The sequence below is a fragment of the Mercenaria mercenaria genome, chromosome 3 (genome assembly GCF_021730395.1).
Source record: "Mercenaria mercenaria strain notata chromosome 3, MADL_Memer_1, whole genome shotgun sequence".
In the NCBI taxonomy this organism is placed as follows: domain Eukaryota; kingdom Metazoa; phylum Mollusca; class Bivalvia; order Venerida; family Veneridae; genus Mercenaria; species Mercenaria mercenaria.
The window spans coordinates 641,851-786,029 of record NC_069363.1 but is presented as its reverse complement, the minus strand read 5'-3'; the positions used below and the strand labels follow the sequence as shown (position 1 = coordinate 786,029).

Sequence of the window (144,179 nt, the reverse complement as noted above, 5' to 3'; positions counted from 1 at the left end):
GTACATTTTACACTTTTGCAAAGGGTTTCAGATACCATTATATCAGATTTGAATGACACAATATCAATAGAGCGCAGTCTTCGAAATGATTCCTTTTTTCGCACATGCATAGGTTTTGTTGTGGCCGCATTAAAAGTTACTGTAAAGTGATCTTTCGTAGTATTCCCAGTGCCGTTTGATAACTCTGGGTCTCTTACTTCTATATTTGACACAGTTATGTCTGAATCCCTCGTAATCACAACACCGAGGTTGTGGCCGCGAACATGGGCAGGTTCTTGCTCAAGTTCTGACATTCCACAAGACAGTGAAATACTCATAAATCTGGCCATGTAACGATCTACCGGGTTATCGAGATGAAAATTTTAAGTCGCCAGTCATTATAACATTTTGTTCCAAAGTCGCATATTTTGCTAGATATTGTGGTTATTCTACTTATGCCATCAACACGAAAACCGTTGAGTTAAAATTAATTTAAAAGACTTGATATGCAATTATTTTAATTATTATTAAGACATTATTTTGTTAACTTTTTCATTTATGTATTATTAAAATAAACTTCTATTCATCCTAGGGAGCTTCAGTTATTTAAAACCAACAGTTCGTATACTGATGCTTCATTTTAGATTTACATCTCTCTATTTATGACGACATTATACATACCAACATTTATGACAGGAAGGATGATTTTAATTTCAGTATTGTAGATTTTCCCTATTTGGATGGGGATGTACCTCCGGCGACATCTTATTGGGTACATATTTCTCAATTAATTCGCTTTGCTAGAGCTTTGCTAGAGCATGTAGTCATGCCAAGGATTTCAATGAACGCATTCAATATATTACAAATAAACTCCTTCAGCAAGGCAATGTTGTTAAAAATTGAGTAAATATTCTGCTAAATGTAACTATCGTAATTCTGAATTAGTTGTAAAATTCAAAAGTAATTTAAAGACACTTCTGCAAAAAGGTATTTCTGAACCCGTTTTGCATGGGGATGTAGTTTACAAACTTCTATATGTAATATCTTTGGTCACGGTAATTTTCAAACTGAATTTGGTACAATTATAAAACGTTTACAAAAATGAGGTTACGTATCTTTGAAACATGGTGGGGATAAGGGTGAGGTTAGTTGCTCACCATAAATCGGTTTAAACTTCCCAGTGGTTGTTTTGCCACGGACCGTTTAAAGGCGGTGCCCCACAGGTGTTCCTGTATTCCTGTATTTGTATGTTTCGTAATTGCGTGTTTAGTGTGTGTGTGTGGGGGGGGGGGGTTGGATGATTCAATTGGAGGGGGTATTTTCACTGTCTCGTGTCTTTGGAACATGATGGGGGTAAGAGTGATGTTGGATGCTCACAATAAACCGGTTTAAGCTCCCCAGTGGTGTTTCTGCCACTGACCGTTCCAAGGCAGTGCCCCACTGTGTTTCTTTGATTGTTCCAGTGTGCGATTGTGTGTGTGTGTGTGTGTGTGTGTGTGTCTTGTGCGCTTCTGCGTGCTGTGGGTTTCGTTTTGTGGGGGCTGCGTTTTTAGTACATGGCATTCCCTGTTTGATATTTGTCTTTGTTTCTTATTCCTATTTTCAATTTTATTTTGATTCGGTCATATGAATGACATATGAGTCATTTCAATTGTATGTTTTCAAGCAAAATTCCTTTTTTTTGTACGCTAAAATGGGCCCTTTTAATTAAAAGGGAATAATTTGAAAAACAGTAAACAATAATAACGACCCCGTTTCCCGTGTCGACGATATTTTATAATAAGAAAATAAGTATGCCTGCAACCGTTCCATTCAAATATAAAGCTTAGGTAATTCTGAACATTTAAATGATGACCCCGGTAACAAGAGACATAGTAGTAACTAAAGAAACAGTCAAAGCTCCAAAGGGTCAAAGTTGATATCATTTCCGACTTAGAAAGTGAAGCCGGTCGGGATTTTCTGACGGACTTTGGTTGGTCCCAAGTCACATTTTAGCTAGATATTAGTAAAAATTATACAGGTCCAAGCGTAAAAACGAAAGGCGTAAATTTACCTTATTTATCTGAAAAAAAAATGTCAACAACTGAAGTAACACGGTTTATATCTATTATTTATTAAAATTAATACATTCAGGTAAGTTTTCTCAGTTTGTACGATCTGTATATTTGCTATAGGGACCGTACAACTGTATTATTTTTGTCGCATTTTTTTCGAAAATATCATCAGTTTCATTTTATCATAAAACGTGTTTGGAACAAGATATCAAATTGTCTCAAAATGTACAGTTTTTCGTGAAAAATGCATACACCTTTTATTAAATTTAGGGATGAACCTTGTAGGTGGGTCATTTTCAATCAAATATTACGACAGTACTAAAGCTGTTTTAATAAAATTTATGTTTATTTGTAGAACTTTCCTATAACTATCTCATAAAGGTAAGAAACAAGTTTTAAAGCCGATCCTAATGTCAGTTACTCAAACTTAGTCTTATTTGATTGCCAGGACTCAGACCTATATGACCATGTATAATATATATATATATATATATATATATATATATATATATATATATATATATATATATATATATATATATCTTTCTTTGGCACAGTGGCTCGAATAAACTTTTAGACATGGTCAAATACGAAGTTAGAAGACCAAATAAAGTTTTATACGACCCTCCCCGACCCCTAGGGTGGCTGTCTGTTGTACTCGAACATGGTGTCAGTCGATAGCCAGGATCTAAACTACACATCAATGTATGATACGGGTACATGTTTTGGTGGAACAGAGTCGAACGTTACTGAAGTTATTTCCGATGTAGGCAGGCTTTATAAGATAGAACATTACATTGTGACATTATATGACCTGTCCAGACCCCTCGGGCTATCCTAGGTACATGAACAGGATCTCAATCTTTAGCTAGGACCTATGCCTACAAGACCATGTTTAATACCTGTATATATCTATGTCGTAGCGGTTCGAGCTGGGTCTAAACCATTTTTAGATATGGTCAAAATTGTCATATTTGGCAAGTTTGAGCACTTCATCACTGTCACGAGGGAAGGAACAGTCAGTTATTATACGGCGACCTCTGTCGTAATAATGAGGACGGAATCTCGGTTTCGTTTTATAACGTCAAAATTATTATGAGAACAATCTTATTTTGTTGCAGGCATTATCATGAGGACGATCATATGTTTGATAATTAACATTTTATTGTGGTGTTGGTTTTATCAAACACATAGATAAGATCTAATCTGAAGTACCGTTGATGTAAATAAATGTAAACAATGCTTTGTAAACAACAAAAACAAATAACAAGAAAGATTTTTTTTCAATTGTAAAACAAACAACTCAATTCAAATTAAAATATTTGCATTTGAAGTTTCTTGATTAATTCATAACGGAAACATTTTATTGTTTCATTACAAAACACTGACTAGTGTCATTATTAAAATGATACAATGTTGATGTACATACAAAATGGGATAATGTGATTATTATTATGAATTTGCGTATTGAAATATCAACTAATAAAATTAGTGAATTGGCGGATATCCTCTGCCATAAAATCTGAGCTTTTTTATGATTTTTGACACTTTCCATTCTATCAATTGTTAAATGCCTATTGCTATTTGCAATGTTCATTTGCAACTATGAAATACCCTGTTATATATGCAAGAAAAATATGTTTAAATTTATTTATTTTAACTGATTAAATGGCCATAATGGCTCTGTTTATTGTGTGACTGCCGCATTTGCTGTTATGAACATAAAATATATTAATAACTTGTTAAACTTTTGATACTTTATTAATAACATTTTCTCAAAGGTTTAAGTACAATTCCCACTGAGTCGGATCTTTTTAAACCTCTCTTTATGCAAAAATATAAATTCAGTACTGAAAAAGGCAATTATGCATATTCTTTCCTTTGAGAATTGCTGTATCGGGCTTTAACATCATGGGATTTTAACAAAGTGAAGTTCATCTAAACAGACGTGACAAAATGCCCTAATACTTTAGGCAGGCTGAACACCTGTTAAAGATGATTGTGGGGAACATTTTTAACCTGTATTCAAAATCATGTTTGATAAATGTACCTATTTTCAAATGTCTTATATAGAAAGCACCATTTACATTTACTGCATACATATACATATATTATATAAAACAAATGTGCTATCTTATGACAAAGTTTTAAGCGGTGAGATTGTCATTCTTATATTTTATCTATACGTCAACGGGGCTGTTGTATTTGGGTTATTTCAAGGTTAGAGAGTTAGGCCATTTCTTAGCATTAATAACTGCAAATAACTCAATTAATCATTGTATAACTCTTTTTTTTTCTATTTTACATGTTAAGAAAGAATATTGATAATGCTTATGAATGAATTATGCATTAATCAATCATTAAGTACATGTATATCTGAAATAAATTAACTAATTACACGAACATCTTCTTCCTTTTTAAGCAATTATGCCATTGTAAGCCAGTGTGATGAAAACATACTAAATTAACATTGGAGATAAAGGGAAATAGTTAAGCGAATATCACTATCATATGAAATGCAAATAGTGTATGCTGTTTAAATTGTATTATTTATTTTTTATATTCAGTTCATGTATCGACAAAAACGTACAAGCATGTGCACAATAAATTCATTTTCAACACAGGCTTTTGAAATTCAATATATAACTAGAGATGCTTTTGAGAAAAGCACATGTCTCCCACAACTGCCCCTATGAAAAATGTTAGTTTCTCTAGATGTTTTAGACGAGTCGATCCAATTAGATGGTCTGGATGAGTGGATCTAATAAGTAATTCAAGGGCCATAAAAAAAAGTGCCTAGGCGGATTTGGCTAGTTATCGAACTTGGGTAAGGTCTTATGACCAAACACATTTTGTTCATGTTTGGTGAAGATCGGATGAGAAATGTTCGACTTGGAGAGCGGAAAAGAGTAAACAGACGGATTTTTTTCGGTAATTCAAGGGCCGTAACTCTAAAATGCCTAGATCGATTTGGCTAGTTATCGAACTTAGCCGAGGTCTCATGGTCAAACACATTTTGTTCAAGTTTGGTGAAGATCGGATGAGAAATGTTCGACTTAGAGTGCGGACAAGATTAAAAAGGCCGATTTTATGATAATTCAAGGGCCGTAACTCCAAAATGCCTGGACCGATTTGGCTAGTTATCGAACTTGGCCGAGGTCTCATGGTCAAACACATTTTGTTCAAGTTTGGTGAAGATCGGATGAGAAATATTTGACTAAGAGTGCGGACATGAGTAAAAATGCCACTTTTTCGATAATTCAAGGGTCGTAACTCCAAAATGCCTAAACCGATTTTGCTAGTTATCGAACTTGGCTGAGGTCTCATGGTCAAACACATTTAGTTCAAGATTGGTGAAGATTGGATGAGAAATATTCGAATAAGAGTGCGGACAAGAGTAAAATAACCGATTTTTGGTAATTCAAGGGCCATATCTCCAAGAAGCCTGGACCGATTTGGCTAGTTATCGAACTAGACTGAGGTCTTTTGGTCAAACACATTTTGTTTAAGTTTGGTGAAAATCGGATGAGAAATGTTCAACTTAGATTGCTGACAAGCTTTGTGACACACACACGCACACACACACACACACACACACACACACACACATACATGTAAACGCAACCAATCGGGGATGTAAGCTATAAACCTACCAACTGGGAACTTCTTTATAACTGTAGCTACAGTTATCATATTTCTATCAACTCTTATTCTTATGATCTTAAAATTATCCGAGGCTTTAAATTAAAGCTATCTTCAATTGTTAAGCAATGAGATTTTTCACATTCAGAGCGGGGAATTTTGTGTTTAAACCAACTGAGGTGAGTGTGTAACAAACCGGGTGTTTGTGTATAGACGAAATGTGGAATTGTGTGTTTCAACAAAACGGGGAGTTAGTGTAAAGACTAAATGAGGTACAAGTGTATAACTAACCGGGTACGTGTGTAAAGTTGAAACGAGGAACTAGCTATTAAAATGGTGAATGCGGAAGCTCCTGTTACATATCATATATATGAGAAAAGAAAACCGAGGGACTTAATTTGATTTGATGGGTTTTACGCCTTTTTAAACACTATTTCAGTTATGTCAGGTGGGCAGTTTACCTGACAATCGTTCATGGAAAGATCAAGTACTAGTACTCAAGCTGTCATCTTTCTTACATAAAGAGACCTGGTCGGTAGCAATGATTGAACCCATGCCCCTTAATCAGTGAGTACTTACGAGTGATTTTAAGTCGGCGATTCTAACCACCCGAAAACAGAGGCGGTCAGACAATAGAGAAAATTCTATATTCTGTATGTAGGTACATGTAGCACGTCAATCATTCGACATTCAATCAAAAATTGTCTGTGTCAAATGTTAACATTACAATAACTGTTTATGACAAGACATAGAACAATCGAAGAACAAACCAGACTCATGATGCAGAGACATAATAAAGCACAAAACAGTATCTGGTTTTATCAGTTGTGTGCTTAAATTACTTTCCATTGCCTACAGCAACTTTTGAACTTCGATATTATAAGATTCTTTCACTGGTTATAGGTGCAGATAGGACTATCCGGCCTCAAGGGTAACTGTTTAGGCGGTAACGAGGCTCTCTGCCGAGTTACCGCCTAAACAGTTACCCGAGAGCCGGATATTTCCATCTGCACCTATAACCAGTAGTAGAATCTTTTTCTTGCAAGCCGGTTTCAAGAAATAATAATAAAAATAAAATCAATTGAACAGCTTTCTTTTTTAGAACTATTTCTTATGGCAGTGTATTCAAACAAAGCGCGGGAAACCAACGTCTGTAAACAGGAAAGACGTCATGACGTTTCAAAACAAACAACAATGTTTAGTTCCGGTTTTGTTTTACCAGTTGCAGCGTAACGTTATAAATGTTTGATAAAATAACGTGATTTGAATAAAGAAATATTCTGTCGCGAACCAATAGGAACTGTCAAGGTATTGAATTTTTATTCCGTTTTTTTAAATAGAATATAAATTATTACACAAATCTTTTTCATATATGTAGTTCGTATACGTCAATTACAACACGAAAGTCATCTTACACCACCCCGGGGTGTAAGATGGACTTTTCAGAACCGATAAAGATACCGGAAATCCCCGTCTGGTTTGCAAGAATAAGTAATATTGTATGTTTTAGTTCCTTCTTTATGTTTCAACAAACAAATTCAATTAGGCATTCACAAATTTCAGGGCGGGTACAGGATTTGGTGTAAGGGGTGCAAAATATTGGTGGTAGAACAACTAGGAGGGTCCGTGGGCATGTCCCCATCTCCCCCTCCCCACCCCCACCGGAACATTTTGAAAACAATAGGTGCATTCTTGGCGTTCTGAGGTGCTTCTTTTGGTATTGAAAAAGGACAGGTTTTATGATAAAATCAACCCAAATAACATGCTACCTATAGTCCATGTTTTAATGACTCGTCAGACTTATTCTTGCTTAAGTATCTCGGAATGGAATTTCTAAGCCCGATTTCTGAGGATTTTTATGGGGAGGGGTTACTAAAGTTTATTAACGTAAAATAAAAACTTTATAGGAGCTCATCCAAACTTGTCGGACTTTTATTGTGCGAGCGTAGCGAGCAAGAAAAAATGCATTGTTTTACCCAAACAAAAGACAAATTGCCTTTGCGAGCATAGCGAGCGAGAAAAAATGCATATTTATATTTTCACCCAGAACAAATGATGAATTACCTATGCAAGCGTAGCGAGCGAGAAAAATGCCTCAATCACTGGATCCGCCCTTGAATCTGTGCTAAGGAGACAATTTATTTTTCCTTCAATTCTACTCGTTCAAAAGACAGAATTAACAGTCAAACATATAAGTGTGGTTCCTTTAAAAACCATTTGGATTAACGAAATCATGCATACAGCAAAAACACAGACAATTTATTTGGATAATCTCCTAATCGGCGTAATATTCAGTATAATTTTCAGTTGTTGTGTTCCTACATTTAAACTGTGAATTATTATATATGCATTGTATACATTATCATGACTTAAACTAAAGTACCGTTTGCTATTTAATAATGATCAGTTTTAAAAAGATAAGGCATTACAAAAATGACGTTCCCAGAGTAGGATATCAACTCATGACTCAGGCTTGAGACGAAAACAATAGTAGTAGGTAATTAATTTGAATAAGATAGAACTGAGGCAAACACATGACTCTAAATCAGGAAGAATGACAGAAACAAAGCATTTATTTTTATTTGCGCTTTTCTCGATAACAGGTTAACGAAAACTTGATTTTCTTAGAAAAAAGAATTTTGCGCTTATTTAATTGCAAAGCAAAATTTTAGGTTCGATATGCGGAAAAAGGAAATGAAAATCGGGGAATCTTAATTCAAACTCCGCAATGACTCGCAGTCCCTGACTTTTGCATGAAAACCGTTATTTCTTGACCGGGAAAATAGCAATCAATATTTTAAAAAAGACTTAAACAAAGTTTACAGCATTTCCAGTCATAGTTATTTTGTTTCCAAACTATTTTCCCATATAAAGGTTTTGTTTTGTAATGAAAACTGAAGCAACAGCTGAATTTACCGCAAAGTTTATCAGTACTCTTTCAAAACAAAGTACATGCAGAAACGGAATGCTCGTGTAAAAATCGTTCTGATCAAGGAAGATTAAAATGAAATCAGTCACAGTTATATTAAATTCATGATATTGTTGTTTTAATCAAAACATTTATATCGTAAGTATTTTTATGATTATTATTATATATTATATATTTGTTATTATTATTATTATATATTTGTGTTTCCCTTAATGCTATTAATACCAGTAAATCATACGTATGCCACTGTCAAAACTAAAGATAAATATACTTGCACCCATAATAAATACTGCGTTAATGTATCACCGAATAGGGAAATGTCTTATTTTGTGTCGGTCAGTTACATGAGTGAAGTATGAAATAACCATATATGTAACAACGAATAATATCGTTACGTATTTAAAGGCTTTATATTCAATAAAATCCTTCAATCGCAATAAAATTTCTCTGTTTTCAAGTTCCAATCAAACGATTAATACATGTATAATAAGTTGTGAATTCATACGATGCGTTACATATTGTATTTCCTAATACCTCGGGAACTCATCTGTAGAATACTGTGGTTGTTTCTATTTCATCAGCACTGTCAGTTCAATCATCAATAATTTTCGTTCTTTATTTCCCCAAAATACCACATAAAATGCTACCGCAATAAACGTACGGTGTGATATATCACTGAATGAACAAAACTGATAAGCAGGTGAGTGAGGTCGTTCCCACACTGTCCAACAAGCAAAATTTCTTAAAACGTTGTTTTGATCAATTTGAACTTCTACGGACCTGAAGTTGAAGAAAATATCATGCAGATGTAATTGTATGTCATACTCATACTTATTGTAGAATGATAGGAATGTCAGTGACAGAAAAAAACTCCTTTTGGGTAATGAGCATATGCATTGTAAAAAATACCATTGGTATGTCAGTAACGCACTGAGATTTTGAGCTTTCAAACTTTACACATCAATGTTGCTTTTTTTTTGTGTAACAACTTAATAACTTTTATAATGTTAAAAGCGACAGTTTATAAAGATAAGACGCTTATTAAAATATAGCAAATTCATGATATAAGTTTTAAAATAATGTGCTTCAGGTTGCAGAATCTGGGCACAATTTTTCTGTAGGATATATCTGTTCGTTATGCGAACATCAAATTTTATTTTATTTATTTATTTTTTTTTTTTTTGCATGAGAATTATTTTGCTGTGATTCCCATGTGATTAATTGATGTCTCACGGTTTCTATATTTTTTGCCAAATGATCCTAAACCCGTGCAGCCGCAGCATTATCATTTTATTTGAACCGTCGTAAACTACAATTATTTCGGACATGTACAACACACTTTATAGCCTATGTTTTGTTGAAACTTTTTTCTATCATGAATTTCTAGACTTGGCGATCGCTAAACAAAACTCGCGCAAAAATAGCATGAAATTCCCGTGTTAAGGTAAATGCAAGAGTTAGCTATGATCTAGGCTTTAGAATTTCCAAGTGTTTAAACAGTTTTAAGAATGTATTGGAGTCAGATCCTTGTGTCATTTTCTTTGATGTGTAGTAGATAAAATCAATAAGATAATGTACTAATGTTATGATTAATGTGTTCTCTAAATTTGACAAATACTTAATAAAATAAAACTGTATTAAACTATTTCGGCTTTGTAGTATTTACTACTCTTCAACACACGTAGATAATTGCGTAACAAGTTGACAGCTGCTTATACATGTATAAACATCGTAGGAGGTAATGACATAACAAATGCTGTTTCAAATGCAGCACAGGTTTTTGAGAGGTATTAGTATCTTTTTTACTTTTGGGACATTTTTACATCATACATTTCAACACATTGCGATTGCTGAACATAATCAGCGGGAAAATAGCATGAAAATCCTGTGTTAAGGTAATTGCATAAGTTAGCTACTGTATGATATAGGTTTTATTATTTTCACGTGTTCTTAATCAGTATGTTAAACGTACTTGAGTCAGATCCTCGTATGCATTTCTTTGATGTGTAGTAAATAATATCAATAACTTAATGTACAAATGTTGTTGTTCTTTTTTTTTACAAATAACGAAACTGTATTAAAATTCTTTGGCTTTGCTGTATTAATTACTGTTGAATTTACATAGGTAATTGCATTATGAGCTGAATATATGAACATCTTTGAAGGTAATACTACATTTATTTTTTCAAATGCAGCACGGTAATTCAAAAGGAATTAGTGCATTTGTATATTTCAGCACCGCGCCTGAAGTTGAAAGTTTGTTAAATGCGATGAATATATATAGAATGTATATTTTGAGTAGTGTTCCTGTGTATTATAATATTCTCAGTTTAACATTTGTATTGTCAAATCAAGTCATTAACTTAGCAATAAAAGCGCATAACACAATAAGCCGGAAAAGATATGCGGTAACATAAATATGTAATACTGTCTTGTGAACGTAAAAAGATATTTAATTGGTAGTTGATGAATTAATCAACATAACCTTTTCACTCATAAGCTAACTATAATGACGAAAGCATTATGTTAAAAGTGAAAATAATTTAAACCTTTGTGTGCATGCACTACGAGTTGTATACAGGTAAACTGGGGAACTGCAGTAAATGGCGAAAGATACACACCGTTGTAAAATTCTGATTGTGTGTGAGATATGTGTTTGACCAGAACCGGCGTACCGGGGAATAAATTTCTATCGCTCAGAATCAGCTCAAATTTCGAGATATGACTAATTTGAAGGTCAGGAATAACGTGGTATTGTTAAAATGAACTGGGGAATTCCCCGGTTCGAGGCGTATCCCCAGTACGTTGGTGTGTAGTCATACGAAATTACCCAGTTTGCAGCGTTTACAAACTCACACACACACACACACGCACAGACTGGAGTAAACCAATATGTCTCCCACTGTGTGGTGGTGGGAGACATTATAATATTTATTATGATGAATGTTATCATTTGAGTTATTTTTAGAGATCTATAACGCACGCTTTTTTAGGGTTATAACGTCTACAACAGGGATATAAAATAATAGCTATTTTTATTTAGGGGCCCAGGATGTCAAAAATAAATATTTATAGGTTATTAGCTTTGTATCTGGAAATGTTCACGAGCTTTTCAGCGGAAATATTGCTCGACTTTAAGAGCGCAATATTCTTCCGCTGAAGAACGAGTGCATATTTCCCGATGCAAAGATAATAACCTTTTTATTACATACGCATCTACATGTATAAATATTATGTAAATATCATAAATATGTTCAATAGCCTGACTAGGATTGACAATACTGAACTAAATAGAAAAAAATAGTGCAACAACACACACTGGATTACGTCACGCACCCTTAAACGTTCTATTATTTCGCTTTTCTAAGCAGGAAGCACGAAGTGAAACAGGTTAAGTCGAGGTTATTGCCCAGTTTGGCCCTGAGCACAGTCCTTGAGTATATAAATACATAGTGCTGCTGTTTAATAGGAGACTTCTGTACTGCAATTCTTCTTAGTACTAGAGTTATGTTATTTCACTTCAGGGTATAATGACACGAAGTAAGAGAAACGTTGATTTCCCATGCTTTGTTTAAATATGCTGCTATATGAAATAGTTCTAAAAAGAAAGCCGTACGACTGATTTTATTTTTATCATTATATCATGTAGGCACTGTAACTAAAAATACAAACTTCAAGTAGGAATTATCTATTTTAAATATATGTATAGCTAACTGCATCAAAATATGTAGACTGAAAAAATATTTCAGATATCATTTTCGGAAAAAGAGTTATTTGAGCTGAAAAAAATGATCCCGGGTAAAATATTTGGAAAAACTGGAGACAACTCCGCTATGACTTTACTGTAGGCTTAGGTGGCTAGTGACCTTGTATCCCATGCAAACCATGCACGTTTTACCTCTATGCAGGAAATAAAGCATGCTTAATTATGCATAATTGCCCTAAGGATTAACAATCTGAATAGAAAATTATGTAAAGATCAAATAAGTTAATGCCTTGGGGAAAGTATGACATTTTCTGTGGTGAAATTTGTCAACAGACGATTATTTTGTAAAAGTAAAAACCCACAGAATTTCACAAGGCAAAACATACTGAAAAGGTTATTGCTGGAAAGAGAACAATCTCTTCTATAAATATATCTGCGTCAAAGTATGGGAAAACATCTAGAAATATGATAAAATCAAAGAAATCAATTTCAGGACAGGTCAATGCATGACTGTCTTATCATGCATAGCATTTAACATGCGGTGTTCACTAAACAATTTCACTTTTTAAACAGATTGTTTCCTTTTTGTAAAGAGGGCTTAGTCTCTATATCATGATATCGGTATGCAAGAAAAAGATTATGTCACTGGTTGTAGGTGCAGATGGGAATATCCGGCTCTCGAGTTACTGTTTAGGCGGTAACTCGGTAGGAACCGCCTAAACAGTTATCCTCGAGGCCGGAAATTCAGATCTGCACCTATAACCAGTGGAAGAATCTTATATTCTCCAATAAACACCCATCATGGTCATTTTGGAACAAATACGCTGAAGGTGAATGCCGTGACAGGTGTTCAAATGCAGAGTAGGCGCTGTTTGTGCTGTATCTACTCCAGATGAGGAAAAAACTTGTTACCAAGATATTGCAGTCATAACATAACTGCAGGTTTTCAGATTGCATTTGTAGCTGTACACAGTAACCATTGTAGCTGTATCAACTTGACTCGTTTCTAATTTTAGTCAGATGTGTACATACAAGGTGGAATAATAAACAAAGGAGAAGTTTTCCTTCAGTATAAAGGACAGCAAGTAGAGGCGGATCCACAAGGAGATGACACTTATGTTTATGAGTTTTCCTTCAGAGGAAAACGGTTTTGGTATGTTATTAAAATGAGCACTAGAAAAATGTCTGTAAATAATTTGATAAGAATTTTTAAGTGAAAGAAATATACAGTGAGCCATATGCAGTGGAAACATCCGTTTAATTTAATAATTTTCAAGGTGAATTGCTGAGGTTGCATCATGGGAATTTAATGTTTGCTTAGCAAAATCTTTGTTCTTGTTTTTTTTTTTTTTTTTTTTTTTTTTTTTTTTTTTTTTTTTTTTTTTCAACCAATTTCAGGCCTTTGTCTTTGTCTGCTTAGATGTTTCAGTTCACTAAATTATTTGTACATGTATTTTGTACTTTCATAGGTATGATGCCACCTTAGAAGATGGGACACCGGGACGCTAGTAAACGACTCATGTCATGCACCAAATTCCAGGGTGAAAATCATAGAAAAGGACAACAAGCCATGTCTGTTTTTTGTTGCTGTATGAGATATTGAACCAGGGGAATAAATCTTGTATAAATAAGGACTCAGTACTCTAGGGAGCCAGTTGACAGCTGTGTCAGAGAGAGAAATTGAAATCAGCCCTAGAGATGGAGTTCGGACAGAAGTTGACGTCACTGAAATCAGTACTCATGGAAGCCAGTTGACAGCTGTGTCAGAAAGAGAAATGGAAATCAGCCTTAGAGATAGAGCTCAAACAAAAGATGACGTCACTGAAATCAGCCAGTTGACAGCTGTGTCAGAGAGAAAAATGGAAATCAGCCTTAGAAATAGAGCTCGGACAAAATATGACGTCACTGAAATCAGTACTCCTGGAAGCCGGTTGACAGCTGTGTCAGAGAGAGAAATGGAAATCAGCCTTAGAGATAGAGCTCGGACAAAAGATGACGTCACTGAAATCAGCCAATTGACAGCTGTGTCAGAGAGAGAAATGGAAATCAGCCCTAGAGATGGAGCTTGGACAGAAGATGATGTCACTGAAATAAGTACTCCTGGGTGCCAGTTGACAGCTGTTTCTGAGAGAGAAATGGAAATCAGCCTTAGAGATGGAGCTCGGACAAAAGATGACTTCACTGAAATCAGTACTCCTTGGAACCAGTCGACAGCTTTGTCAGAGAGACAAATGGAAATCTGCCCTAGAGATGTACTAGGACAAAAGATGAAGTCCCTGAAATCAGTACTCCTGGGAACCAGTTGACAGGTGAGTCAGAGATGTTTTACAATTGAAAAAGATTAGCGTGCGTGACTGGGTTGAAACTTTGTACTTTGTGATTACTAAGTCAATGCTGTTACAAAGGTTAACATCAAAATGTGAGCATAATATGACATCACCTTGTTGAATAGTATTTATAGACAACCCTGTCACATGTCAGCATATTTGTCTGGCTGTAATAATGAGGATGTATGTATCGATGCACACAGACAGAGGACTAACACATGGGTCTAAAGTGAGGACTAAGGCATGGGTCCTCACATTGATTTTGTGTTGAAATTATTGTTAAGAAGACCTACTTTGATTGTATATATGGAGAATTTATTTTTAAGTCCTCAGATACCCAGATGACCTCACTATGTTAGTGTGCATTGCTGCAGGTTATAGCCACCAAGGAAAGATTGGCAAGGCATAATTTAATGTATATTAATCGATGCATCCCAAAATTATCTCCCATTGAGCTTAGTTTTTGAACAACTTTACAGTTTTAGCTTGATTTTTTTCAAGCTTCACAGTAGTGATCAACATGTTTAATGGCAGTGCATTACGTAAAACTTTTCTTGTTCCGATTCAAGATGACCGATTTGTGGCCATAATGATCTTAAATTTTGTCATTTCCTTGTGGAGCGAATAGCTGACTAGGTTTCATTGAGCCTGTTCACAAACATCAGTGAAACAACACTAAGTACACACACTATGGAACCTCAGACTCCACACTTATTTCTTTAAAGTAAAAGCTCTTGAATGAACATTCCAGTTTTGCTTATGGTGTTGTATCAGTTTGCAGTTACAAGGGTATTTGTCATCTTCAGTGACTGTCCTAGTTTTATTTTATTGTGCTCAGTACAGTGATTAAATGGACATACTAGCTCATGTGGATTTTCCTACACTGTTTTTTCCTGGCATTTATATCAGTATCGTTGACTTAAATACATTCAGGATATATCTATAAATCAATACCATGATGCTGTGGGTCGGGTTTCCTCACCTACAGGATATATATTTATGGTCATTCAAACAGTGTGAAATAATCCTATCTCAAACAGCTAATCCCTCACACCAGCAACATTTGATCACCTGACAGTGATTTGCACACAGAAATCCAGTTTTTTTTTACATTATAAATGATGTAATTTACCTGATGCATTCAATGATGTTTTATGCCAACTTATGCTTACTGTTGTAAATTTTTGAAAATTCAACATATTTTATACCATGAGGTAAATTGCTATTCATGTCACTTTAGAAGAGTGTTGTCAGTTCAGGAAGTGCAAAATTAAAGGTACACTACATGTTTGTTTTTATGCCCCCTGTTCAGTTCAATAAAGAAGGACATATGTGTTTTATAAACATAACTTGTTTTTCTGAGTAAAAGTATTTTTCTAGATCAACCACTGTTGTTAACAAACACAATAAAAATATATTTTCCATTTTATTCAGATATACCAAGGTATAAATTGCTCAAGACATTTGCGTTCTTAACTCTATTCTGTAGACTTGTGTTGCTTTATAAAAGAACAAACCTAAGCAAATTGCTAGCAATTGGGGTTTGTAATTTAATATTGAGATTTGAGCTTGTAATTTAATATTGAGATTTGAGCTTTTAGTCAGCACTTGTGTTGGATCCAATTTAAGCAGTCACCTTTTAAGTATAATAAATAAGTATAAGTAAGTAAGTATAAGCATATCGGATCAGTATTTTGCAATTTTGCCCATGCCGAAAATCTCTGTCTGGTACACTCCCCCCCCCCCCCCCCCCACCCCCGCCTCCCTACACACACACAAACATGCTGCTTATATTCAGTCATAAACTACGCATTGCGTCATAAATGAATGACAGCATAGTAGTTTACAAAAGTATTGTTAAGGATGACTTTAATGAAGAAATCACCCCAAACATTTAATAGGTACATGATATGCAAGAAAATATACCAGACGTGTTTTCATCAGAATTTTCTTCCCTCAGGAACCTGCCCATGGACTCTGCAAGCCTCGTTAACTGCCTGATTGGCAGATATCCTCAGGATGGAAATTCCTATCTGGAACTCAAATACATGAAAAATATTATTAATCTTACTTATTGATTTGCTTTTACCAGTAAGTTTGTTGCAGTGTTATTCAAGAAAACCTGTATCATGTTTTATCTTATTAAAATCAAATTTACAGCTGTATACCTTTGTTTCAGATGAACCACGCTGCTGTGACAGGTCATTAAAGTACATGCTTGGCATTGCTCGTCATTGTTGGGTCCTTAACCACCATTATGTCCTGAAATGCTTAGAAGCAGGGTACATTTTGCCAGAGGTGAGTAAAGATATTTAGGTACTTAAGGTATATTTTGTACAAATCTATTGTTTATTCCACCTGAAGATTTTACAACACTACATGTCTTTTTAAAAGTCTTTATTTTCCTGAAATTGTCAGTTTGGCCCATCAACTGATAATCCTTGCCATTTTTCATTAGGTTTTCATCTCCTCTTTATATTAGATATAAGACTATTTCTACAACATCACCACCTTTGTATATCAACACATACATAGAATCACGAAAATTGTAAAGTTTCAGAACCTGCTTTCAGGAAGAATTTGAAATACTGGGAGACATATGCTTTCCATATGGGCTTGGTGCCTCGACAGTGTAAAAAAATCGCTTATGGGAGGTATGACGATTTCCTTCACTGGAGAATCAACAGACTTTCCAAAAGTTAAAGAAATAATTACTGGTATTTGTATGTTACTTTCCAAGTTAATTATTAGTCCCCTACTGGTTGAAAACCAGTTTCGGGGACTATAGGAATGTGCTTTTCCGTCCCTCCTTCCGTCCGTCCACAATTTTGTGTCCAGTCCATAACTTTGTCATTCATTAAGGGATTTTAATATTACTTGTCACAAATGTTCCCCATGATGAGATGACGTGTCATGCACAAAACCCGGGTCTGTTTCGTGTCTGGTCCATAACTCTGTCATTCATTATGGGATTTTAATATCACTTTGCACAAATGTTCCCCATGTTGAGTCGACGTGTCATGCGCAAATCCTTGACCCCTTGCTCAAAAGTCAAGGTCACTATTGGGGGTCAAATGTCAACAGGGCTTTTTTCCTGTCCAGTCCATAACTCTGCCATCCATGAAGGGATTTTGATATCATTTGGCACAAATGTTTCCCATGATAAGACAACATGTCGTGCACAAAGCCCGGACCCCTAGCTCAAAGGCCAAGTCACAATTGGAGGTCAAAAGTCAATTGTGTTTTTTTTTCCTGTGCGGCCAGATCTCTGTCATCCATCAAGGGATTACAATATTACTTGGCATAAATATTCCCATTGATGAGACGACATGTTATGCATAACACCTAGTACCCTAGCTTAAAGGTCAAGGTCACACGTTGAGATCAAAGGTCAATAGGATTTTTTCCTGTCCAGTCTATAACTTTGTAATGCAACACAGGATTTGAATATCAGTTAGCACAAATATTCCCCTGGATGAGACAAGCTGTTGTGCGCAAAACACGGGCCCTAAGTCTAAGGTCAAGGTCATACATAGAGGTCAAAAGTCAAATTCAAGACTGACTTTGTCCGTAGCATTTGTTCTTCATGCATGAAGGGATTTTGATGTAACTTGGCACAAATGTTCACCACCATGAGGCACCACCAATGTTTTTAGAATTACGTCCCTTTGTTGTTACTATAAATAGATTATATTGTAACATATTTATTACTGGCCATAGGGAAAAATCGAGATCACTTTTCTGTGGTACAGTATACATGTTACATCCAATTTTTATGTGTATTTCGGCCTATTTCTACCTGGTAAAGAGTTCCTTGTCGACTTATATTATATAGATTTTTTTTTAAATTTCCCGTTGTTGTTAATATAATAACTTATAAGATATCTTTTTTATACTACAAAAATTCCATATGAAAACAACTGTAGGTTTTTATATATGCAAATTTTAATCAAAGTGCTTTGTTATAACATATTGTATATATAGTACAATATTGTTCATACATCATTGAGAGATATCAGTTCATTATGTTGTAATGCAGTAGAGTAAATTATGTGTCTTCCAGTAGAGGACTTTGTATTGCAGGGCAATGCTTCATTCACTTGTTAAGCCAGGTTTCAATTTTTTGTATTTCTTCTGTAGTCACCACAACTTTAGTTATTTTGAATAATTTAATAGGGTTGAAAATAGCATTGAAGTAATCAGTAAGCACATCTTGTATGACCTAGTATTAGCAAAGATAGTTGTTTCCATAAATACATGAGCATATAGGTTTAAACTGGATGTACGTACATGTAAATAGTTCGAATTGAATGTGTCGATTAGAAACTTTTGATTTTATTCACAATCAGGTGCAATTTGCCAAAGTCAGTTATTTTTAACTGTGGAAAGTTTGCCAAATATGTTGTCAATAATTATGCCTTTCTCTGAAAAAAAAAAAGATTTTTCAGTTATCTTGTTTAAAGGCAACATATCCTCAACGTTTTGTAGGTGCAGCAGAAGATACTGTTCAGTCATTAGGAGGAGTAGTCAAAAAGAACAGCTTTTTCATTGTTTCTCTAGAGGAGACAGGTATATCATTTTTTTTTCAGCAGGTGATTTTCTGGTTAGAACAATATTACTGTAATCGTTGGTTAGACTGGTTTCCCCAAAAAAATCTGGTTCTTGTCATAGCTAGGCTGTATTTCATCTAAAAAATAGTTAAAAGTTAGGGATGGAATCAAATATCGAAATCACTTTTTATAGGCCTGTTTGGAAAACGGGACGTATTATGGGAACGCCCCTGGCGGGCGGGCGGGCGGGCAGCGTCCACAGACTTTGTCCGGAGCATATCTTCTTCATGCATCGAGGAATTTTGATGAAACTTGGCACAGTCGTTTACAATCATGAGACGGAGTGTCTTGCACAAGAACCAGGTCCCTAGGTCTAAGGTCAAAGTCACAAAGGTCAAATTCAAGAATGACTTTGTCCGGAACATATCTTCTTCATGCATGGAGGGATTTTGATGTAACTTTGCACAATTTTTCACCATCATGAGATGGAGTGTTATGTATAAGAACAAGGTCCCTAGGTCATATATCAAGGTCACACTTAAGAGGCCAAAGGTCAGATACAAGAATGACATTGTCTGGAGCATGTCTTTGTTCATGCATAAGTAGATTTTGATGTAATTTGGCACATATGTTCAACAACATGAAGCAATCTTATTTTTAGAATTACTTCCCTTTGTTATTACTATAAACAGCTTATATTGTAAATTTATTATTACTGACCGTAGGGAAAATTGAGACCACTTTTCTGTGATACAGCATGCATGTTACATCCAAGTTTTGGTGTGTTTTGGCCTATCTCTACCTGGTAAGGAGTTTTGTGTGGACTTAATTTATTTTTTATGTCATTTGTCAAAAAAATTATATATTCAAATACAGATGCTAGTGTTAATCAGTTCTGACACCTAATGAATGCTACTTTTTTAAACAGCTGGCGGACTTGATATTCTGCATGTGGGCATGCAGAATGTATTTCTAGTTTACATATTGATGTTGGTTGAAAAGTGATGTAAGAAAATGTTTCCTTTATCTTGAAGCTTCTGTTACAGGTGGCCCAAATACGGTGGATAGACTATGGCTGTTTGATTTTCTGAGTAACTTCACTGTTCTTGACATGGGTCTGTATTTAAAGTAAGTGATATTCAGAGGTCCATTTTTGGAATGGTTATTGTAATCTTCTTTCCAAAAATTCATCAAGTCCTCATAATGATACTTGTAAAATATTTCTAGGAAATGTGTGATTGCAGGTATGTCCTCAAACTGTTAGTTGTATATAACTTTCCCAAACATTCTCGAATTATCACTAGGACCAATATTTGGTGGGACATACATACCCATAGACAGTCAAGAGCAAAATGAGCCCAAAGTTCTCTGTGGTTTCTTGTTTCCTTGAGTGTAAATATCACATATTTGAGCAATTTAATTTGTCCATTCACTCAGAGGAAATACAACCAGTTGACAGGCTGTCAACCAAAGCCCTTCTAAATCACAACACAGTTTTATCATAATTGATTGAAAGGTTATTTCATCTAAATTCAAGTTTTTAAGACATGAACAACTTTTGCACATAATTACCTCCAAGTTGGTAACATTTGCACAAGTTACGCAACTAACAGTTTGAGGACTTTCGTACATATTTAATATAGTAATCAGTTAATAACAACAACAATTACTTTGTGAGAACTTGATGAATCATTACTGTACTTGCTGTTTGCAACATTTTTGTCATATTTTGAATTCCCGGAAAGGTGGAATATATTAATTACCTTGACCATGAATGATACCGTGAGCCGTGATTGAATCGAGTGCATGGGTTTTAGTACCCCTCAGACCATGTCTACCTATGTGAGAAGTTGGCAGTTTCTTAGAGTATGGAAGTCTAGTACTGGTTCTTTCCAGGATTGATGGTAAGGTAACTTCCCATCTGTTAACAACGAGCATATTAAATCTATCAAAATTAGTAAATAAATCTTGATTATAATACCCCTCATACAAGAAGAGTATGGGGATATAATAGTTTCAGGTTGTCTGGACTTCTGTCTGTAGATGGAATCTTGCACACATGTTTTTTCTAACACCCCTGGTCAGAATTTAATGATAATTCACAGAAGTGATCAGTACCAAGCCTGATTGTGCATCTGCAATGTTTTGGGTCAATGGGTCAAAGGTCAAGTTCACGGGGGCTTAAGATAGTGAAATCTTGTGAGCACTTTATCTCCAAAACTCCTGGTCAGAATTAATGATACATGGTCAATGACAATGTTTTGGGTCAATTTGTCAAAGGTCAAGTTTACAGGGACTCAAGATATTAAGATCTTGTTTTCGCTCATCTCCAAAACCCCTTGTCAGAATTTAATGATACTTCACTGAAGTGAAGTACCAAGCCCTGTTGTGCATACACCATGTTTTTGGGTCAATATATTTCATATACTGTGTCAAGGCAGTTTTAAGGGTGTGGGTATTAATCACCATCAGTGATAGCTCTAGTTAACAACTAATGTAGCTTAATATCTAGGCAACACACACCAAGAAAGTAGGTCAGCTTGGAGGCTACAGATAAAGAATAAACTCTTCTTTTAATGACTTTGTCATGTTCAAAGATCATTTGTCAACTTGAGTTGGTAATTGTCCTTTAATATACTCTACTAATCTTATATCAAAAATGGCTCTGAATAGACAAGTGTGTTGTCATGGAAAGCTCGTGTTTAGAGTCAAGGCACAGAGAATAGTCAAACACCTTGTCCGATGGAGAGCTCTTGTTATTATCAACTGTATGATTTGAATAAGCAAGACGTTTTTCTGCTTTGTGGCATACCCTTGGTTGTTTATTTTTCAAAATTCATTTGTGACAATTAAGCATACTTGCTTTACTTGCAGTGGGAAGTACTCTGAGGACAACAGCAAAGAAAGTGACACCTCAGATGAGGATCTGGATAATGGTGAATATGAAGATTATATTCCAGACAGTGGGGATTCAGAAAGTGACAGTAGTATGAGCAGTATCATTCAGATTAATGAAAGTGGAAAAACAAATAAAGAAAACATAAATACTGTGAAAATTGTTGAATCACATGACAATTCTGATGAAAATCTAGATAATGACAAAGATATGGATTATGTTCCTGATAATGGAGATTCAGAAAATGACAATAACATGTCTAATGTTACACAAATAAATGAATGCAGAAAAGAAAATATCAACACTGAAAAAGTAAAGGAAAGAAAAGGATTATATGTTGCTGTTAGCAAAAAAATGAAGATGAGAGAAAGAAATGGGAAAAGAAACATGCTTGTGTTTGCTGCTCTAAGCAATATCCAAAGCTTCAAAAACACATGGAGAGCGTTCATTCAGATCAAGTCCAGAGGGCATTAGCATTCGTAAAAGGCACACAAGAAAGAAAAGATGCATGGAATGCCACCAGGAACAAAGGGGAGTTTGCACACAACACTGAAGTCTTTAGACAATGGGAAGGTGAAATAATACCTTGCAAACGTCCTAGAAAGGCTACTGAAGGTACAAAGTACATACAATGTAAAAAATGCTAAGGCACATATCATAGGTCTGAGTTATGGCAACATGTAAAGTCTGCTCACCCAGCCAAGAAAGCAGAAAATAATCAGAAAAAAATATCTCATCAGATAGAAAGCGCCTCCTTGTTGCCTGTCTCTCCTGTTGCCATACAGAAGTTCAGGGAGAAAATCTTGGACAGAATGTCTAATGATAAAATATCTTTCGTTGCGCGTTCAGATAGTGATATTAGAGAGTTTGAGATTTCAATCTTCGCCTTCCCCTTCAACGTCTCTCATATATATATTGGGTAAAACGTCACCAATATGCGTGTAGTTTATTTTTTTTATCCGACGTTGCTACTAAAGTTTTCCATGTTATATCAAGTAAGCCTAAGACTTCTCTTTATTACTATGTGAAATAAAAAGCTTTGTTTCAGGATTTCTGCTTATTAAGTTATTCGATTATCCATATGTATAATTAGACTAAATTTGATGCGGAACACTATCAATAAGTATAAGAATAATGAAGTTTTGTATTGCTAATAATTTTAACTAAATACATTAAATTGAACCTGGAAGTATGAAGTTATCAACTGATTTTGAGAAGCATTGAGATTTTGTTCAAACTTTAACCTCTACGGCATATTTGTGACCCCATGCGGTATCGATTATACTAGATTGGTCTTTTTGTCGTATGAAGTGAAGTTTTGAACGTCCGAAGATGTGATATCACTAAAGTCAAAATTTCAGTCTTTTTTTAACTACTCTGTCTACATACTCGGCATCAAAGACTGAAATCTGAATGGAGGTACACGGCATGCCAATCATTTTACTTGAACAATAAATAATAACGCGCGATTATCGTTTGGTGGAACATTTATTTTCACTACCAGATAAAACAATCCGTTTCTGTCTGACATTTTATACGACAGTTGCGTTTTAAGAATAAACATAAAATGGTATTAGTAAGACGGAAAATTCTTTTGAGGTATCAGACAATTTCAAATCCATAATATCATGATGCGAGAAGTATACTGTGTTAGACGTATGGGATAACTCCATTCTTTACATGCACGAACCCAGAGCCTTGCAGAGGGCCATTGTGGGTTAATCCCCCATTTGATTCTTACATTTTACAAAGAAAATCGGTCTTGAAACTCGATGTGACGCCCCCGCCCCCCACCCCACCCCCCTCCTCTGAAATCGGTGACCCCCTGTTTAAAGTTGGTGTCCCCCTAACCGAAATTCCTCGATCTGCACATGCTTTACTTATAAAAATAGTATATTCAAACAAATACATGTATATGCCCACATGTTATTTTGTGCGAGATTTCCTAACATTTTTTTATTGTTTCGCTAGACACATGGTGACTTAGCAAGATGATATTGTGCTGTCAGGGAGTTTGGCATTATACAGAGTCATTTAGAGCGTCATGATGCCAACACGTATAATATCACGAGACCATCTTACTTTTGTTTTAATTCGCTTGTTAAATGTATCCATAACATATGTATATTAGCTTATGTTATCAACATAGGTTAGATTTTCATCAGGTACATTGTTTATGAGTGTTTACAAGTAAAACGCGTCTTTTATGTAATTTTAAACTTTTGTGTTTGCTTTATCGCATATATTTAACTTAATTTCAAAGTATTTCGACAAATGCATTTGTAATAGTCGGTGTTGCATGTTTTTGTTTGAAAAATATTAATTGTATACTGTCATCATTTTAAATAAAATCTAAATGTTTGGAGCAACACCAACGAGGTTTTACAATGTTGACATTGTTTCCTTTTTTTATCGTAATCGCACTAATATCCATGCGATAATTATATTAATAAAAATGTTTTTATTTAATTTTTATTTTTAAATCCTCTTGTAAAATCCCCGCCCTTTTGGACAATATATGTCAAATTGCACGAAAAAAAAAAAACGATCATAATTACGGATAAATTGAATAGGCGGATTAAATAAAGTAAGATCCATTCTAAAGATTGAAATCTCAAGGAATTTTTATCGAACTTCAACTTCATACGTTAACTTCGCAGGAGACGTTGAAGGGGAAGGCGAAGGTTGAAATCTCAAACTCTCTTTTGTGATGTTTGGACAGAGACATATTCTTAAAAAAACATACTCCTCATCAGTTCAATTACATAAAACAGAAGATGCGGGAACTAGGGCGTTTTGTTATGAAGGCAAGGGCAGTTGATCGTACAGTTAAAAAACATTGAGGGATTGCATCAATGCACGCAAGTTTTATATGTGTGCCACTGCAGTCAAAGCTTTATGTGGGTTTAATGAATCAAATATGCTTTTTGACATTCCTTCACTTGGTCAGTCCTTGCATAAAGTTGCCGGGAATGTACGGCTCTATGCTATGTCAGTTTGTGACAGAGCTCTTCAGGAGAATGTTGACAATGTTATTACCATGTACAAAGAAGAATGGAATGTTGAAGTTAGCCATGTGGCTTTAGAAACTCTTGAGTCAAATACAGTCAGGAAAGCAGGAAATAAAAAGCCTGTTAGTAAGAGAACACCATGGACTGAAGAGGAAAAAGAAGCTGTTATGAGACAGCTTGGAAAGTTTCTTAACTTGGACAAATTGCCTGGAAAGCACAACATAGTGGAAGCACAAATGAAAGAAGGTATCCTTCTTAACAGACCATGGACACAGATTACGTTTTTCATTAGAAATCAAAAGATATCTGCTATAAAGCATTAACATTACAACCTTCTAATCAGTATTATAGTTCTCACAAACAACAGTGTGCTGATAGATTGATTGTTACAATCCCTTACGAAGGAGGATGAATGCAGCAGTTTATCATATACCTGGGTTTGTAACTGTGTCAAACATGGTGAGTTTTGTGTCAACATTACATTGGTATGCAAGACCAAGGCTTCTGTTGTAGTTAAGTAACACTAGAAGCTGTTTGTATATCTTATTCACTTCCTCATTTTACAGACAACGTTTCCTATATAAGATAATGAACCATAATTAATTTTTTTCACGCTTAAAGAAAAGTCAATTATATTAACAGTTGAGAAGTTTTGAGATATTCTAGCCTTATTAAAGTTATTTAGTTGCTATTATTTCATATATATATATATAAACTAAATTTGATGCGAAACACTATCAATAGGTATAAGAATAATGAAGTTTTGTACGGCTAATGATTTTAACTAAATACATTGAATTGAACCTGGAAGTATGAAGTTATCAACTGATTTTGAGAAACTTTGAGATTTTATTCCAACTTTAACTTCCACGGCATATTTGTGTCCCCAGGCGGTATCGATTATACCAGCCTTTTTGTCGTATGAAGTGAAGTTTTGAACGTCCGAATATGTGATATCACGGAAGTCGAAACTTCATTCTTTTTACATCTACTCTGTCCACATACTCGGCATCAAAGACTGAAATCTTGATGGAGGCACAGGGCATGCCAATCATTTTACTTGAAAAATAAATAATTACGCGCGATTATCATTTGGTGGAACATTTTATTTTCACATCCAAATAAAATCAATCTGTTTCTGTCGGACACTTAATACGACAATTGCGTTTTAATTAAAAACATAAAATGGTACTAGTAAGACGTATCAGACAATTTCAGATCTATGATATCATGATGAGAGACGTTTCCTGTTAGCCATATGGGATAACTCCATTCTTGAAATGCACTGAACCAGAGCACTGCAGAAGAAAATTGTGGGTTAATTCCCCCTTTGATTCTTACATTTTACAAAGAAAGTCGGTCTTGAAACTCGATGTGACCCTACCCTAACCCCTAACCCCCTCCCCCTCCCTCACACCCCATGAAATGGGTGCCCCCCTCTTTAATGTTGGTGTCCCTCTAACCAAAATTCCTGGATCCGCAGATGCTTTACTTATAAAATAGTATATTAAAATCATATTGTGCTGCCTGAGAGTTTGGCATTATACAGAGTCATACATAGTGTCATTATCACGTCGATATGATCATTATAGGTTATTAAATGTATGTGGATATATGCACGAGTTCTGCAGCGGTAATATTGCGCGACTTTAGGAGCGCAATATTGTCCGCGAAAGAACGATAATAACCTTTTTATTACATATCCACTATAAAATGATTAACTTATATCTAAATTATCGTTCTGTCACGAAAGACAGGAAAAAATAAGGAAAAAATTCTCCGAAAACGCAATAAACAAATCAAACTGACGCGCATTAATATTTTCAGCGAAAATGACGTCAACTTGTTGTCGCAACGTGCGCCAGGACGCCACGGACGTCACGCGATTCTTTCCATTACAACGTTAAGAAAACATTCCACGTCCTATATTAGTCCAACTCATTTCAGTCTGATAAATTACTACGTGCCAGTATCTAATAGGTCAGATTAATCAAAGTGTAAAAGTAAACAAAATGTAGCATAAATTACAAATTAAACAAACACACATTAGCAACAAAAATCTAAATAAACGAGATCCGCAATGGACGGACCGTCAGGGGAGGTAAATAGAGTCACGGATTGGGACTAGTCCGATATTAAAGCGTCCAACGTCATGATATGGAAAAATATTGCACGATCGCGGTCCATTAAAACCCAATGGAAAATAATTTTAGGTATGTAATAATCATTTTTATTTCCTCTCATATATGATTTACAATCGTGCATTGTATTCTGACTATACTGACAAAATTTTATATAAAACCTAAATGTTTGGAGCAACACTAACGAGTTTTTACATTTTTCGCATTGTTTTATCGTTTTATTTATTTATTTATTTATTTTTGTTTGTCTGTTTTTTTTTTTTTTTTTGTTTTTTTTTTGTTTTTTTTGGTAATCACTCTAATATAATATCCATGCGATGATTATATTAACTGAAATGTTTTTAATGTTTTAATTTTTAAAACCACTTGTAAAGTAAAATTCCTGCCATTTCGGACAATTGGTATCAAAATGCACGAAAAACACGATCATAATTACAGATAAATTGAATGGGCGGATTAAAAGAAGTAAGGTTCATTCTAATGTTTGAAATCTCAAGGAATTTTAATCGAACTTCAACTTCATACGTTAACTTCGCAAGAGACGTTGAAGGGGAAGGCGAAGGTTGAAATCTCAGACTCTCTAGTGTTTGATGCACACCTGGGAGAGGACTTTGTGATGTCTTAGCATACACTTGTTTGAGAAATATTTTTGTTGAAATGATCTTGATTTATGTAAATGTAAATTTTGACATTAATACCGAGACCTCACGTTTACTTGTGTGCTTCACATTAAAATGTTCAGATATTCGCTATGTACTGTTCAGTTAAAATGATTTGGTTAGGTTTGAAGATAAAAATTGTATGTGTTTTTATTATTCTTAAAAATAACATTTGCTCAAAAATGCTGTATTATGATTTTTCACTCTTTGTCTACCTGCAGGAAGTAGGCCATGTATATCCACTTCTCTCAGCTTTTGATACGCCCGAAGGGACGTATTATGTTATGGTCCCGGTGTCCGTCTGTCCATCCGTCAGTCCGTTAGCAATTTCGTGACCGCTCTGTAACTCTTGAACCCCTTGAAGGATTTCACAGAAACTTGACACAAATGTTCACTACACCAAGACGACGTGCAGAGCGCATGTTTTGGATGTGTCATTTCAAGGTCAAGGTCACAGCGGTCAAAGGTCATATGAGTGTGTTTCGTGTCCGCTCTGTAACTCTTGAACTGCATGAAGGATTTCAAAGAAACTTGGCACAAATGTTCACCACACTGAGACGGCGTGCAGAGCGCTTGTTTCGGATGACTCTCTTCAAGGTCAAGGCCACACTTAGGGGTCAAAGGTCATATATGACTTTGCTTTGTATATATTGCTCTGCATTGCAGTGCTCTTGTTTTTATTTGGCAGATCCCTTTTTGTTCTCTTACAATATTTTTTTAATTACTTCCCTTTTTTGTTACTATAAATAACTTTTTATTATTGGCCGTAGGGAAAAAGGGAGACCACTTTTCTGTGGTACAACATGGATAGTACATCCAATTTTAAGATGTATTTTGACATAACTAGTAGTTTAGTAAGTAAGGTAGCGGAGCCCTATTTGACCTAATTTAACCTTTAGTCTTTGATACAGATTGACCAATGCCGGACAATTAAAAACCCACAAGTTTCAAACCAACCAAAAAGTTTTAAACACATATAATATAATGAGTTTACATAATAAAATATATTGTTTGAAAGAAAGAAGATTTACTGATAATATAAATCCTCATTATGTTACAGCAAAAAAACGGGAAAAGAATGATAATGGCTACCTGTTCATCTTGTGGAAAAATGAAATCAAAGTTTGTTAAAAGTACAGGGGGTAATTTAGATATCCATAAAGCAATGTTACCTTTATTACCTAAAAAAGGTTTAAGACTTCAAGGATATAACTATTGTGGTCCAGGAAATCCTTTAGATAACGGACCCCCTGTTAACGAACTAGACGCAGTATGTATGGACCATGACTTTTGCTATGACAGCGGTGTAAAAAAGGGTACATGCGACAGGAAATGCTTTCCAATTTAAATAACACTAAATCAAAACATTTGGAGAAAAGATTGCAAAACATTTAGTTGTGAAACCTATAATTAAAACGAAATACAAACTTGGGCTGGGACATAAGTCAAAATCGGGAAAAGGGGGTAGAGTTTACCCCCGGAATCACATGGAGCGATGAATTAGCAGAAGAATTACACAAACCAATTAAAAGAAAATTTAGGAAACGCAGAGTGTTAGTTAATGATATTGATGATACTTGGTCTACTGATTTAGTTGATATGCAAGTCTTTTCAAAATGTAATAAAGGTGTAAAGTACTTGTTAACCGTTATTGATATATTTAATAAATATGCTTGGGTTATTCCATTAAAGAATAAAACTGGAGAATCTGTTACTGAAGCATTTAATAAAATAGTTTCAGAAGGTAGAACACCAACAAATTTATGGGTAGATGAAGGAAAAGAATTTTATAATAAAAAGTTTGAATCATTTTAGAATAAAAATAAAATTAACATGTACCATACATTTAATGAAGGAAAGGCTGTAGTTATTGAAAGATTTAATAGAAGTTTTAAAAGAATAATGTGGAAATAGTTTACAGCAAATAATACTTATACTTATTTAGATAATTTGCAGGATATGGTTGATAAATATAACAAAACAAAACATTCTAGTATAAAAATGACACCAACCGAAGCCAGTAAAAGCTTAAATAAAGGTAGTGTTTACTTTAATTTATTTAAAGATACCAAAAAGTAAACCAAAATTTAAAATTGACGATCAAGTTCGCTTAAGCAAACTGAAAAGACATTCTGAAATAGGATATACACCAAACTGGACAGAGGAAATATTTCTAATTCATGAAATTAATAATACAAATCCCAGAACATACACTATAAAGATTTAAATGATGAAATAATTCAAGGTTCATTTTATGAACAAGAACTTTTACCTACTACACAAGAGGTTTTTAGAATAGAAAAAGTTATCAGACGAGACTATAAGAAAAAACAAGCTTTAGTAAAATGGAAAGGTTACAATCAAAAATTTAATAGTTGGGTTCCGTTTAGTGAATTGGAAGAAATTTAAATTGAAAAATATTAATATTAATTATATAAATGTGTAATAAAAATCTAATTTCTAATAATGGAATAGAAACAATAGATCAATTAATCATTCACGTAACTAAACTAGCTGCTGCTTACAGAAAAAGTTATAAATTTTGTGGGAGAGTAAGTACCGGATTATATTTTACAGCAGGTATTTTTGGTTGCTCAGCCGCATTAGCACTTGTTCCAGCTATTTCTATATTTGTAGCAGTTGCTGCCGCTGTTCCATCAGTAATTACCATACTTACTAATAGACTAAAACTTGACGACAAGAAATTTATTTTAAAAGCACATCATCACAAAATAAAACAACTTATAACAAAAGCACGAATCGGAAAAGTAAATAAAGAAGAAGAGAAAAAAGTTATTGAGAATATTTTTACAATACTATTAGAAATGCAAGAAGAAAAAAATTATTCAATGCCTTTTGAAACGTATATGAAGGAATTTAAACTGAACGGATATAAAAGTAAAAAGAGAGTTGTATTAAAGATTATTAAAGATTGTTAAAAATTATTTAAGATTATTAAAGATTTGTTCTATAAGTATTTTATATAAATGAGAAAAATCAGTTGAAGGTAATATTGCATCAGGAAAAAGTACGTTTTTCGATATTATTAAAGAATATAATCCTAATTTTAATATAATTCCAGAACCAATTCACGAATGGCAAAATGTTATGGACTCTGATTATAATTCATATAACCTTTTTGAACTTGCTGCTCAAGAACCGTCCAAATATTTATTTCCTTTTCAGCTAACAACTTTAAACAGTCATATAAAAATGTTATCTTCTTCTAAACAGTTTGATGGTGTTTCTATCCCTAAACGTTGTTATTTAACTAACAGTAACGTTTTTACAAAACAACATCACGACAACAGTGTTATAAATGACCCCGAGTTGGCAGTATACAATCTTTTCTTAACTGATCATATTATAAAACCATACGGAAAAAACCCAATTGATGGATTTGTTTATGTTAAAACCGACCCAGAAATATGTCTTAAAAGACTTCAAAAAAGAAACGGAACGGAAGAAAATAGAGTTGGTTTAGATTATTTAGAAAAACTACACAAATTACACGAAGAATGGTTAAACAGAATGTCTCAGGAAGGTATTAAAATTTTAACAGTTGATAACAATTTAGAAAAAATAACCTCAAAAACCTTTTCAAAAGATCTAGATAATATAAACAAATTTCTCAAATCAATATAATTTCTTTACGTGGGTTTTAAAGATTTTTTTCTCTAAGTATATTATATATAGATGGTTAATAGAAAGGTAGATAGAATGATTATACCAAAATTATCTAGCACTTTAGGAGAAATATTGAATCCAGACAAAAATTCATATAAAAAAGTTCTTAAAAGAAGAAACGTTATTAAATCAAAACTTGATCAAATAGTTAGCGATGAATATAAAAATCATGTCATTGATAAATTACAAAATGTTATAGATCCTTATCTTTTAAAAAATAATTTATTTGAATGGGACTGTGGTTGTCTATTAACTGAAGAGGAAAATGCTGAAAGGTTATGTGATTGTCCCAGACCAAATAATATTCGAAACAATCCTAAAAATGTTATTGCAACCAATTGTGATACTAATGAAGAAAAAACATATAAAAGCACTTATGCAGCATCCAAAGACCTCGATATTAATTCTGGGTTAATAACAATGTGCTGCAAAGGAAAAAAAGCAAGTTAAAAGTGGAATATCAAAAACCAGCGGAAAAAGATACAAATTTAAATATTTTAGTTCTTCCTAAACTTTATTTATTTTATTATTTTTTTTAATCCTTTTTTCCTTAGTGATTTTTTTTCTAAATATAATATATAGATGGAAATTGAGAGATCTACAAAACAATATTATAAGAAATTTGAAATTAAAATTACATATAGACGAGATCCAAAGAATCAATTATATTTAACTATAAACAACTGTTATGAAATACTTAAATCTGAACTTAAAACTTTAAAAGGTATAAAAATAAACGTTGTTTTAAAAATAACTTTTGCAAAAATGGATAAAACTGATACAATATATAAATCAGCTTATTTTCAATCAAAGGCTTTAGAAATTATTAATACAAATGAAATAAAAAAAAACTTTACGTCAAGCTTTTGATGAAATAATAAATAGAATTGGTAATTGGATTTCTGAAGGAAGTGGCTGGAGAATAGAGTCAGTTGATGCTCATTATATAAATAGATATAAGTATAGTCCACTGGTTGCTTTAAGTTATTTAGAGTTACCAAAACCATTACAAAATTCAATGAAAGGATTGCTAAATATAAAGAATGATGATAATGAATGTTTTAGATGGTGTCATTTAGCTTACAAATTTCCTGTAACAAAGCATTCTGAAAGAGTTTCAAATTATAAAAAAACATATAAACGATCTTGATTATACTGGAATAAAGTTTCCTGTTACATTAAATCAAATACCTTAAATTGAAGTTTTAAATGAAATATCATTTAATATATTTGGTTATGAAGAACCTATGGGAATTTATCCATTGTACATATCAAAATATCAATACGAAGAACACTGTGACATGTTGCTAATTACTAATGATAAAATAACTGATGATGACTGTAAGCCCTCAAGGACTGTAGTCCAACATTATGTTTGGATAAAAGACTTTAATAGATTAATGTTTCAAAAAACAAAATGTAAAAATAAAAAACATTTTTGCAAATCATGTTTACAAAATTTTTCACAAGAAAGAATATTAAATCAACACATACCAAATTGTTTAGCTATTAATGGTACTCAAGGTGTAAAAATGCCAAAAGAGGGAAGTAAAGTACAATTTAAAAATTATCATAAAGGTTTAGCAGTATCTTTTGTAATTTATGCTGATTTTGAATCAATAACTAAAAAAGTTTTAACTGCTTTACCATCACCTAAATCTTCATTTACTGAACCATATCAAAATCATATAGATTGTGGTTACGGCTATAAAGTTGTTTGTTGTTATGACGATAAATATACTAAACCAACCCAGATTTATAGAGGCCCTAATGCAGTTTATAAGTTTATTGAACAAATGCTTGAGGAAGAGGAATATTGTAATGAAATATTTAGAGTTAACTTTAACAAAGAACTAAAAATGTCTAAAAAAGATGAATGTGAATTTAAAAAGCAGAAATCTTGTCACGTTTGTGAAAAAAGAATATAAGGATAATGAAAATCCTGTTCGAGACCATTGTCATATAACAGGAAAATTCAGAGGAAGTGCTCACTCAGAATGTAATATTAATTTTAGACTAACACACAAAATTCCTGTTATTTTTCATAATTTAAGAGGTTATGACTGTCATTTTATTATGCAGCAAATAGGAAAATTTCAAAAAGAAATTAATGTTATTCCTAACAATATGGAAAGATATATGGCATTTATGATAAGTGATTAAATTTTTATTGTTTCATTCCAATTTATGTCTCAATCATTGGATAACTTAGTAAAAAATATTCCAGAATTTAGATACACATCAACTGAATTTGATAAAAATATAGAATTATTAAAAACAAAAGATGTTTATCCATATGATTACATGGATTCATTTAAAAAGTTCAAAAAAACAAAATTACCTTCTAAAAAGAGTTTTATTCAATTTTAAATGAAACACACATATCTGACAACGAATATGAACATGTAAAAATGTTTGGAATAAATTTAAAATTAAAACAATGGGAGAATATTATGATCTATATTTAAAAACTGACGTATTACTTTTAGCTGATGTATTCGAAAATTTTAGAAAACTATGTTTGGAGTACTACAAATTAGATCCTTGTCATTATTTTAGTAGTCCTGGTTTAGCTTGGGATGCAATGTTAAAAATGACTTGAATTAAGTTAGATTAAATAACTGATATTGATATGTATCTTTTTATTGAAAAGGGACTGAGAGGAGGAATAAGTTATATTTCAAACAGATACAGTAAAGCAAACAATAAATATATGAATGATTATGATCCTAAATTAGAATCTAAATACATTATGTACCTCGACGCCAATTACCTTTACGGTTGGGCCATGTGTCAACCTTTACCCTCTGGAAACTTTAAATTTGTATCCGAAAAACAATTCAAGAAATTAATTGCAAAAGGTAAAACTTACTTTATAGTTGAATGTGATCTTGAATATCCAAAAGAATTACATAAAACCCACAACGATTATCCTTTAGCTCCTGAAAAAAATATTATACCAGATCAATGGCTTTCTGACTATAGTAAAACTATTAAAGAAGAATTTGAAATAGGAAAAAGTAATGTAAAAAAATTAGTCTCAACGTTAATGAAAAAACAAAATTATGTTGTTCATTATAAAAATCTTGAACTATATACACACACAATTAGGGTTAAAAGTAACAAAAATACACAAAATATTAACTTTTAATGAAAGTCCTTGGTTAAAAAAGTATATTGATTTTAATACTCAAAAAAGATCTAAAGCAAAAAATTCATTTGAAAAAAACTTTTTTAAGTTAATGAACAACTCTGTATTCGGTAAGACGATGGAGAATTTACGCAAGAGGGTTAATATTAAATTAACTCATGATGAAAACCTTTTATTAAAGTATATAGCCAAACCTTCATTTGTTAGTTCAACGATGTTTAACAAGAATTTGTTTGGCATTCATAGAATAAAAGAAAGCTTGTTATTAAACAGACCTTGTTATGTTGGAATGTGCATTCTTGATTTATCAAAATATTTAATGTATGATTTTCATTATAATTACATCAAGGAAAAGTACGAGGATTCAGCAAAGCTTTTATTCACTGACACTGATTCATTATGTTATGAAATAAAAACCAAAGATGCATATAAGGATTTTTATAAGGACAAAGATTTATTTGATAATAGTGATTACGATAGTAATTCAAAATTTTATTTTGATAATAATAAAAAGTAATTTGAAAATTTAAAGATGAAGCTGCCGCCATTCCCATTGTTGAATTTGTCGGATTAAGAAGTAAAATGTATTCATATTTATTAGGAAATGAAATTAATGTTAAAAAATGTAAATGAATTAAAAAACTTGTTGTTAAGAAAACAATAGTTCATAAAAATTACAAAGATACTTTGTTTAATTCAACCCAAAGTAATCACACCTTTAAAGTTATTCGTTCTGATAAACACAATCTTTCCAGTTATGTTATAAATAAAACATCTTTATTATGTTATGACGATTAAAGATATATTCTTGATAATGGTATTGATACATTAGCTTATTCTTAAATTAATTCTTAAATTAAAACTTAAATTATAGAACCATAAATTGTTAACTGAATATTCATAACGTTTAAAGAATTAATATAAATAACATCATTTATTTTAAATTCATTAGCATAATTAATAGAAATAGATTCATTTTTTTCTGTTATTTTTTGCATTGTAACTTTGAAGAATTACATTTTCTTTATTTTTTAGTTGTAATTTAGCTTCTCCTTTATCTAATTTAATTGCATCAACAAGAATAATTAAAATGCAATTAAAATTAATTCTTACATTATTACCATTTTGAACTAAACCAGGACTAGCATTTACAGTTTTCCATTGAAATAATCCACTATCGGTATCTTGATTATAACATGTTAAAAACAATGGAGGTTTTCTTATTATTTGTTTTTCTATTTTACTTACTTTTTCATTTTTTATTATTAAATATTCCCATTATATTAATTATTCCAGTTAAATAAAAACACAGTTATAATAAGTTTTAATAAGTTTTAATAAGTTAATTAAAACAATAGTTTTAACCTTTTTTATTAAAATAATTTATAATTGTTTGTTCATTTACTCTTTGATTGTTAACTTTTAGTATTTTATACAGTAAATCATACAACGGTACTTTGTTTTGTAACATTTTTATGAAAAATAAACAATAATAACCACAGAGTGTACTTGTTTTGTCTTGATATTGTATGTTGTTATACTTGACTCCAGGTATATAATTAATAACTTCTTTCGGCGGAGGAAGTCCAAATGGATCAAAGTATAAAGTATTCAAGTAACAAACCCAATGTGTTCCAGGTCCAACAGAGTCATCCAAATTTATAATTCCACATTCAACCTTTTCTTTTGTTTTTAATAAATTATTTCTACTAAATACACCCCTAAAGTTTGTTATACCGAGTTGTTTAACCCATTGTTCAATTTCAAAGTTAGATATTGGTTTGTTTATAATTTTTTTTTTACTATAGGAATTCGTCTGTACGGTCTTCGTTGAGAATCAATCTGTATACACTGACCATGTCCCTTACCACTTAACAAAGATGTAATCAGAGGTATCCCTAGACTAGCAGCCAGCATACCCAGGAACCCGCCGTCTTGTTTTTGTTTTTGTGTTAATTTAATTACTCCAGGTCCTACTAGTTGCTTTCTTTGATTAGGTGTAAAATATGGTGATATTATGTAAGCTACTGAAATCATACCATTTCCAAGTATTTTACTAACTCCAGTACTGGCAAGCCCAGACAAAGCGCCGATGCCTAGAGGAGCTAATATTTTTGGAGCTATTTTTGCTGCCATTGGAAGAATTGTTTTTCCTAACAAACCAGCCAAAGCTCCTAAAAATCTACCATTTTGACCTTGACTGGACATTTGTTTTTTTGAAATTGTAATTTCTAATCCCTTCTTATTTGCAACAGCTTTTTTAATTCGATAAATTTGTGTTTTTGTAAAAAGTAAAGGAAAGTTTCCACGTAATTGTTCATGTTTTAATCTAAAAGTAATAACAAGTTCATTTCCAATAGTATTTATTTCAACTGTTTCTTCATACAATACATTTGCGTAAACACGAATATTAGCTGCCGATGGAATATTTAATTTAGCTGTTAATGTAATATGCTTAGGATCTTCCGTTGTTACTTCCTTTTTATATTCAAAGTTAAAATGAACAAATCCAAATAAATCATAAAAGTTTGATATATTTAGCAGACTTCCAGTAGTTTTCTTATTTTGTTTATAATAATAATTAATTACATCATCATATATTCTTGATATACTTGTGTATTCTGTTTCTGGATAAAAATCACCATTACCAACTTCAAGACGACAGGAGCTCAAAGTGCAATTTTTATTTGCTGCATTAATTTTAAATGTATCTAAAAAATGTGGGTTATGTTCTTGTGAATTACTTTTATCAGGTCGTTGTAAATAAACAAATACATGTTGTGGGTTTGTTATACCAGCTGTTATTCTAAAGGTTATACTATTTTGTTGTGTATCAGTTGATTGTGTCACCATTTCCCGAAGGTATGACCACCTTGCTTTTGTAAATCTTTCAGAAATTAGATTAAGTCTAAATTCATTAAAAATCAAACGTGGAACCCATCGAATTAATTTTATTACAATTACTCAACCAGCATCAGCAGCATTAGCTCTAAAAATTAATTCATCATCATCTGTTAGCTGCAGTGTTATTTGAATTTGACTTGGATGTATAATATTAGTTTCTAAACCCTGAAAAAAATGAATAATTATTTAACGGAATTTTAGCATTTACCTCTTTATTACCCTCGATTAATTCCTTTCTAATAGCAAACCCCGAATTATATTTAGCTTGGTCTTTTCTGCTTTCAGCAACATCGGTAGTATCTAAATAAATAAATTCATTGCTTCCAGTTGTTTTTGCATGATCATTGGATAGTTCAACTAAATGTTTTACATTTATTACCTTGTATAAATTATTACAATCATATACAATTTTTTCATTTTGTTTAACCACTAACTGATCAATTATTGAAGCTGCATTATTAATTAGAGCAATTTGATCTCCATTAGCATAATTATTACCGTTAGCAAGCTTATTTACTTTAAAACTTACTTCAAAATAAGCAGTAAACCAATCAAAATATGAGCTTCTATCATTAATTGTAAAGTTTTTTTTTGCTGCTTAACATTATTTCCCAAGACAGATATTAAAGCTGTATCTAATTGAATAGGAGTTAATTCATATCTTTCACAATATTGTTTTGTTCTAAACATGTATATATTATATATTATTTTATTTTTTATAAATTAATCTATTAATACGTTTTTGTCGAGCTAAAGTCCCAGATCCTGGCAATATTCTATTTATTCTCATATTAATATCCTCCTCTTTATTTTTACTGTTATTCTTTTCTTGTAATTCCTTAGCAATTAAATTACCAACTGCCAAGGCAGGTTTCTTTTTAAATTTTTCAACAATTTTATTAGCAGCTAAATTTCCAACTTCTTTTTTGTTCCACTTTCTAGCGCGGCTTTTCCTGCAGTTTCCAAAGCTTTTTTTCCAGCTGTGCTAATTGAAGATGCAACTCCACTTGTAACAATTTCGTTAAAGTGTCAAAGATACCTGTGCCAAGGACTGAGTCCTCAGAGACCTCAGGTCTACCACGTATAATTTCTTCTCCTGTGTGAGCATCAACATAAATAAATATTCCTTTATTTTTGTCATAAACTTTTTTGTACATTATATAAAACTAAAATTTCTTTTAAAATTAGTGTAAAACTTGTTTCGACATTATTAAAATTAATTATTCTACCAAATACATCTGTAATATATATTCTAATTGAATTTATAATATATTTATTAATTTCAGAATATCCAACTTTTTGTGGTTCTTTTGTAAATGGATAAGCTCTTGTTAAATCTGCAGTACTTAAAGCATAGATAATATCACTGAAATTACCATCAACAAGTGAATTATCAATAAGATCACAATGAATGTAAATTGTATCCACAGAGTTAGTTATATTTGGTGTTGTAGTTCCCCATTCAGTTTTGTTTACAATTTTTTTCTCAAATCCAAGCAATGTATGAAAATTTGACATTCCTAAATCCAACATAAAATTATCTTTAATTGAAATCAAAATCTTAAAACTACTTAAATCAAATTCCAAACTTATTGGAGCAATGTCTGATTGATCAAATTCATAATCATCATTAGTTATTAATGTTTCCCTTATATAATTATTAATATCTGTGTAACTGTAAGAACCATTTGTAAATATAATATCTTTCCAACCCTTACCATTATCATAACGATTTCTTTTATTGTCATATTCATCACTAATATTATGCCAAGAATAGGTCATAGTGTTAATACTCTCCAAACCAACAACATAAGTTTTATTTTTATCTAAAATTAAAGAACGACTAAGTCTGATTGTAAAATCACTCGGAGTATTTTTGTTATTATCTTTAACTGTTTCAGAACTTAAACTATTTTTTGTTCCATTTATATATAATTAAAATTTAAATTCAAGAAAAATAATCTTTAAAAAACTTTTCATGTTGTTCTGGTAAGAGTGAATTTATTTTTAATAGTTCATTAATTATTCTAATACCTTCATTTTTTAGTTCTTCATTATTATTTCCAGCATTAATTGAACCACATATTAACTCCAAGTCATTAACCAATTCTTCCGGATTACATGGACAAACGTCATAACCTTGTCCTCTAATTACACTTTTAAATTTTATAGATCTTTTATTAATAGGCAATCCTGATTTTTCTGTTAATTCTTTAAATATTTTTCTTGAATGAATTGAATGTTTTTTGTTATTGTTATATATTTTATTAATCAAATCAATCAAATCATTATTTACTTTAGTGTTAATTACTTCTTTTCCAGTTATTCTATCCTTAGCAATTAATTTGTTTTGACCATAAAGTTTATTTAAGTTAATAATTAAATTACCATATTGTCCATTTGGCGAAACTTTATATGGGTTATGATATCTTATTCCTTTTCCCATATATTCTCCTTGATTAAGAATATCATAGAGCGTTTTTCTATATTTTCTGAAATTATCCGACATGGCTATAATTACTTCCTTCTGCTTCAGATCGAAATTTGTTGGATTTTTCTTTCTAGTTATTGAACCAGAATCATTACCCAATTTTTTTTATATCCTGTGATACATTTTCTATGATATCCTCTACTTCTTCCCTAGTCATTCTTTCAACAGGATTTTTAGATTTGCTGTGAAAATATTCAAACACTTCTTAAGGTGTGTTATATTTTTTTTTTATCTAAAAGTGCTAAATCAACTTTTATATTTAATACCTCTGGATCAAATGACAATTCTTGTTCTGATTCTTCTTCTGATTCTTCTTCTAATTCTTCTTCTGCTAATTCTTCAGGAAATTCTTTAGTGTCTTCAAACTCATCATCTTCATCATCCAAACCCATATGATCTTTTGGTGGTAATAACGGTAGCGGTTCTTGAAATAGCTGTGATAAACCTTGATATATTTGTATATCTTTTATTTCATCACCTAATAACGCTAATTGCTCCTTAATTCCAGGTAATGCTTTTAACTGACTTGATAATTTTTCTTTTTGACTTTCTATTCCTTCAGTAATTGGCTTATAAATTTCAGTGTACATATCCCGATTTGTAGCTTTCTTAATGTTTTCTCTCATTATTTTTTCTCTAAGAGCTCTCATCTTTTGCCCGTCTAAGTTTTTTCTTATTCTCATTTCATTAAGTTTTGATTGCATTTATATGATAATGTAAGATAATGTAAGATAATGTATTATTATATATAAATGGAAATTCCAAATTATGATACAAAAAGTGATCAATCCAATAACTTTAAACAACATTATCCTTTTATGCCAGATTCATGTTTTAGAATGTTAATATGTGGATCTTCTGGATCTGGAAAAACAAATACATTAATGCATATACTTCGAAAACCTCTTATATATTATGATAAATTATACCGATATGCTAAAAACCTGGAACAATCTAAATATCAAGATTTAATTAACCACTTAAGTCAAATTGCAAAAAGAATTAAAGTAGATCCAAATGAAATACTTGAATATTCAGCTGATTCCAACCAAACTGAACCTTGTGAGAATCTTGAATCAGAAAAACAAAAAGTAGTAATATTTGATGATTTTGTATGCGAAGATAAAAAGGTTCAAAATGAAATAACAAAATACTTTATTCAAGGACGTCACAAAAACTGCTGTGTTATTTATTTAAGTCAGTCTTACTATAAAACACCAAAATATATCCGTATTAACTGTTCACATTATATTTTATTTGAAAGTCCAGGTAAAAAGAAAAATAATATGATTTGTAATGAACAAAATATAGATCGTGATTCTTTTACTTATGCAACAAATCAAAACTATGATTTCTTATATATTGACAAACCAAGGAAGTTTTTTAGAAAAAACTTTACTGGTAATATATAATAATTATATAATGGGAGTTTTTAATAATATAGAACAAATAAGTGAACCTGACAGTATAAGTAAAGTTAAATTTGATATTGATTTAAGTGATTATGCTACTAAAAAACAGGAAACGGAATCACATCTTCACAGAAATAAGGAACTTGATAACACAATGAACAGAGCATTAGATATGGGCGGTAATAACCTTATAAACCTAGGAGATCCGGATAAACCCAACGATGCAGTTTCAAAACGATTTGTGTTTGAAAAAGTTCAAAGTGTAATAGATAACTATAATCTTGAAGATGTTAAAAGTATAAAACAGACACTAGAAGCACAAGTAAAGAATACTGAAGAATTAACAAAAGCTTTTAAAAAGAATTCATTATTAATAGTTCAATTACAAGATAAAATTGAAGAAGAAATGAAAGCTATTGTTGATTCTATTAAAGAACTTGAAGGGAAATCTGTATTGACAGATGATAACATAAAGAAAGTATTTAGAACCAATTTTGAAATGTTATACAATCAAGTTCAAGAATTAAAAGATGAAAGTATGATTAAACATGAAGAACTAAAAGACAAGATTGTTGAAGCTGAAAAAAGTTACAAAATATGTTAGAGGGTTTTATCGGTGATTTTCCTTCTGGAAGTGTAAATATAATACCTGAGGTGAAAGACATCAGTGACATCAATGACCTTAGCGGCGATGATGTGTTAGCAAATATGTTCATTGTTGATCCGTCAGTATCTGTATATGAGTAAAAAAATCAAAATTTATCTAACAGAAAAGACAATGTTTGATATTAATACTTATAGCGATTTATCACCCCCCACAATAGAATTTTTTCTTTTGCCAGGTAGTTATGTCAAATTCTACATATTAGAGGAATATATAAATTATAAAGAAAGTGAACTTTTGAATTAAAACCTTAATTAAAGTTTTAATTACTGTGTGTATCAAAGACTAAAGGTTCAATAAGGTTAAACTGCGCTAATTTCCTTACTAATTAAAAATAAGATCAAATACCTTACATTTTATTAATGAAATTAATCTGCCAAATTTCTGCCAAATGTTTGCCAAGTTGGCGGACACTGTCACATTGCTGACATTTGGCAGAAAAATGGCAGACTTTTGATTGGTTGAATTTGTGGTTTCCCACATTATCATTTTCAGAAAATACAACGTAAATCCCAATATAGCATTTTCAGAAAATATGTCAGCTATTTATTACTAGGTTTTCCGAAAATATGGGAAAACGAAAGTAAAGTTAAAAATCTATGTTTTTTAAACCTGTGGGTTTTTAATTGTCCGGCATTGGTCAATCTGTACCAAAGACTAAAGGCTAAATTAGGTTAAATAGGGCTCCGCTACCTTACTTACTAAACTACTATAACTTTACCTGGTAAGAATGTTTTTGTGGACTTAGAATATTTGTTTTTGGAATTTCTTCTTTTTTGTTGTTCCTGTCCTTTGGGCTTCAACAGTCAAGTTCTTTAAAGTTTGCTTCAATCCTCTGATGTAATCCTTCAGGCGTATATTGCCCCGCTTGGCGGCGCTCTTGTTATTGAATTATTAGGCTCTAGGTGAGCCATTTTGACGGTGCGATATGTTTGTTGTTTGTAAACAATTTAAAAAAGAATTTAAAAACCACTGGGCAGATTTTTCACCAGGAATGATCCTTTGGTTGCCCCCTTTCAAAATTGATCAACGAATTTGAATTTTGCAGAACTAAATAAAAAAAAATATTCTTGTCCAAGATCGCATGGTGTAGAGCCATGACGTCAGCCAATGGTCCTCTGTGAAGATTTTAAAATTAAACCCAACTCGCTCATGCATGGAGGGATTTTGATAAATCTTTGCACAATTGTTCACCATCATGAGATAGAGTGTCATGTGCAGGAACCATGTCCCTAAGTCTGAGGTCAAGATCACACTTTGAGGTCAAATGTCAAATTCAAGGATGACATTGTCGGGAGCATATCTTCTTCATGCATGGAGGGATTTTGATGTAACTTTGCACAGTTGTTCACCACCATAAAACGGAGTGTCATGCTTAAGAAACAAGTCCCTAGGTCTAAGGTCAAGGTCACACTTAAGAGGTCTAAGGAAACAAGAATGAAAACTTTGTCAGGAGCATTTCTTCTTCATGCATGGAGGGATTTTGATATAACTTTGCACAAATGTTCACCGCCATTAGTTAGAGTGTCATGCGCAAGAACCAAGTCCCTAGGTCTAAGGTCAAGGTCACACTTAAGAGGTCTAAGGAAACAAGAATGAAAACTTTGTCAGGAGCATTTCTTCTTCATGCATGGAGGGATTTTGATATAACTTGGCACAAAATGTTCACCACCATTAGTTAGAGTGCCATGCGCAAGAACCAGGTCCCTAGGTCTAAGGTAAAGCTCACACTTTGAGACCAAATGTTAGATACAAGAATGACTTTGTCCTGAGCATTTCGTCTTCATGCATGGAGGGATTTTGTTTTAACCTGGCACAATAGAACACCATCAGGAGCTACCTGGTAAGGATTTTTGTGTAGAATTAGAGTTTTTGTGTTTTGTTTTTTCTAAGGCTAACTCCCCTAAGTGATTACTATAAATAACTTACATTGTATTTTTATACATCCTAATGGACCTATTATATTATAATCCAAGTGTCCGTCTGTCTGTCCCTCTGGTAGCAATTTCGTGTCCGCCCTGTAACTCTTGAAGTCTCGCTTCAAGGTCAAGGTCACACTTGCTCCAAAGTTGTAACTATAAATAACTTATATTGTATACACCTTAACATTTGATGTAACATGCATGTTGTACTACAAAAAGCTCTACGACTAGTAATGTAAAGGCTTAATATAAGCTATTTAAAGTAACAACAAAGGGAACATGTTAACCTATATGAGATGGTGTCGCGCACAAGAACCGGGTGGCTACCTTTACGGTCATGGTCATACTTAAAAGTCTGATGTCAAATTGAGCACTGTATTGTTTGTCTGAGCTCTAAATTTCACATGCGTTGAAGGATTTTGAAATAACTTTGCACATATATTTACTTATACGATTTGTCACGTGCAAGAAAGGTCATGGTCAAACTTTGAGGTCAAAGGTCAAAACAGAGCGCCTCCTACAGGCAAGATATACTGTGTCAAACCGGTGTGTGTGGGTATTCGTCATGTAGGTGACAAATTTTAGTTTGATGTTGCTATGACGAATAACATTCGGTATACACATGCGCCACATGAATTATGCAGTTCTAGATCTGAAAACAGTAAATCCCATCGGGCCACACATAGATGAAACGGCGCACAAATGAATGTTTCAGTTTCCAGCCTAGCTCAATAGGGAGAGCGTTAGTCTACGGATCGCAGGGTCATGGGTTAGATCCCTATGTGGGGCGTATGTTCTCCGTGAACATTTGATAACAAACATTGTGTCTGAAATCATTCGTCCTCCACCTCTGATTCATGTGAACAAGTTGGCAGTTACTTGTGAACAGGTTTGTATATGGTACAGAATCCAGAAGTGGTTAGGTTAACTGTCCGCCGTTACGTGACTGAAATAATGTTGAAAATTGGCGCTAAACCCATAACAAACAAACAGTTTCCAACTTTGGGCAAATTGTACTTTAGACCTCAAGCTAGGTCCTCAAATTGATAGTGTAAAACACAGTCCTCTGACCACCTGTTTAATATAAACATGTGTAAATATACAACTGGGGGTCCTCAAATTGAGTGTAAAACGCAGTCCTCAAAACGTCTTTTAATATAAACGTGTAAAATGTGTAATTGTAGGTCCTCATATTGACAGCATCTAGCGCAGTCCTGAAAACGTCATTTTAATATAACGTGTAAAATGTGTAAGTGTAGGTCCTAATATTGACAGCATCTAGCGCAGTCCTCAGAACGTCTTTTTAATATAAACGTGTAAATGTAGGTCCTCATATTGATAGCATCTAGCGCGGTCCTCATTACGCCCGTTGATTGTGAACGTGTAAAATATGCAAATGAAGGTTCCCATAGTCTAGTCCTCAAAAGGATATGTTAAAAAGAGAGGTCCTCATTCTGTTTTTGCCTATTTCATTGAGTTTAATCAACTTCTAAACAGCGAAATACAATTCTTACTTGAAGTATTCATGAAATATTTTATTGTTAACACTCTCTTGCACGATTTAGATATGGTCCTCCAAATCCTGTTTTAAAACACAGTCCTCACATGGTTCCCTGTACACGTATTGGTGTTTGTGTGTGTGTGCGTGCGTGCGTGCGTGCGCGTGTGTGTGCGCGCGCGTGGGTGTGCGTGTGTGTGTGCGTGTGTGTGCCTGAGTATGTGTATGTGTGCGTGCGCGCAGGCATGCGTGTATGTGTGGGTTACTTGTGCTGTGGTTTGCCGCTTCTAAAGGGAGTTTGTGGAGCGTTGTTTCCCCTTGAGAATATTCACCCTTGCTCTTTACCATGTTCCCCGACTACACATCCCTTATATCTACCTTTTACCCATATTTGGAATTTTGCATATGATTTAAATGTTATTGCTGTTGGATTATTGCGGCAACCCACTGTTTCATTCTTTCTGTTACAGTTTTTTTTTGTTTCGTGCCTACATTGCACTGCGTGGCTCTACGGTTGTGCTCAGAAGGTGTTATTTGTTCTCTCAAAGGCAAAAAAATAATAAAATTGAAGAATATTAAGCAACATTGTAAATGTCTCGTCACGAAAGAAGAAACAGAAATAGCCCGCCCACTTTACTCAATAGGGTGAGCGCGCATATCTACGGATCTGGGGTTCGTGAGTTAGATCTTCGGCGGCTCATATTTTCACTGTGGCAATTTGATAGAAGACATTGTGACGGAAATCATTTCTTCTCCACCACTGATTCATGATTGGATGTTGGTAGTTACTTGTTGAGAACAGGTTTATACTGCTACAGAATCCAGGAGCACTGCTTAGGTGAGCAATCCGCCGATACATAACTGAAATACTGCTGAAAGACGGCGTAAAACCGAAACAAGAAAACAAAACAAAGAGACATTATAATGATTTACTGATATGATCTATAAAATATTTATGATTTATTTTACATTATACAAGTATTTATTATTTATTTCTATGAATGCATTTCATTTTATATAAGATAAAAAAGAAATAATATACAAACTGTCATCATTCAAACCTGAAATAAGATAAATACGTAAATAAACTGTATACAGACAGTCGCAGAGGCAACAGAAAACCTTTGTTGTTGAATCGGTTAGTTAATTAAAGTAAACTGTCAAGCTAAAAAACACAACTCATTTGAAAGTTAAAAGAATGTGTAAATTTTTAATGTAGTATTTAAGAAAATAAGATATGTCTTTAACAACATCTATTTGTTTAGAAAGGTTTTAAACTGGTTTATTTTTTAATCGATTTTTTGTTGTTTTTAGCTCTTAAAGTATATTATAATAACACGATTGAAATGTTTTGTAAGGCACACTCCCAAGCTTAATTGATGTCCTCACATATCAAACTGCTACTCGTCTTTTGTAAAATAACATGTGTAATAAAGTCAACATTATTGTTAGAACTTTTTTATATTCCTAAAACATTAAATGCAATAAGAAAATATGTCCTTTTTGTATTGAACAGTCTATGGTTGATATATGAAAGAGAAGTATGTACAAATGTAATTGACATGCAAATCACTAGATGTAGCCCATGCACACAAAAAGTAATGTTTTTTTAAAAAATATGTCAGTTTTGGCATTCAGATGACAGCCGCTTCAACAAGACAAAAACATTTCATTCTTCCATTACTGCCACGGTTGCCAAAATCCATCATGATATGCTGGGTTTGCACGTGAATCCACTCTAGGTATTTGACATGAAACTGAACCTTTGTCATATTCTTCAAGTCTTTGAAGCATATTTTCTACAATTTGAGGGAATTGCTCTGACAAATCTTTTTGTTCAAATGGATCGCTCTCTATATTAAACAGGCAGACGTTATCGAGATCAGTGGACTGTTTTTTTCTTGAGTCAGGACCTTAAATGTAATGACATTGCAATTTCATATTTATCAATAAAAACTGCTAGCATGAAGCCATTTAGATTTAATTGCATAATAATGCATTCAAAATATTTATAAGAGTAAAAGAAGTAAAAGCAAAACCCCGGTGGTATTGAGATGATCAAACACAAGCAGAAGAAGATAACTGTATAACAACACATATTTTAACACTGTTGAAATTTAAATCTCTGTATTGTTCAGTTATTTTTCAATACCATTTAATAATATGCACAATAATCGGAACGCTACGAATTCCTTTGTAACGTTTCTATGTCGTTGGCATCGTGTCCTGTTGCGTATCATATAACGTTTCGTATAAACAAAATCTGTGACATGTAATTGTCACTGTGCAACGTTAAACTCAACAACATTACACTTTTATTTTCAAAACAGTTTACAGATGTTTCTGTTCACAAATAATGGTACATGATACTACATTAATCAGCGTAATATACATAGTACGAAAAGAGTCAGGAATATGTGCACCAGGTATAAGGCAAGAAAAAAAAAGTATTATAATTTTTCTTTTAGTGGGGGTCTGATAGTGTTGGTAGCGAATGTCTATGGCGTCTTTACGGCATCTTTTGTTTGGTCTTGGAATGTGAATATGCATTTATTAAAAATAAAAAATAACGTATTTTCATTTGTTTTATGGTTGTTTTTAAGAAATTGCGTAGATTTGGTTACGTCTTTAAATATTGGGTATGACCAACCTAATGGCAAATGTTTACAACAATGTAAGAACAATATACAGTATCCAGTGAGAGACTTGTATGCAACACTTAAGCAACTTATATCGTCCTTTGTTTTATAAATCGTGTATGCTTCATGATATTTCCTCAAACTCAAGTGATACAAATTTGATGGTCACTGTCCAAAAGGGTTGCAGACCATTCATTTTAGTATATATTTTTGATAAAAGAAACGTCAAACTATTGGTAAATAATCACAAAATACAAAAGGTTACCCTAACCCTAACAAAATACAAAATAAAGCTATGAATGTCATGTTTTCTAGGTGCCTCAAGTAAAATGATTTTATGAGACAGATTTTTTACTTCAACATTGAAAAAATTAGGTCGAGTCCTGCAGGAATGCTTTAAATAGTGTTTGCTTCAGTCAAAAATAACCTTTGGATGAAAGTTAACCCTACCTACATTTCTTCCACAATCGAAAGAGTAAAGGCAAAATAAAGATCGTTTACTGCATGTTACTCAGTATTTGTAAATATGTCTAACTTTGACTCCTTCTGATCAATTCACTTTGAACAGCAAGATTTCACTTTTCATTTTTGAGCAATAAACCAATAATATGCCTTCAAAAATGTATAAAGTAGTAAAAAAAATAAAAGGAAAACAAAATCTGGTCCCAGTGGGGCTTGAACCTATGCCCCCCCCCCACCCCCCTCCTCCCCCACACACACATGTAAACGCAACCAATCGGGGATGTAAGCTATAAACCTACCAACTGGGAACTTCTTTATTACTGTAGCTACAGTTATCATATTTCTATCAACTCTTATTATTTTGATCTTAAAATTATCCGAGGCTTTAAATTAAAGCTATCTTCAATTGTTAAGCAATGAGATTTTTCACATTCAGAGCGGGGAATTTTGTGTTTAAACCAACTGAGGTGAATGTGTAACAAACCGGGTTTTGTGTATAGACGAAATGTGGAATTGTGTGTTTCAACAAAACGGGGAGTTAGTGTACAGACTAAATGAGGTACAAGTGTATAACTAACCGGGTACGTGTGTGAAGTTGAAACGAGGAACAAGCTATTAAAATGGTGAATGCGGAAGCTCATGTTACATATCATATATATGAGAAAAGAAAATCGAGGGACTTTATTTGATTTGATGGGTTTTACGCCAATTTAAACACTATTTCAGTTATGTCAGGTGGGCAGTTTACCCAACAATCGTTCCTGGAAAGATCAAGTACTAGTACTCGAGCTGCCATCTTTCTTACATAAAGAGACCTGGTCGGTAGCAAGGATTGAACCAATGCCCCTTAATCAGTGAGTATTTAAGTGTGATTTTAAGTCAGCGAATCTAACCACCCGAAAACAGGCGGTAAGACAATAGAGAAAGTTCTATATTCTGTATGTAGGTACATGTAGCACGTCAATCATTCGACATTCAATCAAAAATTGTCTATGTCCAATGTTAGTATTAAAATAACTGTTTATGACAAGACATAGAACAATCGAAGACAAAACCAGACTCATGATGCAGGGACATAATAAAGCACAAAACAGTATCTGGTTTTATAAATTGTCTGCTTAAATCACTTTACATTGCCTACAGCAACTTTTGAACTTCGATTCTTTCACTGGTTGTAGGTGCAGATAGGAATATCCGACCTCGAGGGTAACTGTTTAGGCGGTAACAAGGCTCTCTGCCGAGTTACCGCCTAAACAGTTACCCGAGAGCCGGATATTTCCATCTGCACCTATAACCAGTGGTAGAATCTTTTTCTTGCATATCGGTTTCAAGAAATAATAATAAAAATAAAATAAATTGAACACCTTTTTATTTTAGAACTATTTCTTATGGCAGTGAGAAACCTACGTCCGTAAGCAGGAAAGACGTCATGACGTTTCAAAACAAACAACAATGTTTAGTTCCGGTTTTGTTTTACCAGTTGCAGCGTAAGGTTATGATTTTTTGATAAAATAACGTGATTTGAATCAAGAAATATACTATCAGGAACCAATAGGAACTGTCAAGGTATTGAATTTTCATTCCGTTTTTTAAATAGAATATAAATTACTACACAAATCTTTTACATATAATTATGTAATTCTTATACGTCATTTACAGCACGAGAGTCATCTTACACCCCGGGGTGTAAGATGGACTTTTCAAGCACCGGTAAAGATACCGGAAATCCCCGTCTGGTTTGCAAGAATAAGTAATATTGTATGTTTTAGTTCCTTCATTATGTTTTAACCAAAAAAATTAATTAGGCATTCACAAATCTCAGGGCGGATACAGGATTTTGTGTAAGGGGTGTATTTGTAGTAGAACAACTAGGAGGGTCCGTGGACATGTCCCTATCTCCCCCTCCCCCACCCCACCGGAAAATTTTGAAAACAGTAGATCCATCTGGTGCATTCTTGGCGTTCTGAGGTGCTTTTTTGGTATTGAAAAAGCACAGGTTTTATGATAAAATCAACCCAAATATCATGCTACGTGTAGTCCATGTTTTAATGACTCGTCAGACTTATTCTTGCTTAAGTATCCCGAAATGGAATTTCTAAGCCCGATTTCTGAAGATTTGTATGGGGAGGGGTTATTAAAGTTTATTAACGTAAAATAAAAATCTTTATAGGAGCTCATGCAAACTTGTCGGACATTTATTGTGCGGGCGTAGCGAGCAGGAAAAAATGCATTGTTTACAAAAACAAAAGACAAATTGCCTATGCGAGCAAAGCGAGCGATAAAAAATGCATATTTATATTCTCACCCAGAACAAATGATGAATTACCTATGCAAGCGTAGCGAGCGAGAAAAAATGCCCCAATCCCTGGTTCCGCCCTTGAATCTGTGCTAAGCAGACAATTTATTTTTCCTTCAATTCTACTCGTTCAAAAGACAGAATTAACAGTCAAATATATTAGTGTGGTTCCTTTAAAAACCATTTGGATTAACGAAATCATGCATACAACAAAAACACAGACAACTTATTTGGATAATCTCCCAATATGGCATTACAAAAATGACGTTCCCAGAGTAGGATATCAACTCATGACTCAGGCTTGAGACGAAAACAATAGTAGTAGGTAATTAATTTGAATAAGATAGAACTGAGACAAACACATGACTCTAAAGCAGGAAGAATGACAGAAACAAAGCATTTATTTTTATTTGCGCTTTTCTCTCCGATAACAGGTTAACGAAAACTTGATTTTCTTAGAAAAAAGAATTTTGCGATTATTTAAATGCAAAATAAAATTTTAGGTTCGATATGCGGAAACAGGAAATAAAAATCGGGGAATCTTAATTTAAACTCCGCAATGACTCGCAGTCCCTGACTTTTGCATGAAAATCGGTATTTCTTGCCCGGGAAAATAGCAATCAATATTAAAAAAAGACTTCAACAAAGTTTACAGCATTTCCAGTCATAGTTATTTTGTTTCCAAACTATTATCCCATATAAAGGTTTTGTTTTTACCCTTTTTTTTTTTTAGAAAACCAGGCTTCAGTAAAACGTTGACTTTACATAGTTAACCATTCAAAATTTGTGAAGGTCGTGTATTCGAATCCCACGCTCGTAAGTCTTTTTCCCAATTTTGTGACAATTTTTCCTTTAGAACCTGAACATGATTTAATTGCAAACAAAACTATCTGGAGTTTCGATCAAGAAATTGTATATAAAGTAAAACATTACAAAGGTAGGAGAATGAAAACTGAAGCAACAGCTGAAATTACCACAAAGTTTATCAGTACTCTATCAAAACAAAGTACATGCAGAAACGGAATGCTCGTGTAAAAATCGTTCTGATCAAGGAAGATTAAAATGCAATCAGTCATAGGTATTTTAAATTCATGATATTGTTGTTTTAATCAAAACGTTTATATCGTAAGTATTTTTATGATTATTATATATTTGTGTTTTCCTCAATGCTATTAATACCAGTAAATCATACGTATGCCACTGTCAAAACTAAAGATAAATATACTTGCACCCATAATAAATACTGCGTTAATGTGTCACCGAATAGGGAAATGTCTTATTTTGTGTTGGTTAGTTACATGAGTGAAGTATGAAATAACCATATATGTAACAACGAATAATATCGTTATGTATTTAAAAGCTTTATATTCAATAAACTCCTTCAATCGCAATAAAATTTCTCTGTTTTCAAGTTTCAATCAAACGATTAGTACATGTATAATAAGTTGTGAATTCATACAATGCGTTACATATTGTATTTTCTAATACCTCGGGAACTCATCTGTAGAATACTGTGATTGTTTCTATTTCATCAGCACTGTCAGTTCAATCACCAATAATTTTCGTTCTTTATTTCCCCAAAATACCACATAAAATGCTACCACAATAAGCGCACGGTGCGATGTATCACTGAATGAACAAAACTGATAAGCAGGTGAGTGAGGTCGTTCCCACCCCGTCCAACAAACAAAATTTCTTAAAACATGGCTTTGATCAAATTGAACTTCTACGGACCTGAAGTTGAAAAAAATATCATGTGCAGATATAATTGTATGTCATACTCTTCCTTTTTGTAGAATGATAGGAATGTCAGTGACAGAAAAAAACTCCTTTTGGTTAATGAGCATATGCATTGTACAAATTACCCTTGGGTATGTCAGCAACGCACTGAAATTTTGAGCTTTCAAACTTTACCCGTAAATGGTTTTGTGTAACAACTTAATAACATTTATAATGCTAAAAGCGACAGTTTATAAAGATAAGACGCTTATGAAAATATAGCAAATTCATGATTAAGTTTTAAAAAAGTGTGCTTCAGGTTGCAGAATCTGGGGACAATTTTTCTGTAGGGTATATCTGTTCGTTATGTGAACATCAAATTTTATTTCATTTACTTTTTTGCATGAGAATTGTTTTGCTGTGATTCCCATGTGTTTAGTTGATGTCTCACAATTTCTATATTTTTTGCCAAATGATCCTAAACCCGTGCAGCCGCAGCATTATCATTTTATTTGAACCGTCGTAAAGTACAATTATTTCGGACATGTACAACACACTTTATAACCTATGCTATGTTGAAACATTTTTCTATCATGAATTTCTATACTTCGATCGCTAAACAAAAAGTCGCGCAAAAATAGCATGGAATTCCCGTGTTAAGTTGCACGAGTTAGCTATGATCTAGGCTTTAGAATTTCCAGGTGTTTAAACAGTTTTAAGAATGTATTGAAGTCAGATCTTTGTGTCATTTTCTTTGATGTGTAGTAGATAAAATCAATCAGATAATGTACTAATGTTATGATTAATGTGGTCTTTAAATTTGACAAATACTTAATAAAATAAAACTGTATTAAACTATTTCGGCTTTGTAGTATCACTACTCTTCAACATACGTAGATAATTGCGTAACAAGTTGACAGCTGCTTATACATGTATAAACATCGTAGGAGGTAATGACATAACAAATGCTGTTTCAAATGCAGCACAGGTTGTATAGAGGTATTAGTATCTTTTTTACTTTTGGTACATTTTTACATCATAGATTTCAACACATCGCGATTACTGAACAAAATCAGCGCGAAAATAGCATGACGATCCTGTGTTAAGATAATTCCATGAGTTAGCTACTGTATGATATAGGTTTTATTTTTTTCACGTGTTCTTAATCAGTATTTTAAACGTACTGGAGTCAGATCCTCATATGCATTTCTTTGATGTTTAGTAAATAATATCAATGTTAATGTACAAATGTTGTTGTTCTTTTTTTTACAAATAACGAAACTGTATTAAAATTCTCTGGCTTTGCTGTATTAATTACTGTTGAATTTACATAGGTAATTGTATTATGAGCTGAATATATGAACATCTTTGGAGGTATTACTACATTTATTTTTTCAAATGCAACACGGTAATTCAAAAGGAAATAGTATATTTCAGCACCGCGCCTGAAGTTGAGAGTTTGTTAAATGCGATGAATATACATAGAATGTATGTATATTTTGAGCAGTGTTCCTGTGTATTATGATATTATCAGTTTAACATTAGTATTGTCAAATCAAGTCATTAACTTAGAAATAAAAGCGCATAACACAATAAGCCGGAAAAGATGCGCGGTAACATAAATATATAATACTGTCTTGTGAACGTAAAAAGATATTTTATTGGTAATTGATGAATTAATCAACATAATCTTTTCACTCATAAGCTTATAATGACGAAAGCATATGTTTAACTAGTGAAAATAATTTAAACCTTTGTGTGTATGTACTACGAGTTGTATACAGGTAAACTGGGGAACTGCAGTAAATGGCGAAAGATACTCACCGTTGTAAAATTCTGATTGTGTGTGAGATATGTGTATGACCAGAACCGGCGTACCGGGGAATAAATTTCTGTCGCTCAGAATCAGCTCAAATTTCGAGGTATTACTAATTTGAAGGTCAGGAGTAACATGGTGTTGTTAAAATGAACTGGGGAATTCCCCGATTCCAGGCGTATCCCCAGTACGTTGGTGTGTATTCATACGAAATTACCCAGTTGGCAGCGTTTACAAACTCACACACGCACACGCACACACACGTCCCTGAAAAAGTTTTAATGAAAAAAGGTTTACTGTATGAATTTAATACTATTCAAAAAGCGATACACTGTTACATGGGTCAAACCTTAATGTCTTCTTTATCGTATATTTTAGTTTTATTTTACTCTCTTATAAGAAAAAATCATTACCCTATTGAACTATAATTTATAATCAAACCGATTACCGACTTGTATTGTATGGACATATACTTGCAATCAGTACTAATTTTGCTATTTAAGTTCATTAATATGTGCCCGTACAGTGTAAATCTTATAACTACTCATGTTTGTGAGTCTGAATCTAATAGTTAAATTATAAAACTAGTCAACACTGCTAAACCACTGGGGCCGTATTCATAAAGCATCTTAAGTATAAGTTTTGACTTGAGTTGAAGATTTTACTTAAAGTTTGTGGTGATTTCAGCTTAAGTTTAAGTAAAAACTTAAGTCCTTTTCATAAAACAGCTTAAACTTTAGAAATGACTTAAGTTAGAAAACAAAATGGCCTCGCGAGTACGATTAAAGTGTTGTTTTGTCAGATAAAAGCACTTTAAGCATAATTGTGCATGTTGTATCTGTCTGAAATTAATGTTTTCGTCCACAATAAAAGCCAAGAATTACTTATTAAGTTGTTTTATGAATAACAAATATACTTAAGTACAATAAATTTTTTACCTGAGTAATACTTAAGTAATTAATCAATTTCTTATGCTTATACTTAAGATGCTTTATGAATACGGCCTCTGGTCTTAACAATGTACTAAATGCGAATTGTTTATCATTTTTTGTCCAGTTGACTGTATTTTAATTCAAATGAAAATGCAAAAAAAAAAACAAAAACAAAAAAAAAACAGTTCTGATGGAATAAAAGAATTGTATTACTTATTTTAGATATCGTTTAATTTATGTATCCTCTCAGACTTCGTAAATATGCGACGTTTTTAAGAAAAATACAGATTGAATTAACAATATTCATGAAAAGTGATATTTAATAAAATGTGCAGAAAGGCAGACACTTTTTACCAGGGTACCGAAACTGTTTTAAATATTCGAAGGAATTTCAGTTTAAACTAGATAAATTGACAGGGTAAATGTTGAATTCTGCTCAACAGTTGCTAGAGGGCGTGAAATGTAGCATTGAGCTTCACTACCGTTTATTACAGGTTCAATCAAACCGAGCCTGCAACATTTTCGTTTTTGCCTTGTTGAGCGACCTGTGGAGTTTCCACTCTATCTATTGCATTAAACAACTTGAAAAGTACAAGACAATTTCTAATACTTAAAAGACTCTCAGAAAGGCATATGAATTAATATGGTTATGTTTTCACATTGTATTGTGCATATCAAAATTTCAATATAATGATCAGTTAGATATGGTATTAACTAAGATCATTATGTCTGGATTTGATATTCTAATAATTGTTTAATAACAAAAAAGATCAACACAAAGGTCATTTCTGCTAATCATGCTTTCCATGTTTCTCTGAAGAGAAAGCATTAAACGAATTTACACCATATTATTTATCCATTAATAATGATAAGACTGGAAAAAAATGAGTGAAGAAAGGTATATTTGATTAATTATCATCAACAGTTAAAGACATTAATTGTAATTAATGCTATTTTAAGCTATAACTAAGAAAATATCAACTACCTTGCCTGCTTCAAAAAGTCACATACCGGGTCAAAAAAAATCTACGGAAAGGTTAGGATGTACCATATCAAAAAATAAAAATAAAATAAATCATGGATATGGCTGCGATTTGTATGTTATGACTATGATATGTGTACTTATCGAAATCAAGTTTAGAGGTCCCTCTGCAGTTTATGAATTTATAACAGCAGATTTGAAAGAAAACAATACTGCTATTTGCTATATTTGTGGAAAAAGGACCTCCGTGGCAGAGTGGTTGAGGCCGCTGATTTAAAATCACTTTGCTCTTCATCGATGTGTTCGAGGCTCACTCGGGACTATTAATTCTTCATGTGAGGCTTACAGAAGGTCGGTGGTTCTACCCAGGTGCCGGCTAGTGATGACATAATGCATATTAGCCAGTTAACTTTCAGATAAAACAAATATAGCTTTTCTGGTCCCAATTAGTCAAAAGACAAAATTGTCACTTCTGATTTGCGAAACATGAGAACAGAGATTTGAGTATATATAAGCAAATGTTGAATTGGTACGAAGCGGTAGTACAATTCGGGCTCGGATATAAAGCAGCATCGAAACTAATCTTACTGGGCTAGTGGACGTCCTGTGGCATGTGCGAGATCGTTTGTACTACTAGGCACTTTGCCGTAATTGGTCTTGTATATTGTGTGGTGATTTAGTTCGAATAAATTCCCTATACTATATATATTCTTTTTGAAAAAATGGGGAAGAAGTTAATAATCTAATCATTACAGCAAGGTAAACAATATATACGGATAACGCTATTCACCTAGCTTAGAAAGTAAATATGTTATGTACATCGACGAAAAAAAAAACCCTCTTAGGTTGGGCCATAGGGTAATTTTTGCCATCTGGAAAAATTAAATATGTCACCGAAAGACAATATCTTTGTTTATTGGAAAAAAAATCTCAAACGCACTTTTTAACAGAATGTTATCTTCAATATTCAAAACAATTATACAATCTTTATAATAATATTCCTTAAGCTCCTGGAAAGATACTTGCTCTAGATCAATGAATTTCAAAATACAACAAAACTATTTCAAAAAAGTTCAAATAGTAAAATGCAATGTACGCAATCTTATCTTAACTTTGATGAAAAATACATAATATGATGAAATATTTAATTTCAAATCACATATAATATTATCTTTTAATTAAAGAGGATATAATGGAACTTTCAAACAAGGAATAAATCGAACTTTCTTTATTTTTTATGCAACTCAATATTCGGTAAAATCACGAAAATTCCAAAAAACTGAATGTAAGAAGAAGGATTTCTAAAGTATGTAGTCAAATTTTCATTTTTTTTTTCTTCTACAATGTTTAATAAAAAGTATTTGGCATTCAAAATATCAAAAAATAATCACATATAAACAGTTTGATTTTAAACAGGTCTTGCAAAGCTGGGAAGTGTGTTTCTGATTTATCAAAATACATAATGTATACGATTCATTATGATTTCATCATTAAATATCAAAACCTGACAGTGATAGTCTTTGTTAGTAAGTGCCAACGATGCCTAGGTTTTTTTTACAAAGACAAAGAATTATCTTACATCAGTGCTTATAGCCCTAAAAGTAATTGCCAAAGTTAAAGAAGTTAACATGGAACATATATTAGAACAGTTATTGTTAGAAGTTACATGATTGAATGAAAGTCACAATACCTTTAAAGTTATTTTGTTCTAATAAGCATGATATTTCAAGTTATGTTATTAGTTAGAATGAAATCAAGCAAAATAATAGCGGACTTGGTTTCATTGGGTCTGTTCATGAGAGGTTATAGAAAGAACAATATCCCTTATGCCCCGTAGCACCAGCTTAATGGATCAACAATGATATTTATATAAAATACTAAATATTCCAATTATGTAACATGACTTCTTTTGAACATTTAGTCATATCTGAAACTAGCTTATGCCAGAAAAGTGTCTACGTAAACTTTTCTGGCATAATCCATGCAAATGATAAGAAATACTGGTTTGTATTACTTTATTGTGTAAGCTGCTTGTCTTTAAGCTCATAAAGGTCTTGCTTTCGTTAAAACTGCTGATAAACGTTTAAATGTTACTGTATCTATTTGATTTGTCTTAATACTGCATATTGGTGTACTTTATTTCTGAATGATGGAATATATATAACTGCTAATGGAGGCGGTAAACCAAATTGTCTTGTCATGCAAAATGTTTTTTTTAGAGTAATTTTACTGATGGCCTATTTTTTCTTTCGCATAATCTTCTAATTTCTGAAAGTTGTACTAGTTTTTATTTCAATTTAGGAAGTAATGATAGGCAGGTATTACTAGATATTCTAATTATTTTATTACAGACACATATTTTTGACTTATTTCTTTAGGTCTCGATATCATTTATATGATAATGTAATATAATGTTTAATTCAATAATTGTCTTGGATAGTATTAAAATGATGGTACTCAAAAAGTGGTTATGTGTGTTAATTCTACCTGTAGAGCTGGTCAAAACAATAATAGTATTATATAGTATTCCATGGGATGCCGACAGTGGACAGTTATTTCTATCTTAATCAGTAATAGCAAAAATTAATATGAAATGATAGGAAGATAACAAAATATCGATATAGAGAAATTAAAGAAAGAAGCAGTACGACATCTTTTAAGATAAGACAGAAATATAAATTGCTATATATTTTTCCTTTTTTTTTTCTCTAGAACGATCTCATTCAATTAATGTTCTTTATAGCGATGTGTTAAATAAATGGGAATATTAAAAACATGTTTAAGAATTGAAGTCTCTTTCTCTGTATTTATATTTGATAGACATCAGAAGATACGCTATTAAGCAACAATTCGAAATTCTTAGTACAGACATCATATCTTGACATAAAAATACAGTGAATAATTAATGTTTTGTTTAAAGCATTGACTTTAAATCTGACTTTAAAACAGGTATTTAAAATTGTTTATCATAGAAAATTGCGTTAAATATTTATTTATACCGCTATAATGTATTCTACTTTTTCACACAGTAGTCTGTCTTGAAATGGACAGACGTATGAAATAATTATTCCAATAATGAAAATTTTTGTTACGATATTGCTTGAACAATTTTGAATTTTAAATAAAATATCAGACTTTGTAAAGCTTTTGTACTCTTAAATTTTACCTGTATCTTAGTATTTTATGATGTGATTAAGTGCAAGAAAATCATTGCATCTGGATATATAATGCTTCTAAGGGATTTTTGTTTTGTTTTGAATAAAGTAATCATGGAAAAGACAAATTAAATGTAAAATAAGATTGATGGACCAATGCCTTTAATGTCTAATTAGTAGTTTGAGACCGTTATCAACATACGACAGCAATGTCACATGAACAGCATTTATTTGCTCGTCGAAAAGTGTAGGAAAGTCGAGATGCATTAAACTACTGATAATCACGAACTGTATGGATCATTTATGTGTTGAAATGATAAGCGTATAATGACGTTAGGTAAATTAAGATGTAATAACTTCGTCTTAAAGACGATTTATTATAAGGCAAATGTTCTGAAATATGTTAGTTAATATTTAAATCAAATATATTGTTGTCTATCATATTTTCAAATTGAAGCAAAATAGGATACTTTAGTTTTTTCCCAGGTAATTTGATAACACCCCTTGTAGTAAGAGACCAGATAAAGGGGCATTGTGGATAGAATACCTGTATTATATTTTTGTTGGGCTCAAAGTCTAACCGACACACCTATAAGCCATCTGGTAACTTTCCAACTTTGATGCTGGAGAAAGCCAAAGGTGCACTCCTTGCATTATTTTATCACGAACGGACACCTGGGTAGAACCGCCGACCTGCCGTAAGCAAGCTGGACATAAAGAACACGACGAATTCAACGTCCCATGTGTGACTTGATCCCACATCGTCAGGGACAAGTGATTCGAAGTCAGCGGCATTAACCAATCGCCTTCGCTGTATTCAATGGTCAAATTTTGTAAACAAAACTCTTTCCACTACCGTCCATGAACAGGCTCATTCAAACCGAGTCTGCAACTTTTTCGTTTTTGTCGTGTTGAGCGACCTGTGAAGTTTCCACTTTTTCTATTTCACTTAATTAAACACACTCTTCTTTGCTTATGAGTGACTGAACACTTTGAAACATACCCGAATTTTTATTCACACACACAAATGACTTTATACAACAGCTACTTCTTTCTACTTGAAAGATATGTTTTATAATATTATGGTACGTATTAGGGTCCAAAATTGGCAAAAAATACCCTGTCATAACTCCGGGTAGCTTACTTTTGATTACAAACTGCCAGAATGATTTTTTTTTTTTTTTTTTTTTTGTATACAGATTTTGATTGCATGACATTGCAAAGGTGACTTGCACAAAGACAACTTAGCAAAAATATTTGAGCAGTTTAGAAACATAAAAAAATCTTCAGCGATATTGTCTTGTCACAGAAATCAGTGAACTACGTTACCATTTTCAGCTGAATATTTACAAATCCATGTGTGTATAGATATGTATTATGTTTAGTCTAGAAGACAGTGAAAACAAGAAAAGGTATAGTATGAAATTAGTTCGTTCATATGTCTTGATAAATTAAAAACAAATCCCTTAAAATCGATATCTCGTTGATTCTACATTATTTTATGAACTATATATATACTATACATTACTTCTATATGCAATAAAATCAAAGATATGCATTCTCAATACATACATATTAGTGAACAGTAGCAAATTAAAGCAAAACAGTTTTTCTGTGAATAATGTTTATTAAGTCAGAGAGACTTAACCTATTTTTGTGAACTACGTTACTATCAAATTAGCAAAATGTCTAATATTTAATCCTAGAACTATTTAGATAATTAATAAATTAATTAATTTCAAACGTTAAGGTTAATAAAGTATGTATACGGTGTTCCTTATTGAAAAATATTGTGTAATTTAACACACTATTTGGGACTAAATCAATTTAAAACAGGTCAGGTCTTTTTAGATCTGGTATAGTCTAGTAAGGTAGTACCGCGCTGTCCGGGAAGTTTATATGTCATATTATTCAGGTTTCACTTAGACAATATCGATATTTGTCTGATTTGTATATACCTATGTTTCACTGTATTTATTATTTATTTGTTTGTGTGTATTTACAGCTTTTTACCTTGCCTCTCTGGAGGGATGTAATCGATGAATAAAATACTAGCAAACTCAAAGGTCGTTACAGTAAAAAGACTGTGTTTACCAGCAAGTTGAGGATAAGATTGATCCCGCTAAGACTTCCTCAAGAAGAACAAGAAAACTTACAATTAAGGGACAAGAAATGTATGAATTAAGAGTCTGCGAATTTGGCCGTATTCTGTTAAATATTCATCAAACAATAGAAGAAAACATAACACTAGTAGAAACATATAAAGAAAATAAAACTGTTCTAGGAGAACTGAAACAAATATTAGAAGAAGAACACCACAAACACGTAACATTATCAGACCAATTATGTGTTTATTTGAAAAAGCTAAAACCAAAGAAGCAGAAGCCGAATTAAGGTCGCATTTAATTATCAAACAGTCCATGGAAGAAAAGGTCAAGAAATGCTCAAGAGTTTGTAAATGAACAAATAGGTGAACCTATTGAACAGATTGAAGTAGCACAGAGTGAAGTAGCACAGAGTGAAGCATCGGCTACAGATACAGAGAGCCTCAACAACAAGAACAGTCAAAGTCGAGATAATGTTTCAGTGAAAAGTAACCAACAATAGTCTGGTGGTTCGGTTAAAAGTAAAACAACTCGGAACAGTCAAAGTGCTGGAAAAAGTCGAAGTGCACATTCAACTTCATCAAGTAAAAGTAAGATGCGCCAAATGCTGATAACAAAGAAATCCAGTCTTGAAACATCTAAAATAAGATTAAAAATAGCAGTAGAGGAAGAAAAATTAAAAAGGCAACAAACTGAGTTTGAAATAAATGTAAAAAGAGAACAAGCAGACAAACAAGCACAAGTTGAAAAAGGACAAAAAGAATTAGAAGCCAGTTTACACATTTTACAGTGTAAAAAAGAAGTACTTGAAACTGAAGCAGAATTGAAAGTAGTAGAAGAAATAGCTAGTCTTGAAGTTGACAACACATTATTACCTTCAGAAGTTGACAACAGAAGTATCTTCGTGAAAGAGTACATAGACAGTTTACCTGAAATCACTAGAGTTGACGAGTGTGCAAACAGTTTACCTCTACACAGCAATCCTTGTACTAAAGTAGTGGAAACTTCTGTGCAAAATAAACTTGACAATACTAAAACTTCTTCATCACCACTGGAAAACCAATCGAAACTTCGAATCCCTGAACCCACTTCACTAGTCGAGAAAGATGAAAACAATTCTACACCCCAAGGTGCAGGAGTTTCAGAACGTACGAAATATATCATGAAGAAGGATGTTTTATTGTCGCGTTTATCTAATTTTGATGACCGCGCAGAGAGACACTTTAGTTGGAAAAATAGTTTCCTCAATATAGTGAAAGAATTAGACGTGACAGCCACAGAGGAACTTGATCTTTTAGCACTTTGGTTGGGACCAAAATCTAAGCGACAAGCTGTAAGCATTAGAGTTTCTAATCCACACGATGAACAGAACGCGTTAAATAAAACATGGGAAAGACTTGATGAGCGTTTTGGAGCACCTGAGTAAGTTGCGGAATCCCTAAGAAGAAGACTAGAAAGTTTTCCCAAAGTGACACTAACAGAGAGACAAAAATTGTATGAGATGTCTGATTCGTTGTCAGAAATTGCAAGTGTTAAAGACAATGAGAGATATAAAATGTCACTGTCATATTTTGATTCTGCATTAGGTGTTAACAATGTTGTGTGTAAATTACCTGTATTCATACAAAACAAGTGGGTAGATCATGCTAGTTCTTATAAGGTTCAACATAATGTTATGTACCCTCCTTTTCATGTTTTTGTTGAATCTGTAAAGAAAACGGCTGTTAGACAAAATGACCCCAGTTTCAGAATTCAATCAAATGATAGTCAAAATGGAGACAGTACATGTAAAGCAAATGTATAAGGTCAAATCAGTGAACACTAGAAAGACAAATTTAGAAACTTCACAAAGGTTTGAAACCAAAAATCTCAAGTGTGTTATTCATGGAGATGAATCCAAACATAAATTAAAACACTGTCGTACATTTCAGGCAAAATCTATTCCTGAGAAAAAGGAAATTGTGCAAAAAAATGGTATATGTTTCAAGTGTTTAAATGGTAAACACCTAGCGAAAGATTGTAAAGAATCTGTTAGTTGTGAAAAATGTAACAGTTCTCGTCATTGCACTACATTTCATATTGATCGTCCTGATGCATTAACAGGTTATGGCGGGGAACATCACCAACAGGACCCATCTTCACGGCTTAATGTAAGCTGTACAGAAGTATGTGGATATACTTTACCACTGGTAAATCATGTACAAAAAACGGTGTTAGTGCGTGTATATCATGAAGACCAAACTGACAGAGCAATTACGTGTTACGCCATTATAGGTGACCAGAGTAACAAATCACTTGCTAAATCTGAACTCTTTGATAAAGTAGCCAATAATGCAGACACAATAGATTATATTTTATCATCATGTGCAGGAAAAGTAGCCAAATCAGGAAGGTATACATCAGGAATTTGTGTTGAACCTTTTGATGGTTCATGCGTATTGAAATGTTCACAACTGATTGAATGTAATGAAATTTCAGACACCTAGAAAGAAGTTGCTACTCCAGCAGTTGCAAGGCAATATAAACATTTAAGAGATACACAACATTTGATTCCTGAGATTGATTCTCATGCAGATGTCTTGTTATTATTGGGAAGAGACCTTCTTGCAGCACGTCACGTTATAGACCGGAGAATTGGAGCTGAAAACGAACCATACGCACAACGTCTCCGATTGGGTTGGGTTGTCGTAGGAGAAACATCTTTAGGCATGATACATCGCAATGATCAAAACATGATTATCGTAAACAAAACTAATGTTTTGTTTAATAGGCGTAGTTCGATGTTTTTGCCTTGTGAAAACAAATTTGAGATCAAAGAAACTGTTTTTCAAAGAACTGTTGAAGACGATAGTCCAGGATTATCGCGAGAAGACAGAGAATTTCTTGACATGATGGATAAAGAAATGACAAAGTCTGAAAGTGGTCACATCATTGCACCGTAACCATTTCGTAAAGCGAGACGCAAGATTCCAAACAATTTTGAACAAGCTAGACGTAGAGCAGAGAATTTATCACGGTATTTGAAGCGGAATTCTGCCAAACGAGAGCATTTCTTTGAATTCATGAAAAACATATTTGAGAAGAAACATGCAGAAAAAGCTTTTTCTGTAGATGAAGGTGAAGACGTTTGGTACCCCCCAATATTTTGTGTGTATCATCCGTAAAAGCCAAACAAAATTCGTGTTGTATTTGATTCTGCTGCCAGATTTGAAGGAGTTTGTTTTAATGATGTTTTGTTAAAGGGACCGGACTTGACTAATAACGTTGTTGCAGTTTTATTGAATTTTCACAAGGAAAGATTCGCTGCAAAGGCTGATGTAGAGCAAATGTTTTTTTTAATTTTGAGGTTCAAGAAAAATATAGGAATTTCTTACGCTTTCTCTGGTTCAAAGACAACGATCCGGCAAAGTCACTGGTAACATATAGAATGCGTGTACATGTTTTCGGAAATTCACCATCTCCTGCAGTTGCGACATACGGTATTCGTCAAGCTGTGTGTGGTCATAACTCGGACATTGATTGTGATGATGTGTGTGACTACGTCAAGAAAAGCTTTTATGTTGACGACGGGCTGGTTTCAAAGGCGCATGAAAATGAATTGATAAGTTTAATCAAACGGACACAGGCAAGATTACAAGACGGAGGTGTTATTCGACTCCATAAGATAGTGTCGAACAGTACAGCTGTTTTAAGCAGTTTTCCACCAAGTGACTTATCAAAGAACATTACTAAAATTGACTTTAGTTCGGAAACATCATGTATACAAAAAAGGGTCTGAGCTGGAATGTAGTGAAAGATGTATTCTCATTTCAGGTGTCTACAGATAAGAAACCGTACACCAAAAGGGGTCTGCTGTCTAGTATAAATGGATTGTTCGATCCCCTTGGTTATGTGGCACCAGTTATATTAGGCGGTCGTCTTATAATAAGAAAGGTCATCCAAGACAATAATCTGGGTTGGGATGATCCATTGCAAGAAAACAGAATCTCTTGTCTTCTTGTGCAGCTGGAAATACCACGTGCTTTTACAGAAATGTCATTTGAACACAGTACAAAACGCGAACTTCATGTATTTTCAGATGCATCCAAGCCGCAGTGGTCTATATTCGTAAATATGAATCAACCGGAAATTCTCACATTGGTTTTGTACTTGCTTGGAAAATCTCGGTTAGCTCCTACCCATGGACATACAATTCCAAGGTTAGAGTTATGTGCTGCGGTAGTAGCTACAGAACTAGCTGCATTTGTACAGAAATATTTAGACACACCATCTCAGTCAACTTATTTCTATACAGATAGCCAGGTGGTCTTAGGCTATATTAACAAAAAATCACGTAGATTTTATGTGTATGTGACAAATAGAGTTGATAGGATCTTAAAGTTGTCGTCGCGTAATCAATGGAACTTTGTGCCTACTGAAAGAAACCCAGCAGATCATGGTACACGTCCAGTGAGTACAATCAATATGAAGGACTGTAAATGGTTGACGGGAATAGAATCTGGGTTGCAAAGAAATATTGAAAATCAACATGTACAGTTTAAACTGGTAGAGCCTGAAGAAGATGTTGAAGTTCGCCCAGTTGTAAAAGTGAACAAGATAGAAGTGAGAAAGGCGAATCTTGGTGGACACCGTTTCGAGCGTTTTTCATCCTGGAATAGACTGGTTCTAGCAATTTCGTGTTTGAAAAGAATTGCAAGTAAATATCATAAAACTGTACAGGATGATACAAGAAACAATATAGAATTCAAGAAAGCTGCAGAGATTATGATTCTAAAAGAAGCTCTTAGGGATTCCTATTCTAGAGAAATAGATTTATTAAAAACTGACAAATCAGTTGCTAGACACAGTAGTTTAATGAAACTCTCACCTGTTTTAGACTCAAATGACTTGTTAAGGGTTGGTGGTAGAATAAGAAATGCAAGGTTAGACACAGGGGAGAAAACTTCTATAATAATACCAGGAAAGCATCATATCGCAATGCTTCTAAGTTAGACATTTTCACCAGTTGATATCTCATCAGGGTCGTCATCTGACTGAAGGAGCAGTACGTTCAGCTGGATATTGGATTACAGGTGGAAAACGAGTTATTAGTCGTGTAATTTATAACTGCGTTAGATGTCATTAGTTAAGAAGACCTACTGAACACCAGAAGATGGCAGATCTTCCAATTTGACTCCAAGTCCTCCTTTTACATACGTGGGCGTCGATACTTTCGGGCCTTGGTCTATAGTTTCTAGACGTACAAGAGGTGGTTTGAGCAATAGTAAACGCTGGGCAGTACTGTTCTCATGTTTGAATACTAGATCAGTACATATTGAGGTGATAGAGGAGATGAGTGCTTCATCATTTATAAATGCGTTAAGGAGATTCATTGCCATTAGAGGTCCAGTGAAAGAGTTTTACTCAGACCGTGGAACAAACTTTATAGGAGCTGTTGGAGAAATGGGTATGGACAAAGTGAATGTAGAAGATACAGATATTAAAGGTTTTCTAAGAAATCACAGTGCTGTCATGTATTTCAGTGCACCTCATTCATCACATATGAATGGATCGTGGGAAAGAATGATCGGTTTGGCCAGAAGAATTTTGAACTCCATGTTGTGTGATATTATTACTAAACATTTTACTCATGAAGTACTTTGTACGTTGATGTCTGAAGTCATGTGTATTATTAACAGTAGACCAATTACCACTGTGTCAGATGATCCAACTTCTCCAGCCGTTCTTTCTCCAAATGTACTGTTGACGCAAAAGGTGAATTCCGACATAGAACCTCTTCAGAACTTTGATGTAAAAGACATGTATAAATCTCAGTGGCGGCAGGTACAAGTACTAGCTGATCTGTTCAGTATCTTCACAGTCTACAAGTTAGGAGAAAATGGCAAACTGAACGTTCAAACATAAAGTCTGGTGATGTTGTATTAATGATGAATAGTAATGTACCGCGTATTCACTGGCCAGTTGGAATTGTAGAAAATTTGTTTCCTAGTTCTGACGGACTTGTACGTAAGGTTTCGATACGTGTGATAAATGAAGGTAAAGTTGCGAATTACACGCGTCCGATTACCCAGTTGGTGCATTTGCTTTCTGAATGACTGTTGATTATACCGATACGTATACTTTTTGAGATGAACAGAAGATGTATTTGTTGATTTACATCATTTAATTGAAATTTAATTCTTTTAAACCAATAGATTTACAGAAATGTTGATAGCATTTGTTTAAAGTTATTTATATGTACAGATTTGTTGGGAATTTTTAATATGTATCTCAGGTTATAATTATTTACTTGTATATATTAGAGATGAGGTTTATGTATACTTATGTTAAATGTAAAATTAAGGTATATGTTAACCTTTGAAAATTGGTAAGATTAAGGTATATGTTAACCTTTGAAAATTGGTAAGATTAAGGTTTATGTTAACCTATGATTAGATGTAAAATTAAGGTACACGTTAACCTTTGAAAATATGTAAATTTAAGGTTTATGTTTACTTGGGTTGTACCAAATTTCAAATATTGTTTTATTTTGATGTGAATTTGTTTCCAAATTCAGGTTGGGAATGTTTCGTTTTTGTACAGTTTTTTGTACCGGTTTAGTACGGAATTTTCACTTTAATTTTGTAAGAATTGTGTCCCTTGGTAAAGTACGCCATTTGTATAGGAAATGTCACCTCATGCGAAAGGCAATTTTGCTCCGGCAAATTTGTAAATTTATAGGCCTCCCTAGGTTCAACACAGTGTAAGTAATGAAATGCAAGTGTATTAGTAAATGGATGAACTGTCTATATATGCAATAAATGTATATTTATGCATTGAAGTGCATTTAGAATTTCCTTTGTTTAAGGTCACGTGATAGATTTTTGATTTGAAAATCTTCAGAATCGTTTGTAAATGTACTAGAATTGCAAGTTGCATATATTTATTGTCCAGTTATTGTTTAAAAAAATATTACATTGTATTATTTAGGGTTGTGCTCCTTATTGAAAATTACTGTGTAATTTAACTCAATATTTGGGACTAAATCAATTTAAAACAGGTCAGATCTTTTAGATCTGTATAGTCTAGTAAGGTAGTACCGGGCTGTCCGGGAAATTAATATGTCATATTATTCAGGTATCACTTAGACGACATCGGTATTTGTCTAATTTGTATATACCTATGTTTCACTGTATTTATTATTTATTTGTTTGTGTTTATTAACAGCTTTTTACCTTGCCTCTCTGGAAGGATGTAATCGATGAATAAAATACTAGCAAACTCAAAGGTCGTTACAGTGAACTAAATTACCAAGCACCATCTGCTTTTGTCCCAACATGTATTAAAGATTTTGCTTTTTCTAAATTCCATTCTTGGACTTTTTATAAAGTGATGTCATAATACCTGTAAGTAAATGTATTGTCCTGTATTGAAACATTATTTTGCAATCCACAGTTAAACTTCAAATAAGATACTTAGAAAATGGTGTAAAACATATTTTTTTTTAAACGGACACATTTTAAAACGCAAAATTCTGACAAAAATATATGCCTGTGGTAAATATGTTCTGTAAATCAGATTTGTGATTGTTTCAGCAAAATGTTAGAAAAAAAGCATCGTATATTTAATGTTATTCTAGTTGTCATACACATATAATATATGTGTCTTCCCACTATATAACGTAGTTCACAAAACGAATTTGGTATGTAAAATATTGTTTCCAAAACAAATATTTTGCCAGTATTTACCACTTTTAAAATGTTGGAATGGGTAGCAACAAAGATTAATCAAACGAAATTCAACGTAAAAAAATATACTGATTTAAGAGAAACTCAAAAGATAAGAATGAGTCAAACTGAGAACAAATTCCTCCCTGCGAACAGATCTATTTCCTGGGTGCCATTCCGCTAGAGTAGATTTGATATTATGAAAGTTTTTGAACGAAGCATTGTTCCATGACGATTGCCATTTAGATACAATGTATTTGTTATAGTAGGCCTACAATCGGTATGTGGTAATTCCAAATTAGATTGTGATAATGAAAGAAATTTCTTTGCTGCAATATCAGCATCCTCGTTTCCATGAATACCAACATGACAGGGAATCCAACAAAATATGACAGACTTTTTGCAAAATAGTTTATGAACCTTGAGAACAATATTTTGAATGAATGGATTTTCCATATTTCGGTTATTAATTAACTGTAAAACAGAAAGCGAGTTGGAAAAGATCATAAATTTTTCTTCACTATTTTTTTAAACAAAATTTAGAGCTAAATCAATAGCTTTGGCCTCGGCTGAAAATATTGTTGCATTATTTGGCAAACGAAATTTTGACAGCAGCACAGCCAACCTTTGATTCATCTTTTGAACCTTCGGTGTAAATTGCAAAATAGTCCTTGTAAGTTGACTTGATTTCATGATATTTGCACTTGAATATTTCAGGGTTTGGGTCCATGGTGGTGTATCTGGAACTGAAATTTCTTTAATACCATCGAATTCAAAGTCAGTTTCATTCATAGAAAATTTTATGCGAAATCCAAACGGTTTGATTTGTTTTGGGTTTTCCTCATATGAATCGGAGTACTTTGGTTGAAAAATAATTTCATGAGCAGGATTGGATTTGTTGGCAGCCACTCTTTAAGCATATTGCAATGAACGTTTATCTCGGCGTGTGTAAAGAGAGTGTTCGTTTGCTTCAGCATATAAACTTTCAACTGGCGATGTTCGAAATGCACCAAGAGCAATACGAAGACCTTAATTATGGATGGTATCTAACATTGGGAAATAAGATTTTCTTGCTGAACCGTACACAATACAACCGTAATCTAGCTTAGATATAGTTAATGCCCTATAAAGTCTAAATTAAACCTTGCGACCGGCTCCCCAATTAGTATTTGAAATTACCTTTAAAAGATTCAATGACTTCAGACATTTGGCATTCAAGTATTTTATATGCGGCACAAAGGAGAGATTTTATCAAAGATAACACTAAGAAATTTTGCTTCGTCAACAATGGGGAATTTCTGTACCATTTAGAAAAAGCTCAAGGTCACAATGATGCTTCCGTAATTGACAAAAGTGGACACACTGAGTGTTTGATTGGGAAAATTTAAACCCATTTTCCATGGCACAAGTTTGAACTTAATTCAAACCCTGTTGTAATTGGCGTTCAATCGTACGCATACTATTTGAACGATAACATGTAAAAAAAATCGTAAACATACAATAAACAGTCTGACCATGGTAACACACATTTCACAATATTATTAATTTTGATGCTTAAAAGTGTGACATTTAAAAAAGAGCATTGTGGAACTCCCTGTTCTTGCTAAAAAAAAGTCAGAAAGGGTATCACCAACACGTACTTTAAAACTTCGATCAGATAAAAATTGTGATATAAATGTTGGCAGACGACATTTTAAACATATGTTGTTAAGATAATTTATAATACCATATTTCCATGTAGTGTCATAAGCTTTAAATTTTCTAAATCGAAAAAGACAGACACTAGATGCTCTTTTTAAATAAATGCGTCACGAATAGCATTTTCCAGTCGAAAAAGATGATCAGTTGTGCTGCGCTGTTTGCGAAAGCCGCTTTGAAAGTTTGTAATTAATCCTTGCGATTTGAGTTACCAAACTAGTCTAAAATTGATCATACGTTCTAGAGTTTTACACAAACAGCTAGTAAGGGCTATCGATCTATAATTACTTGGGTTCGTGCCATCTTTTCCGGGTTTCTGGAAATAACAATAGCTTCTCTCCAGAAGTCTGGAAAAATACCAGTTTTCCATGTAATATTGTAGATTTCAAGGAGAATGTCTAGTGATTCTTGTGGTAAGTGTTTTAAAAGTTGGTAATGTATTTGGTCTGGACCAGCTGCAGTATCATGACATCTAGAGAGTCAAGAAACTCTGTAGTCGAAAACGGTTTATTTAATCTTCCTCATTACTTGAATCAAAATTCAGAGGTTTGCTTTATTTAGGTAATCTAATGTTTTAGAATCTTTGGTCATAATTATGTGATGAAGAGTTTTTTGAAAAAAGCTTCACCAAGAGTAAGATAATGCCATTAATTGATGTATGGTAATAAATTTAGTCACACCAAAGGATTCTTCTGTCATTCTGTAACTATCATAACTTGGTCTGATAACGTGATATCTTATGGTCTTGACCACCAAGATATTTAACATTAAAAATATGGAATATTCTCTTGAATAAAATATTGATGTTTTATTTCAACAAAATGTCATCAGATTTTATGTTTAGAAAAATTAAAACCTCCCTCAGGTGTATACACCATTCAAAGAATGTTAGATTTTCACCAGCTTGGTTTATGACATTTTCCTGTCGTGCACAATGATACATATTTCAGTTAGATTCTAGTTGATATTAAAAACAAATAAGATGCATTAGTTAAAAGATAACATATTTATTGCATTTTGATTATACTGAATCTCCCTAGAAATGGGGGTCCTAAAGAACGGATAAGAAAATGTTCTCAGCACAGTTTATTATGCCACATTATACTCAAAGTATTTCACAAAAGGTTTTCAGTTTATTTTGAGGAAAGCTATTGTTTAAACAGAGATTAAATTTTCTGCATTTGCAAGTTCAATGTAGTTTAAATTATGCACGAAGATAGGTTTTCTAACTGGTAGCTTTGACAGTCTCTTTCGGGTAGCCTTAGTGCCGGTAGTTTTAATTTTCTATCTAGTTTGTCAGTAGCAGCATGAAATATACAGTATATGCACTGCTGTCTGTGGCCATTTACCAGGGTCAATCGAGTTTAATCTTTACTTGAAACTTTACAGTTAAAGTGCACCGTCGATCAGACAGAAACAGGTGGCAAGGGATTCGATGTTACATACCAAAACAAATTAGCTTGGTCGTCTGTCTGCTTGTTACAAATTCTTGCGCCTGTGATTTTAAATCACTATATGGAAAAAAAAAGAACTATGTTAACTGAAACCTTGGGCGCTGTAGTGCCGATTCTAGTGGCCAAAAAACTGTTCCTTCTACAAAATATACTGAGTGCCTGAAGTCATAAAGATATAATTGATCAAACCATGCACATTTCTATTATTTTTAGAAAGATTTGGTTAAAAGATAAAGTTCGTATAAACGAATCAGCCGGAAAAAAGTAATAGGGTTAGGGTTACGGGATCCTTCTACGGGTACATGCGATATACAAAATTAGATATATGTTATCGAATTTAAACATGTATCCTTCCGGCACGTGTACAGAGCGTTTGACTTTGGATTACTTGGAAGAATACGATTTTTCCTTGTGCTTAATAAGCGTCCACATAGTTTGTCCGAATCGAAACATCTTGCACATCAGTACAAATATGGACAGTGTTGTTTTTATTCTACCTTCAGAATGATAATGAATCGATCCTATGCGATTCGACGAAAATCAGGATCAGTCCCTGTACGGTAACACGCAAATACCGAATGAATATTTAATATTTTCAATCGAAATAAAAATATGCCCTTCCCAGTTCTTTTCAAATGTTATGGGATCAGTTGAATTCGGATCGATTCCGGATTTTGGCATTACCTTATTTCATATTATTTCATATATGTATTGACATACTTTTAGCTACATTATTTGCACCTTTCCGTTAAACATCGTTTTAGGAAAACACTGACTTTTCATTGATTTTTAAGACAAGATTTTATCCCATATATCACAAATAACTTCAGTTTTATTTCTTTCTCTTAGAAATTTTAAAAGTGAATGAAATATATTATTATGTTCATTGATGTTACATGAACAGTTATTAATTAATAATGATACCTAGTATCTTATCAAAATAAATTGCAGATTGTTGAAACTTTCGAAAAACAATTACTTAAAAAAAATATATGTATATTTGACCTTAAAAAAATAGAAACTGCAAAAATGATACAGCGCAAACATTTGTATAGATATAAATGACATATGTATAGATATAGGTGACGTTTCAACTAAAATAATTACAGGTTGCCCTTGCAAAAGGAACTGTTATAAGAAATTTACTGTGGATCGAATGCAAAAATAAAGAAAGAACGCGACAAAGATAATTATGAATATTTTTTGTTGCTGGCAAAAAAAAAAAAATGTCAGGATAAATTTATATTTGACACTCAACATAAGACCCTAAGAAAAGGGGCCGACATATTTTATTCAATCCGTCAAGGTACAGATATTTGGTTTCAGGATACATGGTCAGTACAACTACCACCACATCAGTGAGAACGAAACACTAGGTAAGTAGTGTATTTGGTATTTGTGCGTGCGTGTGAGTGTGTGTTTTCATTACTAACCATCTGCACTTGCTTATAAAACCATTATTTTCATATTCGATAATTCGATAACATACCCTTAGATACACTTTTACAATTCATTAGTTTGGTCAGAACAGACGGTAATTTTGAAAACGTTCTAAATTAATGATTTCAACAAAGTATGTTTTGATAATATATAATAAGTCATCAACATATTGCAGACCGTGGCGGACAGCTGGCTCACGGACCAGATTCCGTGTTAGCCCTTGCGTTCCATTCATATGGAGCTGGTGAGAACGACTGTAAAATCCATGCTGACAATTGTTTCGGTAAGTGTGTTTAATTCTAATTTTATTGTTTTGTAATATTCGCTGCCTTTTTAAATGACTATTACAATAAAAAGTTTATTGTTCATAGAAATAAAAGACAAACTCATACGCGCAAACTCAAGTTTGTTTAAGTCTAACATGTTTAAGTTCAGCAGAAAAACTCTCGTTCATCTATGTTAGGTGCAACAATACTAAAAGTGAAATAATTAGGTCATAAAATATAGTAATTTGCCCTGCTTCAGAAGTCACATAATATGACCCGTTTTCTGTAACGATATAAGAACTATTCGGACATTTAGCCCTGAATGCACTTAAAACGTAAATGCCAAGAAAAAAGTTAACGGCTTATTGTTTGGAATTCAATAAAATTTGTTTTGTAAACTTTAGTCCTGTTTTACAAATTTTAGTCACAAACTTGTGTTTATAAACTAACTTAATGTTTATTTATTTAGTATTGTCGGCAAATAATGATACATAAACGTACTTAATATTTTGTGCCTCTTCAACAGGACATAAAAAGAATCGTTACGTTCTGGCGTATTTTGCCTGGAGAATCATGGATGGAAAACACAGAAATATGTCACGTGTACCGAGCGTAACTCTGTAGTTAAACTGTATATATATACTTTTTCTCAAGCTATCTGCTTTTGATTAATATAAAACGTGTATAAAGAATTTTCCTTAAGCTGCTTTGCTTCTGATTACTTTGACCAATGAGTCTGTGGTCCTTATTGTTCACTTACTGGTATCAAACAGCCTACTTTTCTGACCATTAACCAGCCGTTTCAAACCGTACGTTTCAACAACTTGTCTCGAACTACTCGACCTAGAATGAGTATATGGATTGGAAACCCCACAAGTATGAGCAAACGCTGCAAGGATCAGGGACTGACCTTTCCACAACCCACCTAGGTCCAAACCTTAAAACTAATTCAACCCAAATGCCTCAAACACCTAACAATTTTCGCTTAAACCGATGTTTTAACCCTTGTCTTAAACTATGTTTTAAACCTTGTCTCAGACCTACCAAGGTTCAGCACTATAACCTTAAACCATCGGCTTATACTGCGACCCGGACCAATAAAAATTTAGCTATCAAGAGGACCCAGCAAGGATGAGCCTAAGCTGCAAATATGAGGGTGCCTCACCTAAATTATTTATTACCAAAGTCCCAGTTATAATTATGGCTTATTTATTATAAAGCATTTCTCCAGTTTCTCTTCGATGTGCACTCTTCGAGCTCCCAGGACGATCTGCCCAAACTAGATGCGCAGTGTATATTTATATGGCCATATGACGTCACTTGCATACGGACGTACCTCTGACTTTTACATAGACCACTCTATACCAATTCTCTCAAATACAATTTACCGATATATACTTACTTCCGAATCTTGTCATTTACATCGAAGTAAGATTACTATTTTCTGATCATATTTAAACAATAAACAACTTACATTTTACAATGTTTAGCTGGTCAAAGCCTTCAATGTTTGCTAATTTTTGTTTGTAACAATTCAGCTGAAGAGTACTCGGTCAATTAACTGAGGTATGTAAAGCGCGAAAAGGACCAATTTCACGACACATACATGATGTAGATTCCAGGACATACACGGTATGGTCAAAATAACACGTTTCATATATTAGCCTTCTCTTTATAATTTCATTATCAGAACATTTTTTTCATACGAAAATCTGCTTGAGTCGGAAATTCAAATGACAAAACGATCTGTGGTAACCAGTCATTTCCAGATGTAATGCTAGCAACTTGCATATAATGTTTACGTGTCTGCTGTTCTGCAAATTAAAACTCTATGGGTTATTATAAGACAAAAGCATCCAGTCTTTACCAGGTCTTTAGGCATTAAGCGATGAAATTCGAATTACCCCGTGTTCATAGAAGACTCTGTCAGTAACTGCTTGATAAATATATATACAATGTAATAACTTTTACGCTTTTCTATCAAATTACTTCATGGTCATTTCACAGATGCTTGATAGATGAGGGATTTGGAACCATTAAAAAGTTATACTGGAGAACAGACTGTGACACATCACAACACATAGCTGATGTAGTCGGATAATCGTCAGTCAACGACTTTCCAGTAACCTATGGTGCAGACGGATGGATATGGCGGGCATGGGAAGTATTTTTGTCAAACTGATTTAAAAAAGTTCCGAACATATCAAAATACCACATTTTCAGATTCACCATTGACCAAACCGGCGTCGTCTACATGAAAGAAAACGCAGACGATGTAGATGAAATCCGTTTCATCATCTGTAAAACGCATCGCCTAGCAAATGATGTCACCGATATTCCGAACGTACTGCCGCCTGGCGGATTGAGCAAAGAGAGACAGAAATACTTGTTTCGGCACGTGAGGCCACTTGTTAGGCAACCATTTCAGGACATATTTTGCCCGATTCTTACTCAATAGTCGTTTAGGTTTTAGATTAATGCCAGTGTAGGTAATATATTAAGTTATTGAAACGATTTGACAAGTTAGAGTACTGAACAAAATTTTACACGTTGCAATGGAAACTAGTATAATAAACTGTTAAAGCAACCATTAAAATTCATCGGAAAAGTGTGTTATAGTTTTAGATTATTTCTGATGACTTATGTAAAATGAACTTAGCTGGTATGTTTACGTACCCGTTTTATGAAGCATTATATGGACATTCAATACAAAAAAAAAGAATGTCTTTGTTTATTATTTTCCGAAACCTGTGTAGCTATCGTTTGCAGTAAGTAAGCAGACTGGTTTGTTCTAGAAACGAATCTTTAGTGATTTGCGTAAGATATACAGTACTCCTGTTGAACTTTAAATGTTCCGAAGGTCATTCCTTGAAAGTCACGTTTTAATGATTTTTAGAAAAAAAAATACCATACCATAGTGTTACCGTCGAAACGATGAATTTTTGGTAGTACCTATTTGCTAATTTTCTGTTAAATCTGTGCGAAAAGTAAAGATTCAAGTACAGACTTCATTAAAATATCATTTTCTCTACTATTTTCTGTAATAAAGACAGTTGCCATAGAAACAGTAGCTATCGATTCTGATCAGTCTATGTTTTACTCAAACGATAAGTTTACATGACAAAGACAGCACAGGCCAATCATTTAGTAATATAAATATGTATGTGTGTTATTACGCATATAGGGAAACCGATTAAAAGTTAAGACAAAATTGATTTATCAACTTCTAAATGCGATATCCAAAACCTACGCTTTCCCGTTAAAAGGAAATTATATTTTACACGAAACACATACTTAGGCAAAATACATAATTTTCATTGCTTTTGGGTGTCTTTTTATAAATGTGAGCAGTTCTTATTGTTTATAATATCATTATATCCTAAAAAGAATTTAATTTTGTTAAGTCTTGTATTCGTCACTATGGCAACGGAAATTATAATTAACTTTAATCCATTTGCAACTTAAAAACAAAAAAAGAAACAACATAATTTGTATATATACTGTAGAATACTTAAGCAATTGATTCCTACTTTCCAACAGCAGATAGATAATAAACTGATGAAATATGTATACTTTTCAAAAGAAATAACTCTGAATGATTAACTTATTGTTGCTTTTTTGTTGAATTACATCATGTCACAAAGTATAGCATATTTCCATAATTACCGAAGATAGACAACTGAAACTTGGGTAGCCGATACAAAATAAATAGTTCTTTCTGAAAATGAAACTGAAACAATAAACGATAAAAAATAACATAAGGACCCTTTTTGGCTTGACGGGGTTCAATTAGGTTAATCGTGCTTTATACATAGTTCTTAAAATCAAAATAAAAGAAGGCACTGTTTTCAAAAAGTTCCCCATAATTTTGGACATACTTTTGTTTGTTACTTTTCAAGAACAGTGTGCAATAAAAGGTGTTTAAATGGTGTGAACCTACAAGGTTACCTAAGCATGATCGCGTTCTCATTAGGGCTTAAATTCACGATATCTGCGTTGATCATCCGATAGCTTAACTACTATTCCACTGCTTCCTCCCTCCACCCCGTAGGAGGTGCTTAACAGCTTTATGTTCCCGCAGAGTTTTCAGATTTTTTGTTGGTTTTGTCAATGACAGTTATGTTTAAACATTGAAACACAATTGTTTTCAATAGTCAAAGATAATAATACAGTTTTTGGTTGTAGAAACAAGTAAGTGTGAATAAACTCTTAAATAATTTTACGAAGCAAAATATGCCATTAACAAGCACAAACTGTTGATGCAACTATTGCGATACTTTTAGTTTACATATTTAAATGTTATGTATGAATCTGAAATAAACATGAAAATACCTAGTTGACCAATTATAATTTTCCATGCTCCAATTCTAATTGAAGATCTTCTTGTATAATAAGTATTATTATATAACGGGTCAATGTTATGAAGAATTTCCTGTCGCTGGCTTCGAATACCATATCTGTAAACAAAAACATCAAATTAAGAGCATAGCAAATTATCTAGTTATATGATATTATAATTATCATTATCCAAATCTTCAGATTTGTATTGAAAATAAAAAAAAGAAATAGACGAAATATGAGTGTATGCAATATTATACAAATAAACTAGCTTTAGCTTACTTAATCGTTTGCCATTGGTCGTATCCGTCTAACTGTTTATTGTCTTTCAAATCACCTCCGGCCAGATTGACGAGCGTAGGAAACCAGTCAGTTACATGCATGAGCTCATTCGAAACATAACCATTTCTTTTGTGACCTATGAGAAAGCTATGAACGAATCCCACAGCACGTATACCTCCTTCCCATAAAGTACTTTTTGTTCCTTTAAGAGGCAAGTTGCTACCACCAACGTTAGGATTACCGCCATTGTCTGTAACGGCAAATAAACTGTAGCAAATATTATGCAAGTCATAAATCATTGAAGATAGTGTCAACTATTATAAAACTGACATTGATAAACAGTGAATTCCTCTTGACACAAATGTGAGGGAAACGAAACTTGCATTCGTAACAACGGTATTCTAAAATTCCGGTAGCGACATAGACAATATGGGAATAAGTGCACTATCTCAATATGGGAATAAGTGCACTATCTCTCGTAATCGATTTTCAATTAATCGACCTGCTGACGTGTAAATAACGCACTGGTACATCCAGAAAGAAACTTATCAATTTTCGTGTAGTGTAAATGTGTGCGTTTTTTAAGGTGTTAACAAATATTTAGGTAAAATTAGAGGATGTCATACGTGCATATCTAATACTTCTAATAACTTTATTTACTGTTTGTCAACATAAAATGAGTAAAACATTTTGTACAATCTTAGAGGAAGCAGAAAGGTATTGCTTTAGAAATCAGAATGGCAAAACAAGTTAAAATTGCAAGGACCTAATGGTATAAATTGTCGGTGGAGATCGATCAATTGATTTCGTTACTTTTTAAGATCAATTCATGCAATTATATGTAGCATGGTTGCATTGTGCTAGGAGTCTGATTTTACTTTACTTGATTATAAAATATCATTACAGCACTCATTCACCGTATCTTTGAATAAGTGTTTTTGATTTTTTATATGTAACAGAAATCCGCTTAATCCGGCTATCGGAGAAGTGAGGGGTGTTCCATTATTTCTCATGAACATATTTAATCAAGTGGAGTCTGTTATATCATTTAGCTTGACTGAAGTCTATAACTTCAAAGGATCTTCTTACAGATGTTATTTTTATAGAGAATCATCTGTTGTACCATAGGTAATACGTTTAATGTGTAAATAATTTTATTTATAGAAGAAGAGGCCGAAACCATTTAAAATAAAAGCAGTCTCAGTTTGATTTAATATAAGATATCTTTGGATGGCCCTGTTTAAGATATAGTCACAACACTGAAAGTGACCTATTTTACTCCTCCCGCCCCTCCCCCGCCCCCCGAACGTCAGACTAAACGTCAAGAGACGTTTTATTCCATGTATACAGATAAAAGAAACAAATATACTAATGTTCATATTATTTCATAGTGGTATAGAAATAGCCTATAACAATAATTGTATCTAAATATTGTCACTTCTAATTAATAATCAGCATGACTGACTTACAGATTATAATGCAAACTATAACATCTAAAGTACGAGGAAAACATTTAAGAAACTATCAAATATTGCCCGAAACGAAAACAAAACTACAATGTTCTAAGCAAGTCAGCTAGTATGTTTCTGTTACTGAAAGAGGGGCCGCCAAGAGATGTTAAGGTTTTGGGAATTATATACTTCTCAGTGTTATGTTTATACTAATTTATTTATTCTCGATTGCCAAACAAGTTCTTACAGCTTATATTAATGGCTCTCGAGACTCATTCCAGATGGAACCAACCTCTAAAAGCAGAGAGAGAGGCAATGTGGAATTTGAGTGTCTTGCCTAAGGACACTACCACCAAGGCAGAGGTCGAGATCGAACCCGGGACCGTTCGATCTCAAGGCGGACGCGCTACCACTGCGCTACGGCGGCTCCTTCTCGGTGTTAGAAATGTGTATGTTGTTATATATGCGACCAAAAGTAAACTCTAAACACGTAACCGCAACAAGACTTTGTTTTTTGTTACTACACTATATATATAGACACAACCTTGTGTGCTCCATCTCTCCTCATCCCCTTGACACAATTTAATGAAACTTCACACAAGTGATCAGTAACAACAGTAGTTGTGCATGGGGCATGTTAGGTTCTTTCAACAACAAAAATTGCAGAGTTATGGGACTTTGTTTCTTGTTAACACACTATGTACATACAGTCTGCATATGCAATCTTGTGCGCGTCTAATCTTCCGAACCATTACACATAATTTAATGAAACTTCACACAAGTGAACAGTACCAACCCTAGTTTTGCATGGTGCATGTTACGTTCTTTTAGATGAATATTCTGCATAATTATGGGACTTTGTTTTTTTGTTACTATACTGTATACATACAGTCCACATAATTATGCAATCTTGTGTGTGAAATTGCAATGTACTGTGTCAGTGCATGAGGGGTGTACATCAATCACCTTTAGTGATAGCTCTAGTTAAAGCATCTAATTACTTTTTATAAGAAGCTTTACAGTTTTAGGTAAACACAGAGCCTTTTGATCATTTTATCAAAAGTGGTTATATTTATGCCCTCTACACTATCGACAACATAATCGCCTATTTGCCGTCGTCTCATCCACATTGTGCTAATAATTGTGATCTGCAGATCATGAGCATTATGTATGTTCACAATGTTCACAATTGTATGTATCTATATAACACAACAAAGTTTAAAAGTTACCGTTTATAACTTCTTTAAAATCTGTGTATTTATATCAAAATGAAGATCAATACGACAGATATAACGGGTTAATATGTTGTTCTGTTCATGGAAATATCACCAAAAGCAGGTTCGCAAATGATGGTGTGAGTGCCAACCATTTCTTAGAAAATGAATTTTCAATCATCTATGGATATGCATATATTTACATACAATGATTAACCATTACCTATTGAGCACCCTTATCACACAAAAAAAAAGGCCGTATTACGTAAAGAGAAAGAAACAACAGCAGCAATGACAAAAAGCAAGAAAAATGAAGCAACACTTTTCAATTCAACTGATCTAATAATAATATGCACAACATTTATAAGTCGTCACAATAATTCTTTGATTGATACACATCCACTTGAAAGCTCAACTATTTAAGATGCTCATTGCCTAAGATGTAGGAGAAATTTTCTTAATTGGTTTGTGTACTCGTGGTAAACACTGAATAAAGTAAAGTTATGAAGAGTTGTCATTTGATCAAATCGAAAATGTGGCTGAATATAAAAGTGACTAATACACATGTTCTTTCCGTAAACAGAACCCTACTGTGAAATCTTTATGACAAATACCTCATTATCTTCTAATGAAATAATTATAGCAAATCTTAGCAGGGGTCTTGAACGCTTGTATGGTAAACTTCCATTGTCGGATCAGAATCACTGTTTTTGTCTGAATAAATATGTCAGTATTGTGTAAATTAAACAGTTATTTAAGCTGAAACAAATACAATGGATCATCATTTAACTGAATTTTCGCACATGATGTCTAATGTGCAGACACAAGTCATGCAAGACCTGTGGTAAAAGAATAGGAATTTGAACTAGAACTGAAAAGACATATCAGAGTCATATGCATTATGTAGCAAATTACATTTAAGAGTGTTGTTACAACAAAGACTTCTCCGCTCAATGCTGTTTGATACATAACATCGATTCTATCAATGCCTTCAAATGGATGAGACGGATTGAGCTATATATAGACTATAATGAATGACCTATAAGCAGAAATGCAAGCGGGCTAGTAGTCACCACCGACATAAAATATACAAGGTAAAAGTAAATTTCGAGGAAGCACAGAGCACCGCAAACACAGACATAGAGCCATGCATCTCAAAGAAGGCCCACAACAACAAAAAAGCTGTAACGGAAAAATAATATTGTAGATGGGATGCTTAAAAATATCCGATTACAAGTACAAACAGAGATAAACAGACAAGTAAGAAAACACAAAACTGAGGGGCACAGATACGCATGCATGAACGCACGCACACACACATAAGCAGGAAAAACTCATCATTCGGGCACTGTCAAAGGACAAAATTTTGGTGGACAAATTTAAGTATGCGTACATGCCAGATGAGTCTATTGAGGTAATAGGGAGACTGAAGAGAAAGAAGAAAGAAACGCTAACAACAAACACGACAACATACACAACACAAAGTACGACACGGACAGAAAATTAGTTGAAAATATGGACACCGCCTGGGAACCTATAAAAAGGAAACTAGGAGTTTAAACGCGTTTAGGGCATACCAACCTCGTACTTACCTTAATTTCAACAAGTTAGACAACACGGTGTAAATAAAACCAGTTCCCACAGAGAAATTTTCTAACATTAGTGACAAAATACTAGATAATATAAAATAAAACATAGGGCCAATCTATGGTATGACCAACAATGTAGTCAACATCTTCTTTTGCAGTCAGAGCCCCAAAATGTCTAACCTTTAAGGGCACGATTTAGCAAGCTTAGTAAATATGTTTCAGCGTTTAGTAAATATCTCTTGTTGTACAAAGTACTGCTGTTTTTAGGGCTATTGAAAATTCTATATCTACATACATATAACCTGTCGACCACAAAGTTTGATTTAAAAAATAAAACATATCACATCTTGGGAAACTATTTGTGAAAACGGAGACAACTTCTTAAACTTTTTTATAGGCTCAGATGACTTAATCTCATTTCATTAGGCAATCTCCTGAAAACCTTGGGAATCATATGTAAATGTACTACAGCTGTATTTGAATGGTCTTTAATTTACCACAGATTTAAGTTTTGAAAAGAAGCTACTAGAATTAAAAAAGCTATACGTTTTTAATCCAGCCGTTATATTCGGCAAAAATCTGGAGGGGGTATGGCACCTTAAACTAATGGATGACTGAGATATATTTTTAGAAAGGTCATCTTTTATTCTCAATTTATTTCAAAGTTTATGTCTGTGTTTTCCAAACTTCTTGGATTACATTATGCACCTTTGACGGAATTTATATGGTAGACAATCTGTGATCTACATTATTTATTTTAAAGACGCATATCACTTAAAAGTTTTAATATACTTTTCACAATTGTTTTTTTTTTTTCTATTGATACAAATATCGACTAGGCTGTTAGCACACTGCTTTAGTTATTAAATAACCTCAAGTTGCAAAAGGTCAAAATATTACATACAATTGTTGTTACGATATTAGCAAACCAGCAAGTTGAAGGTTATGTGTTTGTTTAGTATATATAAATACCTGTTGAAAAGATAAGCAATGTGTTTTCCCACATCCTGCGCTTTTTCATAGCTTCAACTATATCGCCTATTGTCTCATCCATACATGTCACCATTCCTGTTATGATAACGGGAAAAATAATAAACTTAAAGGCACTGACCTCTAGATTTTGTATAAAAAATAACTCTCCGTTCAAATTGAAGTTTGGCCATATTACAAACATTAGAATATGAGCCAAATGCCAAATCAAGAATAAAAGATGACCGCGTGGAAATCGAACCCGGATCGCCGCGCCAATAAACAAGTTATTCGCTGTCATTACCAATAATGCTATGGAGGATTTAGTTTTCTCTGCGCATTAAATGTAGATATGTAAAATTGAGGCAGTTTACCTCAAGTAAAGCTTTGCAAACGCTAATCGACGACGACTGTCATTGTAAAACGTATTAAAGATAATAATTCCCATGTGCTTCATACATTCTTAAGAAATATAGCATTAATTTTCGGATATCTAAAAATCTCCCTTTTTGTTGCCGAACGATCTGGAGGCCAGTGCTTGATATGCTAAATGTTGATACTTGACAGGTCACTAAATATGCCAGGAAAATGTTGCGGGCTCGGTTCGATTGAGCCTGCTCGTGGACGGTAGTGGAGGTGCATACAAGAAGCAAAAGACAATTTTAAGACATTTGCAAACGGGTTTATACGGCGTTACCATAGAACATTCAGCGATATTCCATAAAAACCGTCGTCTATTTCAGGTTTAATAATGGACTACGCATGAAATAGAAAACAATTCTGCTGAACTAAACTAACTAAAACGTAAAGAAGGAATCTCAGGTAAATGGGCCTACATTTCATAGAAACTGTCGAAAGATAAAATTAAAGTGCAGACACAAAGCGTGATTAAACAGTTCAAAATTTATAATAGAGGGTGTATTTGAACAACCAAAGTCGAACAGTTTTAGCTGACAGTAACTAACTGGTATATTAGCAAGACATAATTGTTGTGATGAACGATCTGAAAGGAATCTTTCTTATCCAAACAAGTCTACAATTTTACAGTAAAACGCTTTGAAAACGAACACAGTTTCAGGTTCTGCCAAAATGTTTTCGGAATTCAAAGGGTAAAATGTTTGATACAAGGCAGTTTAAGACTCAAAATCTCATGTTTAATTTTGACATCAGCTTTAAACGAAATTAAGCGATTTTAACAGATGTGATATGCGAGGTCAAATTGAATAAAGACTCAAATTCAATAACTGTCTCCAAAAGGAATTTTCATTTAACAATTATCATATTTTAACGACAGAGCTGATCTAAATCAACGCCTAAGTGCAATTTTACACAACATTTGAAATTTTGAAGTATCTTATTGAAAAACGTTTACCTTCAATACACTTGTTTAAAGCAATACAGTTTTTATGTAAAACAGATTAAAAAAGTTTTGTAGTTTTAACCTAATTTTCAAACAGGGTAACAAAAGCAGGCTTTGTGAAAGTTCCTTTTTATAAACAAAAGAATTCAACGTGCAAGCTAAGTCGACATGAAACCAGTTTGAAAATAATTCAAAATTGGAGGAGGAATTATCAGCCATAAGATTCATCTGATGTGCTCCATGTATTAGGTAAAATGAAATAAATTCATGACATTTGTGACACCTTGTGAGTTTTTTTTTCGATGTCTATGTCTTCATAGTATTGACACCTGTTTACGCAATCTCTCGTTAAGACATTTTAGGCATGCACGGCTGACAAGAAATTAAACTAGAATATCTTGAGCAAAATAAGGTGTGTTTTTAAATAGTTTCAGTGTAAATACGGCTGCCACTAAGACAAACGGGTTTTATAAATTTGAAATCCAACGTAGATTTAGATATTTACCTTCTGTGACTAACTACACGCTATGATTGCTTAGACATGTGTGAAAATCTATTGAGCTCATCGCTTTTCGCTAATTTGTTCAGTTTGTTTGAATGTCATTTTCAGTAACTTTAGTGGCTTTGCGACAAACGATTATAGCACAAGTTGATAAAGACAGCTTGCAACAGAAGTAGATATTTTAAGATGAACATTCATAATTTTTATAACATCCAGGCAAGTCTATCTTTACAGAATTATTGTAATGCAATGTATTACAGATTAGTACAGAAGTGATAAGAACCCGTAGAAATGATAACAACTCGCATAGAACATTATTCAAGTAAAAATAACACCAATTTTACAATTAATTTCAACAAAGTAATTTATTGAAAAAAAGCTCTAAGTTTAATACGTCCCTGTGAATTCAGTCAATAGTTGGTTGTGTAATGCATGTGTGAGGTTTCAACTCAATGTATACTAAGCTGTTACTGAGGCATAGCTTAACAGGAAGTTGCATGCAGAACCAAGACTATAAATTAGGTTATATTCAGCTGAACGTTATCGAAACTATTTATTTATGTAATTGTAATAAAGGTTGAATAAATGTTGAATCTATTACAAATATGCTATTGTTACTTAGATACGGCACATCAGTGTGAACATTCTGACACACAGTAAAACCTAAAAATGATCCTTGTGTGCTGAAACATCCATTTTTGTTTTAATAGTTTAAAACTTAAGTAAATTATCTTTTTGTTTTGATATTTTAAACAATTCGGTAATTCGGGATATTATTGCATACAGCTTTATCAAATAGTCTATAAAATGGTAAACTAGAATTCAAGATTCTTGAGTGTTTAAAACGTTGTGGATTACAATCAATATTCTTCCTTTCTAAATAAAATCAATTGTGTTGCAACTATTTCTGTGTGTGACCGAAAATACATATACATCCTAGCAATCTTGGAAACTTTATGATAGTTCGATTAATGAAATGTCAATTTTTAAAACTCCTTTGAATATTTTAAAGAGGAACAAAAAGAGCTATAATTCGATTACGCAACGAAAATATAAGGAATATTCAATTAGAAGCCATAAGTCGAAAGTCAGCTGCTACTATCCTGTTGAGAATTCAAAAAATCAAGTATGTTAATATCAATAGTATTGCGAAGCGAAGAAGGCTTGTTATATTACTAGTAATAACGTCCGAACCTTAAACTTAACTTGTTTAAACATAAGGCTTTATTAATGATTTAGGGATTTACGGACATTTAGTCATTTATGCAACACAACACCGATGTTCTCAAAAGAAATCCCCGCCGAAGTCTGAAATATAGATGATATTTCAGAGCAGCTTCCTTTAGAATTTAATACAAACGAATATTTTACAAATATATCTAAACTAAAATCATTTTAACGAACTTTATTTACATGCATGTATGCTCAAAAATCATTTTATAAATCTTACCTCTAACTGTTTCCTTCTTTTTAATTAACTTTATTGTTGTTGATAAGTACCTCGGCCACATGCATTGACAATCTAAATACATCTTTGTTTTACGAATTCCCTATGAATGTTTCTTTTCCTTGAACCTGACTTTGAGATACGCATATCCATCGTAACAAATTTGTGTCAGAATTTTATACGAAAATTCTATGTTCTGAATATTGACATTCCAAATCTTCGTCAAAGACGGTGATATACATAAAGTAGCCTATCAACACTTGCTAGATTTTTTTTTTCTAAGATTGAAAGCAACTACTACTAACAGCAGAAACGTGTAGCATTTGGTCAACAGAAACGGCCAGAATGTGTATTTTGACGTTGCTTCAGAATTCCAGATATAATATCTAAAAAAAATAATTTCTTTACATACTACATATTCTATTCAAAAAAGTATATTTTGGAATCAGAGTAACTCCGATAATTAAATTAACCAGCCTTAAAATAGACAATTACAATCCATTTTTGTACCTGTTATCGCTGGCAGAAAGATTACATAATTCAAAAATATAGGTTATTTACTTCCTCAAAATATTTTATTTAGCAAACAAGTTACAAAATTAATAAAAATCCATTTATTCTGATTTTTTTCTCTTTCAAAAATTTTCTTTTTTAGATGTCTTTATATTTTATGTTCTATTTTTGACAATTGATTCCAACATCTTGCATTGACTAGTTAAAAGGACTTCGGACACAATCATATGCTTCTAGCCTACAATTTGAATGCAAAATTCTCATTATGTATCTAAACAATATCCAAATCGTTTCGAATCACATATAAACCAATATATAAGTTAACATCAGTGTGTATTTTTTTGAAAAAAAAAGTTTAATTTCCGTAAAAATATTATTTGTCATCACTTTAAGGAAGTTTCAAATATATCAATTCGAACTAAGTGACAAAATCTGTTTATTCAAGGAAATAAATATCATTTAAAGACAAAAATCATGTAAATAAATAAAAAAGAGAACGATATTTTTGCAAGCAACCTGTATTTGATTTAAACTTAATTATCTGTACACTATACATAATGTAAAGTTAATGATACATTACATGTGTGCATAGGAATGCTACAGATGTACATGTATAAGTGACCGGTCAGTTTTATGACAGTAGACACTTGGTTATTCAAGTACATGTACATGTCAGTATAGTTCTGTTATAAGTGATGGCAGATAAGTTTGTTTTTTCCAACAGTAGTTCAGTTATGTAACGGCGGGTAATTAACCTATGCAGTGTTCCTCGATTCTGAACCAGTACAAACCTGTTCTCCGCAAATAACTGCCAACTTCCCCACATTAATACGAGGTGGAGGATGAAAGATTTCATACACAATGTCTTTTATCAAATCGTCACGGTGAACATTCGCCTCGTCCAGAGCTCGAACATTCGACATATCGAGCTAAGCGGGCGGGCTGATGGCAGCTATGTGTGTGCTATAAAACTGTAATACTAAAAAAAGCAGTCATGTTATCCAGACCGTAGGATTCTCGCAGTGTCACAGACAATATTTGGCTAAAACGTGTAATAAAAATCAGAAATGATAGTTCTTTGTGGAGCTTGCCTAAGGAAACTGTATTGGAAATGGTTAACACAGGATGAGTATTGACTGCAACCCCACTAAAGATAATGATGTGCAAATCAAGGCTCAAGTTGTATGCAACACGTATTCGAAATGTTTCCTTTGTATGGCTAAAGTAGAAGCAGGCCGCTGCATAAACATTCCACCAGAAGCTCGGCTGGACCTTTTAGTTCGTTTTCAAGTCTAGCCGTATTTGTATATGCCATCTGCATGGAAAGCGACTTGACACATCACTTGCATGGCATCACACTGAATATGAAACCGTCACTGATATGACCTGTCAAGAAGCTACCGTTCTTGACCTATGCACAGGCAAATCAATGCCAAATATTATTATTGCTGCTGGATAGACTTTAGTCAGGATCAGATTAACTGTTGTGCACATATGTCATCTTTATTGTGGATTTTAGGCCTAGTCCGCAACAAAGAGCACTCATCATTTTAGTTTTTACAAAATGAAGAACATAAGGAAATGGATGCGTGCGACATTAAGTATGTCTAAAAGAAATAATTATAAATGCACAGAAAAAGATGAAACAAATAGAGAAATGAAAAATATAAAATGAATAAAAAAAGAATGATGAAAATAACTGGAAATCAAATAACTTCCTCATCGCTAGTGGCGTGCGCGTCGCGAGGAGGGCATGCAGTAGATTGTCCGGTGTGTTGTTTGTATTTTACTGCACACATTTGTCAATCTACTGCAAAGAAAACAACCAGGATAAGTCAAATTCAATAAAAATTCAACCCAACGAATAATAATGATTTCACAGTACTTGCTTTTCTCGCTACCATACATGTATGCATTACATACCTATTTACGCGCTTTGAAAACATTTGTATGTTATTTGAGTTACAAACAGATGTTAGAATATGTGACTATCAAATTAATTGAAACGATTATAATAAAGTATTGGTAAGTTTACATTTGAGAATACCCCGTAGTTATATTTTTTGTTTAAAAGTACCGTTCCACCCATTGCATCAACACAATAGTTATAGAAAATCAGAAAATGTGTATAATTATTATCTACATATGCTGGGCAAATATGGTTTTGGTGCACAGGGGAAACAATGTTGTATAAATAGCTTTAATATGTATATTACGGGGTAAGTATTTCTATTTAGAGCAACAATCAACGTTCTACGAAACAAATATTGAAAATTTGACTTTACGAAATAATAATAAGTATGCACTTTGTTGGTATTTGTAATTAAATATTTATTCATTTTTCACTCTTGGAATAGGCAAAGTCATACAGAAAGTGTCCGAAGTCCTTTATTTTATTCATATTTTTATCATTAACTTTAAGGGTGCTTCAAAGTTTGCCTCAGTTAGGTACAATTTAGCTTTCAAGTTGCTTTTATGGTTTATTGCACGTAGTGATATCCATGCACGAAGGCATGCTGAGCTATAAGTTCCTCAAAATATTAAATATCCTTTTATTTAATTTAATATCAAAATAACTTTATGTACTGATTTTTAAAAATGATTTTCATTTCTGTTCTTACATTTTATTCTTACTCGAAATTATTGAAAGTCAAACGTTATGTAGCTGTTATCATGACAACTTAAGTTTCTATTAAGAACACTTTTCTGAGCAAATTGCGATCGAAAATTATTAGTTACGAGATCAGTAGTAAACCGATTACTGTTACTGATAATGACAAACATTTGGTTTTCATGAGGGCTGACTCCCCGTGTGAAATATTAACATTAACACAATGTGAAAAGTTGTAACCCAAAACCAACTTAACGTTTTGCACGAGAAACAAATGAGACTTTTGTAGTTTGGGGTGATGAGTTATGTTTACGAAAAATTATATATATGTATTAGTTGTAAATAACTTCATAACCATTACCTGCATACTGCCTTCTCTTTGCATCTTTGATTTGACTGTACTGTCTTAAATATTTGTACGGAACTTGCAATGGTGCATGCACTGCTTGGAATGATAGGTAGATGAACATCGGCTACAATATTTGTATTTTATTAAATAGAACAAGGATTTAAACTAGACATTTTTATGTTATTTAACAAGTCGATTTTTTAAATAAAAAACAGTTATTAAGTTTGGCAACAAAACATAGACATATAATTGGAATCCCGATGGGGACTAACTGTGCCCCACTTATTGCTGATTTATTTCTATGCTGTTATGAACCAGATTTCATGTTCACTTTGTCCACTGAGACACAATTTGACATTATTGAATCTTTCAACCTTTTTTACCTTAGGGTATCTCAATGAATTTTAAATATATATAACTTATATTTGTCAGAAATGGTGAAACCCAACTCTCCAAAAGGATAACAGCTTAACAAGGCTATATCTCATATTAAGAAACGTAATATTTGGTTTTGCATTGAACAGTTGTAAATGGTAATTCAGAAACAAACAAAAAATATGATAAAATGACGATTTCAATTTTGAAATTGTCAATTTTATCCGCCTTAAATACTCTACTCATTTAGCGGACTACTTATCAAGTATCTGAATTTCGACAAATTCAACAACAATTACTCCAGAGCGACTTCAACCATTCTGCCGGTTATCAAAACTTGTAAAAAGTAAAATGATTCGCGAATAAACGACATGTTAACTCCAGAATAGTTCCACAATTTTATAGGGAGATTAAAGTGATATGATAAAGTTATCAAACGTTGCACATGTTTATAACCCTTTCAAATATAAATGTTGAGTCGTTGAATTAATTTTCTAATGTTGTCATTAAGGACAAAAGTATAGTATATGAAAACAGTAGTTTCGTGATTAATTTTGGAATTAGTACACTATAAATTATTATGCTTTAACTTCGTTTATAATAATTATCACTATGCGTTTACTACATTTATATATATTATATAAATGAATAAAACTTAATATATTTTTATAACAAAAGAAAGGAAATACCACAACTTGACAGGTTAACATGAAAATTCATCGACCTTGAATAAGTGACATTGGCGGTGGTTGTTTACAACCTATTAAAAGACAACAATGTAGAGAATTAATTTATCTTCTTCTATTGCACGACGAAACTTATTTTGTATTTTGATACATAATGTTAAAGGTTCTGAGGATTCCTCCTGTTTATTAATATACATTACAGTTAATCCCCGTTAAGCTGAAGTTTCGTTCAGGGTTGTAACCAAGATATTTAGGAGTAAGATAATAAGTATTGGACCTATGTATTTTTATTTTAAGCCTTAGACTTAAAAGAAATATGTTTCTTACCTTTTTGAGGTCATGTCCATTTATGATGTCTTTTACTTTAGAGCCAAATAAATGTGTTGAGTAAGTACCGTTGTATTTCGATATGTTTGCTGGTTTGTCATTCTCCATAAGGTCGTATCCGATCATGACCTTCTCTTGGTAGTTCCCCGTCACATGCGTGTAGTAGTCAGAATGTCCACTAAGAAATCCTTAAAATGATATTAAACATCTATTATGACATTTGTTTTTGGCATTTCTAGATTCTACATTTAGTAATTGTTTACAAAAATGATTATTTAAGAAATAATAAGTTCCCAAACGTGGTTTATTCTACGATAAATCACACTTGGGAACTTATTATTTCGATTCTAACACGACATACTAGTATCAACAGTGTTAGAAAAAATGGAAACTACTTTTTACGGCCATGCTACGCACCTAGATCGGATGACGTCATTGCACGAGAGTGGTTTATTGCAGAATTATCCGAGACAGATTTTGCTCTACATGTATGTAGGTTATTTGCTGTTCGTGACAGAGTGGTTAAAGCGTCAGAATCTTAGGCTCTAGGTAGCGGGTTTGAATTTCAGTGCACGTGGATTTAACCATGACATAAGTACTAGTAAGAATAATTCAATAAAACATTTATTGTGCAAATACAGTGAAGTCCAGTTTTTTCTCTGTGTCAGTTTATCTTAATAACTGCTCATGAAAATCAATTATTTACGCTATCTTTTACAAATTTTGTGTCTTTTTATAAGGAAAAAATGTGTACATATATTATTATTAATTTTACAATCGTTATTATAATTCGGAGTTGAAAATTAAAAGTACTTTTACGTGTAGGTGGATATCAATAATAGTATTATTGGATGATTTCAACTTCTCTAATGATATAATATATCAATTTTGAAAGATCAAAATATACATTAATTTCGATATCACTTATTCATTAAGGATATACGAGCGTTTTTTAGGATATCCGCCATTTTGATAAAAAATGCTTTTTTTTCGAATTTTACTTTCTAATAAAAAATGGCAAAATTAATGCTAGTTAATTAAAAATGGCTAATGTACCATTAATTAAATAAATTCTACTTTTTGCGAAAAAATATCACCATAAGTTTTGTCTGGCGTTCGCCTTAAATTGACGTAAGATTTGCAAGAGTGTATGGGCAGGTAATTTCAAATATCTATTAAAGTAAATCAGGTTTAGTTTTTATATTTTCCTGACTGATACATATAATGATAAGCTATAATTGAAATAAAAGTAACCAGGCAGTATCTCGCGAGAGAACATAGTGACAGCAACTGGAAGATATTTGATTTACGCAAAGTAATTTACAAAGAAATCAGTATAATGGAGTAACGAACGAGGCAGACGAGAAGACACCACCCCACATGGAAATTTATGGCTCAGTTATAACGTAAGTCACGTATTTCTAAGAATGTGTTGGGTACGTGCAAATTTATATTAAGTAATGTGACTTTTAGCGGCCCCAAGTATGTTGTAGATATATTCAACTATATTTTCCATGCTGCATTGCACGTCAACGCGTGTTTGTTTTGAGTTGATGTCTTTGATATCACTATGTTTGCTTTGACAATGTACGTAACTTGAAATTAAGAACATAAGAAGGCACAACGCTGTAGTCACTTATTACACTACTTATCCCATAATTGAAACATGAAATTAAAAACACCATTAAATTTAATTCACAACATTACAAAACAAAAGTTTTAAGATTTCTAATAATCAAAATGTATATGTCCATAAATTATTTTTAAGATAATTATAAATGCATTAAATAATATTCAAAATAAATCAATATCAAATTAAATAAATCAATAAATGAATAATTGTAGTGTAGGTCTGAGCTACTTTGAATGTGCTTAATAAACATGTTGCTCCGACTTTTGCAGGACTGACGTATATTGAAGTTTGTTTGTTTGCTTGTTTTGGGTTTAACGCCGTTTTTCAACAGTATTCCAGTTATGTAACGGCGGGCAGTTACCTTAACCAGTGTTCCTGGATTTTATACCAGTACAAACCTGTTATCCGTAAGTAACTGCCAACTTCCCCATATGAATTGTCAGAGGTGGAGGACGAATGATTTCAGACACAATGTTTTTTTTATCAAATCGTCAAGGAGAACATCCGCCCCGCCCGTGGATTGAACTCGCGACCCCGCGATCTGTAGACCAACGCTTTTCCTAAAGAACTAAGCGGACGGGCTGTATGTTGAGGCGTATAAAGTAAAATGTCTGTGTAGCTTAAAATTTACCATGTATCTGGCGTCATTGTCGTGTGATTATAATAGCCCCTACATGTTCCAAATACTCACTTTGTGTTCTGTCTTAAATAAGATAATTTATGTATATGAATAATAACAAAATTGTTTGGCTGATTTAGTAATATACAATATTCTAGTTGATTCAGCTAAATAATCAATTCCGTCGGTATACCAGCGACAGTTTGTAGGACCTGCCAATTTACATTGCTGTTCTCAAAATGAACAAATGTGTTTACAGTTGAAATGTCCTACGTGCATATTGCGATAAAGCAAAAATCAGACGACAGAGGTTTTGACTTTGCCTTGGTATAGTTTTAATTATTTTCATGGTTGTTATAAGTATTTATATACATATTGTTCAATAACTTAGTGGTCCGGTTAGCACATCGCTACATTTATACATTCGGTTGATTTTATTTACAAACAGTAAGAGTTTTGGCTGTTGGCCACACTTACTAGAGAAATTCAATCTTTCTCCTGGCATGTTTAAATGTTGTTCTCAACGTCATCTTTTCAAAATATGTTGTAAAATATCAGAATGTACAAAAGTGCTAATTTACAGAAAATTGCTTTCGGCCTATTTATATAATTTAAAAAAAAGACGTCACTAAAGTCAAGCATACATAGAGTAATAAAAAGCCTGCCTCAGTCCCATCTTGTGGCTTTTATATTCAAGCTCAACGCTCAATTTGTTACAAATACCAGCAATAGTTTGCACAGCCACATTAACTTGTCCGCATTATTTGTTTGATCACTCCATATTACATTTACTCAACTTTTATGGTTTACATGCATTGTCATTTGTAAAAATTGCTACGGAATGACAGAGTGATACACTAACAACTAACCGCGGTGTGTTCGGTGGGAACATCTATGTATACATATATCAAAATTTACGGCAATGTTTTTAAACACAAACATTTTGATGCCTATCTTGAGTTTGAATTTGTTATGTTGTTGTTGCTTTAAGCTTATGTTATACGAAAAGGCGAGTTTATAAACTTGTTGGTACATGATTGAACTGTTTAAAGATCTGCAACATATTCGACACATATTAGATAATGTCAGGAAAAGTAACTTGTTCGATTAAAAAGAACACCTTCACAATGTAGCCTACATTTTTGATGTATGTATGTGCAGTTCGTCACAATATTGTTTATTAACTTTTAAAGATTAGATTGTTTATACTTAGCTCAGCAAATTGCTTTACCGCTTGAATAGTCTGTTTCAAGAGGTCTTTTGTAATTCAGACACATTAAATTTCTCCCATTTCACTTCAACAAGTACGAAGGTTGCTGCTAAATGCAGCAAAAGGAAACTCCGCGCCAAACAAAGCAGTGTATGTAGTACTGATAGAACAGGAGATGATATAACGATACTTGTGTCTGTGTTGTAGACCATAGGCAAACTGATAGGGTTTCATGAATGTTGGAGAAAAATCATTGTCTTTATAGTGTGGGCAGGATTTTTACTGTAGTATTTAGTGACCTAATTATTAACTGATCATGACCCATATGCGAAATTGACCTCTAAGTTTCGGTATATGGAATGAAACGTACTGTATACACAAGGTTGTGCTTAAATTCAGACATACGTAGCTGCTCATCCGAAATGACTGAGTTTCAAACTTAGCTCATGTGTTATCAAGACCATTATTCTGATAAATGTCTAATCAGGACATGTGATGTGGGCTGTTTATGATACTTTCAAGTGAAATGATGAGGGAGGACAGAGATGTACAATGAATGAAACACAACAAACATTATTTTATTCCAGGGGTCTCCGTGACCGAGTGGTTAAGGTCGCTGACTTGAAGTCACTTGCCCCTCATCGATGTGGGTTCGAGACTCACTCAGGGCATTGAGTTCTTCATGTGAGGAAGCCATCCAGCTGGCTTACGGAAGGTCGGTGGTTCTACCCAGGTACCCGCTCGTGATGAAATAATGCCCGAAGGGGCACCTGTGGTCTTCCTCCACCATCAAAGCTCGAAAGTCATCATATGACCTATAATTGTTTCGGTGCAACGTTAAACCCAACAAAATAAATAAATAAATCATTTTATCCAGCCTAGTGGCCGGAAATTCACAGTTTTAAAGGAACAAGAAAATTATTACCAAAGTGTAATATGTTGACGATTACGTTGGTGGATTTACTAAGAGGGTATTGTTGTTGTTGTTGTTGTTTTCACCTCCTACTTAGGAGAACAGCTTATTAATATGCAGCAATGAATATTGACTAAACAGTTCACTACTATAAACACCTTTACCACTTCATACAGTCATATACTGATCAACTGGTATTTTGGAAGGACAAACGGGCAATGTTCAATAAGCCACCTCTCAAGAAAGACCATTGTTCTAATATTGCTAAAGAACCTAGGTCTACTTTAAAATGCAAGTCACCTTGGTTCAAAGGCCAGTGTATTTTGCTGTTATAAGTGACATTTGTAAAAGGTTTGACTATAAAATATAACTCAAGAAAGTATCAAAGCATAAACTTTTTTTTAATCTAAAATATAAAAAAAACAAGGAAAAATATCCAACAGGGAAAGCCACGTTCAAAACACGCAGCCTCCCCAAAGACACACACGAACAACCCTCGCACACAACACAAACAATGAAACACCAAAGGACAAAACAAACAAATATAGGAACACAGTGGGGCACCGCCTTGGAACGGTCAGTGGCAAAACCAACACTGGGGAGTTTAAACCGGTTTATGGTGCACCTTACCTCACTCTTACCCCCACCATGTTCCAAAGTTACAAGACAGTGTAAATAAAAATAATCCCCGCCAGGTGAAATCCTAACTTACGTAAATGCAACAGAAGGTATGTTATGTAAAACACAAAGATGCCCTTGTAAATATAATATAAAAATGCAGTCCTTAAGAACCTAATACGCATGTACTCAATGCCTTTGCAGAAGACAGAGCAACAAGGAAAACACCCTTAAGGGCCAGACGAAACAGGCCAGAAGACGGAAATCAAAATAGCTCACTCCTGGTGGGATTTAAGAACTACTAATCACAGAGTCCTCCACCCGATCCGTCAGACACAATCAAAGAGGAAAGCGTAGCGTCCAACTGTAAAAGGGTTGAACACCAAACATGCGGTGTGTCTCAAAACAGAAAACGTTTAATTACTTTACTAAATACAAATGGAAAATTGCCATGACCCAAAATCTTACGAAGTTTGTAAACCACATCCCCATAAAAAGAGGGTTTTGACATACCTTCCCGCAGAAGTTATTTTAAATTGCTATTGTATTTTAAAACCAAACCTGAATTACGATAGTAAAATTTAGAAAAATATTTACGTAATTTATAATAACAGTAGCCCTGCTGAAGAAGCTTATTTTAATTAAGTTACGTTCTTTGAAATCTTCAACATGACTACACGCTCTTTCAAACCGAATTAACTGAGACATATATACCCCATAAGATGTAGCCTGGGGTACATCTCCATCCAAATGTGGGAAATTTACAACACTGAAATTAAAATCATCCCTCTTGTCATAAATTTTGGTATGTATGAAATTTTCGTAAATAGAGAGATGTAAATCTAGAAATGAAGTAGTATTATCCGAGTTGTTAGTTTTATTTAACTGCAACTCCCTGGGATATATATTTTCCACTAACTGATCAAAAAACGGATTATCCATATTAAGTATATCATGCAGATAGCGTGATGTATTATTAAATGCAGCTATAATGTCTGCCTGTGTATCTTGAGAAAGGTTCAACATAAAATCTATTTCATAACAATATAAAAACAGATCTGCAACAAGTGGTGCACAACTTGTTCCCATGGGAATACCAATTACTTGTCTGAAAATTGCATTCCCAAACCTGACGTAAATATTGTTCAATAAAAAGGAAAGGGCTTTACAAACGTCACAGGTCCACATAGTAAAATTCTTTACAATGCAACTAGTGAAAAATGCTTTATCGAAATTGCAAGCGAGAAAAGTAGCATTTTCCCTGGCAAAAGTTTTTTGAATAAGGGCAGTAAGTTTTTCCTTAATTAAGTTATGAGGTAAAGTCACTGTTTATGGATGTTTGTCTTCCAGACGTACGTACTGTGTAATAAGTTTGGTGTTGGTTGCCGAAAGAGTAATGTAGTATGTTTAAACAAAATAATATCACTATGGTTAATTTGTCCATTTTTCCACTCAGATTTCAAATATAATGTGGTAATTAAATGCTGATGATGTTAGTTTTAACTAAGAGTTGTTAATGCCACATAGTACTTACTTTCTATTTCTCTAGTCTTTTTATCTTATTTTTTTTTTCCCTGTAAATTTTCTTTTTCATATTATGATAATTATATTTAACAAAGATCCAAATCTTACTTAAATAGATACAGTATTTCAAATAAATGATTCATATACATCATTGATTAATTACCCCTCTTTATTAATTCTTTTTTAATTTTCTTCCATGATATCATATAAAGTTACTTATCTTATGTATTTGTGAGCCAGAATAATTGCAAAATATGTAATCTAAGTCTTGTGTATTTGACTTGATAAAGGCCCGTCACAAAGAGTGATAATAATACTTATTTATATATACAGAAGTGGTCGTATAAATCGTATTTTATACAGTACCAATAAAAGTAACACAATCAAAAAGGTTTAGAAATTAGCATAAATTAACTTTAAAAAAAAGTATCCGGAATTTCGTTGAAATAAAAGGCCTATAACCCCAATCATATAAACTAAATGTTGCAAATAGCCATGCCTACAATATAATAAACCAATACTTAAAGAAAAATTAAAAATTAAATTATTACACACGAAAAAGGTAACCTTCTTTCTGGGGGCATTGATCAAACTGAAAACGAAAGGAATTTTCAAAGTGGAGTCCGACACAAATTGCTTTCTTTTTTGCTCTTTAATTTCTATCCTGTATTTTTATTTCTAGTGAAATTTATTTTTCTCGTTTGTGTTGTTTAATCTGATGCCATTATTATTGGCCAGATCGGACATTAAAAATAAAAATATGAAATTTTGGAAATCGAAAGGAAAAAATCTTCATTTACGGCATTCACTGCATACTGCACTCACAAAAAGCCATCACAAATACTCCGCGCCTGTGGGCGCGGAGTATTACTAGGGTCATGCGTTACACTGATGACAACTAAACGACTGAAAGACAAGGTTTGCTTAAGCCTTAAACGGTCTAAGCAGTTTTGAATTTCTTTCAGATTATACATCATTGGGTCACTGACACCACAATCTTCACCATCTGCCAATTTATTTCATGAAACAAACTTCATATATGCATTAAAACCAATCCAAATTACTTCTATATTTTGTTGTAATACCACAACCATATCTTGTCTATCTCCATCCTCAGGAAATGTCTAACTGAATACGTGTATCGTCATAATGTTCACAATATCTTTCTGTTCTGTACATACTTTTATAACCGTGTATATTTCTATTCAGAACCTTTTTTTATCTTAAAATCATTATTATTCTTTTACTGGTAACTTTCTTTTTTCTAAGATCTGATAATAAAGTATTTATTCTTTTGTATTTGTGAAACTACAAGAATATTTTCTCCTTTCAGTTGTTTAGGTGTACTCTTATTCGTTGTTTGGACATTTCCCCTGTACAAACATTATATTACTTACTTTTCAGCAGCTCATTACCATTTTCATTTCTTATCTTATTTGTTACACATTCAAGAGTTTGTTCATCTACTGTTCCCATATTGTTTAATTCACTAGCAACCATTTACTTCTTCTTCCATGAAACAATCAGCAACAACATGTTTTCCTTCATTTTTACCAAAGACATTTCATATTTCTACTTACTATGTCTCCATCCACACAGTGATGTGGGAGACATATTGTTTAAATCCAGTTTGTCAGTGTGTGTGTGTGTGCGTGTGAGTGCACGTGCGCGTGCGCGTGCGCGTGAATTTGTGTGTGTGTGTGTGTGTGTGTGTGTCATGGAGATTGTTCGCACTCTAAGTCGAACATTTCTCATCCGATCTTCACTAAACTTAAAAAAAATGTGTCTGACCATAGGACCTCAGCCAAGTTCAATAACAAGCAATATCGGCCCAGGGATTTCGGAATTATGGCCCTTGAATTACAAACAACAACAAAAAATACCTCAGAGCGCATGCCCTTTGTTGGAGCCAAAACGTACCCTTTACTACTTATTATTAGAAGTGTATGGTACATTTAAGCTCCAACAAAGCGCATGCGCTCTGAGTAGTATAGGAGTCCTTTCGGCTTGATGAATGTGAATGCGTTCTAGAAGGGCAAGTCCGATAATGAGCCAAGTTGGCGCAGGCACTTTGGAGTTAGGGCCTTTGAATTACCAAATATCATCATTTTCACTCTTGTCCGCACTCTACGTCATGATTTCTCATCCGATCTTCACTAAACCTGAACGAAATTATGGCCTTTGAATAACCCAAAATGAGCCGTTTTAATCTTCAAAATGTATATTTGTAGGGAGGTAACAATATATAAGGATTGACTTACTATTTAGATGATTAGGCAGTTGTGGGAGACATGCGCTTTTCTTAAAAGCAGCTCTAGTTTTATTAATTAATTATAAATTTATAGCCCTTACACCTGTCAGACTAAACCGTGTGTTAATTGTCGATGTTATAAAAATCACCTTTTCACTCGTAAACATCAACAATATTGATTGCATAATTGTGTTTCAGTAATGTTTTATTCTACACCAATTTCGGCACATATACGTCTAAACATTGTCTGTGATACTAATCATATTACTATCAACACCAGCTCATTGCTGAAAGTATAGTAAAAATTAACCTTAAAATAATTACTTAACTCGGTTTTGAATCCTTATTCAATGGGTTTGTAAGTATATATTATGTCTTCTCATAAGTAAATACGTCTTCTAATCTGCAATCTATCTTAACTGAGAATCTTAGACGTTAGCTTTTAAAACGGTTTTATTTGAAAATTTCTACTTTCATTCACTTCGCTGGGAGTTGCATATTGCATGTGAATGTCAAATGTATTATCAAATTTGCATACATTTTATGGTTGGCTTATTTCTAAAGGAAATAATTTTGTAAGTATTTCTTATTATGCAAGCAACTTTTCAGTAGATATTATTATCATTGATATATTAAAAAGTTCAATGAGTGTCCTTATACATATATACTGAGGCGACCAGTAACAAATTTTGCTTCTCATGTTCAATCGATTAGTTACTTGTGTAGGTTTTACTTTAATAAATATGTGTAAGATTAAATTCATCAAAAAAGAGCTAAAACCAGAAAAATGAAGTCGATTTTTTTACAAAAAAAAAAAAAAAAAAAAAAAAAAAAGAGAAAAGAATACCCGCATATCTAGTAATGAGTCAATAGCTAGCTGCATCTGAATTTCAAATCATCCAAGTATACTATCATATATAGATCATATATAATTATTCAAAGAAACAAAAACATCTTTTGTGCACATATAAACCGAACCGCCTATAATATTCGATTACTCTTTTTTTTTGCATCTACAATTTGGCATATGGTATTTGTAATATAAAATATACCAATAGTTCTTGTTTTGTTGGTAATACGTTACGTTTCTTACCAAAATATGTATCAAAACCTCGACGTGTTGGTAAATAATCAGCTTTATAGAAACCAAGATGCCATTTTCCAACCATATGTGTAGCATAACCAGCTTCTCTAAGCTTGTCGGCGATAGTAGGGTTATCAAGAGATAGACCTGTCGGTGTTGCCGGCCATAATACCCAATGAAGACCTGTATGAATCTTAAAAATGTATTGATATTCTAATTAAGTGTTCTTGAAGACGATGTGCAATGACCTTTTAAGAAGTAAATAATTTACCAGTATGTGGAATATAAAAGCACATAAATATATTTAATAAGGTTTCCAAAATTAATAACAATTGAAAAACATTATACTGATTCATTTTTAATTTGTTTATTTTACCAGCCTCTAAGCTTGTTGCCTATGACTTTGTTTTATGTACTTAGATAATGATGACTAGCACCATTAAAAGCATTGAAATAATCTTGCCGCCAAACATGACTTAATGTTTATGCTAACAGGTTATAAAACCTAAAACAAGATCATTTAGTGAGGTTAAATGCCACAGTACCACACACGCTGGTATTTAATTATGCGAAACTGTATGAGACAGGAACCTCGAACTAAAGTGACAAAAAATGAAATGATATGAGTCTACGCTATGCTGGGTGTGGAGGCGCAATAATGAAGATGTACTTTCATGCATGTATTTTATCACTCCAGAATTAGTTTACCCACGAATATAAACTTTAATTCGGTAAACACTTCTCTAAAACATGATATTTATTTACAAATCCACTGAGTGAACTCTGTAATCGAAAAGAATCATCAATAATCAACTAGCCTCGTGCTTAGGAGCTGTTCGTAAATTTAGATTAAAAATCCAGTTACATATGTCTACATTTCATTTGTTTGATTGTATTTCCTGAATCTAAATTATATCCATGTAAATTTGATATCCACACTAATATAAAATATAAAGATTTCATTGTATTTCTGTAAAAGTAATTTTATTTGAATGTTTATTTTAATTTTAGTTTTGTAACTTTGCTCTACATATCATATAATTAATTTTATATTTATTTATATAAGGAAAAGCCGATGTCAAGGATGCATGATTTTGAAGCACAATTTATTGCCTGTCATGAACAAACTCAATTATAACAATTGACACAAGAATAGAAAGAAAAGGACACTGCGCATACTATAACCTACCCTACGTATCCTATAAGAGCCATGGTCATGAACGGGAGAATACGCTAACCTATTTCAATCGCGCATATCTCAGCTAAAACACGCAGTTCGATAAATGGGTATTATTTATATTGTACACGTGGTAATATATCTGCCGTGGTGTATCTCTCACATTTTCACAATATTTCATATCGCAGAGATATCTCTGCATATTTCACGGTTTCGTCAACCTTGAAGAACAAACTTGGATGAACTACCCTTATAAATTTCCGGTCTAGAGGACACGACCGTGTTCACATATTCGGCGAAATATAAACAAAGAAAAACATAATGCAAACTATTCATGGTTATACAATAAAAGATGAATTTTAATTCTAAGTCAAACAGTGGTACACAGTAGTATTGCTTTTTAAAGTCACATTTATGTTCCATTTAAACATTCTAGCGTACACGTGTTATTGAACATTTTCACAACAGCCATTCAGAATTATTTTAATATCCAGAGGAAGTTCATCCTCAAAATTTTCTATAACGTCTAATATTTATTGTTATTAAGGCCGCCGAAGTCAAGTAAAAGTTCCTTGGAGAATAAACCAGATGAATATTGTTAGTGTCTCCAAGCACAAGAACAGTAACCTTAAACAATCCTGTATCGTCAATATACACTACTTTACAATATCAGTGTAATAACTGATTTAAGATTGATAAGGATTATGCTCTCAATTTGCATTTTCCAATCTTAACTTATGTTGAATAGTTTTTGAATAATTTTGGAATCATACATAAGCAGCTTTAAATATACGTCAGGTTCTTTAGCTCGGTTACCATAATGTTTTTTACAATTTAGTATAATGCTTTTATTCGGTACAAAATATATTAACTCATTTGAAACATCAGCAAGTAAAATGACTTTATTTTTTATTCGAATTTATTGCATTCACATGATAGAATTTGTGCAAATATATACTCTGTTTTATACAGAGTATACCTGTATGATTGACTCCTCTATTTGATGGTGTGATGACTTATAAGGATTGATACTCCTAAATCATACAATCCCCTGAGAGGGCGGAATTTCGTCTTCAAGCTTGTTTAGTCCAGCCCTTAAATAGGCTATTGGTGCTTTGACTTCGGACAAGTTGGAACATTTCACTTTGACCATAATTATATGTTTTACTCTTAATAATTTGGAATTGCGTCAATAATGCTAAAGCCTTCCACAGCGGGCAATTATTTTATATTCACTGGCTTGTCTAACTTGCTAAAAATAGAGCAAGTGCTAGGTTAGTATACTTAAACCGTGTTTAAACCCTACTGTTCATTCATATAATGTATATACCGTTTTTAAAGGAAGTCCCCTATTTCAACTTTTTGTCTATTTCGTATTTTAAGTTATGTGTATTGTCTTATTTGATCTCGATGTTTCTTACCTCTTCTCCTAATCGCTCATTGCGTTTACGCCCGCTATCCTTTTACGGTGAGTGAGCTTAGGTGACCCCCATAGTTTTTGCCGCCGGCAGTCCTTGGTCCACTGTCCCACAGTGTTTATTATTTCTGCTTGTGTGTGTGTGTGTGTGTGTGTGTGTGTGTGTGTGTCAGTATTTGGCGGTTGCCCACTGTGTTGTTTTTCATGATTATCAGTTTATTTTGCTGTGTGTGTGTGCGTTCGCGCGCGGGTATGTGTGTCTGTGTTTATCTGTTAGATATACCTCTGTCTGTTAGGCGTAGGTGGTTCGTGCGTTTTTTGTGTTTATCTTGTATGTATGTCTACGCTGCAGTCGATTGCGGTGTAGTGGTGACTGTATTTTTCTAGTGTAGCTTTCCCGCTAAATATCAATCTTTCCTCTTTTCACTTTCCCAAACACCCCACCAATTAATTTACTCCTTACCGATTTTTGTATCTTTATATCATAATTTGAGCTTTGATCTACAGACAGCTACTAGTAAATTTCAACTAAAAATAAAGACAATTTGCAATAGAAGACTCATATTTGTCTTAGGTCATCAAACATTTTACGCTTCATTTTGAAGATGCATGAAATTTCCAACAACTTCTTTTTTCCTGAAGATATTTTTTATTTTATTTTTCTCATTCTACCGCATTATTTTTTCTCTCTTTTGATATTCCAATTTTATTTGCATTTCTTTTCATTTAAATTGGACTTAGGGTTCAACAATGATTAATTTTGCAGATGCATAAAAATGACTTTTTCCATTAAGAACAAAACAGCAATATGCTTAATTTCTTGTTTGAGCATTGATGACTTTACAAGTAGTAGAAAATTAGATTTTCTAGCTAACTGGAGCATATCCTTGGATAGCTAAGCCAAATATTTACCAATATGTTACGACATACTGCTGGTAGAGCAGCATTTTATTTTATGCAAAATATGTTGTAGCTGAAAAGTTTGTTTTGGGTTTAACGCCGTTTTTCAACAGTATTTCAGTTATGTAACGGCGAGCAGTTAACCTAACCAGTGTTCCTGGATTCTGTACCAGTACAAACCTGTTCTCCGCAAGTAACTGCCAACTTCCCCACATGAATTATCAGAGATGGAGGACGAATGATTTCAGACACAATGTCTTTTATCAAATCGTCACGGAAAACATCCGCCCCGCCCGAGGATCGAACTCGCGACCCCGCGATCCGTAGACCAACGCTCTCCCTACTGAGCTAAGCGGGCGGGTGGTAGCTGAAAAGTATCAAAATTTGAATATATAGAATGTAGAAATAAATGTTCTATCCCTGGCGAGCTCCAAATTTCTGTTACGTCAAATGACAACACTTACTTGTTATTTACATTACTAAAGGTATCAAAAAAATAACAATTACAAAAAATCATTTTGAAATCAACTATTCAATTTCCTTGAAAATGTTATCTAGCCGTAATGTCCATCTGTTCCATTAATCTCACACAGAATCGTAATTGAATTTAGTATATCCAAAGAATATTAATCCTCTCTTTAAAATAATTTCTAAATCCACATTTTAATGTAAATCCATCAAATTTTAAATGTCCAAACTGGGGAACTTTTTTAACTAAAAACTACGGGAATGTTGTTCAGTGCGATATTACATAGGTTCTACCTTTCCTCAAACAAATTATTTTCCCACAAAAGAAGGTTCCAGCACTTTTATATATCACAAAGAATATAAAACGATTCTTGAAAAACTCAGAATCTTCCAGACTTTTAAAATATTGTGTACCAGTACTTGTAATTGTGATGAAACCCTCTGAAAAACGGTTGAATGCAAAAACCTAGTACAGGCTTTACAGTAACAATGAATCATCAATATAATAAAAAATAAAGTGAAACATAACGGGGAAAGGCACGTACAAAGCACATAGACTTTGTCTAGGGTGATTAAGAAATATTAGGAATATATACTGAGGAAAAAGGTCGATTTTGTCATTTACAACCTTTTAAGATCGGACAATATGTGATTTTTATGTTCTAAAACAAAAATAGGCTCGTATTAAGCACTTTGTAGAAGGTTTTATTCTTTATCTGATATATCACTATCATCTATAATCAAACATTTTAGATCTAGAACCAAACTCTCATCACGCAGATTAAGAATATGATGTCCCTTGGAATCATCTATAAAAGGTGTTGGTATACAAAACCTACTATATACTTATTTATGTAAAACAAAAGTCCCATAAGGTCTTGCGAAATGTATTTCGGAGGAAATAATAAATCAGTACTGGTATTCAAAAATGAAAAAAAACAAATTATGTATGAAATTCACGGCCCTTGAAAATTTTGGATGATACTTTTATTTGTACAGCTTTCTTTTCTTATCTCTAATTGTTTTGTTTGGTTAACTTTTCTAAAACGGTGTTATTACTAGTAAAGGCCTAGTAAATGTGATTTTAATATTCCTGTGTGGCCGTCTTTATATCTGTCTATATCCTAACACAATTATCAGATTCGTACCTTTCGCACTGTTATATCAGATTTGTTTAACTTTGCGTAAGTATCATTTGAGTTGACAGTACAAAGATATCAAACCATTTTTACCTAGGGTCAATAACAGGCTTCTACCTTCAGATGAAGTTGAATTTTCTATTATTTAGAATTCATCTTCTTTCGCATTCAAGTGTAGTTCCGTACCAGAGTAAAAAATGAAAATGATATCTACACTGTTTGAAAAATCAATTTTATTTCACTGGCAAATTTTAGTACTACAATTAAGGATGTACGAGCGCTTTTTTCAGGCTAATAATGTACAATCTAACCAAATAGAATCTTCTTTTTGCGACAAAAAAATTTACACCCTTATTTTTGACTGGTATTTGCCTAAAATTGACGCAAGATTTACAATGGGGTAGGGATAGGTAATGTCAGATATATATTAATGTAGATCAGGTTTTGAAATTTTCCTGACTGATACATATAATGATAAGCTATAAGTGAAATAAAAGTTGTCAATATAGAACATTATATTATCTAGAAAACATATATTAAAACAAAAATAACAAAAAGTATAAAAAGTCACAAATTTTTAACAGCTTTTTCTTAAAAAATATCTTAGATGCACGATGACCCCAACTTCTTTTCTTTCCATTTTGAAGCATTTTTATGGGTCATTAAAGCTGCAAAACAATTTTGAAAATTTTAACGTCAGAATTTTTTTGTACATCTAAATACGTTTTTTCCCATTGACAATAAAGTGGGTGGGGTAATTATGTCAATGTGTAAAAATGAAAGATAACATTTATGCTTATATAATACTGGCATAACTTTGTATTCATATTAACCTGTAACACCTTAAATCCCAATAACATTAAGTGGGATATCATAGGCTTTAAAAAGTACCACCATTTTTCTAATTTTACAGAATTTCAGAATTGCTTAAGCAGTGGGTGAAGAAAATGCTCTATAAAATTAAAACTAGTTCCGTGACCTATGTTTTTTCTTCTCTAGTTTATCTTGGAAACAAATGTTCTTCAAGCTCACAGAGTATGAAAAAATTCTTAACGTTAGAAAAAAAATCGGTCCTACATCCTTAAGAGCATAAAATAAAGCAACATATGCACGTGAAGTTCAAATTCAGCAGGAGTCAAAAGCAAAATTTAAGCATGTAGAAACGCTGAATTCAAAATATCTTATTATTAAAGGAGATATGAAAACCTTTCTCTGTCGAGCTACACGCATACATGCATTTTTGCTACAATTAAAACTCTTTATAATGAATATGATTTTACAGTTGCTTAGAGTCTTCGTAATCCCTTTTGTTTTTTCCACGTCAAAGATTTTGTCCCCTAAAAAAAAATCTGACACACTATATATTTTTGTATTCACTAATTCTACATCAGCTATTTTTTTTTAAATTCAACGAAATTTGAAGATGAACAGACTTGAAGTGTTTCTTTAAGTCAGGTCAAAAAAGGTCAATGTCATCTAAGAAAAAATGCATTTTGTCATTTACATTCCTTTTCTTGAGAATTTAACAAATTATGTCAATAAGAATGTGGTATCCTTTGTTTAGCTAACATGGTAAATTGCTCTACTTTGATTTTATATTGTTTTAATGCAAAATGGAATTGAGAATCTACAGAATATATTGTGAGGCGATGAGAGCGTCGTTATGGCAATTGCATCCTTTCACATTTCATTTAAACATGTTGAAAAATTACCGTCATCTTATTACAACAGCTGGGTTTCATTAGTTGTGTACGTGTGTATTTATTTGCAAAAATATGTGCTACTATTCTGACTTATTCAGAGGAGAATATGTATGTAACGTTTCGTTCGAAATTAAAGAAAATGGTTGAACACAACTGATAGCGGACAAAATACTGAAATGCTTCATTTCTAAAAAAGGTTATTACGGATTCTTGTTTTATTTACATCTTGCCATCGTCCATCACACAATAACCAAAGCGCAATAGTAGGTAGACAATGATATGATAATGGAGTAACAGGCCTTTAGGGTAGCATTAAAGACATTATCGCCATCAAATTATCCTATTTTGATATAATTATTGATTTTCTCTATTTTCACTACTTTTTAAGGGACAAACTTGAATACTCGAAAAGCCGTCCATTTCTCTCACAATGTCTCTGGTGCGAAATCAAGGTGTGGGCATACCTGTAATCAGGCCAATTTTCCGAAAAGTTTCTAAATCTACCCCAAAATATGCAAATGACACGTTTCTATTAAAATGGTGTTATTAAATTCTGATTAGAAACTACCAGATTATCCGGGCGGAAGCAACTATCACGAAGTGCAAATTTTTCATGATAGGCTAGAGGGTACTAAATGTCTCTGCTACTATTTTTAATAAAAATGTAATAATGTTTAACACCATTTTATCTGGACTTCCAGGCTTCATTTCGTGTGTGAATGACCTTGTCTTGAATGTCTGTCTATAGACAATTAATAAATAACAGAACATTATTGGGTTGACAATAGTGCACGGTCACGTGACTTAGATAGGTGATGAAAACGCAAATATTGGTAGACATCTAGTTGTACCTGCTTTCAATTTCATTTTACTCAACACGTCGAAAAATAAAACGTAGCCTAAAATCATCAAAATACATTCTTCTTCTTTGCAATAAATCATTAATAAAGCTTATGTCTTACATACAAATTACGTCTAGGCCCGAACGTGGCACTATATACATATATTGACCACATTTGAGTGGACAACAGAGGCATAACTGGCGAACAACTCCCTTCCGACCTCATCTGAATAGTTCCTCACGAAACTCCACTTTCTTTTTAGTAGTAAATAGTTTCGCTGTTACAAAACCAAGCTCGTTTTGATGCTTTGCCTTATTTCATATTCATTTCTTATTGGGTATCATTTGCTTGTTTAAATACCTGCATATGATCAGTAAATACAATTTGTCATGGTCCAATGGTTTTGTCATCACCCTAAAACATTATGTTAGAAAGTTGCAATATCTTTTTCAACTAAAAATTTTCAGTAAATTCTACTTATGTCTATATTGACAACTTACCTATGTTTTATCAATTCTACTTGCAATGCTTCTGCCTTGTTATTTGCATGTTATGTGTTTGTAAAAGAGGTCAATATTTACATATTTTACATGCAAAATTGATCAAATCAATGAAAATTGATTTGTTCAAGTAATTTTGCGATAAACTTCGAGCAAATACATTTATCGCATAAAAAAGTGACAATTATCTGATTTTTTTTTCTAGAATTGAACGAAAAATAAAATTGATATGACAAATACAATGAAAATATCCACGATAAAGTTTCATCAAATGTACCTATATTTGTTAAGTATTTCATGCAGCGTTGGCTCTACATCAAAATTGTAATATTATGATATAATGAACAAGAAACTCACGAAACAACATCCCTTCAATAAAGTGCACCTCACTTCGTCTTAAAACATACAGTGAGAGAAAAAAAATGTAATTAGGTCATAAGAATTAGATGCCACCTTTCATTATTGACGATATCAATATCTTCAGCTGGATAATTATGAATTTAAAGACTTCGTTATTCTGTTATAATATGGAGATACGAACGAATTTGGAGTAAAAGTTTCATTTATCTCGACACATCGATATATGTAACAGAAGGTGCAAGAAATGTTCGCATTTAAAGGAAAAGTAAACAAGCAAAGCAAACCATAGAAATTGAGACTTATATGTTTTTCTTGTCATATAAGATACTGAATACTTGTCGTATTTCTGCTAATTGCAGATTTACTTACTACAGAATCGCTATATTTTCTATACAATATTTTCAGAAATTCCTACTAATGATGGTAAAAGAACATTACATTTATAAATGATTTTAACACCACCATTTTATATTTAAACAAAACCAATAACATCGTTTTTGTATATGAATATATTGGAACGTATTGGAATTTTAATCTTAATTTGTAAAAAAGTTTCAAAGCAAAAACTTAATTTATATTAAGGGGAAATGCCACAGTTGTCAATGCGCATCTTTTCGCGCATGTCTCCTTTCCGTTATATCATTTTTTCTCCGTTTGGGTAATAAAGAAGTGTCGTAGTATTCGGATAGTTACAATTCTGGCGCTAAAGTAGATACAAACTACTGACAGAAAGCCATAATGTGGTCCGGGTGGCAATCAGGACGGAGAATAATTGAGTTGAGTATGACGTGTAATGTGTTGCAATATTTTATCTTCTATACTTATTGTCTATCTTTATATATTTATTCAATTTCTTAAAATATTTATTGTAAAACAGAAATATGTTTTCAAAGTTTTCATATCGTTTCTATGTTTTGAAATAATAATTGTTAAACTAAAATAAGTCTGCAATGCGACATAATATTCATTCAATATTTTCAATTTATTTATTCGATCCTACTAAATTGTTTTTGCAAAATAAAAATATGTATTGTATAGTACAAAATATTTATTCTAAAATTTAGTATTTTTATTCAATCATACAATTTTTTTGTTCGATGCAAGAGTAATAATTTTGTGTTAAATGTAAATATTTATGGTTTCTGCTTAAAATATTTGTTCGAAAGAATTCTGGGTAAATTGCTATATTGCGGCCAATCTGCGGAAAACTGTCGCGCATTTTATTTATATGCCCGTTTTGGAAAAAAAACGGAAGTATTAGCCTATGTGCTGGTGAGTGCGTCCGTCTATTCGTCCGTCTGTCTGTCCGTCCGTCATAATTCGTGTCCGAAGCATAACTTTATCACCATTGACTTAAAATTTGGCATATAGGTAGATGGCGATGAGACAATTTATAGAGCACTTAAATCGACTCTTTAGGTGAAAGGTCAAGGTCACAAACTGAGCTAAAAGGTCAAAACTGACCAACATATTTCGTGTCCGGAGCATAGCTAAATAACCATGCAAGGTATTGACTTCAAATTTGGCATGTTCTTAGGTGGCGATGAGACAATATACAAAGCACTTAAACCGGCTCTGAGGATCAAAGGTCAAGTTAACAAATTGAGCTTAAAGATGAAATTTGTAAGTTTAATTTTATGTCTGAAAAAAGAAAAACCCAAACAAAACCCAGCTTATTAACCATTCAAGGCATCGACTTCAAACTTTGGGTGTAGGTATGTGGTGATGAGACGATGTGCAGAGTGCTGTAACCAGTGTGCATAAGGTCACAGCAAGATCAACCCCCCCCCCCCCCCCCCATCATAGTTCATGTCCAGAGCAGATACATCCCCCGGACCACAGAAAACATCTTTATTTTCATTTACACCCCCATCCACATCTACATTGTACCAACACCACATGTCCAAGCAAACCCACGCCCCACCGATTATCTTTTCTCCTAAATCCTAAATCCTAAAGTGATTGCATACAGAAGTATTTCTCATATGCTGTAACTCAGTGTCATGGAGATTCGAAGTTATTTGAAAAATCATTGCTTGAAATTGTTCCACATGCATTTAGTGACCATAGCATATGTGACAACTGGTATGGCTATGTAAAGAACCCATAATCCTATTCTTAAAGGTCACTGCCTGAGAAATGATCTCAAAAAATTTGTTCAAAAAATATATCAATGATGTTGAAAAAACTGCACAAGGTGCATCCACAAAGGACAAAGAACCTTGTTTCCTCAAAAGCTCCGAAGAGGATTCACTGCAGGGGATCAAAATGTTTAAATAACCGCGTTAACTGTGCTGTTGCTCAGAAAACATATTGGCTACATCTATGTAAATGAAGCAAACGAATCTATTGGCATTTCACCAGGAAAAATATATAATAAATTAACATCATCGCAAGAAAAGACAAGGGAAAGAAGATTAGAATATACAAATATAAAAGAGTTTAAAAAAAGACGAACTGCAAATAAACTGACTAAAAACTCACAGCTGGCGCAGAAAGAGCAGCGCGAAGGTGTTACATACAAGACTTGTGTAGATCTAGAAAATACAGATGTCTCTCCAACAGAAATCCCTGCTGCACAGGTGCCTCCAGTTGCGGAAAATCTGGTGGATAATTCACAATTGAAAAAAAATGTTTTCTGATATTAAAAAAAAAAACATCACTGAGCTAAGATTGTGATACAACTCAGATAGCTGCTGTATGTGAAAATCAATCCTTCAGTCAGTATATATTACCAGAATAAGACCTTTGGACTGAGCATCGGACGTAACTGGACAGCGTAATGTATGACCACGGTCAGTCAGTTCAAAGTGTGAGTATGAGGGGGGGGGGGGTCTAGCTTTATCTCTGGATTGGCTTCAGAATGTTGGCCATTGTTTACTCATTGGTCATAATGTTTCCACGTTTGTTAAGATCCTTTGAAAAATCCAATTTGCTGAGGGCCTTCCAGGAAACTGCTGTGGGAGCTGCAGATACTTTACTGTTATACAAAAGTGTCTACCAAAGATTAATGCTTTACAACCAAGAATATTTAGTCAAACATTTTCTGAACATGAACTATGATGCAGTTGCTGCATCTGCAGATGTTGTAAGTTTACAGTGATTAGTTAGTGACACTGATATTATGTGACAAAACTTTACTTTTTCATAGCATGAGTACAGAATCTGCAATAAACTATCATCAGTACAACAAAATTTGTGAACAAAATATGGCTAGATAAGAAAGATTAGTTTCCAGGAAAGTTATATCCAAAGAAATGGCATAAAAGTTACCATTTGAAGCTTACTATCCAGCGCAATTGATTTCAGGGTTTGAACAATTTATTTACAGAAAAGATGCCTAATGGTAAAGCCTGAGTTACAAAAAAGAAACAAAAAATATTGAAGCAGTGTTTAATTTTCTTGAAAAATGCCGAAATAAACTTGTTTGCTTGAGGATCTTCTTCTTTTCGTTCGCGACTGAACTGTCAGACCAGTAGCCTCGGTTACACTTGTGGTTTACCGCAGATCCTCATTGGCTCCATACAGTTTCTGGTGGATTGAGATATATATCGGCCAAGTCGCAGCTTGCTCCTGGTCATGCCTTTTACCTATCTGAAGTATATGCTCCGCAGTCTGATCTTCCTCATCACATGGACAAGTTAGCGATGATGCCAGTCTGTATTTCTTGTACATGTGAGCATTGATCGTGTTGTGCCCTGAGCGGAGCCTGACCGTCATCTGTTGTTCAGACCGATCAAGGAGATAAAAAGCATCTTCCTACATCCTTGGTCTCGTAAGTGCCATGATGATGGTGACTTTCTCCTTGTAACTCACCGGCTCTGTTGCTTGTTCTGACTGAGCTCCCAGCTTAACTAGTTTGTCTGCCTTTTCATTGCCTGCAAGTCCACAATGGGATGGAATCCACTGAAGTGCTACTTTGCAGGTTATACTCAGGCTCTGCATTCTCCTGGCTAGCTGCGGAGCTTTATTGATGATCAGAGCTTCCATGACAGACAGAAAGACGACTGAGGAGCTTTCTTCTGTCGAGTATGAAGATGTTCACATTATGATATTTCTTAAGTAATGGTTTGTTTTAGCATAAAAACAACAAAGACATTTTTTCTACTGTTATTTTATCAGGGGGTCGAAGGTAAAGTGTTGTTGTGGGAGCCTTTATGTGAGGAGCTATTGTTGTGGGAATCAAAATGGCGGAAAATGACGTTTCTTTAGTCGAGATTTTTCTGAAAACTTCGTAAGTGTAACTTTGATTGCATTTTTCTATTAATTTCAATATGGCCAGTCCAGATAGCTATGTTTTGGCTTTACTCGGCACCAATCTTTGGCTAAATAGAATTAAGAACAAAAAAGTTATTGAAGGCACCAGTGGGCTAATTGGAGCAATATTTCGATATATCTTCACTTTTTTCTCCATTTTAACGTATCTAAACCCTAATCAGGCCTTTATGTTGTTAACTATGATATATCACTTGTTAATTAAGAAATTCATCCAATTTTCATGCTCATAAATATATTTATCGCCGATTATTTTCACTTTATGCATGTTATGTTGTTGTGGGGATGACTTTATTACAACTTTTTATTGTGGGTAACATTAATGGGAAGATCCTGCATGGTTCAGGTCTGGCGATAAAGAGTCTGGGTATCATTGAAAAGTGTAAGCTGATTCAAAATTAAGCAGTGTTATGCCCATAATATGTATATAATGTATTATTTTACAGACTGAACAATTCTACCGTGAGAGTGCTGTGACCATGGAAAAGGACAGGAATGTAAATGTAATTCTTTGAGATTGAAACATCTTGCTTTTATCTTTTAATATGCACAGTATCAACAATAAAAACAAAGAGATGAGATGATAAATGTATATCATATATTTTAAAGGGGATAGATATATATTTTCTGCAAGATGGGCAAATTTTTAATTCAAGACAAAACAGGAAATAAAATGTTAAAAACAATCACTCTAGAAGATGGTAATTACAATGTATATTGTTGTATTAAAATTTTTCGCATGTGCCTAAGTATGTGAATGAAATAAATCTTTGGAAGACGGAAAAGATTACTACATAATCGAGTGTCTTTATGTAACTTTACTAAGAAAACGTTTTCCAATAAGTTTTTCTTTACAGATTTTAAGTGTTCCGGCTTGTTTTAAATTTTACCCATCCAGCATAAAGATTTTAAGAACCAGGCCACACCAAATTGGTTATTTGATCATCGGATTTACTGCATTTATTTTTCAGCATAACATGTATTTTCTGCTGGTAAAATTATGTGTAAAATTGTTTTAAAATCGGGCTAGGAGTTTCACACAAGAAGATTTTTTAATTTTCCAAAGTTTCAAGTTTTAAGTTTATTCATAAGAACATGATCCCTGACCGTGGTGTGTGCATACATTTTACACAAATATAATATACAAGACTGAGCAACACATATTACTTTGAATGGCTATAAATACAAAAATGCTTGGAAGTTCAACTCCAGCGATCTGCACCATCCACAAGTCCCAATATAGAGAGAAATAATATTTTTTTAAATGGAATGACCAGATGATAATTGCACCAAAGTCCTGTGGACCATCGCAGTCCCAAAACCTTATAATATTGAGACATCTATTCTGCACTATATTCAGAGAAATCAAAAAATCATGTGACATAGTATTTACACACACTACATACATAAAGGAAAAAGTGGCCACCCTCCTTGTGGCCATGTTTTTGACGAATCGGTATAATCTGAACAATCTTTGTAAAGGGTCACATAAGGACCATTTGTGTTTAATTATTTTAAAACCGGGAAGGCAGTTTCACCAAAGATTTTTAAAGATTCCACTTTATATATATAGGCAAAAGTGACCACGCCCCTTGGCGGTCATGTCGTTAGACAAATCAGTACAATTTGAACAATCTTGGTAGAGGGGGACATAAAGACCATTTGTATAAAAAAAATTCAATATCAGACCGTCGGTTTAGGAGAAGATGTCGCTTAAAGATTTTTTCTACTTTTAGCTTTTGCAACCAAGCTGAACCTTTTGAACAACTTTGGTAGAAGACATTCATTTAAAGTTTTATCAAAAATCCATTCAAAATTGTTGGAGGAGATATCGTTTAAACATATCTCCTTTGAGATATATATATTCATCATCTCTCTGATTGTACTGTTCACACTGTGCATATTAAAAGAAAAGAAAACACATACGCTAAATTGTGAATCAGCATACACTTTCCGGTGATACCCAGACCCTTTATCGCCAAACCTGAACCCAGGACATTCCAATCAATGTTTACCCACAACGAAAAATTGTCATAAAGTCATCCCCACAACAACAAAACATGCATAAAGTGAAAATAATCGGAGATAAATGTATTTATGAGCATGAAAACATGATTAATTTCTTAATTAACAGGTGATTAATCGTAGTTAACAACATAAAAGCCTGATTAGGGTTTAGTTACCTTAAAATGGAAAACTGGTGAAGGTCTTTCAAAATAGTACTCCAATCAGCCAACTGGTGTCTTCAATAACTTTGTTGTTAATAAATCTATTTAGCCAACGATTGGTGCCGATTAAAGCCGAAACATAGTACTCTGCACTGGCCATATTGAAATTGATAGAAAAATGCAATCAAAGTTACACTTACGACGTTTTCAGAAAATTCTCAACTAAAAAACGTCATTTTCCGCCATTTGGACTCCCATAACAACAGCTCCTCACATAAAGGTTCCCACAACAACACTTTACGTTAGACCAAGTGTCTATATCATGAGACATGTTTGGAAACTAATTTGAATAAATTTATGATTATTACAACTAACCGTTGAAATGTGTTTCTAAAAAAATACATAAAGTAAAGGGAGGTAATTGAGTTTTAATAATAATTCAAAAAGATGCCAGGAAATGCTCCTATTTCTTTTCATATTTAAGTAGACATGGTTTTGCTATAGCTATAAACAAAATTAGAAAAAAAAAACATCTGCTAACTAGATCTTATTTTATTAAGTAAAACAATCCACCAGTCCCTGCTCGGCACCAGCAAAATGCATTTTTAAAGTTCATTACTTTTTTCCTGAAATTTAAATTAATTTAAAAATGAGCCTTCTTGGTGTAGAAGAATAACTTAGTGACAATTTAATCCATAAAAAAACAAAGACAAATGTCAAACAGGGAATGCCACATACAAAAAAACGCAGCCTCTCTAAAAAGAAAACCACAGCACGCAGATGTGCACACTACAAACACACACAAACATACACATACATACGCACACACACAAAGCCAACACATGAGGACAAAACGAACAAACACAGGAACATAGTGGGGCATCGCCTTGGAACGGTCAGTGGCAAAAACACCACTCGGGAGCTTAAACCGGTTTATGGTGCGCACCCAACCTCACTCTTACCCCCACCATGTTTCAAAGACACGGGACAGTGTAAATAAAAGTGATCCCCTCCAGGTGAATCTCTAACACACGTAATGGAAACAAAAAGGCATGGCATGTAAAACACAAAAATGCTCGTGTATAAATATATAAAAAGCAAACCTTTAGAACCAAAAACGTATGTACTCAATGCCTTTTCAGAAGACAGAGCAACAAAAGAAACACCCTTAAGGGCCCGACGAAACAGGCCAGAAGACAGATATCAAAACAGTTTAGTCCTGGTAGGATTTAAAAACTGCTTATCATAGAGTCCTCCCCCTCTTCCGTCAGACACAATCAAAGAGGGAAGCGTAGTGTCCAACTGTAAACAGGTTGAACACTAAACATGCGGTATGTCTCATAACAGTTGTGTCGTAACCTCTTTTAATGAAACGTTTTATAATTTTACCAAATACATTTGGAAAATTACCATGACCCAAGATCTTACGAAGTTTGTAAACCACATCCCCATAAAAAACGGGTTTAGAAATACCTTCTCGCAGAAGTGTCTTTAAATAAATATTGAATTTTAAAACTAAATCAGAATTACGATAGTAAAATTTAGCAAACTATTTACGCAATTTGTAATAACGGTAGCCTTGCTGAAGAAGTTTACTTGTAATATATTGATTACGTTCATTGAAATGATTGACATGACTACACGCTGTGGCAAACCGAATTAATTGAGAAATATATACCCCATAAGATGCAGCCTGAGGTACATCCCCATCCAAATGGGGAAAATTTACAATACTAAAATTAAAATCGTCCCTCTTGTCATAAATTTTGGTATGTGTAATATTGTCATAAATAGAGAAATGTAAATCTAAAAATGAAGCATCAGTATCCGAATTGTTAGTTTTAATTAACTGAAGCTCCCTAGGATAAATAGTACCCACCATTTGACCAAGAACGGATTATCCATATTAAGAATATCATCCAGATAGCGTGATGCATTATTAAATGCAGTTATAATATCTGCCTACGTATCTGGAGAAAGGCTCAACATAAATTCCCTTTCATAAAAATATAAAAACAAATCAAATCTGCAACAAGGGGTGCACAATTTGTTCCCATGGGAAAACCAACCACTTGTCCAAAAACTGCATTCCCAAACCTGATGTAAATGTTGTTCAATAAAAAGGAAAGGGCTTTACAACCTTCGTCATAGATCCACATTGTACAATGTTTCATACTATTGCTAGTGAAACAAGCTTTATCAAAATTGCAAGCGAGAAATGTAGCATTCTCTCTAGCAAAAGTCTTTTGAATTAGGGCAGTTACTTTGTCATTTATAAAGTTATGTGGTAAAGTGGTATACAAAGTAGAAAAATCGTATGTACTGACTGTAGATACCTTGTAATTATTAATTTTAAACTTATCTTGGATTTCCCTGCATTTTTTGTCAGTTGCATCGTTTTTTGCAAGACATAGAAGTGAAACCCTGATTTTTGTAATTTGTTAATGTGGTTGTCTCCCTTGTCACCCTGTAAGTCCGAAACTTGCCTGGATTGGTATACTTTTCTTCATAAATTTTTAGTTATCTTACATTAAAGAATCATCTACTCGTAGGATATAACTATAGCATTTTCCTTTAAATATACAGTGTACCAAATGCAAATATGAAATGGCAAGGACATGAGGTAAAAAGTATTGATAAGGGATTAAAATTATTTGTTTTCACAAGTTTTCACAAGTTTTCACTATTAATTGGCTTGTGGTATTTTATGTTTTCAAAGGACAATCATACAGATTTTATTAACTATCAAGACAGCAATTTTTAAATATCGTGTGACGGCCGTAAAAAGTTTTCCCGTACATAGATTCAGTAATGTCATATTTCTGGTCCTTAAGAATCATGGAGTCTATTCAAAATAGATTTAGTAAAAATCCGCTTATACCGGTGCTAGGAGTGAGGGGTTATGCATTTCCTATAACCTCTTATGAACATACAGAATTAAACATATTCTGCGTTGTATTTTATGCTCCCAAATAATCTTCTTACAGTTAATATATAATGCATTTTAATACATTTAAGTACCGTGTAGTGGCCGTAAAATATCTTCCCGTACTAGATTCAGTGTTATATTTGCTGGTTCTTTGGGGTCATGGAGTCCGTCAATATATGTTCGATAGAATTCCGCTTAATCTGGAGCTAGGGGGCATGAAGGATGTTACACTTATCATTACCACTTACGAACAGGCCAAATCAAACAAAGTTATCAACCTGTTTGGTTGCATTCTATGCTTCCAAAGGATCTTCTTGCATATTTGATCACACAGCCATATCACTTAACAGTTACAATAGGCTTCGTGAAGAGAGAGAGAAAGAGAGAGAGAGAGAGAGAGAGAGAGAGAGAGAGAGAGAGAGATTTGAGTATATGTAAGCAAATGTTGAACTAGTACGAATGTGTAGTACCATTCGGGCTCGTATATAAAGCAGCATCGAAACTAATCTGATTTGGTTAGCGGACTTGCTGCGGCATGTGCGTGTTCGTTTGTACAGCTAGGTGCATTGCCGTAGTTGGTATGGTAGTGATATAGTTTATTTATTTATTTATTTATCAAAGGAAAAGTAAATATACAACCTGGTATCTGCCAGTGAGTAATTGGCCTCTGGTTGGCGTACAGATGGGCTGAACATAATAATTTTCTAGCCTGACCCCCGTCGTTGCCAGAGTGTCCAGATTTGGTGTCTTGATTTCGGAACCATGATATCCAACATCGTTAAATCCAAGATCATCAGCAATAATAAACAATATATGAGGTGCCGACCTGTTACCTTTAAGGTCCCTCACAAGCTTCAATACGTCACCGTGTACAGCCTCTGAGGTTTTTGCCCTTATTGTAATCATTTCTATCAAACATTTGCACGTTAAAAACGTCATAACCAGTAGTAATACTCTTTTGTTTCTCATAATTCACAAGTCTTCTAGGGATCCAATAACAATCACCAATACCTTTCCAAATTTCAGTTTTTTATTACACTAAGATTAAATAAACATTACATTGCATCTGAACTATTGTATGTCAGCCATCAGGAATTTCCTATGCGTTCAAGGTCTAAAATTTTAAACGTAAAGTTTCAGTAACTTGTTTCGATAAAAAAAATTATAATATGAATCTCGATCGTGTTAGATATGGAACATACTATAAGAGTTCATATAATCTTACTTACGCTTGTTTAATGAACATTTTCAAAATGAATAACAAATGTTTTATCGTAGTATATATGAAAAATTTCATAAAATCAGACATTGTGCTATACAACACATTTGCATACATTATGTTGATTTTATGAAGGATACATTAAAAGGGAAAAATCACATTAATTATTCTTAACTGTCTGACTAACTGGTACTCATAGGAATATAAACTAAAGAACGAAGTCTTAATATTAAAAGTAGAAATTTCGGTAAAAGAATAATTACCTCTATTTCTTGATATGTTTTTGTTTTTCGAATATATAGTTTCCAAGAACCTTCGGGTTAAAATATATTAATTAATTAATTATTAAGAGTAACGATAATTTTAAGAAACAAACAACGTTGTTTAATTCGGCACACGATACAAGATACGCAAGTGTGTCTCTTTTTAAAGTTACAAATGAATACGTCGTCTTTACATATATAAGTAATCAATAACTGTATATAAGGTGCCACCAAATGTTAATTTTCCATTTTCATTGTTTAAATCTTAAGTTAAATTTCATTTGCACAAACTCCTATGCTGGGCGGATCGGATTTTCTTATTACTACATGTATTTCTTTTTAAAAAAAATTATGCCATCATAATATCATGTCTAGAATGCAGAATACCTAACAATTTGTAAAAATTGGATAAGACGATATCCCATACTGTTAATCATAGGAGCAAAGTGCGATTCCGGCGGAACGTACACGGTATTTGTGATCTACCTATTAATCAAAATGAGAATCATATAATGAGTACATTATTGACTCAAACAGTTTCGGGCCATATCTCTATATAGAAAATATTGGGGTAAACATTTGAAATTGTAGAAGAAAACTTTTCAGCCACGTTTAGCTGTTTAAAGTCTTCGTGCAATTAAAATAAATTTATTCTAATGAAGTAAACGCAACATTTAAAATAACTGTTTTAGTAATTAAACTCAGAGTGTTCATGCGAGGGCACTCTGCCATATATTTGTGAAAATCAATATATTAACATAAAGACCTGTGATAAGTCATGTTAAACGAATCAATTATATATTTTCTCTTCGTATATTATAATATTACGGAACCATTTTCATGCTCGTGTAAGGATAAATTTATAACATATGTTACGTTAGAGGGTAACAATTTCTTGTTATAGTAATTAAAGTAACAGAAAGACAAACCAGCAACTACTAACAATAACAAAATTTTATTCATGAAATTAAGTAAAGTAAAATACAAATACCATTAGAATTAAATGTCAAAGAGCTTTAAAATCCAATGTTTTATGTCAAAATAGTCCATATACTGTCCAGGTCAAGTTTAAATTCAATCATTATAAAATCCACAATGTTTCACACAGTTCAAAAGTAACTTTAGTATATCCAAAAGTTATAATTCCTCTCTTCAAAGATAACTTTTTGCATCCACAAATTTTAGTAAACCCTTCAAATAATCCTTCAAAGTATTAAATACCCAAACTGGTGGTAATATTTTGTTTTTAAGAAATAAAGAAAAGTTTCATATATATCTGTAATCTTAGTTTCATAGGTTCTGTTTTAATCTAAAACATCTGACTATATTTTGTTTTATGGAAGAATCAAGAATTTTCGTGTTACACTAAGAATAGAAAAGAACATTCAGAAGCAATCTAGGACAATGTTTTTTTTTTTAAAAATAACTGTTTATCGATATTGTTACAGAACACAGTAGAATATTCTAGGCTACTGCAGAAAACAAATCATTTCAATGATGTCTTAAAACTAGGTTAGTAAATGATAATTTGCCACAGGGGAAATGACATACATAGCACATATCACCTTGTTTTATTCACCGGCCCATAGTTTATGCTATTATTCTAAAACCAAGCGGTAAATTTCCCTGTACCGAAGTCGTAAGTTTAAGAAAAAAAAATAATGAAAATTTATTTCTGACCTCATGCAGTTATACACCTTATTAGTAGTGCCAATATCGAATGATCTAGATAGGCTGGACAGAAGTACAACATTTTTGTAAAACGGTAGCTTGGGACAATATAAGACTTTTGGCTGTGAGGGCCAAGGTCAACTATCTGGAATTCTATTTTTAGAACATTCAAAATGGCCGACATTTTAAACAAATAGCTATTTTATTAATACTTAGTTTTTCTTTCATACTTGATACATATGTATGTGTATACTGATTCATGCTCTCTCCTAGGGTCAAGTAAGGCATTGCCATAAAGCAGGGTCATGCTAGATATTAGTCTGTCTGTACATCCGTCCGTACGTACGTACGTACGTTAAAATGTCTTCTTTAAAAAAAACACCCAAAAACAATACGCTTTTACATAAATAATTAGCCCTGTAATGTGCTGCTTGATCTTCATTGACCTAGAAGTGATGAATATTTGTTATGACTAACCTACTGGGGAATGTATGTTCCTTTTTGTTTCGTTCTTCCGTTCGTCCGTCTGTCTGTCTACCTGTTGCTATATATTGATCGCTCTGTATGTTTAACAATAAAGAGACCACATGGGATTACATTGTAGATCAAATGATATAAAGGCAGCACTTCATGCCCGCTAGCTAAGATGCTGTTTCGGACGCGATAATCAGAAAACAAAACAAAAAACAGCGTCAGTTAAGTTATGGTAGCCAGAACTACATGTCCGCTAGTAACTTGGTACAAATGTTAGCCCTCAGGTGACATGCAGATGGCAAATTCCATTCATCCTTCGATTAAAATAAAGTAATATTGGTTCATTTTCATTTATGGTTCTTTTTGCACCATATAAATAGATCAAATAACAAACTTTGTTATTTTGTTTTAGCATTAACAAAACTATAGGTCATTTGGCGACTAAATAAGCTTTGTTTTAAGCTTTGTAATTGTCATAATAGATCACCTGTTACATATATGTATATAAACATGATAAAACATCTGACAAAATAATTTTATTTTGATATAGCTAAGTATCAATATGGTCATACCATCATATCTTAAGAAGATTTATTGTAATGGAAAGGTAAAATGTTTATTTAATTATTATGTCTTTGTTTACTGGTTTCCTGTTATGATTTATCATTTAGAGGTGTTTACAAGATTTATATGCGCTCTCATTTTATCTTCTGCTTGAGCAAATATTTACCTCGAAACAATTTTAATATTACTTGCAACTAAAAGCTCTGACCACTCTGGACTCTTTTACTGGTCAAATTATCAAACCCAAATCTTCTGGTGTGATAATATTCATGTTTCTCCTGGTCACATATTATGCCAGAACCTTCTGGTACGGAAATAATTTTGTTAGGATAAGTCACTCGTCAATAAGCTATAGGTGAGGGAAGCGGTTGCCTTATGGTTAAGGTGACGGTCGCTCAATCTAGGGTTTGAGCCCCATTTGGATCACGACAAAACTTTCTCGAATGATCCCAGTACTTAATTTTCAAGGAAACGGACTCGAGAGTCGTTCAGATCAGTTTTAAGCTTTCATCACAATCGAGCTTAAAAACAAATTAGTGTAAACTAAAAAGCTATAGATATTCATATAGACAAGAGATAAAAATGATGTATGTACCAAAATGAGATCCTTCTTATTTATTTTAATCTTAAAGGGCCGACTTGGCTATAAATAAGCTTCCAGAGTCTTGAGGTTTTCCCTGACATTAATGCCCATTTTATCATAATGTTTATCTCATTTCAATGATCGGACATTACCAGGTACACACTTAGGCAATAATGCTGGACAATGTTGCTCAATGACCATCTCGGTTTCTCTCAGAGAGTATGTTCATGCTCCAGTATGGACTTGCACTTGTGATACAAAAATAATATTCAATCAAATGTCATGTGCAATGATATATATATACCAGTATTATGATAATTTACATGTTTGTACAGTTCAATTACTGTGAATCATTTGTAGTACAATCACGGGGTCTGTGAACTAAAACCCCCGTTACTTAGTACTTGAGTTTCTGTATTTCTGAAATGTATCTTTCATCGTTTTCTTCACTGGAGGTTAGTTTTTAATGAAACACATACAAAGATCTATTGTATTTCAAAGTAACTAGCGCATGCAAAATCAAATTCGATAATAGTAATTTATTTACATAAATATGAGAGAATTATGGATTTACAGTCAACTCGTCCGCAAGTCAACTCGTCCCCCAGTCATCTTGTCCCCGATTTAGTAATTTCTTCCCCCTCGACGACTTCAAATTGGTCATTTCGTCCCCATTTTGAGGTGACACAGAACATTACTATCCATGACTGAGATAAATGTGATGATAGTAATTCATTTAAATGAATATGACACAATTATGAATGTGATAATAGTCAGGGCTTTCCCCCTATAAATCTAAACCCCGGTAAAAGGAGATAATCCCAAAGCAAAAAAAAAAAAAACAAAAAAAAAAAAAAAAAAAATTCCAGATTCCCAAATGAGTGTTACCTGTTGCGCTTTTTGCTGTTTTAAAATAATTTTGATGAATTCTATGTATATTTTGGCTATCATATTAAATATTCACGAAGATATAGATTTACTTCAAGGAAAGATAATAACAATATACATTTATAATGAATAATAATATACTCAAGAAATGTAATAAACCTAATCAAATAGGACAAGTGACTTGATAACGACATGGAAACAGCAATAAATCTACACTATTGTAGTTTATTTTGTGTATGAAAAGCTGCATTACTTCTTGTTCTTTTAAAGTGTGACACCATAAAATCATAATAACTTTAGTGTTGAATAGTATAACTTTTGTTTTTTCTCAGAGATATTTATACAGCATACATGCTTGATGTTAAATTTCTACATATAACAACACACACCTGATTCCGAAAACTGACCGAATTCATTGCTCTCTTGCAATTCATGCTGGACATAATGGCCATTAGATTTCCATGTTACAGCTGTAAGCAGATAACTGATAAAAGTTGCCTGGAGAACCAAGTCGACCCTTTGAAAAGTCTCCTATTTTATATAAACATTATCTTCTTACGGTGATTAGAAGCCTAACGGAGATATAGATAGATATAGAATGCTGACATTTATCAGTAAAAACTCCCACATAATTATGCTATTTGAACAAGTTATGCATATACTTGAAGTAATTTTGTAATATTTAAACAGCGTACTGCCTCATATATGTACAAAAAGGGTTCAAAAATAATTAAGAAGTATAAGTTTTCTGAGATTTTAAAAATCTTGCTATTTTGCGTAGACATTCTCGTCTGTATAATGATAAAAAGCCAAAAGGTGATATAGATTGCTAATTCTCAAACATTTATCACTAAAAGCTCCCATATGATTATGCTATTTATGACAACTTTTGTTCAACTTGTTATGCACAAATTTGTAATAATGACTGCGTGAGCATTACTATGTATAAAAGGGTTGGTTCTAGCAACGTCGAAGTAAAAAAATTAACACAAGGTGTAAGTTTTCTGTGAATTTTGTAAGATATTACATTCCACTGGCATTGGATTCTGGTGCTGTTTATAACTTCAGGCCTATTTTAGAAATGGAAACATGTAAATTCCCCATGTTGCAAGTAATTATACTGCTAAGCCTACATCTTCTATTGTGTCGGCTTAATATTTACAGATAACGAAAATAAATATATAGCCTTCATTTCACTACAAATTGTATCATATCTGCAATTGAAATACTATGCAAAAAAAATGTATAGCATAATTAAACAGTCAATCCCTTCTTTAAAATGACGACATCATGTCTTAATACAATTTAAACAACATACACTATTTCCATTTCTTATGATCGTCATATTCGCTTAACTATTTCCCTTTATCTCCAATGTTAATTTAGTATGTTTTCATCACACTAGCTTACAATGGCATAATGCTTAAAAAGGAAGAAGATGTTCGTGTAATTAGTTAATTTATTTCAGATATACTTAATAATTCATTAATGCATAATTCATTCATAAGCATTATTAGTATTTTTTCTTAACATGTAAAATAGAAAAAAAGAGTTAAACAATGATTAATGCAGTTATTTGCAGTTATTAATGCTAAGAAATGACCTAACTCTATAACCTTGAAATAACCCAAATGCAACAGCCCCATTGACGTATAGATAAAAGATAAAAATGACAATCTCACCGTTTAAAACTTTGCCATACGATAGCACATTTGTTTTATATAATATAAGTATATGTATGCAGTAAATGCAAATGGTGCTTTCTATATAAGACATTTGGAAATATGTACATTTATCAAACATGATTTTGAATACAGGTTAAAAAGGTTCCCCACAATCATCTTTAACAGGTGTTCAGCCTGCCTAAAGTATTAGGGCATTTTGTCACGTCTGTTTAGATGAACTTCACTTTGTTAAAATCCCATGATGTTAAAGCCCGATACAGCAATTCTCAAAGGAAAGAATATGCATAATTGCCTTTTTCAGTACTGCACACGAATTTATATTTTTGCATAAAGAGAGGTTTAAAAAAGATCCGACTCAGTAACACTTTCTGCTATGTGAATTGTAGTTAAAAAACAAAGAAAAATATCAAACAGGGAATGCCACGCACCAAAAACGTAGCCTCCTCAAAACGAAACCCCCAGCACGCAAACCTTTGAGAAAATGTATTAATAAAGTATCAAAAATTTAACAAGTTATTGATATATTTTATGTTCATAACAGCACATGCGGCAGTCACACAATAAACAGAGCCATTATGGCCATTTAATCAGTTAAAATAAATAACTTTAAACATATTTTTCTTGCATATATAACAGGGTATTTCACAGTTGCAAATGAACATTGCAAATAGCAATAGGCGTTTAACAATTCATAGAATGAAAAATGTCAACAATCATAAAAAGCCCAGATTTTATAGCAGAGGATATCCGCCATTTCACTCATTTTATTAGTTGATATTTCAATACGCCAATTAATTTCCCATGTTGGTTTTTATAAGCACTTTATCCCTTTATGTATATACATTAACATTGTATCATTTTAATAATGACACTAGTCAGTGTTTTGTAATGAAATAATAAAATGTTTCAGTTATGAATTAATCACGAAACTTCAAATGCAAATATTTTAATTTGAATTGAGTTGATTGTTTTACAATTGCAAAAAATATTTATTGTTATTTGTTTTTGTTTTTTTTGTTGTTGTTTTCAAAGCATTGTTTACATTTATTTACATCAACGGTACTTTAAAAATCAGATTAGATCTTATCTATGTGTTTGATAAAACCAACACCACAATAAAATGTTAATTATCAAACATATGATTGTCCTCATGATAATGCCTGCAACAAAATAAGATTGTTCTCATAATAACTTGACGTTATAAAACGAAACCGAGATTCCGTCCTCATTATTACGACAGAGGTCGCCGTATAATAACTGACTATTCCCTCTCTCGTGACAGTGAAGAAGTGCTCAAACTTGCCAAATATGACAATTTTGACCATGTCTGAAAGGGTTTAGACCCGACTCGAACCCCTATGACAATGATATATACAGGTATTATACATGGTCTTGTAGGCATAGGTCCTAGCTAAAGATTGAGATCCTGTTCGGGTACCTAGGATAACCAGAAGGGTCTGGGCAGGTCATACAAGGTCATAATGTAGTGTTCGATCTTATAAAGTCTGCCTCTTTTGACCACAACGGAAATAATTTCAGTAACGTTCGACTCTGTTCCTCCAAAACATGTACCCGTATCATACATTGATGTGTAGCTATGGATCCTGGCTATCGACTGACACCATGTTCGAGTACATTTGATAGCCGCCTTAAGGGTCGGGGCGGGTCGTATAAAACTTTATTTGGTCTTCTAACTTCGTATTTGACCATGTCTAAAAGGTTATTGACCGGATTCGAGCCACTGTGCCAAAGAAAGATATATATGTTATACATGGTCATATAGGTATGAGTCCTGGCCATCAAATGCGACTAAGTTTGAGTAACTGACATAAGGATCGGCTTTAAAACTTGTGTTTTACCTTTATGAAATAGTTATCGGAAAGTTCTACAAATACACATAACTTTTATTAAAACATCTTTAGTACTGTTGTCGTAATATTTGATTGAAAATGACCCACCTACAAGGTTCATCCCTAAACTTAATAAAAGATGTATGCATTTTTCACGAAAAACTGTACATTTTGAGACGGTTCGGTGGTAAATATATACACACATTAAATATCTTTCTTGACAATGTTTAGATTTAATTTAAAAAAAAAAAAAGTTATTTCATTAAAATATTTTGAATTTGGAACATTCTACAATAATTTGAAATTAAGGAAAAATACGGATCTTTTTCCGTACGGAAAAGTACGGAATACAGCTTTTACCTTAAATAACGAACTGACGGACCAACATATTTTTTGTTACAACATTTCAGAGATATTATATTTTATAAAAATAAGATTTAAGTTGTATTTGCAGTTATTATCGCAAAATGAATAAATTATATAAGCACGTTTTCCTTACGGCTAATATTTTACAATCCGAAAATGCCGAAGCTCAGCAAATGTTCCCGACGACGTGTCCGTTGGGGTAAAATGATTTTCATGTTCGTTTAAATGACAGTTCCAACTACTTATTAAAAGAAATTTCAATTTAATATCTTGTTCCAAACACTTTTTATGATAAAATGAGATTGATGATATTTTCGGGAAAAAAAGGCGACAAAAATCATACCGTTATACGGTCCCTATAGCAAGTATACAGATCGTACAAACTGACAAAACTTACCTGAATGTATTTATTTCCAAATAAATAATAGATATAAACAAAACCGTGTTACTTTAGTTGTTGAAAATATTTTTCAGATAAATTAGGATAATTTACGTCTTTCGTTTATACGCTTGGACCTGGTACCCATGTTCGAGCCTGTGCGACCATTCCGATTGGGTTTAAACCTTGTATTTTACCTTTATGAAAAAAAAGTTATAGGAAAGTTCAACAAGTACACATAATTTTTATTAAAACATCTTTAGTACTGTTGACGTAATATTTGATTGAAAAAGACCATTTAAAAAAAATGAGTTCAGGGTCGCGGCTCGAAACCCTTTAGGGACCGTTCTGACCCAACCAGGATGTTCTGGATGTCTTTTATTGTATAGTTTTTACTAATATCTAGCTAAAAATATTAAACCCTACGAGAAAAATGCAGATATTTACACTTTAATTTCGACTTCAAAAATTTGATATCATGGAAATATTCGACACCCGGACCCAAGGGGTGAGAGGAAAAGTGTTCGATTCTGATCGACTGCGTAACCCTGCGGGATATTGCCTAGGTGTGACCGTCATTTAAAAATCTTTAGAAAAAAATCCATGATTCTTTTTGGTAAAGAGCTGAAAAATGAGATGGTGAAAAAAGAAAATCTTTAAAATGTGCATTATTCTAGGAACTTGGAATTTTCCTCATTTTTTGCGGTTGATATTTTAAGGACAGGGATAGAGGTCGGGTTAAGGCCATCCGTATGGTAAATCTACTTGGGACCAACCAAAGTCCGTCAGAAAAACCCGATCGGGTTCACTTTCTAAGTCGAAAAACATATCAACTTTGACCCTTTTGAACTTTGACCGTTTCTTTAGTTACTACTATGTATCTTGATACCGAGGTCATCATTAAAATGTTCAGAATTACCTAAGCTTTATATTTGAATGGAACGGATGCAGGCATACTTTTTTTCTTAGTATAAAATATCGTCGACACCGGAAACGGGGGTCGTTTATTATTTTTTACTGTTTTTCAAAATATTCCCTTTTACTTAAAAGGGCCCATTTGAGCGTACAAAAACGAATTTTGCTTGAAAACATACAATTGAAATGACTCAAATGTCATTCATATTACTTAATCAAAATAAAATTGAAAATAGGAATAAGAAACAAAGACAAATATCAAACAGGGAATGCCACGTACCAAAAACGCAGCCTCCACAAAACGAAACCCACAGCTCACAGACGCGCACATCACTCACAAACACACACATACAATCGCACACTGGACAAAATGAACAAACAAAGGAACACAGTGGAGCACTGCTTTGGAACGGTCAGTGGCAGAAACACCACTGGGGAGTTTAAACCGATTTATTGTGAGCACCCAACATCACTCTTACTCCCACCATGTTTCAAAGATACGGGACAGTGAAAATAAAATTATCCCCTCCAGGTGAATCTCTAACACATGTAATGGAAACAAAAAATGCATGGCATGTAAAACACAAAAATGCTCGTGTATAAATAATAAAAACAAGGAAGAATGTCCAACAGGGAAAGCCACGTTCCAAATACGCAGCCTCCCCAAAGGCACATATGAACAACACTTGCTCACACCACACACACACACACACACACACACACACAATAAACACGCAATGACGAAACAAACAAATACAGGAACATAGTGAGGCACCGCCTTGAAACGGTCTGTGGCAAAATAACCACTGGGGAGTTTAAACCGATGTATGGTGCGCACCTAACCTTACTATTATCCCCACCATGTTCCAAAGATACCGGAAAGTGTAAATAAAAGCAATCCCCGCCAGGTGAATCTCTAACATACGTAATGGAAACAAAAAGGCATGGCATGTAAAACACAAAAAATGCTCGTATATATAGAACCAAAAACGTATGTACTTAATGCTTTTTCAGAAGACAGAGCAACAAGAGTAACGCCCTTAAGGACCCGACGAAACCGGCCAGAGAACAGATATCAAAACAGTTCAGTCCTGGTAGGATTTAAGAACTGCTTAACATAGAGTCCTCACCCTCTTCCGTCAGACACAATCAAAGAGGGAAGCGTAGTGTCCAGCTGTAAACGGACTGAACACTAAACATGCGGGTTGTCTCAAAACAGTTGGGTCGTAACCTCTTTTTTAAACGTTTTATAATTTTACCAAATACAGTTTGAAAATTACCGTGACCAAAGATCTTACGGAGTTTGTAAACTACATCCCCATGCAAAACGGGTTCAGAAATACCTTCTCGTAGAAGTGTCTTTAAATTACTATTGAATTTTACAACTAAATCAGAATTACGATAGTTACATTTAGCAAAATATTTACGCAATTTGTAACAACATTAGCCTTGCTGAAGAAGTTTATTTGTAATATATTGAATGCGTTCATTGAAATCCTTGACATGACTACACGCTCTAGCAAAGCGAATTAATTGAGAAATGTGTATCCAATAAGATGTCGCCGGAGGTACATCCCCATCCAAATGGGGAAAATCTACAATACTGAAATTTAAATCATCCCTCTTGTCATAAATTTTGGTATGTTTATTATTGTCATAAATAGAGAGATATAAATCTAAAAATGAAGTATCAGTATCCGAATTGTTTGTTTTAAATAACTGAAGCTCCCTAGGATGAATAGAAGTTTATCAACGCCATTTTAAGAAAACTTAAAATGAAAAAGTTAACAAAATAATGTCTTCATAATATTTAAAATAATTGCATATAAAGTCCTTTAAATTAATCTTGCAAAATTTGCGACTTTGGACAAAAATGTTATAATAACTGGCGACTTAAATTTCCGCCTCGATAACCCGGCAGATCGTTACACGACCAGATTTATGAGTATTTTTCAGTATTGTGGAATGTCACAACTTGTGCAAGAACCTGCCCATGTTCGCGGCCACACACTCGGTGTTGTGATTACGAGGGATTCAGACAAAACTGTGTCAAATATAGAAGTAAGAGACCCAGGGTTATCAAACGGCACTTGGAATACTACGAAAGATCACTTTGCAGTAACTTTTAATGCGGCCGCGAAAAAAATCTGTGCAAGTGCGAAAAAGGGTATCTTTTCGGAGACTGCGCTCTATTGATATTGAGTCATTCAAATCAGATATAATGACATCTGAAACCCTTTGCAAAAGTGTAAAATGTACCGACGCTGAAGAGAAAGTAGTGGCATACACAACTGGACTCTCGGTGCTGATTGATAAGCATGCACCATTACGAACAAAAACAATAATACAAAGACCTACATGCCCGTGGTACACGGAGGAATTTCACGACGCCAAACACACCGGAAGAGAACATGAACGGAAATGACGTACTTGCATACTTGAAATGGATCATGTAATCATGTAATATACAGAAACCAATGTGAAAAGATACGAAAAGCTAGAATTGATTACTTCTCGGACAAAATTTCATCCTGTTGACGGGACATAAAAAACAATTTGTTTAAGATCACTAAACAGCTATGGGGTGGATCTATCTGCCCTCTGGTAAAACATCGCATGCCCTTGCACAGGAAGTTAGTGATTTCTTTATTGAAAAAGTTGAAGGCATTCGGAACAAAATAACATCACAAATTCAATCAAACACGAACGATATAGAAACGGAAACGAAATCGAACACTAATATTAGCCGCTTAACGAGTTTCAGTCCAGCATCAGAAGAAGAAGTCAAAAAGCTTAACAGTTCACCGAATAAATCTTGTGAGCTCGACCTAATTCCTACTTGGCTTTTAAAATCAAGCACAGACGAACTTTCACCAATTCTAACAAAAATAGTGAACTTATCATTGGAAACTTCAACCGTACCAAAATCTTTAAAAAGCTCTCGTATACGACCTCTCTTGAAGAAACGAAATCTTGATGAAAATATCCTGAAGAACTACAGACCAGTGTCAAATTTACCATATGTTTCCAAAATTGTAGAAAAAGTGGTCAACTCTCGTATTGAAGAACATTTAATACAAAATAATCTGCACGACGATCATCAGTCAGCATACAGAAAATTCCATTCAACCGAGACGACCTTAGTGAAAATACAAAACGATATCCTCGAATTCCTGGACCAAGGCGAGGTATCATTATTAGTGCTATTTGATTTGTCAACAGCTTTTGATACAATAGACCACGCAACATTGTTACACCGTCCTGAACATCATTTCGGAATTGCTGATAAACCTCTCTCGTGGATGAAATCATATCTCACTGATCGTTATCAAACCATATGCGTTTCAGAATCAGTCCACATGCGTTTCAGTGTTCCCCAGGGTTCAGTACTAGGTCCCATATTTTACACCAAGTACACGAAGCCTGTTGGTTCCATCTGCAAAAGACATGGACTTAAACATCATTTTTATGCTGACGATTCGCAATTATACCTATCGTTCAAACCAACAAATAAGCAATCTCAAAACAGACACAATATATCGTGTTAAAGCGTGCCTTCAGGAAATTGTGTCATGGGTGCACAGCAACAAGCTCAAGCTAAATACAATTAAGAAGGAAGTGATAATTTTCGCATCAAACAAAACTGCTCATCTAGTTGAAAACGTCACAATTACTGTTGGCTACTCTGAAATAAAACCATAACCCTGTGTTAGGAACCTTGGGGCAATGCTTGACGCGTGATTAGATATGGAACAGCACATAAACTCGGTATCCAGATCGTGTTATGGTCAGATCAGACAAATTGGTCACATAAGAAAGTATCTAACAACTGACGCAACAAAATCTCTAGTAAACACCCTGGTAACATCAAGGATGAACGATTGTAACGTGCTGCGGCATGGAAAACCAACAACAAGTCTTATAAGACTGCAGTACGTTCAAAACACAGCAGCCCGCCTCATCGCAAAATCGTCCCATTATGACCATGTTAATCCTATCCTTAAAGATCTTCACTGGCTACGTGTAGAGTACAGAATCAAATTCAAAATCCTAACACTTGCCTACAAAACACTACATAACAAAGGTCCAGTATATATAATGAAAAAGCTGAATGTGTACCAACCAAAACGAGACGTACGATCCCAGAATGGTTCACTTAAACTGGAGTTACGTACGAACATTCGAACAGCAACTTATGATGACAGACGTTTTGAAACAGCCGCTCCAAAGCTTTGGAACGCACTCCCTTCACGAATAATTGATTCATCATCATTGTGTTCATTTAAAACTTCAAAGAAAACCCACTTTTTCATTCAAGAGTATGGGAGATATTTTTTTCAAATGACTGGACAAAGTCTCACACTTGTTAAGTGGAACTGTGATATTGAAGTGTGTGGTATTTCTTTCTAATACAGTATATGATGGCACCATTAACCGAGGGGTTTGGACCTCTATATGTCTTATAAGAATGCAGTACGTTCAAAACACAGCAGCCCGCCTCATCACAAAATCGTCCCACTATGACCATGTTACTCCTATCCTTAAAGATCTTCACTGGTTACGTGTAGAGTACAGAATCAAATTCAAAATCCTAACACTTGCCTATAAAACACTACATAACAAAGGTCCAGTATATATAAAGAAAATTCTGAATGTGTACTAACCAAAACGAGACTTACGATCCCAGAATGGTTCACTTAATCTGGAGTTACGTACGAACATTCGAACAGCAACTTATGATGACAGACGTTTTGAAACAGCCGCTCCAAAGCTTTGGAACGCACTCCCTCCACGAATAATTGATTCATCATCATTGTGTTCATTTAAAACATCACTGAAAACTCACTTTTTCATTCAAAAGTATGGGAGATATTTTTTCAAATGACTGGACAAAGTCTCACACTTGTTAAGTGGAACTGTGATATTGAAGTGTGTTGTATTTCTTTCTAACACAGTATATGGTGGCACCATTAACCGAGGGGTTTGGACCTCTATATGCAGCCCCTCTGGGCGTACCAGATGCTTTAAGCACTGGCATTGGCAATAGGGGTAAAATGATCTCTAGGGGAGGGGCGCAGTCATGACTGTAAGTTACAAAAGGGCTGTTATTGTTAGCATTGTCATTATTAATATTTTTATAATAACTAGTTTTGTTATTACGTACAACGCCTTCGAATAAATCATTTATATAATTGGGTGTTTAATCTAGTTATTCAGTTTCAGTTTTAGTCTTAATATTGCATGTGCCATGTTTTTGTGATTTTCCTACATATCTGTGATATGTCACATGTTTACGAGGGTTGTTCAAAAATAACGTAGATTTTTTCTCTAGGTTTTATATACTTCAATGAAACAAAATAAAAAATATCTTTCTACTCACTGCACTGTAAATCTGGCTTGATACTGATCATACAGTCAGGAAAAACGCGACTTCAAAATCAGTCACTTACACGAACCAGGCGCACGGTGATCATATTTTAACGACGTTAACGACGTCGTGCCTTCATCGAGATGCTTTCATTAGGTTTACATTATTCAATATTTGTAAAATTCTTTTATTAATTTTGATGAACAACACCTAAGTCATAATGTTTAGTTTGGTTAGATTTCTGTAAAATATAAACACTTAGGCAAAACACGTCAGACAGAGTGCTGAACGTGAATGCTTGGTCTTTATCCAAGGGGTCATACATTGACGTTGACGCAGAATCACGGATTGTTTGTTTTCTACCTTCACCTCCATGTCTTTAACTCATTCTGCACGCGCGAGGCATTAATGCGTCGACCAGTTGTTATCTGAATATACCGCGTGCCGCTTCTAGGCGGTGTTGTTATCTACATCTGGAAACCGCACGCCGCGTACATGCGTCTTTACAGTAATAGCTCTGAATTCCGCATGACGCATTCAGTCGTCACATTTCATTGGTCTTAAATAAAAACTTTTAGTTCTTTCTAACAAATTGGACCAATCAAATTTTTTGTTGCGTAACATTTTTAAAACATAAATAAAACCGGATGTTGTGAAAAAATGAATGCTTTCGTTGAAGAAAGCTGTAAAAGCGAGCGTCGTTCGAGTTTTAATTTGTGATTTCTCGAAGCCTGGAAATTACGGATGATTCTTTATATGATTGAAACATAAAAAATGAATAAATAGATACCAACAAATATGCATTGAGAATTGACAGTTGAAATAATGCAACCCAAAAATATATACCTTTTCGCTCGTCGCTATGCGGCAAATAACGGAATCTGCGGGATCAAACAGTTTTACGGCTAAATGAGTTTATTCTCATTATTAGCATTCTTACGTTTTATTATAATAAAAGTATCATTACACATTGTGCCAGAATTTCATTCAAATCTGCCAAAATTTAACAGTGATAAATATAAAAACCCAGCTATGGAGCTAGAAAAGGCGTTGAGTATATTCTTTATAAGTACGAGTCATTGGGTGAGGAAAAAAATTGAATTGTAAATGATCGGGTATTGTTATAAAAAATACACTTCAGTGAAAACTGACGTACATTATTACCGCACAAAAATAACGTGTACGTATCATACCGAAATGCTAAACAAAAATTTCATAGAATTATTTTACATTTTCATACCGCGTGAATATTGTCACATCTTTACGTCATGACAACGCACACAACACTGCCTGAACAAAACTGGAGGAATTGTGGATTATATCATTGAAAAGAAAAGAACGTAATATTAAACTATCTTCAAATCATGCACACCAGATCTTTCATTTTTACCTAAGCGATGCATCAATGCTCATGAATGTATGAAAAAGTAAAAACATCTTTGTTGGTATTTATCTATTTATTTATTCATTCATCTATTTATTTTGTTGTTAAACTTCGAGACTGTCTCTTGGTCTATAGAATAAAGTGTTACAAATGATTTCGACAGCTTGTTCATAAAGTACATGTTTTCTGAAAATTAGTCCAAAATAATCTCATTTTCAGCACAATAGTTTCCGTTTAAAATAGTTAAAATGTTCACTTAGTTTCATTTTATTACATCTTCATACTAAACACATACGCTATTTTTTATGAGAAATAACATTATTTTGATGCGTATGGACTGTGGTTGCATCTAATATACGGGGCATATACGGACATGTATTTTCTAATATACGGGCTTCGGATTTTTTTCCGTATACGCATGATATACTTAGCATACGGATCCCGTACTTGTGTCATATACGAGGAATATACGAAACTGTATTTTTTGATATACGGGCTACGGACTAGTTCCGTATATGCATGGTATACGCACTCTACGGATCCCGTACTTGTGTCATATACGGAATGTATTTGCATCTGATATACGGGGATATACGGAAAATGTGAGTAATCAATAACATCAAGCATTTCTTACGGTTACAAATGATGCACCCCATGGAAATATTCCTTTTCCTGATCACAATAAGTATAAGCTTTTATCTGTTGTTACGAATGTCACTGTGAACGAATGGCTCATCCTGGCTGTCTGTCTGCATCTGTTGATCAAACTAGTAGAAACTTCTCACATAAGCATATTCTCTATCGTGAAAATAAATAGTCGTCCCGTTTTCTGATTCCAGTAAACAACTCTTGTGTCAACCTGGAATAAAAAAAATGCACGCATTAAAAGTTATAAAAATGGACTCTTGCAATTCATAGATACTGATAATTATATCTATTAAATGATGTGAAAATTATGACGAATAAAATGACATGTGGGCAGAGATGACGACATCATTTAAGTGTCAGAATGCACCACACTCATTTCGTCGTGAAAAGAAATTAGATATCATTAAATGTGCCTGTTGATATTTAATGCAAGTTATCTACAGTGTTTTATTTGCATTTTATGGTTATATTACGTTAAAATCTATCTCCTAAATTATATTTAATATAAAATGCATGGTGTTCATAGTGCCGTCACACGTTGTCCGGCCAATCCTCACCTCATTTTGATGGATTGTCTTCAAACTGACATACAGTAATAACATAAGTACGGGAGAGACATTTTTCAAGAGAGATTTTACCTGTCACAAACTTCAAAAGCACATCAAGTGCGGTAATGGAATCTAAATAACACGTCCCCATTTTATTCCTACCAAAATGTCACAACTACATCCACGGTATAATTTAAACCAAAGCTAGCGTAAGCGTAAACTATGCTAAATTAGTGTTCTTTAGCCTGTCCGCCATTACGCAATTCTCCGTGTTAGAACTTACTCAAAATGCACAATAATTCTTTCGTACAGTTTTGATAAAATATATGAGAGTGACATAACAGTCGCGTTGTGAAGCTTTTTTTTTTAAATTTAATTTCAAACATCTCTTTAAACTTTGTGACTGAACAAGTTCTGAACGATATACTTGCCTCTAAACCTTCTAATTCTTTGGTGAAACAATCTGAAGAGTTTCCAGAATTTCCAGTCTTGCGGTCAGTATAATATTCTTAGACAAGTAAAATATTCATCATAAACGTCTCATTTCTTCATGTTAAAATAAACATAATGCTTCTCGGGTTTTAATTCAGCAATCCTGTATTAAAGTATGAAAATAGAAAACTAACTGTAAATCTGGATTTAAAATTATCCAGATCTCTTAGATTAATCTAACTAAAATATAATAAATAATATCAGAGTATCAATTTAATTTACATTATTTCATATTAGAGTTGCCGAATATTCGATAATAATTATGTAACAGTGTATACATGTCTAATTCGTGGTAAAATGAAAGAAATGGTACTAGTTTGATTGAATGCTTGAAGATCGAATTTACAGACATACTCGATTTCATTCCTAACAAATAACCACTTTGTTTTCAGAATGATTGGTTTTGCATGAGCGCATGTCTATTCGTGCACGTGAACAGGCCTGGCTAGAGTAACAGAAAAAGTGTAGACATGCAAAGATAGACCTTCCCGCGAGTTGTTTATTGTTCTCACAGTTTTTTTTTCGAAATATATAGACCCTAGGCAAACTGGCTTTAATATTCCTTAATTAATATTCCTTAAATGTACAGGATATACTTGACGATAAAATTCTACAAATGACATCTACGGAATAAAATATTGAAAGGAGGTTCGATTAAAAAGCAGAATTATCATCTCATCAAGGATACCTTTAAAGCTGAAGTTGTCACATTATGAAAATTAAAATAGGAATTTTCGATTCTATAAACTATTTAAAAATGTCATATATAGAAGAAAGATAGTCGCACCGGGAATCGAACCCTGACCGCCGCTGTCGTTACCAATAACGCAATGGAGGGTTTAGTGTTTAATGTGCGTTAAATATACAAATTTCATCGTAAAAATTAGTTAAATCATCTAATTCTCAAGTGTTTCCGCAACATTGTAGTCTGTCAGTATACGTAGCATATACACCATTAATTTCCATATCTCTAAAAAAATATATGAGCCGTGCCATGAGAAAACCAACAAAGAGGGTTTGCGACCAGAATGGATCCAGACCAGCCTGCGCATCCGCCCAGTCTGGTTAGGATCCATGCTGTTCGCTTTAAAAGCCTATTGGATTTAGAGAAACTGTTAGCGAACAGCATGGATCCTGAGCAGACTGCGAGAATGCGCAGGCTCGAAAACCCACTATATTGGTTTTGTCATGGCAAGGCTCATATATTTCTTTGTTCTTGTCAACCGATCTGGAGGCCAGTACATTTTTTAAGTATTCATTTAAAAATTGCGTTATTTTTTTTATTTTTTTGAGCCCCAAGATTGCATATAGTTACATTAAAAATAAAATAATTTAATTGTGTCAAATATGTTTAATCACCCTTTAAATTTCATTGTGTATTACAATATTGCCTGGGGATAAGAAATACCCGGTCAGTTTTGTTTCAAGCTGGGTCATAAAAATATGTTACCCCACTTACTACAAGTGATTGGTACTTTTATGGTTTTATGGATTTTGCATTCTAATATACATATCACTTTCCTTCTTCTGTCTTTATATCGTCTTTCTCTATCTTCTTTCTCTCGGGGATTTAGTTTTTATCATTTTTACACTCATGTCATAAATCTTATGACAGACGGAGGAATCAGTACAAACAAAAAAAAAGAAACACTTACTTCGTACATTACAGCTAACCACTAAATAACACTTCCTTATGAAAGACATCCATTAAGAAAAATTGCAGATCTTTCACGCTTTTTCAATGATCAGCTAACACGTGCGCACGTGTTAGTTATCACATGCGCACATGGTAGTATAACGTGCGAACGTGATAGCTGTCACTTACACACGTGATAGTTATCACCCGCGCACATGTGAATTACCACATATTCACGTGGTAGCTAACGCCTGCGCACAGAAAAAAATAAAATATTTCCTATCTCCTCGCTATGCCACCGTACTATACATAGAACATCTGTGGAATTACTTCGAAACAAAAGTCAACGGATATGAAAATATATTTCACTTAATAATTTATAATATTTACATTGAACAAAAAAATATAAAATACATTTTTTATAGCTCTTTGAATTATATTAAACTAAATGACTTTGGTTGATTATGTGCTTTCTTTATAACCAAAAAGCTATGTTATCTACATGTTGGTTAACACTAGCATTTTTGTGTTTTACATGCCATGCCTTTTTGTTTTCATAACGTGTGTTAGAGATTTGCCTGGAGGATATTACTTTTATTTACACTGTTCCGTGTCTTTGGAACATGGTTGGGGTAAGAGTGAGGTTGGGTGCGCACCATAAACCGGTTTAAGCTCCCCAGTGGTGTTTTTGCCACTGACCGTTCCAAGGTGGTGCCCCACTGTGTTCCTTTGTTTGTTCGTTTTGTCGTAATGTGTTGGCTTTGTGTGTGTGCGCGTGTATGTGTGTGTGTGTGTGTGGTGTGCGCGTCTGCGTGCTGTGGGTTTCGTTTGGGGGGTAGGGGGGCGGGGAATGCGTTTTTGGTGCGTGGCATTCCCTGTTTGATATTTGTCTTTGTTTTCTTAAAGGTCCGACCTACCCGGAGTGGGTCTCCGTGGCCGAGTGGTTTAGATCGATGACTTCAAACCAGTTGCCCATCACAGATGTGGGTTCAAGCCTCACTCAAAGTGTTGAATTCTCCATGCGATGAAGACATTAAGCAGGTACTCGCTCGTGATGAAATAATGCACGTTACTGGGGTATTCCTCCACCAACAAAACTGGAAAGTCGTTAAAGGACCTATAAGTGTGTCAGCGCAACGTTAATCCCAACAAAAACACACACAAAAAAAAACGGTCGGTAACAGACGATACTGTTTTAAATCGAACGAAGGGCGTTTGTTCGAATCTTTGGACGCAGACACGTTATATCGATTATTTTGCGTCTGTAAAAATATTAGAACTGATTTCATAAGTAAAGTATCAATACATGTCTTATTTACTTTTTTCAGTACAAAACAGAAATGGATTAGTTCATCTTTTTTTCTATAAATATTTGCATTGCATGCACAATCGTTGGAATCGTGCAGGAAAAAAGAGTTAATTTATTCTTGCATTTGATTTTAACAATGGCGATGATCCACGGATGTATTTATCACTACAAATAAACAGGGATGAATTTAATAATCTTTTTCTTTTCTCAATCAGCTATTATATATTAAATGTTAAAATAAATCGGAAACGCGCTAGATGAAATGATGGATGGATAGCATCAAATCTCACGCATTCTATGTCGTGTCAGTATCTGCTGTAGGTTTCCAGAGCTCCGCCTACAGGTGCCTGGGAACGCCAATTAAACCAATGAGTGCGAACAAAGCAAGCTTCCGGTTATTCAACGAACTGACGGCATTGACCCAAAAAGTTATAAATATGATTACTTAATTACTGTCTTGGCCGCGGATTGTGCATTTTTTAAACAAAATATTTTAAATGCAGCGTCGTTTTGATTTCACAGACCTAATCTATGTGCCTGAGTGTGTCCATAGTAATTCAACGGACGCATCATATATGTAACACGGCAGCCGAAATAAATCCGAACATCATTATGAAGTATTTGTCTTATTTGAACATGTAAGTATGTAATAAACAGAAAATTCGTTTATCTTCACCAACTAGCATAAAATAGAAAGAAAATTTGTTTGTTTTCAGTGAGGACTGTGCCCCCCTGAAATTATTACGTCCGACATATAACCGCCCATCGTGCATAAATAGTGTTATAACATTTTGCTATAAATTATTTCTTAAACAACTCCTTTAACGAACATCTCAGACCAGAACATTAATTTGGAATTTCGGAACTTCCATAATATAAATACTTATACAGAATAATATGTTGAAGCAGTGTGTAACTTATTTGTTTATAAATAAATAAACATGTTAAAGTCGATATTCTTGTTTAATAATATCTGATTTTAATTTTCACTCAGTTAACATACATTTAGGTTACACTGGTCTGAATGTGTTGTAGATGTGACACGGACGTTAAATACTTGATGTATCCTTCTGCAATATGCTTTGGAATTCACTTGAAAAAACACACCAGGAACTGTTTTAAACTTACCTTCCCATGCTTCTAAATCATTATTTTGATATAGCGTCATTAGATGCGTGACACGACCGCCCAGACTTACATTCAATATGCAACACGTGAAACACACATACGGACATATGTTTTAAGTTCATCAAGTTTAAGAAACCAGTTGGAAGAATAACACAGTCGAGAATGGGGTTCATGTTGCCGTCATGCAACCGCCGACTTTACACCATACGCGAAAGACATATTGCATACCATGCACTTCAGGCAGGTAAGAGCGTCTCACGATACGCAGTATGTCTTTTAACACCTTTTCATTTCATAATCACAGTCATTGTTTTCTTCAAGACTCCGATTGAATACATTGTGTATATGGCCTTAACAGGCTCAATTAAACCGAGGTTGAAATTTTCGCTGTTTGCTTTTGTTCCCTTATTTTTTTTTTGTTTCCCTTATTTCATTTCAGAATTTATTACTTCACAACAGCAAATGTTAAGTGCTTTTTGGCGGCCGTAACACGTTGCCTCGTACTTTATTTCAGTGTTGTCATACTTTCGGATCTCTCATCAGAATCATTGATTTCATGACATTTAGATTTGAAACTGAATACCTCTTAAGCCGGTGCTAAGGAGCGTGAACAGTGTTGGCCATGAAAATAATTCAACCGAGTTTGGCAATTTTCGCTGTTTCCTTTTGCTCTCAGTGCTCTCGAATGATCGCCTTATTTTCAAAATCTATTGACATATTGGAATCTTGCAGGATTTCTCAGAGATATTAATAATGTGTTTCTATTGTTTTGT

The 144,179-nt window shown here is 33.4% G+C and overlaps 1 protein-coding gene across 1 annotated transcript; it reads right to left on the bottom strand.

Annotated features, from left to right (window-relative positions):
- Positions 1 to 46,568: 46,568 nt before the first annotated feature.
- On the bottom strand, positions 46,569 to 121,690 carry LOC123525034 (arylsulfatase J-like). Its single transcript, XM_045303712.2, has 9 exons — positions 121,519 to 121,690; positions 120,676 to 121,150; positions 102,168 to 102,351; positions 92,307 to 92,494; positions 90,931 to 91,042; positions 84,140 to 84,235; positions 78,914 to 79,163; positions 78,626 to 78,750; positions 46,569 to 47,536 (listed from the first exon to the last, which is right to left on the bottom strand). Exons 2-9 carry the CDS (start codon positions 121,003 to 121,005, stop codon positions 47,304 to 47,306), a joined length of 1,518 nt encoding a protein of 505 aa, XP_045159647.1. The 5' UTR covers positions 121,006 to 121,150; positions 121,519 to 121,690; the 3' UTR covers positions 46,569 to 47,303.
- Positions 121,691 to 144,179: the final 22,489 nt, after the last annotated feature.

Excerpts from the sequence above, each read along its gene's own strand:
- LOC123525034 (XM_045303712.2), bottom strand. The coding sequence starts at position 121,005 with ATGAGAAACAAAAGAGTATTACTACTGGTTATGACGTTTTTAACGTGC. Across the intron at positions 102,352-120,675 it reads TACTCACTGGCAGATACCAG|ATTCATACAGGTCTTCATTG; the intron begins GTTGTATATTTA and ends TACATTTTTAAG. Across the intron at positions 84,236-90,930 it reads AAAGAGAAGGCAGTATGCAG|GAATGGTGACATGTATGGAT; the intron begins GTAATGGTTATG and ends TTATCATAACAG.